Here is a 144179-nt window from a genome sequence, read left to right on the forward strand (position 1 = left end):
ACTGGGGATGATGGGCGGTACAGCTGTGTGTTATTAGCTACATTACATAGGGGGTCACTTACTTTCCTCCTGTACTGTGGATGATGGGCGGTACAGCTGTGTGTTATTAGATACATTACATAGGGGGTCACTTACTTTCCTCCTGCACTGTGGATGATGGGTGGTACAGGTGTGTTATTAGTTACATTACATAGGGGGTCACTTACTTTTCTCCTGCACTGTGGATGATGGGCGGTACAGCTGTGTGTTATTAGTTACATTACATAGGGGGTCACTTACTTTCCTCCTGTACTGTGGATGATGGGCGGTACAGCTGTGTGTTATTAGTTACATTACATAGGGGGTCACTTACTTTCCTCCTGTATTGTGGATGATGGGCGGTACAGCTGTGTTATCAGTTACATTACATAAGGGGTCACTTACTTTCCTCCTGTACTGTGGATGATGGGCGGTACAGCTGTGTGTTATTAGTTACATTACATAGGGGGTCACTTACTTTCCTCCTGTACTGTGGATGATGGGCGGTACAGCTGTGTTATCAGTTACATTACATAAGGGGTCACTTACTTTCCTCCTGTACTGTGGATGATGGGCGGTACAGCTGTGTTATCAGTTACATTACATAAGGGGTCACTTACTTTCCTCCTGTACTGTGGATGATGGGCGGTACAGCTGTGTGTTATTAGTTACATTACATAGGGGTCACTTACTTTCCTCCTGCACTGTGGATGATGGGCGGTACAGCTGTGTGTTATTAGTTACATTACATAGGGGGTCACTTACTTTCCCCCTGTACTGTGGATGATGGGCGGTACAGCTGTATGTTATTAGTTACATTACATAGGGGGTCACTTACTTTCCTCCTGTACTGTGGATGATGGGCGGTACAGCTGTATGTTATTAGTTACATTACATAGGGGGTCACTTACTTTCCTCCTGCACTGTGGATGATGGGTGGTACAGCTGTGTGTTATTAGTTACATTACATAGGGGGTCACTTACTTTCCTCCTGTACTGTGGATGATGGGCGGTACAGCTGTGTGTTATTAGTTACATTACATAGGGGGTCACTTACTTTCCTCCTGTACTGTGGATGATGGGTGGTACAGCTGTGTGTTATTAGTTACATTACATAGGGGGTCACTTACTTTCCCCCTGTACTGTGGATGATGGGCGGTACAGCTGTGTGTTATTAGTTACATTACATAGGGGGTCACTTACTTTCCTGCTGCACTGTGCATGATGGGCGGTACAGCTGTGTGTTATTAGTTACATTACATAGGGGGTCACTTACTTTCCTCCTGTACTATGTATGATGGGTGGTACAGCTGTGTGTTATTAGTTACATTACATAGGGGGTCACTTACTTTCCTCCTGTACTGTGGATGATGGGCGGTACAGCTGTGTTATTAGTTACATTACATAGGGGGTCACTTACTTTCCCCCTGTACTGTGGATGATGGGCGGTACAGCTGGGTGTTATTAGTTACATTACATAGGGGGTCACTTACTTTCCTCCTGCACTGTGGATGATGGGCGGTACAGCTGTGTGTTATTAGTTACATTACATAGGGGGTCACTTACTTTCCTCCTGTACTGTGGATGATGGGCGGTACAGGTGTGTGTTATTAGTTACATAGGGGGTCACTTACTTTCCCCCTGCACTGTGGATGGTGGGCGGTACAGCTGTGTGTTATTAGTTACATTACATAGGGGGTCACTTACTTTCCTCCTGTACTGTGGATGATGGGCGGTACAGCTGTGTGTTATTAGTTACATTACATAGGGGGTCACTTACTTTCCCCCTGCACTGTGGATGATGGGTGGTACAGCTGTATGTTATTAGTTACATTACATAGGGGGTCACTTACTTTCTGGATTGCAGATGATGGCTTCCTGTTGCACCGCTGGCCCTCAGCCCTCCAGGGTTCGGTGCTCCCTCCCGCCTCGTTCCGCTCCCGGTTATATCCGTAGATTCCGCGGCTGCCAGTGTTTTGCTTGGTGTTCGCAGTGTTTAGCGGCTCCAGCGCGGTTGGCGGCGGATCGTAGCCTTTCGTTTGCTATTGCCCTCTGTCTGGTACTTTCGGTTTAGACCGCGGCAGACTTTTCATGGCAGTTATGCCCCTCGTTATACCTCTGGCTGCCCCCCTCCTTACTGGTTGCCCCTTGTCTGCAGCAGACTGTGGCTAGCGGGTTGTCTCTGCCCTCGGAGGGATCGGCCTCCTCTCTGCTCCCCTCCCCTCTAATAGGGTTCTGGCCTGCTTATGGCCCTCAGGTCGTCCTGCCAGCTTTTTACAGCCATACTGAGGATTCAGTTGAGGACCCCCAAGATTCACCATGAGAGCCGTGCCGAGCCCGATGGGTCCCTGACTCCTCGCATTGTGGCCCCCCGGCCCTCCTGTTCATCCCGGTGGAACAAGTCCCAGAAAGCCATGAAGTCGGCTGTTCAGGTCGTCTGTTTCCCTCTTCCGTGGTTTTCTCCCCATCTGTGTTGATGCTTCCTCTCCGGCCCCTTTGGTCATCTTGGCGGCTCCTCCGGCTTCATGCACCCGGTGGTCCCAGTTTCGGCACACCTCAGCCTGTGGTCTCGGTGGCACCTGGTGTTGCCCTCATTCCGTCACGGACCGCTGAGTCTGATTGCTGTTGGGGTTAGAGCGGGGCGCTTGTGATCGGTGATGCCATCTCTTCTCGGGTCTCAGTGGACGGTGAAGCCTCCTTTGAGCGCCGGGCTCCCCACGATTAGGGATACATATATGTGTAGCATCCCCCTCCCTTGTGTTGGGACGAGGTACTGAAGAGCGCGGATGCCGACATTTGGTGGCTCGTCTCCATGGCTTCAGCTACAGTGGGTGGGGAGCGCCGTTTGGATTGTGGGGCGTAAAGGTGACCCGAGGCCTGTAATTGGCTTCTAGCATTTTCGGTTGATTATAGACGGCCCCCTTTGTCACACCATCTTCAGTGCCCAGAGGGTCCATGGCGGCACGGCGGCCTTATGAGGAGGAACGTCCCCGTCTGATGTCTAGGGCTGGATTTGGCAGCAGTCCTCCCCCCCCTCCTCTCCCGCGGCTGGATCCATGGGCTCTGTCGCGGGAGGCGTTGTGCGGCGGCGGCTCTTAGAGGGTCATCCGGTAGATTGTCACGTCTGTCACCTGTGGCGGCGGTCAGTCCATGGTTCACTGCCCCTTCGCCGGACCCTCAGGGTCTTGGTAAGCCAGAGGACGCATTTGTGAGATGCCGCCATGGCCTGATCGCTAACACGAGGGCCGCCCGATGAGGCTTTTGTCTTTTTCATTGTTGACGGCTCTTTAAGTTCAGGATTTTTCGTAAATCGCTTCGGAGAAAATCCGTAAGGGGCGGAGTTAGGTCAGAGGGCGGGGCTAGGTCAGAGGGCGGGGCTAGGTCAGAGGGCGGGGCTCTCTAACGCCTCGTCGTTTTCAAATCTGCGTGTTTTGCCGTTTGGGATATATTGCGCTAATCAGAAGCGGGAAAACATTGGCTCACCCATCGCTCGTCTCAGCTGCGCGGGGGATACACGGATGATGAGGGCTCGTATGAGCGGGCACATCGATGCCAGTCTGGGTGTGACAACCCGCAGGAGGAACATCAGAGGCCGCATTCGTGGTTGTCAGAGCAAATCCATTTAGTAGGTACGAGAACTCGGCACTAAATAGAAGATGACCCCCTCCGGCAGGTGCCGCGGTTGGACCTCCACTCAGTCACTGGCCATTGCCAGCCACTTCAAGGTGGCGGATCGCCATTAACACGCGGCGCGCCCGTTCACAGATCTGAGGGGCGGCGCCAAATATTACCACAACCGCAACGGGGAGCAGCTTGAACCGTGAGATGGACGCGCTAGTGGGCGGCTGCTTCTTCCCACCTCCGTATGAGCACAGCCCACCCAACCTCCAGGGTTGTCGGCTAACATCTCTGCCCCCTTAAGATCAGCATGATGGCATCACTTTGGAGATGAGCGGCGCCCCCTCACCCAAGCCCACAGGGTTGTAGCGCGACTTGTAAGATGCCACAAGATGAAGATTATAAGAACCGCTGTGGTGGATGTTGTGCGGTCCAGGGGCCACAGGGGCGTGCCGCAGCGGGGGCGCAGGAGCACACCGCCACCCTCCTGGTGGCCCAGGGCCAGTATGTAGCGCTAGCCATAATAATCCCATGTGTGTGAGCGGCGGCAATAAGGCACCATCCAGTCGGGGGGCAATCTGCTAACGTTTATTACTAGAAGTCTCCGCAGCGGGCGCTGCGCCGTGGGGGGTGGGCACGGATTTGGCACAGTGTACAATAAATAATGGAGTTCAGTGATTGCTCAAACCAATAAAGACATATAGAGAGTGGGAGGGGCACCAGAGCGGCCACGCCCCACCGCCGCGCCGGAGGCCAATGTCACCTACAGCGAGGGGGACAAATCACTGTAAACACCTGAGAAAGCAGGACCCTCAGGGGTGAAGCCCCCAACACGGTGCTCAGAGCCTGCACCCCTCTACGGGTACCCTCCGGAGCAGCAATCACCTGGGCTCTGCTGCCCTCTGCTGGACTACCTGCAGTATTCTTGCTGCTTTGAATGTGACTGGAGGGTTGGGAAAGTAAAAATGGTGGCGCAGCACGACTCCCCGTAGCGGGACCGCTGGGGGGGGATGTACAGAATTGGAAGAGCGTGGCTGCACTCTTGCAGAAACAGCACCCCCCTCCCCGTCTGAGGCGTGTACATGCACTGCAGCGCCACCTCCGTCCGAGGCCTCTATATGCACTGCAGCGCCTCCTCCCTCACCAAGAGAGCCGAGCTGCGGGCGGGGGGCGCTCTCCTGACAACAGCTGTGGTTTCCTGCTTCTGCACATCCCCTTTAAGGGCCCCATCACACGGGGGGCATTCTGCACCGCAGTCACCACCCGTTTCGTGGTTTCTTGCAGATAAATGGCTCCGGCTCCTCGTTCTGCCCGCGGCGCCGCGTCACGGTTCACAACGAATGGAGGATTGTGGTGCAGAATTTACAACGGCGGATGTGCTGTGGAGAAATTTTGCGCCTGTGTGAAAGGGAAACCCTCTTTAGTGCTGCCTGGCATGGGGGCCAGGGGGCGGAGTCTGCCAGTGTGCCATGCTCCCCAGGCCCACGCCTTAAGGCTTGGCTTCCGGTGGTAACATTGGCAGCATCTACTCATGAACGTACTGGCGCAAGCGTGAAACTGCAGCGTCCAAGCCGTCACATGACCAGAATCTGTGAGACAACCCCCAGAGGGGGTACTTACTTATCACCGTAAATGCAGCCACCACCATGGCCCCACCCCCTCCAGCCATTCTGGGGGCAGACTGACCATTTACCGCAATAAGGCTTCCCAGCGCCCCCTGCTGGTGAGGAAGAGTGGAGGTCACTGATAAATAAGCCTCATCTCAGCAAGGGACAAGTGGGCGGAGCCAGCAGCGCAAAATGCAGTAACTGCGATGCACGTTACTTCTAAATAGCCCCTCAAATTAACCGTGCGAGCGGCGGCGGCGGCTTACGCGGAAGGTAATTATGCAATACCCAACCCAGTACAGACGGGCGGGGGAGGGGTGAGCACCGCAGGCCAAGAGCGCGCAGCAGCGCCAGCGTTGTCAGTGGGAGCGAACTACTAGCAGTGACTTCCTGGAACGCGAAGCCCAGGGGGATTGTGGGACTGCAGAGTGCGCTATAATCCGGTGAGGTGAGATGTGGTATCAGAGGCGAGTATATATATATACAGCTATATGTCTAGTGACGGCGTCATGTGCTTCGTATGTACAACCGCTTCACCGCTCCGTGACAGCGGCGCATTTTGCCTTTTGCTCAGTGTTACAAATGACACGAAATACCTAAAAATCCTGAGAGAGAGTGGAAAAATATATATAAAATATATCGCCGCCTAAATAAAAAAAATAAAATCCCTTCAATACGGAAATATCGGATCGACCACAGAACCGCGAGGAGACGGGCGCCGCGCCAAACCTGAGCGAAGAGTAAAATGTGGGAAACACAAGCAGATTATTACATACATAAAAGGCATCAGAAACCGTGGCGGCCGGGGCCCCTCCCTCCAAGGGGCCAGCCGGGGCTCCTCCCTCCAAGGGGCCAGCCGGGGCTCCTCCCTCCAAGGGGCCAGCCGGGGGCCCCTCCCTCCAAGGGGCCAGCCGGGGGCCCCTCCCTCCAAGGGGCCAGCCGGGGGCTCCTCCCTCCAAGGGGCCAGCCGGGGGCTCCTCCCTCCAAGGGGCCAGCCGGGGGCTCCTCCCTCCAAGGGGCCAGCCGGGGGCTCCTCCCTCCAAGGGGCCAGCCGGGGGCTCCTCCTCCGTCCAATCTTAAAGAAAAGCACAGCCCGTGGTTTCCGTCTTTCGCACAGATGGATCGGCGGGCGAGAACACCCCATAAATACCCGCTGGGGCGGCGCGGCGCTCGGGGGCTCCTCATCTTCTGCTGCGGCCTTAACAGAAAAAACAAAACCAACGAGTTGCGGCGCTTTGGTAGAAAAAGTCGTTGTTTCTAATTGTACCTTCCGGAAGGTTCTGGGGTGTGAGGCAGCATCGGGATGGTACGGCGTACCAATCAGGGCACTAAAGACTTCGTACACTTGAAAGTGCATAGAGTAGGGGGCGCCGGAGAGCCGGGGTCCTCACAGTTATCAGGCCTGTCTACAGTATGTGAAGCATCACAGTCATGGCGGTCAGCACCTCCTCTCCTCCGCACACAGCCGCTCCTCCTCCTCATCCGCCTCCTCGATCACCTGGATCTCATCGGAAGGAGACAGAGAGCCGCCCTCGCTCTGCTGCGCTTTACCGCTCTCCGCTTTGGTTTTATCCTCCTCTTCAATAATCTTCTTCCACGCCTTGTGGTTCTCCCGCAGGTGATGCATGATGGGACAGAACAGCCGCCGCCGCCCTTTCCTTCTCTTAGGCTCTGGAACAGACAACAATCAATACACAGAGTGCAAACAGAGCAGAAAGTAAAGGGTTAATACAAGAATCTGGAGGACATATAACACTCCAGAGCTGCGCTCACTATTCTGCTGGTGGAGTCACTGTGTACATACATTACTTATCCTGTACTGATCCTGAGTTACATCCTGTATTATGCTCCAGAGCTGCACTCACTATTCTGCTGGTGTAGTCACTATATTCATACATTACTTATCCTGTACTGACCCTGAGTCACATCCTGTATTATACCCCAGAGCTGCACTCACTATTCTGCTGCTGGAGTCACTGTGTACATACATTACTTATCCTGTACTGCTCCTGAGTTACACCCTGTATTATACTGCAGAGCTGCACTCACTATTCTGCTGGTGGAGTCTCTGTGTACATACATTACTTATCCTGTACTGATCCTGAGTTACATCCTGTATTATCCTCCAGAGCTGCACTCACTATTCTGCTGGTGGAGGCACTGTATACATACATTACTTATCCTGTACTGCTCCTGAGTTACATTCTGTATTATACCCCAGAGCTGCACTCACTATTCTGCTGGTGGAGTCACTGTGTACATACATCACTTATCCTGTACTGCTCCTGAGTTACATCCTGTATTATACTCCAGAGCTGCACTCACTATTCTGCTGGTGGAGTCACTGTGGACATACATTACTTATCCTGTACTGATCCTGAGTTACATCCTGTATTATACTGCAGAGCTGTACTCACTATTCTGCTGGTTGAGTCACTGTGTACATACATTCCTTATCCTGTACTGCTCCTGAGTTACATCCTGTATTATACCCCAGAGCTGCACTCACTATTCTGCTGGTGGAGTCACTGTGTACATACATTACTTATCCTGTACTGATCCTGAGTTACATCCTGTATTATACCCCAGAGCTGCACTCACTATTCTGCTGGTGGAGTCACTGTGTACATACATTACTTATCCTGTACTGATCCTGAGTTACATCCTGTATTATACCCCAGAGCTGCACTCACTATTCTGATGGTGGAGTCACTGTGTACATACATTACTTATCCTGTACTGCTCCTGAGCTACACCCTGTATTATACCGCAGAGCTGTACTCACTATTCTGCTGGTGGAGTCACTGTGTACATACATTACTTATCCTGTACTGATCCTGAGTTACATCATGTATTATACTCCAGGGCTGCACTCACTATTCTGCTGGTGGAGTCACTGTGTACATACATTACTTATCCTGTACTGATCCTGAGTTACATCCTGTATTATACTCCAGAGCTGCACTCACTATTCTGCTGGTGGAGTCACTGTGTACATACATTACTTATCCTGTACTGATCCTGAGTTACACCCTGTATTATACTGCAGAGCTGCACTCACTATTCTGCTGGTGGAGTCACTGTGTACATACATTACTTATCCTGTACTGATCCTGAGTTACATCATGTATTATACTCCAGGGCTGCACTCACTATTCTGCTGGTGGAGTCACTGTGTACATACATTACTTATCCTGTACTGATCCTGAGTTACACCCTGTATTATACTGCAGAGCTGCACTCACTATTCTGCTGGTGGAGTCACTGTGTACATACATTACTTATCCTGTACTGATCCTGAGTTACATCCTGTATTATACTCCAGAGCTGCACTCACTATTCTGCTGGTGGAGTCACTGTGTACATACATTACTTATCCTGTACTGCTCCTGAGTTACATCCTGTATTATACTCCAGAGCTGCACTCACTATTCTGCTGTGTACATACATTACTTGTCTTGCACTTACTCTGCCCCATGTCATCCACCTCTTCGTCCTCGGTGTCCAGCTCGTCGTCGTCGTCCTCTTCCTCCTCCTCGCTCTCTGCCGCCTCGCCGTCCCCCTCCTCCAGCCACCTCCCCGGCAGCAGTCCGGCGGCGTTGTAGGAGTTGCAGAGCGGCCCCACGATGTGGGTGATGAAGGACTCCTGCAGTTTGGCCAGCTGTGGCGCTGCGCGGTCCATGAAGGGGCTGATGGGTAATCCCAGACTCGCCTCCTCGTCGCCCTGAAACGCATAGGGGGGGGGGGGGGGGGTCACAATCAGTCAAACATTCTGCAGACAGACAGAAACCTCTTCGCACCCGGAAGGTGGAGAGGAGTGGAGGTTCCCGGTAACACTAACAGGTTCAGAGCTCCCCCATTCCCCCCCACCCCACCCCGGGTACACGAGCACATTCAGGGCCTTCCCCTCCCCCCGGGTACACGAGCACATTCAGGGCCTTCCCCTCCCCCCGGGTACACGAGCACATTCAGGGCTTCCCCCCCAGGTACACTAGCACATTCAGGGGCCACGGACGGCCTCACTTACGGACCTGCTCATAGAACTCGTTGACGATGCCTTCCGTCCACTTCAGGTGGAGGCCGCGGGTCTTCGCAGGGCCGTTGATGTCCGCCAGCTTAATGCAGACTTGGCAGACCAGCAGGCGGTCGTTCTCGTTACTCCAGTCGATGCCATTGCTATTCACATCGTTCACCTGCCGCCGGAGAAGCAACTGGTAAGTATCATGGCCGCCCCGCCCCTCCCCCAGCACGGCTGCCATGCTGCAACCCATCACAGGGGGCCCAGAGACAGCTCTCAATAGTTTCTGGTACTCAGCTGGTTTCCTTTCCCGCTTGCTCTGTGGTTGTCATGGAAACATGAGACGGTCATGTGATATCCATCATTACAAATGTATTCCACTGAATGAAAGTCACATGACAGGAAGTGCATGCACAGAAAAAATAGTCGATGTTACCATGGCAACCCCAGAGCAAGCACAATGGGAGATTTATGGAATTTTCAAAGAAAAACAGTCTTGGCTGCCCCAGAACAGCTTGCTGTCACTGAATTGTGCAGAGGAGTCATGAAAACGGTGAGGCACTGAAAGACATGTCAGAGTGTTCTGGGACCCCTCCTGGTTGCGTGGCGGTGGCGCCGCAGTCGTGGTACAAACCTTGGCGTTGAACTCGGCCAGGAAATCGAAGTGCTTCTTGAGGTCGGTGGCGAGGACGGCCTCGATCACCAGGAAGCGGAACCGCTTGAACTGCACGTGGTCCAGCGGCGCCAGGAAGTTGTACTCCGGCCGCGACAGGAAGAGGTTCCAGGCGGCCGCCGCGTGGTGGTTCTCCAGGACAGACCGGTCGTTGTACAGAACAGCCTGAAACCAGATGACAGAATGAGCCGAGGCCATCAGTAACGCACACCGCGCACACCTAACACGCACACCTAACACGCACACCTAACACGCACACCTAACACGCACACATGGCTCCAGATCGGGTCTGCACTGCAGCGGGTCACTATTGTTCACTGTTATCAGCGGCCACATGCTGTGAAACAGCCAACTGGACAGAGTGCTGTGCGACTGTCTCTCCATACTACACAGACCTGTATTATCTGCTGTACAGTAGACTGTCTCTCCATACTACACAGACCTGTATTATCTGCTGTACAGTAGACTGTCTCTCCATACTACACAGTCCTGTATTATCTGCTGTACAGTAGACTGTCTCTCCATACTACACAGACCTGTATTATCTGTTGTACAGTAGACTGTCTCTCCATACTACACAGACCTGTATTATCTGCTGTACAGTAGACTGTCTCTCCATACTACACAGACCTGTATTATCTGCTGTACAGTAGACTGTCTCTCCATACTACACAGACCTGTATTATCTGCTGTACAGTAGACTGTCTCTCCATACTACACAGACCTGTATTATCTGCTGTACAGTAGACTGTCTCTCCATACTACACAGACCTGTATTATCTGCTGTACAGTAGACTGTCTCTCCATACTACACAGACCTGTATTATCTGCTGTACAGTAGACTGTCTCTCCATACTACACAGACCTGTATTATCTGCTGTACAGTAGACTGTCTCTCCATACTACACAGACCTGTATTATCTGCTGCACAGTAGACTGTCTCTCCATACTACACAGACCTGTATTATCTGCTGTACAGTAGACTGTCTCTCCATACTACACAGACCTGTATTATCTGCTGTACAGTAGACTGCCCCTCCAAACTACACAGACCTGTATTATCTGCTGTACAGTAGACTGTCTCTCCATACTACACAGTCCTGTATTATCTGCTGTACAGTAGACTGTCTCTCCATACTACACAGACCCGTATTATCTGCTGTACAGTAGACTGCCCCTCCATACTCCACAGACCTGTATTATCTGCTGTACAGTAGACTGTCTCTCCATACTACACAGACCTGTATTATCTGCTGTACAGTAGACTCTCTCCATACTACACAGACCTGTATTATCTGCTGTACAGTAGACTGTCTCTCCATACTACACAGACCTGTATTATCCCCTGTACAGTAGACTGTCTCTCCATACTACACAGACCTGTATTATCTGCTGTGCAGTAGACTGCCTCTCCATACTACACAGACCTGTATTATCTGCTGTACAGTAGACTGTCTCTCCATACTACACAGACCTGTATTATCTGCTGTACAGTAGACTGTCTCTCCATACTACACAGACCTGTATTATCTGCTGTACAGTAGACTACCTCTCCATACTACACAGACCCGTATTATCCGCTGTACAGTAGACTGTCTCTCCATACTACACAGACCCGTATTATCTGCTGTACAGTAGACTGTCTCTCCATACTACACAGACCCGTATTATCCGCTGTACAGTAGACTGTCTCTCCATACTACACAGACCTGTATTATCTGCTGTACAGTAGACTGTCTCTCCATACTACACAGACCTGTATTATCTGCTGTACAGTAGACTGTCTCTCCATACTACACAGACCCGTATTATCTGCTGTACAGTAGACTACCTCTCCATACTACACAGACCCGTATTATCCGCTGTACAGTAGACTGTCTCTCCATACTGCACAGACCTGTATTATCTGCTGTACAGTAACTGTCTCTCCATACTACACAGACCTGTATTATCTGCTGTACAGTAGACTGCCCCTCCATACTACACAGACCTGTATTATCTGCTGTACAGTAGACTGTCTCTCCATACTACACAGACCTGTATTATCTGCTGTACAGTAGACTGTCTCTCCATACTACACAGACCTGTATTATCTGCTGTACAGTAGACTGCCCCTCCATAATACACAGACCTGTATTATCTACTGTACAGTAGACTGTCTCTCCATACTACACAGACCTGTATTATCTGCTGTACAGTAGACTGTCTCTCCATACTACACAGACCTGTATTATCTACTGTACAGTAGACTGTCTCTCCATACTACACAGACCTGTATTATCTGCTGTACAGTAGACTGTCTCTCCATACTACACAGACCTGTATTATCTGCTGTACAGTAGACTGTCTCTCCATACTACACAGACCTGTATTATCCGCTGTACAGTAGACTGTCTCTCCATACTACACAGACCTGTATTATCTGCTGTACAGTAGACTGTCTCTCCATACTACACAGACCTGTATTATCTGCTGTACAGTAGACTGTCTCTCCATACTGCACAGACCTGTATTATCTGCTGTACAGTAGACTGCCTCTCCATACTACACAGACCTGTATTATCTGCTGTACAGTAGACTGTCTCTCCATACTGCACAGACCTGTATTATCTGCTGTACAGTAGACTGCCTCTCCATACTACACAGACCTGTATTATCTGCTGTACAGTAGACTGTCCCTCCATACTACACAGACCTGTATTATCTGCTGTACAGTAGACTGTCCCTCCATACTACACAGACCTGTATTATCTGCTGTACAGTAGACTGTCTCTCCATACTACACAGACCTGTATTATCTGGTGTACAGTAGACTGTCCCTCCATACTACACAGACCTGTATTATCTGCTGTACAGTAGACTGTCTCTCCATACTACACAGACCTGTATTATCTGCTGTACAGTATGGACTGTCTCTCCATACTACACAGACCTGTATTATCTGCTGTACAGTAGACTGCCTCTCCATACTACACAGACCTGTATTATCTGCTGTACAGTAGACTGCCCCTCCATACTACACAGACCTGTATTATCTGCTGTACAGTAGACTGTCTCTCCATACTACACAGACCTGTATTATCTGCTGTACAGTAGACTGCCTCTCCATACTACACAGACCTGTATTATCTGCTGTACAGTAGACTGTCTCTCCATACTACACAGACCTGTATTGTCTGCTGTACAGTAGACTGCCCCTCCATACTACACAGACCTGTATTATCTGCTGTACAGTAGACTGCCCCTCCATACTACACAGACCAGTATTATCTGCTGTACAGTAGACTGCCCCTCCATACTACACAGACCAGTATTATCTGCTGTACAGTAGACTGCCCCTCCATACTGCACAGACCTGTATTATCTGCTGTACAGTAGACTGCCTCTCCATACTACACAGACCTGTATTATCTGCTGTACAGTAGACTGTCTCTCCATACTACACAGACCTGTATTATCTGCTGTACAGTAGACTGTCTCTCTATACTACACAGACCTGTATTATCTGCTATACAGTAGACTGTCTCTCCATACTGCACAGACCTGTATTATCTGCTGTACAGTAGACTGTCTCTCCATACTACACAGACCTGTATTATCTGCTGTACAGTAGACTGTCTCTCCATACTGCACAGACCTGTATTATCTGCTGTACAGTAGACTGCCCCTCCATACTACACAGACCTGTATTATCTGCTGTACAGTAGACTGTCCCTCCATACTACACAGACCTGTATTATCTGCTGTACAGTAGACTGTCTCTCCATACTACACAGAACTGTATTATCTGCAGTACAGTAGACTGTCTCTCCATACTACACAGACCTGTATTATCTGCTGTACAGTAGACTGTCTCTCCATACTACACAGACCTGTATTATCTGCTGTACAGTAGACTGTCTCTCCATACTACAGACCCGTATTATCTGCTGTACAGTAGACTGTCTCTCTATACTACACAGACCTGTATTATCTGCTGTACAGTAGACTGCCTCTCCATACTACACAGACCTGTATTATCTGCTGTACAGTAGACTGTCTCTCCATACTACACAGACCTGTATTATCTGCTGTACAGTAGACTGCCTCTCCATACTACACAGACCTGTATTATCCGCTGTACAGTAGACTGCCCCTCCATACTACACAGACCTGTAGTATCTGCTGTACAGTAGACTGTCTCTCCATACTACACAGACCTGTATTATCTGCTGTACAGTAGACTGTCTCTCCATACTGCACAGACCTGTATTATCTGCTGTACAGTAGACTGCCCCTCCATACTACACAGACCTGTATTATCTGCTATACAGTAGACTGTCTCTCTATACTACACAGACCTCTATTATCTGCTGTACAGTAGACTGTCTCTCCATACTACACAGACCTGTATTATCCGCTGTACAGTAGACTGCCCCTCCATACTACACAGACCCGTATTATCCGCTGTACAGTAGACTGTCTCTCCATACTACACAGACCTGTATTATCTGCTGTCCAGTAGACTGTCTCTCCATACTACACAGACCTGTATTATCTGCTGTACAGTAATCTGCCCCTCCATACTACACAGACCTGTATTATCTGCTGTACAGTAGACTGCCCCTCCATACTACACAGACCTGTATTATCCGCTGTACAGTAGACTGTCTCTCCATACTACACAGACCTGTATTATCTGCTGTACAGTAGACTGTCTCTCCATACTACACAGACCCGTATTATCTGCTGTACAGTAGACTGCCCCTCCATACTACACAGACCTGTATTATCTGCTGTACAGTAGACTGCCCCTCCATACTACACAGACCCGTATTATCCGCTGTACAGTAGACTGTCTCTCCATACTACACAGACCTGTATTATCTGCTGTACAGTAGACTGCCTCTCCATACTACACAGACCAGTATTATCTGCTGTCCAGTAGACTGCCTCTCCATACTACACAGACCTGTATTATCCGCTGTACAGTAGACTGTCTCTCCATACTGCACAGACCTGTATTATCTGCTGTACAGTAGACTGTCTCTCCATACTACACAGACCTGTATTATCTGCTGTACAGTAGACTGTCTCTCCATACTACACAGACCTGTATTATCTGCTGTACAGTAGACTGTCTCTACATACTACACAGACCTGTATTATCTGCTGTACAGTAGACTGTCTCTCCATACTACACAGACCTGTATTATCTGCTGTACAGTAGACTGTCTCTCCATACTACACAGACCTGTATTATCTGCTGTACAGTAGACTGTCTCTACATACTACACAGACCTGTATTATCTGCTGTACAGTAGACTGCCCCTCCATACTACACAGACCTGTATTATCTGCTGTACAGTAGACTGTCTCTCCATACTACACAGACCTGTATTATCTGCTGTACAGTAGACTGCCCCTCCATACTACACAGACCCGTATTATCTGCAGTACAGTAGACTGTCTCTCCATACTACACAGACCTGTATTATCTGCTGTACAGTAGACTGCCCCTCCATACTACACAGACCTGTATTATCTGCTGTACAGTAGACTGCCCCTCCATACTACACAGACCTGTATTATCTGCTGTACATTAGACTGCCCCTCCATACTACACAGACCTGTATTATCTGCTGTACAGTAGACTGTCTCTCCATACTACACAGACCCGTATTATCTGCTGTACAGTAGACTGTCTCTCCATACTACACAGACCTGTATTATCTGCTGTACAGTAGACTGTCTCTCCATACTACACAGACCTGTATTATCTGCTGTACAGTAGACTGTCTCTCCATACTACACAGACCTGTATTATCTGCTGTACAGTAGACTGTCTCTCCATACTACACAGACCTGTATTATCTGCTGTACAGTAGACTACCTCTCCATACTACACAGACCTGTATTATCTGCTGTACAGTAGACAGTCTCTCCATACTACACAGACCTGTATTATCTGCTGTACAGTAGACTGCCCCTCCATACTACACAGACCGGTATTATCTGCTGTACAGTAGACTGTCTCTCCATACTACACAGACCTGTATTATCTGCTGTACAGTAGACTGTCTCTCCATACTACACAGACCTGTATTATCTGCTGTACAGTAGACTGTCTCTCCATACTACACAGACCTGTATTATCTGCTGTACAGTAGACTGCCCCTCCATACTACACAGACCTGTATTATCTGCTGTACAGTAGACTGTCTCTCCATACTACACAGACCTGTATTATCTGCTGTACAGTAGACCGTCTCTCCATACTACACAGACCTGTATTATCTGCTGTACAGTAGACTGCCCCTCCATACTACACAGACCTGTATTATCTGCTGTACAGTAGACTGTCTCTCCATACTACACAGACCTGTATTATCTGCTGTACAGTAGACTGCCCCTCCATACTACACAGACCCGTATTATCTGCAGTACAGTAGACTGCCCCTCCATACTACACAGACCTGTATTATCTGCTGTACAGTAGACTGTCTCTCCATACTACACAGACCTGTATTATCTGCTGTACATTAGACTGCCCCTCCATACTACACAGACCTGTATTATCTGCTGTACAGTAGACTGTCTCTCCATACTACACAGACCTGTATTATCTACTGTACAGTAGACTGTCTCTCCATACTACACAGACCTGTATTATCTGCTGTACAGTAGACTGTCTCTCCATACTACACAGACCTGTATTATCTGCTGTACAGTAGACTGTCTCTCCATACTACACAGACCTGTATTATCTGCTGTACAGTAGACTGTCTCTCTATACTACACAGACCTGTATTATCTGCTGTACAGTAGACTGTCTCTCCATACTACACAGACCTGTATTATCCGCTGTACAGTAGACTGTCTCTCCATACTACACAGACCTGTATTATCCGCTGTACAGTAGACTGCCCCTCCATACTACACAGACCTGTATTATCTGCTGTACAGTAGACTGCCCCTCCATACTGCACAGACCTGTATTATCTGCTGTACAGTAGACTGTCTCTCCATACTACACAGACCTGTATTATCTGCTGTACAGTAGACTGTCTCTCCATACTACACAGACCTGTATTATCCGCTGTACAGTAGACTGCCCCTCCATACTACACAGACCTGTATTATCTGCTGTACAGTAGACTGTCTCTCCATACTGCACAGACCTGTATTATCTGCTGTACAGTAGACTGTCTCTCCATACTACACAGACCTGTATTATCTGCTGTACAGTAGACTGCCTCTCCATACTACACAGACCTGTATTATCCGCTGTACAGTAGACTGTCTCTCCATACTACACAGACCTGTATTATCTGCTGTACAGTAGACTGTCTCTCCATACTACACAGACCTGTATTATCTGCTGTACAGTAGACTGTCTCTCCATACTACACAGACCTGTATTATCTGCTGTACAGTAGACTGTCTCTCCATACTACACAGACCTGTATTATCTGCTGTACAGTAGACTGTCTCTCCATACTACACAGACCTGTATTATCTACTGTACAGTAGACTGTCTCTCCATACTACACAGACCTGTATTATCTGCTGTACAGTAGACTGTCTCTCCATACTACACAGACCTGTATTATCTGCTGTACAGTAGACTGTCTCTCCATACTACACAGACCTGTATTATCTGCTGTACAGTAGACTGTCTCTCCATACTACACAGACCTGTATTATCTACTGTACAGTAGACTGCCTCTCCATACTGCACAGACCTGTATTATCCGCTGTACAGTAGACTGTCTCTCCATACTACACAGACCTGTATTATCTGCTGTACAGTAGACTGTCTCTCCATACTACACAGACCTGTATTATCTGCTGTACAGTAGACTGTCTCTCCATACTACACAGTCCTGTATTATCCGCTGTACAGTAGACTGTCTCTCCATACTACACAGACCTGTATTATCTGCTGTACAGTAGACTGTCTCTCCATACTACACAGACCTGTATTATCTGCTGTACAGTAGACTGTCTCTCCATACTACACAGTCCTGTATTATCCGCTGTACAGTAGACTGTCTCTCCATACTACACAGACCTGTATTATCTGCTGTACAGTAGACTGTCTCTCCATACTACACAGTCCTGTATTATCTGCTGTACAATAGACTGTCTCTCCATACTACACAGACCTGTATTATCTGCTGTACAGTAGACTGTCTCTCCATACTACACAGTCCTGTATTATCTGCTGTACAATAGACTGTCTCTCCATACTACACAGACCTGTATTATCTGCTGTACAGTAGACTGTCTCTCCATACTACACAGACCTGTATTATCCGCTGTACAGTAGACTGCCCCTCCATACTACACAGACCTGTATTATCTGCTGTACAGTAGACTGTCTCTCCATACTGCACAGACCTGTATTATCTGCTGTACAGTAGACTGTCTCTCCATACTACACAGACCTGTATTATCTGCTGTACAGTAGACTGCCTCTCCATACTACACAGACCTGTATTATCCGCTGTACAGTAGACTGTCTCTCCATACTACACAGACCTGTATTATCTGCTGTACAGTAGACTGTCTCTCCATACTACACAGACCTGTATTATCTGCTGTACAGTAGACTGTCTCTCCATACTACACAGACCTGTATTATCTGCTGTACAGTAGACTGTCTCTCCATACTACACAGACCTGTATTATCTGCTGTACAGTAGACTGTCTCTCCATACTACACAGACCTGTATTATCTACTGTACAGTAGACTGTCTCTCCATACTACACAGACCTGTATTATCTGCTGTACAGTAGACTGTCTCTCCATACTACACAGACCTGTATTATCTGCTGTACAGTAGACTGCCCCTCCATACTACACAGACCTGTATTATCTGCTGTACAGTAGACTGTCTCTCCATACTACACAGTCCTGTATTATCCGCTGTACAGTAGACTGTCTCTCCATACTACACAGACCTGTATTATCTGCTGTACAGTAGACTGTCTCTCCATACTACACAGACCTGTATTATCTGCTGTACAGTAGACTGTCTCTCCATACTACACAGTCCTGTATTATCCGCTGTACAGTAGACTGTCTCTCCATACTACACAGACCTGTATTATCTGCTGTACAGTAGACTGTCTCTCCATACTACACAGTCCTGTATTATCTGCTGTACAATAGACTGCCTCTCCATACTACACAGACCTGTATTATCCGCTGTACAGTAGACTGTCTCTCCATACTGTACAGACCCGTATTATCTGCTGTACAGTAGACTGCCCCTCCATACTACACAGACCTGTATTATCTGCTGTACAGTAGACTGTCTCTCCATACTACACAGACCTGTATTATCTGCTGTACAGTAGACTGTCTCTCCATACTACACAGACCTGTATTATCTGCTGTACAGTAGACTGTCTCTCCATACTACACCGACCTGTATATATGTAGATTACATAGGTGTTGCTATGACGACGGTTATGTCAGGTAACACTTGGGGCCGGCGTTATCCCCGTAATGACCTCACCAGGGCGTACGCCCCATATTTTAGGCGGTGATTGCCCGCTGTGTCGGCAGCCCCGCTGTACGCAGACATTTCCTCCGGTCCGATAAATCAAGCGGTAACGTGAAATCATTCATCGCTAAACCAATTTGGAAGCCTTTATGTCGCTGCTGAAATATCTCGCCGTCTTTCCGGGCGGCCGCCGCGCCAATCCATCATCCTAACAGGATTAAACCTCCACTCAGCTGCTTCCCCGTAATCGTGTGATGTGCCAGGTGAATCCCCGCGCCGCCTCATCAGGTGGAGGACAGCCGGCGCGTCCGTCTCCAGCAGCCGCCACCCCTCGCCGTCATTTCTCAGCCACACAGGACGGGGGAGGGGCGGCCGCCATTGTGGCTTTATTGCAATTAGTCTTGTAATTAACCTAAATGGATAATGCGAAGTAACAGCCACAAACAGATGCTCTATAGAGGGGACCACGGAGCGGGCCCCCGGGGACCACGAAGGAAGAGAGCAGGGAGGGACCTCCTCTCAGTAGACATGGGGCTGCTTATAGGCCATCACGGCACGCCTCCTGGTGGACGCAGACAATCTGGGCTCCTTATAGAAAACCCTCTGGGGGCGCCTTATGTTCATTGTCACAATTTAAAAAATAAACCCCTGCAGTTCTCACACTGATTACTAGGCCTGATAGTTTGGCACAGCTTACCTCCTCCCCCTCACTGCACACTGACCACTAGGCCTGATAATAGTCTGACAATTCCTATTGTGTCATCTCATTATCATTACAGGCAGGATCACACCGAGAGTAGATGCCTATAGATAACACAGGAGCCACCATTCACAATAGTCACAGCTCACCTCCTCCCCTCCCTGTACAGACAGGATTACACTGAGAGGAGACACCTATAGATAACACAGGACCACCATTCACAATAGTCACAGCTCACCTCCTCCCCTCCCTGTACAGACAGGATTACACTGAGGGGGGACGCCTATAGTTAACACAGAAGCTAGTCACAGCTCACCTCCTCCCCTCCCTGTACAGACAGGATTACACTTAGAGGTGACACCTATATATAGATAACACAGGACCCACCATTCACAATAGTCACAGCTCACCTCCTCCCCTCCCTGTACAGACAGGATTACACTGAGAGGAGACACCTATATATAGGTAAGAGGCTCCACCATTGACAATAGTCACAGCTCACCTCCTCCCCTCCCTGTACAGACAGGATTACACTGAGAGGAGACACCTATATATAGATAACACAGGAGCCACCATTCACAATATTCACAATAGTCACAGCTCACCTCCTCCCCTCCCTGTACAGACAGGATTACACTGAGAGGAGACACCTATATATAGGTAAGAGGCTCCACCATTGACAATAGTCACAGCTCACCTCCTCCCCTCCCTGTACAGACAGGATTACACTGAGAGGAGACACCTATATATAGATAACACAGGACCCACCATTCACAATAGTCACAGCTCCCCTCCTCCCCTCCCTGTACAGACAGGATTACACTGAGAGGAGATGCCTATAGATCACACAGGACCCACCATTCACAATAGTCACAGCTCACCTCCTCCCCTCCCTGTACAGACAGGATTACACTGAGAGGAGACACCTATATATAGATAAGAGGCTCCACCATTGACAATAGTCACAGCTCACCTCCTCCCCTCCCTGTACAGACAGGATTACACTGAGAGGAGACACCTATATATAGATAACACAGGACCCACCATTCACAATAGTCACAGCTCCCCTCCTCCCCTCCCTGTACAGACAGGATTACACTGAGAGGAGATGCCTATAGATCACACAGGACCCACCATTCACAATAGTCACAGCTCACCTCCTCCCCTCCCTGTACAGACAGGATTACACTGAGAGGAGACACCTATATATAGATAACACAGGACCCACCATTCACAATAGTCACAGCTCACCTCCTCCCCTCCCTGTACAGACAGGATTACACCGAGAGGAGACACCAATATATAGATAACACAGGACCCATCATTCACAATAGTCACAGCTCACCTCCCTGTACAGACAGGATTACACTGAGAGGAGACACCTATATATAGGTAAGAGGCTCCACCATTGACAATAGTCACAGCTCACCTCCCTGTACAGACAGGATTACACTGAGAGGAGACACCTATATATAGGTAAGAGGCTCCACCATTGACAATAGTCACAGCTCACCTCCTCCCCTCCCTGTACAGACAGGATTACACTGAGAGGAGACACCTATATATAGATAACACAGGACCCACCATTCACAATAGTCACAGCTCACCTCCTCCCCTCCCTGTACAGACAGGATTACACTGAGAGGAGACACCTATGTATAGATAATAAAGGATCCACCATTCACAATAGTCACAGCTCACCTCCTCCCCTCCCTGCACACTGAGCCGTTTTGTGGAGTTTCTAGACCCGCCTTTGTATTGCTGCAAGGAACAAGACTTACGTTATTACGCTTTAAAAAGAGTAGACAGTAATGAGGTGATCCGCCGGGCCCCTAGAAGCGAGGGCCCTCCGGTGATGGTACCCTTGGTGAGGTGTGCAGACGCAGCGGTCGGCCCCCTGAGGCGCCGCCATCATTCAGTTCCTCGCTAGGCCTTCACCTTGTCTTACTCTCTGTAAGGCGTGATCTGCACTAAGTCTCGCTCCTCTTCTCCGTCCGCGGGCTCCGGGCGCGGCACTCACCTGCGGTGCATTTGTGGCAACGAGAAAGGCGTTTGTGCGCCCGGGGTGGTCATAGTCGTGCATAGCGGCCGCCACGTACAGCGCCATCAGCTCCAGGGCCGGGATGTTCGCCGCCAGGCAGCCGTAACTGTCGTCTGTCACATGACCGCTCCTAGAGGACAAGAAGGTGTGGCCGACCCCGCCGTCCGACTCTGGAGGAGGAGACAGGATGAGAATGACCCCTAAATACAAGATGGCGGATGACCTCTGAGGATCAGTAATCCGCCGCATGTAACCCCACGACAGTCCAGCGCAACGAGGGGGCGGCGCTTCAGGAGATCATGAAATGCTGCAGTGCATTGTGGGAGACATTGCCACTAGTGAAGCGCCGCAGCAGTGAGCCCATCCCAGGCACTCCTTTACCCGCCAGCGCCCGCCACAGAGTCATCAGCCCTCTGGTGCTACCTAGCAGGCTGCTGGGCAGTTTTTAAACAGCAGGCAGACCCCCACCATCGGGTATATAGTATATATTATAGGGGCGGTAGTCGGGGGAGCCTGGAGCAGAGCGGAGGACGGGCAGAGCGCAGCGGAGGCCGGGCAGAGCGCAGCGGAGGCCGGGCAGAGCGCAGCGGAGGCCGGGCAGAGCGCAGCGGAGGCCGGGCAGAGCGCAGCGGAGGCCGGGCAGAGCGCAGCGGAGGCCGGGCAGAGCGCAGCGGAGGCCGGGCAGAGCGCAGCGGAGGCCGGGCAGAGCGCAGCGGAGGCCGGGCAGCAGTACTCCTGGCAGCTGGCGACAAGCATCAGCATTCACTCAGCAGTCTAGTCGCCGCTAGCGGGTGCAGCGCCCACCGAGCTCACAGCAAACGCTGGGCGTCTCCCCCCACCCGCCCTTCAGCAGGGTTCACTTACTTTCTCCCGGTTGACACTCACCTGCCTCGTCGCTGGACAACTCCTGGAAACCGGGAATGGGTCGTGTGGTCAGAAACCAAACCGCGTGCAGGACGTCCGTGGCGTGAGTGCGGTTATGGTCTGCAAGAGAGCGCCAAGCATTAATGGGGGCGTGTCCGCCGTCACATGACCCGCGCCGCTGCCGTCCGGCACTCTGCTTTAGATGCAGAAGTCACCTCCGAATTTGCGCAGTGGACAATCTGCAGCCCTTTTGCCCGTGTGAATGTACCCCCGCGTGGCGCAGAGCGTGAGGGCGGCAGCATGCAGTCCTAAGCTCTCATGACCTGAAGGCTGCAGGTTCAATCCCCGCCTGGTTCAGGTCGGCTCAGCCATCCATCGGAGGGCGGTACGAGCGCCCAGCGTGTGGGGGTCATAAATAAATGACCTGGCAGCGCCGCGGGATAATGGGCGCAATACAAAACATAAAGCCCCCTGCGGCCGGGATTCCTTCCACATCCCGTGGGATTCGCTCGTTGGTTACGGGTTCTGCTGCGAATCCACAGCCGGCGGCGGGGGAGGGGAATCTGCTGCACAGAATAAACCCCTCAGTGAGATCCGCCGCCGAGCGTGCGGACGCAGAGCCCGACTGTCTGGGGGTTTCTGCGGCGGCGGACATTTTGGGGCGGATCGGTACGATTTGATGCTGAAGTCACACAGAATATTTGTAGCTGTTTCCCGCCGGCGGCAAAGTGATGTTAAACAATAGAGCAGCGTCTCGGCTCCATTTCCTTTAGCTCCTCCCCTCTGCGGTTCGCCGCCGCCGCTCGCCGGTTTGAGTTCTTACAGATCTGAAGATAAATGGTTTTTTCTTCAAAGAGGAAGAAGTGCGCAAAAAATGGTGTTGTAATACACCGCAGTACTTCCCGCTAACAGCAGCAATCATCGGCCATGGCAGGCGCGGGCGCCGTCATCTGGCCCCCCGTGGTTATACAGCAGAGGGCCACCGGCGTGACAGCGGGCGCGCTCCGCCTGTGAGGTCTTTACATCCAGCATGTAGGGGGTTAACAGCGGGGTTCCTATGGATCTATCCACAGGATAGGGGCGGATATTGGTAACATGCGGCGGCGCCACACTGCCCACGCAGGGGCGGAGCCTCCTACTCACAAGGAATGTCCCGGTAGCCACTTTCTAAAGCGCGGAAAAAGTTCCGGAATTCTCTTTCGGGAATCTTGAAGATTTCAAACAAGCTTGTATCCTGGAAGAGAGCGAAGGAGACCTGCGGAAGAAAGACGGACAGTGAGCGCCGGGGCGGGCAGGGAGCGGGTAGAGCGGGCCGGGGAGGGCCAGACAGGGAGAGCGAAGGAGACCTGCGGGAGAAAGACGGACAGTGAGCGCCGGGGCGGGCAGGGAGCGGGTAGAGCGGGCCGGGGAGGGCCAGACAGGGAGAGCGAAGGAGACCTGCGGGAGAAAGACGGACTGTGAGCGCCGGGGCGGGCAGGGAGCGGGTAGAGCGGGCCGGGGAGGGCCAGACAGGGAGAGCGAAGGAGACCTGCGGGAGAAAGACGGACAGTGAGCGCCGGGGCGGGCAGGGAGCGGGTAGAGCGGGCCAGACAGGGAGAGCGAAGGAGACCTGCAGGAGAAAGACGGACAGTGAGCGCCGGGGCGGGCAGGGAGCGGGTAGAGCGGGCCAGACAGGGAGCAGACAGGGAGAGCGAAGGAGACCTGCGGGAGAAAGACGGACAGTGAGTGCCGGGGCGGGCAGGGAGCGGGTAGAGCGGGCCGGGGAGGGCTAGACAGCGAGCAGACAGGGAGAGCGAAGGAGACCTGCGGGAGAAAGACGGACAGTGAGCACCGGGGCGGGCAGGGAGCGGGCAGAGCGGGCCGGGGAGGGCCAGACAGGGAGAGCGAAGGAGACCTGCGGGAGAAAGACAGACAGTGAGCGCCGGGGCGGGCAGGGAGCGGGTAGAGCGGGCCGGGGAGGGCCAGACAGGGAGCAGACAGGGAGAGCGAAGGAGACCTGCGGGAGAAAGACGGACAGTGAGTGCCGGGGCGGGCAGGGAGCGGGTAGAGCGTGCCGGGGAGGGCCAGACAGGGAGCAGACAGGGAGAGCGAAGGAGACCTGCGGGAGAAAGACGGACAGTGAGTGCCGGGGCGGGCAGGGAGCGGGTAGAGCGGGCCGGGGAGGGCCAGACAGGGAGCAGACAGGGAGAGCGAAGGAGACCTGCGGGAGAAAGACGGACAGTGAGCGCCGGGGCGGGCAGGGAGCGGGTAGAGCGGGCCGGGGAGGGCCAGACAGGGAGCAGACAGGGAGAGCGAAGGAGACCTGCGGGAGAAAGACGGACAGTGAGTGCCGGGGCGGGCAGGGAGCGGGCAGAGCGGGCCGGGGAGGGCCAGACAGGGAGAGCGAAGGAGACCTGCGGGAGAAAGACGGACAGTGAGCGCCGGGGCGGGCAGGGAGCGGGCAGAGCGGGCCGGGGAGGGCCAGACAGGGAGCAGACAGGGAGAGCGAAGGAGACCTGCGGGAGAAAGACGGACAGTGAGCACCGGGGCGGGCAGGGAGCGGGCAGAGCGGGCCGGGGAGGGCCAGACAGGGAGCAGACAGGGAGAGCGAAGGAGACCTGCGGGAGAAAGACGGACAGTGAGCACCGGGGCAGGCAGGGAGCGGGCAGAGCGGGCCGGGGAGGGCCAGACAGGGAGCAGACAGGGAGAGCGAAGGAGACCTGCGGGAGAAAGACGGACAGTGAGTGCCGGGGCGGGCAGGGAGCGGGTAGAGCGGGCGGTGAGCGCCGGGGCGGGCAGGGAGCGGGTAGAGCGGGCGGTGAGCGCCGGGGCGGGGCGGTGAGCGGGCGGTGAGCGCCGGGGCAGGGCGGTGAGCGCCGGGGCGGGCAGGGAGCGGGTAGAGCGGGCGGTGAGCGCCGGGGCGGGGCGGTGAGCGGGCGGTGAGCGCCGGGGCAGGGCGGTGAGCGCCGGAGCTGGCAGAACAAACTGCAGCTGTGGACTGGAGTTACTGAGCGTTCTACAACTGCAGCCAATCACACGAGGTGCAAAACACAGCGGGAAGAAAATCCACAACATCCAGGGCCCTGCAGTCACTGACCCCTCCCCCCACCCTGCTGACCCTTCCCCCCACATCCCTGCCGACCCCTCCCACCATTCCCTCTCCCCACCTCACCCCCATGCCCGCCGACCCCACCATCCCCGCCAACCCCCCCCACCATCCAAGCCGACCCCGCCCCCCACCATGCCCGTTGACCCCCTTCCCCCCACCATGCCCGCCGACCCCTCCCACAAGGCTGGAGGATCCAGAAATAAGTGACCCATGACCTCTCGTCTTGGGTCTGAATTAGGTCTCCATTAATGGCGCGGTGCTCGCGGCCGGTCGCTGGCACTTCTCGGAGGAGGACCTGGATTCCTCATTCTGTCCTCTCGGATGATCTCAGGCTCATTTGGCAGGGGCCGCAGCGGCTGCATTAGACGATTCTGGAGAAAACCGTTTTATGGGCGACGCCGGAGCCAAAGAGTGAAGTCATGATGATACGTTGTGCCGCCACGAGGAAATCAATAACCGCCGGCCGCTCAGCGGGAGGGGCCTACAGCACAAGGACGTAAAACGAGCGGCGCGGGAACCTCTGGGGGGCGCTGATCTAGACTATCTGACCACAATCTTAGGCTGGGTTCACACCGGGCGGAGGGACCGCAGCGGGACCGCACGGAGAGTCCGCAGCCTCAGGACCGCCGCCGCTCGGCTCGTCATCCCTCCCTATAGAGTAGAGGGTCGGCAGCGGAAGCAGCGATACAATTGAAATGCTGCGGCTTTAAATTGGGCGGCGCATGTCAGTTTTGGCGCAGCGGATGGGCGCAGCGCGTGGAGGAGGTTTATGCTGCTTAATCTCAGGATTAAAATTGCAGGCGGAATTTGCGTGCAGAAAGTCTCCTCCGCCCGGCGCGACGCGGCCAACAGCTACCCCTGCGATTAGTCTAAACTCCACCATTACTGGACCAGACCTAAACCGCATGGGGGCGCTGCTGCATTGGAGTCTACGGAAAGCAGCCAGTGGCGAGAAGCGGTACTGCAAGTGATAACGGATGCAGAGAAACGTCTATGGATCCCCCATGTGACCGGTCATGTGACGACGGCAGGCAGCGCCTACCTGACTGAGGATCCCTCATGTTATTGGTCATGTGACGACGGCGGGCAGCACCTACCTGACTGAGGATCCCTCATGTGACGACGGCGGGCAGCACCTACCTGACTGAGGATCCCTCATGTGACGACGGCGGGCAGCACCTACCTGACTGAGGATCCCTCATGTGACGACGGCGGGCAGCACCTACCTGACTGAGGATCCGCCCGCATTTCCCTCCAGTCTTCTGCATAAGATCGAAGATTGGAAAATTCCAATTATCCAGCTTCTGCAGCGCCTCGTCCTGATCCTCCAGGAGCAAATCCAGAGCCGACTCCTCCGCAATCTGCCGAACAGACGAGGCGCTCAGTGCGGCCGACAACCCCAACAGCATATGGCCCTTCCACACAGGGCCTCATCCCCCCACGCAGAGCCCCCCTACCTCCACACAGAGCCTCCTCCTCCCATGCAGAGCCAGCCCCTCCTACGCAGAGCCCCTCTACGCCCACGCAGAGCCCCCCCCTACCTCTACACAGGGCCTCCTCCTCCCATGCAGGGCCTCCTCCCCCCACGCAGAGCCCTTCTACCCCCACGCAGAGCCCCCCTACCTCCACACAGAGCCCCCCTACCTGCACACAGGGCCTCCTCCTCCCATGCAGAGCCAGCCCCTCCTACGCAGAGCCCCCCCCTACCTCTACACAGGGCCTCCTCCCTCCACGAGAGTCCCCCCTACCTCCACACAGGGCCTCCTCCCCCCACACAGAGCCCCCCCTACCTCCACACAGGGCACCCTCCCCCCACTCAGAGCCTGCCCCTCCCCCCACGCAGAGCCCCCCTACCTCCACACAGGGCCTCCTCCCCCCACACAGGGCCTGCCCCTCCCACCAGGCAGAGCCCCCCTACCTCCACACAGGGCCTCCTCCCCCCACACAGAGCCTGCCCCTCCCCCCACACAGAGCCTGCCCCTCCCCCCACACAGAGCCCCCCTACCTCCACACAGGGCCTCCTCCCACCACTCAGAGCCTGCCCCTCCCCCCACTCAGAGCCTGCCCCTCCCCCCACTCAGAGCCTGCCCCTCCCTCCACAGAGCCCCCCTCCCTCCACACAGAGCCCCCCTCCCTCCACACAGGAGCTCCCCTCCCTCCACACAGGAGCTCCTCCCACCACTCAGAGCCTGCCCCTCCCCCCATGCAGAGCCCCCCTACCTCCACACAGGGCCTCCTCCCCCCCACACAGAGCCTGCCCCTCCCCCCACGCAGAGCCCCCCTACCTCCACACAGGACCTCCTCCCCCCATGCAAAGAAAATTTTTTTTTCCACACAGGGCCTTGTCCCCCCCACGCAGAGCCTGCCCCTCCCCCACGCAGAGCCCCCCCTACCTCCACACAGGGCCCTCCCCCCTACGCAAAGAAAGAATAAAGTTCTGGAGCTCAAATAGCGTCAGCAAGCTACTTAACAAAAATGTCTTATTTTTAAGTTTTAGTCCATAAAAGGACGGCCATAAGTGTGGCATCGCCCCCAGCAGCCCCGGTCATGAAGAGGTTAATGCTTGTTACATTGTAGCAAACCTTCAGCTGAATCCGTGCAGATAAATCTGATGTAAACACAGCAGCACAAGCCTCGATACATTGTAACAAGCGATGCTTTGGGGTTACCTCTGCCGCTTGCGTCGCGTACGTCGGATCCTCCTCTCCGGTTTTACAGTCGCTCTGCGGTAAGAGCGAAGCTTCAGCCTGAAGGCCGGGACCGTCACCTGCAGGAGCAGAGGAGACACGAACGGCTGAGGAGGTAAGGGGCGGGGCTCCGGGAAATCCCTCCTTGTAACCAGAACATACCCCCATGCTTTGAATCCACGAGCGCAGCGCCCCCCGCTGGCCCGCCGCCCTCTCACCTGATGTTCGCGCCTGACTCTCGGCTCCGGGTTGCGATCCGCCATCCTGCGATCCCGAGGTGGAAGTAGACTTAAAAATCTTGTGATCACAACTAGAAGGAGAAGATGATGAATCTACAAGAAGCCGCCATGTCTCAGCCGTCCTGCAGCGTCATGGGGGCCGCCGGGCAGACCACCCCCCAGAGCGCGGCACCACCCCCCAGAGCGCGGCACCACCCCCCAGAGCGCGGCACCACCCCCCAGAGCGCACCACCACCCCCCAGAGCGCACCACCACCCCCCAGAGCGCACCACCACCCCCCAGAGCGCACCACCACCCCCCAGAGCGCACCACCACCCCCCAGAGCGCACCACCACCCCCCAGAGCGCACCACCACCCCCCAGAGCGCACCACCACCCCCCAGAGCGCACCACCACCCCCCAGAGCGCGGCACCACCCCCCAGAGCGCGGCACCACCCCCCAGAGCGCGGCACCACCCCCCAGAGCGTGGCACCACCCCCCAGAGCGCGGCACCACCCCCCAGAGCGCGGCACCACCCCCCAGAGCGCGGCACCACCCCCCAGAGCGCGGCACCCCCCCCCAGAGCGCGGCACCCCCCCCCAGAGCGCGGCACCCCCCCCCAGAGCGCGGCACCCCCCCCAGAGCGCGGCACCACCCCCCAGAGCGCGGCACCACCCCCCAGAGCGCGGCACCACCCCCCAGAGCGCAGACCACCCCCCAGAGCGCGGCACCACCCCCCAGAGCGCGGCACCACCCCCCAGAGCGCGGCACCACCCCCCAGAGCGCAGACCACCCCCCAGAGCGCAGACCACCCTGCCAGGAATGATGCGCTTCCCCACTTACCTGTGACATATATGGCTTGCAGCTGTTCTGATTGGCTGCTGGGCGTCCTGAGAGCTGATCATGTGACCCGCAGCCTTATAGAAAGTAACACTGGGCTTTGTGAGAATGTCGGCCGTGTCGGGGAACTCCACAGGCGAGCGGTGGAACGCGGCTCCGTGGCCGGGGGAGGTCACCGGGCTCAGACTGGGGGAGGCGCCTGAAACACAGCAAAACACACAGCTGATAACAGATAGTAATAGCCCAATCGCCTTAGGCCAGCGTCTGGCCCTACCAGTAATCCAGACTCCAAGCGCCTCCAGGGCACTCGTGGAACCCGCTGCTGCGTCGCCTCTCCTACTGCAAAATGACTGATAACAGGGAGTAATAGACTGACGTTACCCATGTCCTGCTGCCGGATTTACAAACCCTCAGCACTAAAGCAGGATGGGTTACAAGTCTCTGGATGCCACCATTCATTGCCAGCAAGCAGAGCAGTCTAGTGAAGCGCTGCAGAGGACGCGGCTCTTACCGGCTCTCCGGGCGGCCAGGTGGGGCGAGAGCGTCACCGACGAGGAGCGCGGCTTCGGGATCGTCAGCAGGTTGGAGCTGTAGGGTCCGTTGGGATAGGACCCCGGGCTGCGGAGACAGGGGGACAGTAAACACCTCGATAAAGGAAAGGTGGGGGGGGGGTACACTGCCAGGGCGCGGGGAGGGGCCCCAGGGACGCCGGCGGTCTGCTGGAACACATCCGGAGGCTCTAGCTTCAGGCTGCAGGCATTTATCTCCTTACTGATTGCCGTACCTCTGATAGCAGTCAGTGACTAGTGTTATATGACCACTAGCTCACATGGTTATACTGGTTTCTATGACTCAGTGTGGCGGGCCGGTGGGGTGAGCGCTAGCGCCCCCATTCCTGGTGACGCTTTTCGCGGATCCGTCACATCTTGTGTGATCAGCGGCGCCGGTGGAAGGGAAGCTTCCTGTACTCTGCTGCCACCTGCTGGTGGACGGGTGGCACTGCGGCCTCTGCTCACCTTGAGCTGTAATCCTGATGTGATCTCTTTGCGCCGCTTCTCTCCCACCTGGAAGCCGCCAGCTCCATGGGGGGCAGACCGGAGGCTCCGGAGCTCCGGCGCAGCTGAGGGGTCGGCAGGCTGCTGCGACTGTTGAGCCCCTGGAGAGAGAGAACAGAGGCCTGTAGTACACAGAAGGGATCCGACTGCTGCGCCCCACTATCGTCTCACACGACACAGAGTCCTCGCCCTGTCTGGTGGCGGCCGGCTCCGCCATGCCCGCTCCGGCCCGCTCCGGCATACAGCGTGAGCCTCATTCGCACTCTCAGACGAGCCACTTGTGAGCGACAATCGTGTCTGAACGGCCGAAGACTCTTGGAAGGTGGAGACGAAAAAAATGGGAAAAAAAAAAATCGCTGACACAACTTCAACATCTCTGCTTGCTGTCAGTCAGTAGGCGCCTGCATTGTCATGTGACGGGCGCAGGTACAACTGATGCCCATCACTGACCAGCGCCAGCTTTACCTTGTAGTACTTCCTCTCCCCCTTGTCCGTGGCATCGTCCAGCTCGCTGCAGGGGTAGAAGCCGGGGAAGGGGGTGAAGGGGTTGACTTTCGGTCTGCAGGAGCCCGAGAACGCCCCCATCAGGCTGTTAATGCTGCGCAGCGAGGAGACCACCTGCGGGGGCAGCGCCGGCTCCGCCAGCAGCTCCGACACCAGGGTGCGCGCCTCGTTCAACACCGACAGGTCCACGCCACTCCCACCGCCGGCGCCCTGCAAGCAGAGAGCGAGAGTTACTACACAGCGCAGCTCTGGGTGTGACTGGAGCACAAGATGACGTGGAGGACGACAGCTGCAGCTCCGGGGGTGACCGGAGGACGAGACGATGTAGAGGACGACGGCTGTAGCTCCGAATGTGACTGGAGCACAAGGCTCTGTGGAGTAGATGGGCGGGCAGCTCTGGATGTGACTGGAGCACAAGGCTCTGTGGAGTAGATGGGCGGGCAGCTCTGGATGTGACTGGAGCACAAGGCTCTGTGGAGTAGATGGGCGGGCAGCTCTGGATGTGACTGGAGCACAAGGCTCTGTGGGGTAGCTATGCAGCAGCTCTGGATGTGACTGGAGCACGCGGCGCTGTGGGGTAGCCATACAGCAGCTCTGGATGTGACTGGAGCACGCGGCGCTGTGGGGGTAGCCATACAGCAGCTCTGGATGTGACTGGAGCACGCGGCTCTGTGGAGTAGATATGCAGCAGCTCTGGATGTGACTGGAGCAGGCAGCTCTGTGGAGTAGATATGCAGCAGCTGTGGATGTGACTGGAGCAGGCAGCTCTGTGGGGTAGATATGCAGCAGCTGTGGATGTGACTGGAGCAGGCGGCTCTGTGGAGTAGATATGCAGCAGCTCTGGATGTGACTGGAGCAGGCGGCTCTGTGGGGTAGATATGCAGCAGCTCTGGATGTGACTGGAGCAGGCGGCTCTGTGGGGTAGATATGCAGCAGCTCTGGATGTGACTGGAGCAGGCGGCTCTGTGGGGTAGATATGCAGCAGCTCTGGATGTGACTGGAGAACATGGCTCTGTGGAGTAGATATGCAGCAGCTCTGGATGTGACTGGAGCACAAGGCTCTGTGGGGTAGCTATGCAGCAGCTCTGGATGTGACTGGAGCAGGCGGCTCTGTGGGGTAGATATGCAGCAGCTCTGGATGTGACTGGAGCAGGCGGCTCTGTGGGGTAGATATGCAGCAGCTCTGGATGTGACTGGAGCAGGCGGCTCTGTGGGGTAGATATGCAGCAGCTCTGGATGTGACTGGAGCAGGCGGCTCTGTGGAGTAGCTATGCAGCAGCTCTGGATGTGACTGGAGCAGGCGGCTCTGTGGGGTAGATATGCAGCAGCTCTGGATGTGACTGGAGCAGGCGGCTCTGTGGAGTAGCTATGCAGCAGCTCTGGATGTGACTGGAGCAGGCGGCTCTGTGGGGTAGATATGCAGCAGCTCTGGATGTGACTGGAGCAGGCGCTCACCTGGTATTGCGGTTTGTACCACTGCTTGAAGTCCCAGTCCCAGAGAATCATCTGAAATGAGAGAAAAGAATAAAAATTTAGAAAACTAAAGCGGAGAGGAAATGTGCGCCGCCATGATGGACCGGCGGGCGAGGAACCCAACAAGGCGACACTGTGCCGAGTCCTACAGCTGCGAACAGGCGGGGGAGGAAATGTGCGCCGCCATGATGGAACGGCGGACGGGGAACTCAACAAGGCGACACTGTGCCGAGTCCTACAGCTGCGAACAGGCGGAGGGGAAATGTGCGCCGCCATGATGGAACGGCGAGGAACCCCACAAGGCGACACTGTGCCGAGTCCTACAGCTGCGAACAGGCGGAGGGGAAATGTGCGCCGCCATGATGGAACGGCGGGCGAGGAACCCAACAAGGCGACACTGTGCCGAGTCCTACAGCTGCGAACAGGCGGGGGAGGAAATGTGCGCCGCCATGATGGAACGGCGGACGGGGAACCCAACAAGGCGACACTGTGCCGAGTCCTACAGCTGCGAACAGGCGGGGGAGGAAATGTGCGCCGCCATGATGGAACGGCGGGCGAGGAACCCAACAAGGCGACACTGTGCCGAGTCCTACAGCTGCGAACAGGCGGGGGAGGAAATGTGCGCCGCCATGATGGAACGAGGAGGAAACCCAACAAGGCGACACTGTGCCGAGTCCTACAGCTGCGAACAGGCGGAGGGGAAATGTGCGCCGCCATGATGGAACGGCGGACGGGGAACCCAACAAGGCGACACTGTGCCGAGTCCTACAGCTGCGAACAGGCGGGGGAGGAAATGTGCGCCGCCATGATGGAACGAGGAGGAAACCCAACAAGGCGACACTGTGCCGAGTCCTACAGCTGCGAACAGGCGGAGGGGAAATGTGCGCCGCCATGATGGAACGAGGAGGAAACCCAACAAGGCGACACTGTGCCGAGTCCTACAGCTGCGAACAGGCGGGGGAGGAAATGTGCGCCGCCATGATGGAACGGCGGGCGAGGAACCCAACAAGGCGACACTGTGCCGAGTCCTACAGCTGCGAACAGGCGGGGGAGGAAATGTGCGCCGCCATGATGGAACGGCGGACGGGGAACCCAACAAGGCGACACTGTGCCGAGTCCTACAGCTGCGAACAGGCGGGGGAGGAAATGTGCGCCGCCATGATGGAACGGCGGGCGAGGAACCCAACAAGGCGACACTGTGCCGAGTCCTACAGCTGCGAACAGGCGGGGGAGGAAATGTGCGCCGCCATGATGGAACGGCGAGGAACCCAACAAGGCGACACTGTGCCGAGTCCTACAGCTGCGAACAGGCGGGGGAGGAAATGTGCGCCGCCATGATGGAACGGCGGGCGAGGAACCCAACAAGGCGACACTGTGCCGAGTCCTACAGCTGCGAACAGGCGGGGGAGGAAATGTGCGCCGCCATGATGGAACGGCGAGGAACCCAACAAGGCGACACTGTGCCGAGTCCTACAGCTGCGAACAGGCGGGGGAGGAAATGTGCGCCGCCATGATGGAACGGCGAGGAACCCCACAAGGCGACACTGTGCCGAGTCCTACAGCTGCGAACAGGCGGGGGAGGAAATGTGCGCCGCCATGATGGAACGGCGGGCGAGGAACCCAACAAGGCGACACTGTGCCGAGTCCTACAGCTGCGAACAGGCGGGGGAGGAAATGTGCGCCGCCATGATGGAACGAGGAGGAAACCCAACAAGGCGACACTGTGCCGAGTCCTACAGCTGCGAACAGGCGGGGGAGGAAATGTGCGCCGCCATGATGGAACGGCGGGCGAGGAACCCAACAAGGCGACACTGTGCCGAGTCCTACAGCTGCGAACAGGCGGGGGAGGAAATGTGCGCCGCCATGATGGAACGGCGGGCGAGGAACCCAACAAGGCGACACTGTGCCGAGTCCTACAGCTGCGAACAGGCGGGGGAGGAAATGTGCGCCGCCATGATGGAACGGCGGACGGGGAACCCAACAAGGCGACACTGTGCCGAGTCCTACAGCTGCGAACAGGCGGGGGAGGAAATGTGCGCCGCCATGATGGAACGGCGGGCGAGGAACCCAACAAGGCGACACTGTGCCGAGTCCTACAGCTGCGAACAGGCGGGGGAGGAATGTGCGCCGCCATGATGGAACGGCGGGTGAGGAACCCAACAAGGCGACACTGTGCCGAGTCCTACAGCTGCGAACAGGCGGGGGAGGAAATGTGCGCCGCCATGATGGAACGGCGGACGGGGAACCCAACAAGGCGACACTGTGCCGAGTCCTACAGCTGCGAACAGGCGGAGGGGAAATGTGCGCCGCCATGATGGAACGGCGGGCGAGGAACCCAACAAGGCGACACTGTGCCGAGTCCTACAGCTGCGAACAGGCGGGGGAGGAAATGTGCGCCGCCATGATGGAACGGCGGACGAGGAACCCAACAAGGCGACACTGTGCCGAGTCCTACAGCTGCGAACAGGCGGGGGAGGAAATGTGCGCCGCCATGATGGAACGGCGGACGGGGAACCCAACAAGGCGACACTGTGCCGAGTCCTACAGCTGCGAACAGGCGGGGGAGGAAATGTGCGCCGCCATGATGGAACGGCGGACGGGGAACCCAACAAGGCGACACTGTGCCGAGTCCTACAGCTGCGAACAGGCGGGGGAGGAAATGTGCGCCGCCATGATGGAACGGCGGGCGGGGAACCCAACAAGGCGACACTGTGCCGAGTCCTACAGCTGCGAACAGGCGGAGGGGAAATGTGCGCCGCCATGATGGAACGATGAGGAACCCAACAAGGCGACACTGTGCCGAGTCCTACAGCTGCGAACAGGCGGGGGAGGAAATGTGCGCCGCCATGATGGAACGGCGGACGAGGAACCCAACAAGGCGACACTGTGCCGAGTCCTACAGCTGCGAACAGGCGGGGGAGGAAATGTGCGCCGCCATGATGGAACGATGAGGAACCCAACAAGGCGACACTGTGCCGAGTCCTACAGCTGCGAACAGGCGGGGGAGGAAATGTGCGCCGCCATGATGGAACGGCGGGCGAGGAACCCAACAAGGCGACACTGTGCCGAGTCCTACAGCTGCGAACAGGCGGGGGAGGAAATGTGCGCCGCCATGATGGAACGGCGGGCGAGGAACCCAACAAGGCGACACTGTGCCGAGTCCTACAGCTGCGAACAGGCGGGGGAGGAAATGTGCGCCGCCATGATGGAACGGCGGGCGAGGAACCCAACAAGGCGACACTGTGCCGAGTCCTACAGCTGCGAACAGGCGGAGGGGAAATGTGCGCCGCCATGATGGAACGGCGAGGAACCCAACAAGGCGACACTGTGCCGAGTCCTACAGCTGCGAACAGGCGGGGGAGGAAATGTGCGCCGCCATGATGGAACGAGGAGGAAACCCAACAAGGCGACACTGTGCCGAGTCCTACAGCTGCGAACAGGCGGGGGAGGAAATGTGCGCCGCCATGATGGAACGAGGAGGAAACCCAACAAGGCGACACTGTGCCGAGTCCTACAGCTGCGAACAGGCGGAGGGGAAATGTGCGCCGCCATGATGGAACGGCGGGCGAGGAACCCAACAAGGCGACACTGTGCCGAGTCCTACAGCTGCGAACAGGCGGAGGGGAAATGTGTGCCGCCATGATGGAACGAGGAGGAAACCCAACAAGGCGACACTGTGCCGAGTCCTACAGCTGCGAACAGGCGGGGGAGGAAATGTGCGCCGCCATGATGGAACGAGGAGGAAACCCAACAAGGCGACACTGTGCCGAGTCCTACAGCTGCGAACAGGCGGAGGGGAAATGTGCGCCGCCATGATGGAACGGCGGGCGAGGAACCCAACAAGGCGACACTGTGCCGAGCCCTACAGCTGCGAACAGGCGGAGGGGAAATGTGCGCCGCCATGATGGAACGGCGGGCGAGGAACCCAACAAGGCGACACTGTGCCGAGTCCTACAGCTGCGAACAGGCGGAGGGGAAATGTGCGCCGCCATGATGGAACGGCGGGCGAGGAACCCAACAAGGCGACACTGTGCCGAGCCCTACAGCTGCGAACAGGCGGAGGGGAAATGTGCGCCGCCATGATGGAACGAGGAGGAACCCAACAAGGCGACACTGTGCCGAGTCCTACAGCTGCGAACAGGCGGAGGGGAAATGTGTGCCGCCATGATGGAACGGCGGGCGAGGAACCCAACAAGGCGACACTGTGCCGAGTCCTACAGCTGCGAACAGGCGGGGGAGGAAATGTGCGCCGCCATGATGGAACGGCGGACGGGGAACCCAACAAGGCGACACTGTGCCGAGTCCTACAGCTGCGAACAGGCGGGGGAGGAAATGTGCGCCGCCATGATGGAACGAGGAGGAAACCCAACAAGGCGACACTGTGCCGAGTCCTACAGCTGCGAACAGGCGGAGGGGAAATGTGCGCCGCCATGATGGCACGGCGGGCGAGGAACCCAACAAGGCGACACTGTGCCGAGTCCTACAGCTGCGAACAGGCGGGGGAGGAAATGTGCGCCGCCATGATGGAACGGCGGGCGAGGAACCCAACAAGGCGACACTGTGCCGAGTCCTACAGCTGCGAACAGGCGGGGGAGGAAATGTGCGCCGCCATGATGGAACGGCGGACGGGGAACCCAACAAGGCGACACTGTGCCGAGTCCTACAGCTGCGAACAGGCGGGGGAGGAAATGTGCGCCGCCATGATGGAACGAGGAGGAAACCCAACAAGGCGACACTGTGCCGAGTCCTACAGCTGCGAACAGGCGGAGGGGAAATGTGCGCCGCCATGATGGCACGGCGGGCGAGGAACCCAACAAGGCGACACTGTGCCGAGTCCTACAGCTGCGAACAGGCGGGGGAGGAAATGTGCGCCGCCATGATGGAACGGCGGGCGAGGAACCCAACAAGGCGACACTGTGCCGAGTCCTACAGCTGCGAACAGGCGGGGGAGGAAATGTGCGCCGCCATGATGGAACGGCGGACGGGGAACCCAACAAGGCGACACTGTGCCGAGTCCTACAGCTGCGAACAGGCGGGGGAGGAAATGTGCGCCGCCATGATGGAACGGCGGACGGGGAACCCAACAAGGCGACACTGTGCCGAGTCCTACAGCTGCGAACAGGCGGAGGGGAAATGTGCGCCGCCATGATGGAACGGCGGGCGAGGAACCCAACAAGGCGACACTGTGCCGAGTCCTACAGCTGCGAACAGGCGGGGGAGGAAATGTGCGCCGCCATGATGGAACGGCGGGCGAGGAACCCAACAAGGCGACACTGTGCCGAGTCCTACAGCTGCGAACAGGCGGGGGAGGAAATGTGCGCCGCCATGATGGAACGGCGGGCGAGGAACCCAACAAGGCGACACTGTGCCGAGTCCTACAGCTGCGAACAGGCGGGGGAGGAAATGTGCGCCGCCATGATGGAACGGCGGACGGGGAACCCAACAAGGCGACACTGTGCCGAGTCCTACAGCTGCGAACAGGCGGGGGAGGAAATGTGCGCCGCCATGATGGAACGGCGGACGGGGAACCCAACAAGGCGACACTGTGCCGAGTCCTACAGCTGCGAACAGGCGGAGGGGAAATGTGCGCCGCCATGATGGAACGGCGGGCGAGGAACCCAACAAGGCGACACTGTGCCGAGTCCTACAGCTGCGAACAGGCGGAGGGGAAATGTGCGCCGCCATGATGGAACGAGGAGGAAACCCAACAAGGCGACACTGTGCCGAGTCCTACAGCTGCGAACAGGCGGAGGGGAAATGTGCGCCGCCATGATGGAACGAGGAGGAACCCAACAAGGCGACACTGTGCCGAGTCCTACAGCTGCGAACAGGCGGAGGGGAAATGTGTGCCGCCATGATGGAACGGCGGGCGAGGAACCCAACAAGGCGACACTGTGCCGAGTCCTACAGCTGCGAACAGGCGGGGGAGGAAATGTGCGCCGCCATGATGGAACGGCGGACGGGGAACCCAACAAGGCGACACTGTGCCGAGTCCTACAGCTGCGAACAGGCGGAGGGGAAATGTGCGCCGCCATGATGGAACGAGGAGGAAACCCAACAAGGCGACACTGTGCCGAGTCCTACAGCTGCGAACAGGCGGAGGGGAAATGTGCGCCGCCATGATGGAACGGCGGGCGAGGAACCCAACAAGGCGACACTGTGCCGAGCCCTACAGCTGCGAACAGGCGGAGGGGAAATGTGCGCCGCCATGATGGAACGAGGAGGAAACCCAACAAGGCGACACTGTGCCGAGTCCTACAGCTGCGAACAGGCGGAGGGGAAATGTGCGCCGCCATGATGGAACGGCGGGCGAGGAACCCAACAAGGCGACACTGTGCCGAGTCCTACAGCTGCGAACAGGCGGGGGAGGAAATGTGCGCCGCCATGATGGAACGAGGAGGAACCCAACAAGGCGACACTGTGCCGAGTCCTACAGCTGCGAACAGGCGGAGGGGAAATGTGTGCCGCCATGATGGAACGGCGGGCGAGGAACCCAACAAGGCGACACTGTGCCGAGTCCTACAGCTGCGAACAGGCGGGGGAGGAAATGTGCGCCGCCATGATGGAACGGCGGACGGGGAACCCAACAAGGCGACACTGTGCCGAGTCCTACAGCTGCGAACAGGCGGAGGGGAAATGTGCGCCGCCATGATGGAACGAGGAGGAAACCCAACAAGGCGACACTGTGCCGAGTCCTACAGCTGCGAACAGGCGGAGGGGAAATGTGCGCCGCCATGATGGCACGGCGGGCGAGGAACCCAACAAGGCGACACTGTGCCGAGTCCTACAGCTGCGAACAGGCGGGGGAGGAAATGTGCGCCGCCATGATGGAACGGCGGACGGGGAACCCAACAAGGCGACACTGTGCCGAGTCCTACAGCTGCGAACAGGCGGAGGGGAAATGTGCGCCGCCATGATGGAACGGCGGGCGAGGAACCCAACAAGGCGACACTGTGCCGAGTCCTACAGCTGCGAACAGGCGGAGGGGAAATGTGCGCCGCCATGATGGAACGGCGGACGGGGAACCCAACAAGGCGACACTGTGCCGAGTCCTACAGCTGCGAACAGGCGGGGGAGGAAATGTGCGCCGCCATGATGGAACGGCGGGCGAGGAACCCAACAAGGCGACACTGTGCCGAGTCCTACAGCTGCGAACAGGCGGAGGGGAAATGTGCGCCGCCATGATGGAACGGCGAGGAACCCAACAAGGCGACACTGTGCCGAGTCCTACAGCTGCGAACAGGCGGGGGAGGAAATGTGCGCCGCCATGATGGAACGAGGAGGAAACCCAACAAGGCGACACTGTGCCGAGTCCTACAGCTGCGAACAGGCGGGGGAGGAAATGTGCGCCGCCATGATGGAACGAGGAGGAAACCCAACAAGGCGACACTGTGCCGAGTCCTACAGCTGCGAACAGGCGGAGGGGAAATGTGCGCCGCCATGATGGAACGGCGGGCGAGGAACCCAACAAGGCGACACTGTGCCGAGTCCTACAGCTGCGAACAGGCGGAGGGGAAATGTGCGCCGCCATGATGGAACGGCGGGCGAGGAACCCAACAAGGCGACACTGTGCCGAGCCCTACAGCTGCGAACAGGCGGAGGGGAAATGTGCGCCGCCATGATGGAACGAGGAGGAACCCAACAAGGCGACACTGTGCCGAGTCCTACAGCTGCGAACAGGCGGAGGGGAAATGTGTGCCGCCATGATGGAACGGCGGGCGAGGAACCCAACAAGGCGACACTGTGCCGAGTCCTACAGCTGCGAACAGGCGGGGGAGGAAATGTGCGCCGCCATGATGGAACGGCGGACGGGGAACCCAACAAGGCGACACTGTGCCGAGTCCTACAGCTGCGAACAGGCGGGGGAGGAAATGTGCGCCGCCATGATGGAACGGCGAGGAACCCCACAAGGCGACACTGTGCCGAGTCCTACAGCTGCGAACAGGCGGGGGAGGAAATGTGCGCCGCCATGATGGAACGGCGTACGGGGAACCCAACAAGGCGACACTGTGCCGAGTCCTACAGCTGCGAACAGGCGGAGGGGAAATGTGCGCCGCCATGATGGAACGGCGGGCGAGGAACCCAACAAGGCGACACTGTGCCGAGTCCTACAGCTGCGAACAGGCGGAGGGGAAATGTGCGCCGCCATGATGGAACGAGGAGGAACCCAACAAGGCGACACTGTGCCGAGTCCTACAGCTGCGAACAGGCGGAGGGGAAATGTGTGCCGCCATGATGGAACGGCGGGCGAGGAACCCAACAAGGCGACACTGTGCCGAGTCCTACAGCTGCGAACAGGCGGGGGAGGAAATGTGCGCCGCCATGATGGAACGGCGGACGGGGAACCCAACAAGGCGACACTGTGCCGAGTCCTACAGCTGCGAACAGGCGGAGGGGAAATGTGCGCCGCCATGATGGAACGGCGGACGGGGAACCCAACAAGGCGACACTGTGCCGAGTCCTACAGCTGCGAACAGGCGGGGGAGGAAATGTGCGCCGCCATGATGGAACGAGGAGGAAACCCAACAAGGCGACACTGTGCCGAGTCCTACAGCTGCGAACAGGCGGAGGGGAAATGTGCGCCGCCATGATGGAACGAGGAGGAAACCCAACAAGGCGACACTGTGCCGAGTCCTACAGCTGCGAACAGGCGGAGGGGAAATGTGCGCCGCCATGATGGCACGGCGGGCGAGGAACCCAACAAGGCGACACTGTGCCGAGTCCTACAGCTGCGAACAGGCGGGGGAGGAAATGTGCGCCGCCATGATGGAACGGCGGGCGAGGAACCCAACAAGGCGACACTGTGCCGAGTCCTACAGCTGCGAACAGGCGGGGGAGGAAATGTGCGCCGCCATGATGGAACGGCGGACGGGGAACCCAACAAGGCGACACTGTGCCGAGTCCTACAGCTGCGAACAGGCGGGGGAGGAAATGTGCGCCGCCATGATGGAACGGCGGGCGAGGAACCCAACAAGGCGACACTGTGCCGAGTCCTACAGCTGCGAACAGGCGGGGGAGGAAATGTGCGCCGCCATGATGGAACGGCGGACGGGGAACCCAACAAGGCGACACTGTGCCGAGTCCTACAGCTGCGAACAGGCGGGGGAGGAAATGTGCGCCGCCATGATGGAACGGCGGGCGAGGAACCCAACAAGGCGACACTGTGCCGAGTCCTACAGCTGCGAACAGGCGGAGGGGAAATGTGCGCCGCCATGATGGAACGGCGGGCGAGGAACCCAACAAGGCGACACTGTGCCGAGTCCTACAGCTGCGAACAGGCGGGGGAGGAAATGTGCGCCGCCATGATGGAACGGCGGACGGGGAACCCAACAAGGCGACACTGTGCCGAGTCCTACAGCTGCGAACAGGCGGAGGGGAAATGTGCGCCGCCATGATGGAACGGCGGGCGAGGAACCCAACAAGGCGACACTGTGCCGAGTCCTACAGCTGCGAACAGGCGGAGGGGAAATGTGCGCCGCCATGATGGAACGGCGGGCGAGGAACCCAACAAGGCGACACTGTGCCGAGCCCTACAGCTGCGAACAGGCGGAGGGGAAATGTGCGCCGCCATGATGGAACGAGGAGGAACCCAACAAGGCGACACTGTGCCGAGTCCTACAGCTGCGAACAGGCGGAGGGGAAATGTGCGCCGCCATGATGGAACGGCGGGCGAGGAACCCAACAAGGCGACACTGTGCCGAGTCCTACAGCTGCGAACAGGCGGGGGAGGAAATGTGCGCCGCCATGATGGAACGGCGGACGGGGAACCCAACAAGGCGACACTGTGCCGAGTCCTACAGCTGCGAACAGGCGGAGGGGAAATGTGCGCCGCCATGATGGAACGAGGAGGAAACCCAACAAGGCGACACTGTGCCGAGTCCTACAGCTGCGAACAGGCGGAGGGGAAATGTGCGCCGCCATGATGGAACGGCGGACGGGGAACCCAACAAGGCGACACTGTGCCGAGTCCTACAGCTGCGAACAGGCGGGGGAGGAAATGTGCGCCGCCATGATGGAACGGCGGACGGGGAACCCAACAAGGCGACACTGTGCCGAGTCCTACAGCTGCGAACAGGCGGAGGGGAAATGTGCTCCGCCATGATGGAACGGCGGGCGAGGAACCCAACAAGGCGACACTGTGCCGAGTCCTACAGCTGCGAACAGGCGGAGGGGAAATGTGCGCCGCCATGATGGAACGGCGGACGGGGAACCCAACAAGGCGACACTGTGCCGAGTCCTACAGCTGCGAACAGGCGGAGGGGAAATGTGCGCCGCCATGATGGAACGGCGGGCGAGGAACCCAACAAGGCGACACTGTGCCGAGTCCTACAGCTGCGAACAGGCGGGGGAGGAAATGTGCGCCGCCATGATGGAACGGCGGGCGAGGAACCCAACAAGGCGACACTGTGCCGAGTCCTACAGCTGCGAACAGGCGGGGGAGGAAATGTGCGCCGCCATGATGGAACGGCGGACGGGGAACCCAACAAGGCGACACTGTGCCGAGTCCTACAGCTGCGAACAGGCGGGGGAGGAAATGTGCGCCGCCATGATGGAACGGCGGGCGAGGAACCCAACAAGGCGACACTGTGCCGAGTCCTACAGCTGCGAACAGGCGGAGGGGAAATGTGCGCCGCCATGATGGAACGGCGGGCGAGGAACCCAACAAGGCGACACTGTGCCGAGTCCTACAGCTGCGAACAGGCGGAGGGGAAATGTGCGCCGCCATGATGGAACGGCGGGCGAGGAACCCAACAAGGCGACACTGTGCCGAGCCCTACAGCTGCGAACAGGCGGAGGGGAAATGTGCGCCGCCATGATGGAACGAGGAGGAACCCAACAAGGCGACACTGTGCCGAGTCCTACAGCTGCGAACAGGCGGAGGGGAAATGTGTGCCGCCATGATGGAACGGCGGGCGAGGAACCCAACAAGGCGACACTGTGCCGAGTCCTACAGCTGCGAACAGGCGGAGGGGAAATGTGCGCCGCCATGATGGAACGGCGGGCGAGGAACCCAACAAGGCGACACTGTGCCGAGTCCTACAGCTGCGAACAGGCGGGGGAGGAAATGTGCGCCGCCATGATGGAACGGCGGACGAGGAACCCAACAAGGCGACACTGTGCCGAGTCCTACAGCTGCGAACAGGCGGGGGAGGAAATGTGCGCCGCCATGATGGAACGGCGGACGGGGAACCCAACAAGGCGACACTGTGCCGAGTCCTACAGCTGCGAACAGGCGGGGGAGGAAATGTGCGCCGCCATGATGGAACGGCGGGCGAGGAACCCAACAAGGCGACACTGTGCCGAGTCCTACAGCTGCGAACAGGCGGAGGGGAAATGTGCGCCGCCATGATGGAACGGCGGACGGGGAACCCAACAAGGCGACACTGTGCCGAGTCCTACAGCTGCGAACAGGCGGAGGGGAAATGTGCGCCGCCATGATGGAACGGCGGGCGAGGAACCCAACAAGGCGACACTGTGCCGAGTCCTACAGCTGCGAACAGGCGGAGGGGAAATGTGCGCCGCCATGATGGAACGGCGGGCGAGGAACCCAACAAGGCGACACTGTGCCGAGTCCTACAGCTGCGAACAGGCGGGGGAGGAAATGTGCGCCGCCATGATGGAACGGCGGACAAGGAACCCAACAAGGCGACACTGTGCCGAGTCCTACAGCTGCGAACAGGCGGGGGAGGAAATGTGCGCCGCCATGATGGAACGGCGGACGGGGAACCCAACAAGGCGACACTGTGCCGAGTCCTACAGCTGCGAACAGGCGGAGGGGAAATGTGCGCCGCCATGATGGAACGGCGGACGGGGAACCCAACAAGGCGACACTGTGCCGAGTCCTACAGCTGCGAACAGGCGGGGGAGGAAATGTGCGCCGCCATGATGGAACGGCGGGCGAGGAACCCAACAAGGCGACACTGTGCCGAGTCCTACAGCTGCGAACAGGCGGAGGAGGAAATGTGCGCCGCCATGATGGAACGGCGGGCGGGGAACCCAACAAGGCGACACTGTGCCGAGTCCTACAGCTGCGAACAGGCAGAGGGGAAATGCACAGAATATTTCATCAGCAACAGGCGGAAGCGAGCAATGGCGGCTCACAGAGTGAAGGGGGCCCACTGGGTGAGGCGGGGCACACGTACGGCGGTCTAGGAAAGACAAGCACTCCGGACTACAACTCCCAGCATCTTCATCCGCTGATGTCACTGAGGAGCGCGGCAATGATTAATCGCATTCCGTGCAGATCAGCAGACCAAGAGGCGCCGCAGCAGCTGCAGTCCGGACCTCTCATCCTCACAAGAACGTCTAAAATATTGATGACAAATTGAATTGCAGCCTCAGTTACTCTTTACATCTCTGCTTGCAGTCAGTGAATAGCAGCAGTCTTACCGGCTGCCTCTCCCAGCTGAGGGTTTGTTACAATGTATCAGTCCCGGCTGCTGCAGTCACACAGGAAACATTGTAACAAACCCTCAGCTGTGTGTAGCAGGTTAGCCTCTGGCTGTAAACCATGTTCCTTCACTGACAGCAAGCAGAGATCTTGGAAACGGAGAAGGATTGAAGCAAAAAGTACTTCAGTTGCAGCGAATTACCTGAGCAGCGCCAAGGTGGCGATCACATGACCGTGCAGTCCGCTGCAGCCCTCGGGGCGCCACATCATACATGATCATCCAGCCGTCCGCTAATCCGTTTCAGGCAATGTGGCCCCTGCGCAAAATTATAAATAGGGTCCCAAATTCTGAACTGCGACCCCAGACTGTCCCGCAGCTCCAGCAAGCGGAGAGGGTGTAAACAGGGGCAGCTCTGGATGTGACTAGAGTAGAATTATGTAACCCGCAATCTGCAGATCAACATTACAGCACAATCCAAGGACAAAGCGGCATCCGTAATATCGGCTCGTCTCATAAACACCGCAAATACAGCGAACGGCGCTAAAACTGTCCCACCTCACTAGGCAAGATTCTTAAAGGGCCAGCAACCCTCACAGTCAGAGTTTACACCAGTACTGGAGCGTTATAAGAGGAGCAGCTGATATCACATATATAATGTCTCTGGAGGTTATATCAGTACTGGAGCGTTATAAGAGGAGCAGCTGATATCACATATATGATGTCTGGGGGTTATATCAGTACTGGAGCGTTATAAGAGGAGGGGCTGATATCACATATATGATGTCTCTGGGGGTTATATCAGTACTGGAGCGTTATAAGAGGAGCGGCTGATATCACATATATGATGTCTCTGGTGGTTATAGCAGTACTGGAGCGCTATAAGAGGAGCAGCTGATATCACATATATAATGTCTCTGGAGGTTATATCAGTACTGGAGCGTTATAAGAGGAGGGGCTGATATCACATATATGATGTCTCTGGGGGTAATATCAGTACTGGAGCGTTATAAGAGGGGTGGCTGATATCACATATATGATGTCTGGAGGTTATATCAGTACTGAAGCATTATAAGAGGAGGGGCTGATATCACATATATGATGTCTCTGGAGGTCATATCAGTACTGGAGCGTTATAAGAGGAGGGGCTGATATCACATATATGATGTCTCTGGAGGTCATATCAGTACTGGAGCGTTATAAGAGGAGCAGCTGATATCACATATATGATGTCTGGGGGTTATATCAGTACTGGAGCGTTATAAGAGGAGCGGCTGATATCACCTATATGATGTCTCTGGTGGTTATAGCAGTACTGGAGCGCTATAAGAGGAGGGGCTGATATCACATATATGATGTCTATGGAGGTTATATCAGTATTGGAGCGTTATAGGAGGAGCAGCTGATATCACATATATGATGTCTCTGGAGGTTATATCAGTACTGGAGCGTTATAAGAGGAGGGGCTGATATCACATATATGATGTCTCTGGAGGTTATATCAGTACTGGAGCGTTATAAGAGGAGGGGCTGATATCACATATATGATGTCTCTGAAGGTTATATCAGTACTGGAGCGTTATAAGAGGAGGGGCTGATATCACATATATGATGTCTCTGAAGGTTATATCAGTACTGGAGTGTTATAAGAGCAGCGGCTGATATCACATATATGATGTCTCTGGAGGTTATATCAGTACTGGAGCGTTATAAGAGCAGCGGCTGATATCACATATATGATGTCTCTGGAGGTTATATCAGTACTGGAGTGTTATAGGAGGAGCAGCTGATATCACATATATGATGTCTCTGGAGGTTATATCAGTACTGGAGCGTTATAAGAGGAGCGCCTGATATCACCTATATGATGTCTCTGGTGGTTATATCAGTACTGGAGCGCTATAAGAGGAGGGGCTGATATCACACATATGATGTCTATGGAGGTTATATCAGTACTGGAGCGCTATAAGAGGAGGGGCTGATATCACATATATGATGTCTCTGGAGGTTATATCAGTACTGGAGCGCTATAAGAGGAGGGGCTGATATCACATATATGATGTCTATGGAGGTTATATCAGTATTGGAGCGTTATAGGAGGAGCAGCTGATATCACATATATGATGTCTCTGGGGGTTATATCAGTACTGGAGCATTATAAGAGGAGGGGCTGATATCACATATATGATGTCTATGGAGGTTATATCAGTATTGGAGCTTTATAGGAGGAGGGGCTGATATCACATATATAATGTCTCTGGAGGTTATATCCGTACTGGAGTGTTATAGGAGGAGCAGCTGATATCACATATATGATGTCTGGGGGTTATATCAGTACTGGAGCGTTATAAGAGCAGCGGCTGATATCACACATATGATGTCTCTGGAGGTTATATCAGTACTGGAGCATTATAAGAGGAGCAGCTGATATCACATATATGATGTCTCTGGAGGTTATATCAGTACCGGAGCGTTATAAGAGGAGGGGCTGATATCACATATATGATGTCTCTGGAGGTTATATCAGTACTGGAGCGTTATAAGAGGAGGGGCTGATATCACATATATGATGTCTGGAGGTTATATCAGTACTGGAGCGTTATAAGAGCAGCGGCTGATATCACATATATGATGTCTGGAGGTTATATCAGTACTGGAGCGTTATAAGAGGAGGGGCTGATATCACATATATGATGTCTCTGGAGGTTATATCAGTACTGGAGCATTATAAGAGGAGGGGCTGATATCACATATATGATGTCTCTGGAGGTTATATCAGTACCGGAGCGTTATAAGAGGAGCGGCTGATATCACATATATGATGTCTCTGGGGGTTATATCAGTACTGGAGCGTTATAAGAGGAGCGGCTGATATCACATATATGATGTCTCTGGGGGTTATATCAGTACTGGAGCGTTATAAGAGGAGGGGCTGATATCACATATATGATGTCTCTGGAGGTTATATCAGTACTGGAGCATTATAAGAGGAGGGGCTGATATCACATATATGATGTCTCTGGAGGTTATATCAGTACCGGAGCGTTATAAGAGGAGCGGCTGATATCACATATATGATGTCTCTGGGGGTTATATCAGTACTGGAGCATTATAAGAGGAGCGGCTGATATCACATATATGATGTCTCTGGAGGTTATATCAGTACTGGAGCGTTATAAGAGGAGGGGCAGATATCACATATATGATGTCTCTGGAGGTTATATCAGTACTGGAGCATTATAAGAACAGCAGCTGATATCACATTATGATGTCTCTAGAGGTTATATCAGTACTGGAGCGTTATAAGAGGAGCGGCTGATATCACATATATGATGTCTCTGGGGGTTATATCAGTACTGGAGCGTTATAAGAGGAGGGGCTGATATCACATATATGATGTCTCTGGAGGTTATATCAGTACTGGAGCATTATAAGAGGAGGGGCTGATATCACATATATGATGTCTCTGGAGGTTATATCAGTACCGGAGCGTTATAAGAGGAGCGGCTGATATCACATATATGATGTCTCTGGGGGTTATATCAGTACTGGAGCATTATAAGAGGAGCGGCTGATATCACATATATGATGTCTCTGGAGGTTATATCAGTACTGGAGCGTTATAAGAGGAGGGGCAGATATCACATATATGATGTCTCTGGAGGTTATATCAGTACTGGAGCATTATAAGAACAGCAGCTGATATCACATTATGATGTCTCTAGAGGTTATATCAGTACTGGAGCGTTATAAGAGGAGATATGGGATATTAAGCAGTGTTTGGGGGTCTCTGCACTTCGTGTCCTTCATGCTATTAAGCAGTACAGTCAGCTTTTACCCAACTTGAAAGCTGCTACCAGAGAGCAATAGCTTGTATTCTGGCAGCATACAGGATCCATGTGATGTTGGGGATTTCAGTACCAGATGATGACCACTAGATGGCGGCACGCGGCTGCATTCAGCCAGTAATAAATGTGCGGCCGCTGTGACATCACTGGTCGAGCCCCTCAGCGCCACACATGTACCCCGTCCTGGCCCCAGGAGCTGACACTCATTCGCTCCCCCACCCTGCACAGCTAATACAAGCACCACGCCACTCGGGGCAGAAAACACATTTTACGGTTTCGTTCTTCCATATTTGTGGGAATAGCGGCAAAACACGAACCGTGACGCTGGGGGGGCAGGAAGGGGTTAACAGTGCTTGGCTATCTGGGAGGCGACAGACCTGAGGTCACATGACGTCCTCCGGCCCGGGTGCCCTCTCTGCGTGGCGCTCATGTATACGGGGCAGCGCTGTTGGCGGCGCGGTCAGACATTCGTGGAGGAGAGCGGCGCCGCAGCAACCGCAGGAAAACAAGGGGGCCAACAGCAAGTGCCCCAAAACCAAAAGCCCGGGAGCCCCCGAAGCTGCAGCCCATTACTGTGTGGGAGGAGCTCTGCTTCCTGTCAGTGAATGTACAGCGGTGACACAGAGGTCCTCGCCCAGACAGTTCGGTACCATGTATCAGCGCAGGGCCGGCTCCCTTCTCTCGATGCGGGATGTATGGTGGAGCCCTCGCACGTTTCACGGATGACCCTGCAACGGCTTTGGCGCGGTTCATATCTTCCTGCTGAAAGCAGCGAGTGAAGGGAAGTGACGACTTTTGGGGAAACGGCGTGTGATGACGAGGCGCATCGCCCCCTGCGGGTCACCGCGACCGGCGCCACTTCCTGACCCTCCATTTCATTCACAGCAGACATGCGGCAGATTCTACCGTGTTGTCCGGGCGTATCACTGCAGACCCCCAGACTGCGGCCCGGGCGGACGGGGTTAAATCTCAGCAGAAGCGGACGCTACATAACAGCCTTAAGGCACAGCGACCGACCAGGCAGAGCTCCGACCGCCATGTTGGATTCGCTTCCTTCCCAGGTAAGGCGGTTCAGTCGTCGTCCATCAAGAACAGAAGAGACGAGACCCATCAGGCGGGTATACTGGAGGCGGCACCGTGCAGTCTGCGCCCGGGACGCCGCGTGTGCCCATGCACCGTAATCTGCTCGCCCACCGCCCCAGACGACTCTGCCAATGTCCGGCGCGGAGAAGATGCCAAACTACGTGGAGACTGGAGGGCACTGCGCACTCAGACGGGTACGGCCAGGACTCCGGTCTGTCCAATCCCAGGAAAGCTGGGTAACCCCAAAGACCAAGCAACAGGGTCCCCGAAACCAAAGCGTGAGAGCAGATGACATCACGGGACCGACTACAGTGTTTCCCCGAAAGTAAGACCTAGCCTGTCCCTGCTGTGATGAGCGCCCCCTGGTGGCTGGAAGCTGCAATACCGTCCCTGTTGTACAAGTGGCCCAGGTACTGCTGCGGGAGCCGGGGACTTCACAGCCCAGTGTGCCACTCTGATCCTTTAGGGGTGATGGTGACCGTCCGCAGACAGCGAGTACATGGGGGGGAATGGTAGAACAAGGAAGGCTTGATGGGACTCCCAGTGCGTTCGGGGACAGCGGCTGTACACTAGATAAGAAATGGAAATTCCTCATGGAAAATAAGGCATCCCCTGAAAATAAGACTCAGCGCATCTCTGGAGCAGAATATAAGACACTGTCTTATTATCGGGGAGACAAGGTAGATAGCAGCTTGTGCTGCAGCAGGACATGACTGGTCATAAAACACCCCACCGCTCCACCAGGGGTCAATAGGGGGCGCTTCACTACAGAGAACATCAGGAGGCGGAGACTGCGAAGCCGCTTATTAAGGGATTCACCTAATTATATGGGGAATAGAGCAACGCTCTAATTAATGAGGACGGCGGCAGGAGGCACCGGAGAGCCAGCTGGCAGCCAACGGCATCTGGGACAACCGCCAAGACCGCGCTGATGCGTAAACAGTCCTACAGCCGTCAGCAGGTCCCCGAGATGTAATGACACTTCAACAAGTAGGTTTAGTAACAGGCGGGTGAGACAAGTGCAGATTAAGTGACACGACGACAAAACGACCCCCAAAACCAAACATCACACAATCAACAGGACAAGTCAGCGATACGGAAGGAGGAAACAAGACAAGATCGCAGGAGGGGAGTAATCCACCGACCCCACAACACTATACTGCCCCCTGTGTACAAGAATATAACTACTATAATACTGCCGCCTATGTACAAGAATATAACTACTATAATACTGCCCCCTATGTACAAGAATATAACTACTATAATACTGCCCCCTGTGTACAAGAATATAACTACTATAATACTGCCCCCTATGTACAAGAATATAACTACTATAATACTGCTCCTATGTACAAGAATATAACTACTATAATACTGCCCCCTATGTACAAGAATATAACTACTATAATACTGCCTCCTATGTACAAGAATATAACTACTATAATACTGCCCCCTATGTACAAGAATATAACTACTATAATACTGCCCCCTATGAACAAGAATATAACTACTATAATACTGACCCCTATGTACATGAATATAACTACTATAATACTGCCCCCTATGTACAAGAATATAACTACTATAATACTGCCCCCTATGTACAAGAATATAACTACTATAATACTGCCCCCTATGTACAAGAATATAACTACTATAATACTGCCCCCTATGTACAAGAATATAACTAGTATAATACTGCCCCTATGTACAAAAATATAACTACTATAATACTGCCCCCTATGTACAAGAATATAACTACTATAATACTGCTCCCCTATGTACAAGAATATAACTACTATAATACTGCTCCTATGTACAAGAATATAACTACTATAATACTACCTCCTATGTACAAGAATATAACTACTATAATACTGCTCCTATGTACAAGAATATAACTACTATAATACTGCCCCCTACGTACAAGAATATAACTACTATAATACTGCCCCCTATGTACAAGAATATAACTACTATAATACTGCCCCCTATGTACAAGAATATAACTACTATAATACTGCCCCCTATGTACAAGAATATAACTACTATAATACTGCCCTCTATGTACAAGAATATAATTATTATAATACTGCCCTCTATGTACAAGAATATAACTACTATAATACTGCCCCCTATGTACAAGAATATAACTACTATAATACTGCCCCCTATGTACAAGAATATAACTACTATAATACTGCCCCCTATGTACAAGAATACAACTACTATAATACTGCCCCCTATGTACAAGAATACAACTACTATAATACTGCCCCCCTATGTACAAGAATATAACTACTATAATACTGCCCCCCTATGTACAAGAATATAACTATTATAATACTGCCCCCTATGTACAAGAATATAACTACTATAATACTGCCCCCTATGTATAAGAATATAACTACTATAATACTGCCCCCTATGTACAAGAATATAACTACTATAATACTGCCCCCTATGTACAAGAATATAACTACTATAATACTGCCCCCTATGTACAAGAATATAACTACTATAATACTGCCCCCTATGTACAAGAATACAACTACTATAATACTGCCCCCTATGTACAAGAATACAACTACTATAATACTGCCCCCTATGTACAAGAATATAACTACTATAATACTGCTCCCTATGTACAAGAATATAACTACTATAATACTGCCCCCCTATGTACAAGAATATAACTACTATAATACTGCTCCTATGTACAAGAATATAACTACTATAATACTGCTCCTATGTACAAGAATATAACTACTATAATACTGCCCCCTATGTACAAGAATATAACTACTATAATACTGCTCCCTATGCACAAGAATATAACTACTATAATACTGCCCTCTATGTACAAGAATATAACTACTATAATACTGCTCCTATGTACAAGAATATAACTACTATAATACTGCCCTCTATGTACAAGAATATAACTACTATAATACTGCCTCCTATGTACAAGAACATAACTACTATAATACTACTCCTATGTACAAGAATATAACTACTATAATACTGCCCCCTATGTACAAGAATATAACTACTATAATACTGCCTCCTATGTACAAGAACATAACTACTATAATACTGCTCCCTATGTACAAGAATATAACTACTATAATACTGCCCCCTATGTACAAGAATATAACTACTATAATACTGCCCCCTATGTACAAGAATATAACTACTATAATACTGCTCCCTATGTACAAGAATATAACTACTATAATACTGCCCCCTATGTACAAGAATATAACTACTATAATACTGCCCTCTATGTACAAGAATATAACTACTATAATACTGCCCCCTATGTACAAGAATATAACTACTATAATACTGCCCCCCTATGTACAAGAATATAACTACTATAATGCTGCCCCCTATGTACAAGAATATAACTACTATAATGCTGCCCCCTATGTACAAGAATATAACTACTGTAATACTGCCCCCTATGTACAAGAATATAACTACTATAATACTGCCCCCTATGTACAAGAATATAACTACTATAATGCTGCCCCCTATGTACAAGAATATAACTACTGTAATACTGCCCCCTATGTACAAGAATATAACTACTATAATACTGCTCCTATGTACAAGTATATAACAACTATAATACTGCTCCTATGTACAAGCATATAACTACTATAATACTGCTCCCTATGTACAAGAATATAACTACTATAATACTGCTCCCTATGTACAAGAATATAACTAGTATAATACTGCCCTCTATGTACAAGAATATAACTACTATAATACTGCCCCCTATGTACAATATAACTACTATAATACTGCCCTCTATGTACAAGAATATAACTACTATAATACTGCTCCTATGTACAAGAATATAACTACTATAATACTGCCCCCTATGTACAAGAATATAACTACTATAATACTGCCCCTATGTACAAGAATATAACTACTATAATACTGCTCCAATATACAAGAATATAACTACTATAATACTGCCTCCTATGTACAAGAATATAACTACTATAATACTGCCCCCTATGTACAAGAATATAACTACTATAATACTGCCCCCTATGTACAAGAATATAACTACTATAATACTGCCCCCTATGTACAAGAATATAACTACTATAATACTACCCCCTATGTACAAGAATATAACTACTATAATACTGCCCCCTATGTACAAGAATATAACTACTATAATACTGCTCCTATATACAAGAATATAACTACTATAATACTGCTCCTATATACAAGAATATAACTACTATAATACTGCCCCCTATATACAAGAATATAACTACTATAATACTGCCCCCTATATACAAGAATATAACTACTATAATACTGCTCCTATGTACAAGAATATAACTACTATAATACTGCCCCCTATGTACAAGAATATAACTACTATAATACTGCCCCCTATGTACAAGAATATAACTACTATAATACTGCTCCTATATACAAGAATATAACTACTATAATACTGCTCCCTATGTACAAGAATATAACTACTATAATACTGCCCCCTATGTACAGGAATATAACTACTATAATACTGCCCCCTATGTACAAGTATATAACTACTATAATACTGCCCCCTATGTACAAGAATATTACTACTATAATACTGCCCCCTATGTACAAGAATAAAACTACTATAATACTGCCCCCTATGTACAAGAACATAACTACTATAATACTGCCCCCTATGTACAAGAACATAACTACTATAATACTGCCCCCTATGTACAAGAATAAAACTACTATAATACTGCCCCCTATGTACAAGAATATAACTACTATAATACTGCCCCTATGTACAAGAATATAACTACTATAATACTGCCCCCTATGTACAAGAATATAACTACTATAATACTGCCCCTATGTACAAGAATATAACTACTATAATACTGCTCCCTATGTACAAGAATATAACTACTATAATACTGCTCCTATGTACAAGAATAGAACTACTATAATACTGCCCCTATGTACAAGAATATAACTACTATAATACTGCCCCCTGTGTACAAGGATATAACTACTATAATACTGCTCCTATGTACAAGAATATAACTACTATAATACTGCCCCCTATGTACAAGAATATAACTACTATAATACTGCTCCTATGTACAAGAATATAACTACTATAATACTGCCCCCTGTGTACAAGGATATAACTACTATAATACTGCTCCTATGTACAAGAATATAACTACTATAATACTGCCCCCTATGTACAAGAATATAACTACTATAATACTGCCCCCTATGTACAAGAATATAACTACTATAATACTGCCCCTATGTACAAGAATATAACTACTATAATACTGCTCCTATGTACAAGAATATAACTACTATAATACTGCCCCCTATGTACAAGAATATAACTACTATAATACTGCCCCCTATGTACAAGAATATAACTACTATAATACTGCCCCCTATGTACAAGAATATAACTACTATAATACTGCTCCTATGTACAAGAATATAACTACTATAATACTGCTCCTATGTACAAGAATATAACTACTATAATACTGCCCCCTATGTACAAGAATATAACTACTATAATACTGCCCCCTATGTACAAGAACATAACTACTATAATACTGCCCCTATGTACAAGAATAAAACTACTATAATACTGCCCCCTATGTACAAGAATATAACTACTATAATACTGCCCCTATGTACAAGAATATAACTACTATAATACTGCCCCCTATGTACAAGAATATAACTACTATAATACTGCCCCTATGTACAAGAATATAACTACTATAATACTGCCCCCTATGTACAAGAATATAACTACTATAATACTGCCCCTATGTACAAGAATATAACTACTATAATACTGCTCCAATATACAAGAATATAACTACTATAATACTGCCTCCTATGTACAAGAATATAACTACTATAATACTGCCCCCTATGTACAAGAATATAACTACTATAATACTGCCCCCTATGTACAAGAATATAACTACTATAATACTGCCCCCTATGTACAAGAATATAACTACTATAATACTACCCCCTATGTACAAGAATATAACTACTATAATACTGCCCCCTATGTACAAGAATATAACTACTATAATACTGCCCCCTATGTACAAGAATATAACTACTATAATACTGCCCCCTATGTACAAGAATATAACTACTATAATACTGCCCCCTATGTACAAGAATATAACTACTATAATACTGCTCCTATATACAAGAATATAACTACTATAATACTGCTCCTATATACAAGAATATAACTACTATAATACTGCTCCTATATACAAGAATATAACTACTATAATACTGCCCCCTATATACAAGAATATAACTACTATAATACTGCTCCTATGTACAAGAATATAACTACTATAATACTGCCCCCTATGTACAAGAATATAACTACTATAATACTGCCCCCTATGTACAAGAATATAACTACTATAATACTGCTCCTATGTACAAGAATATAACTACTATAATACTGCCCCCTATGTACAAGAATATAACTACTATAATACTGCCCCCTATGTACAAGAATATAACTACTATAATACTGCTCCTATATACAAGAATATAACTACTATAATACTGCTCCCTATGTACAAGAATATAACTACTATAATACTGCCCCCTATGTACAGGAATATAACTACTATAATACTGCCCCCTATGTACAAGTATATAACTACTATAATACTGCCCCCTATGTACAAGAATATTACTACTATAATACTGCCCCCTATGTACAAGAATAAAACTACTATAATACTGCCCCCTATGTACAAGAACATAACTACTATAATACTGCCCCCTATGTACAAGAACATAACTACTATAATACTGCCCCCTATGTACAAGAATAAAACTACTATAATACTGCCCCCTATGTACAAGAATATAACTACTATAATACTGCCCCTATGTACAAGAATATAACTACTATAATACTGCTCCCTATGTACAAGAATATAACTACTATAATACTGCTCCCTATGTACAAGAATATAACTACTATAATACTGCTCCTATGTACAAGAATAGAACTACTATAATACTGCCCCTATGTACAAGAATATAACTACTATAATACTGCCCCCTGTGTACAAGGATATAACTACTATAATACTGCTCCTATGTACAAGAATATAACTACTATAATACTGCCCCCTATGTACAAGAATATAACTACTATAATACTGCCCCCCATGTACAAGAATATAACTACTATAATACTGCCCCCTATGTACAAGTATATAACTACTATAATACTGCCCCCTATGTACAAGAATATAACTACTATAATACTGCCCCCTATGTACAAGAATATAACTACTATAATACTGCCCCCTATGTACAAGAATATAACTACTATAATACTGCCCCCCATGTACAAGAATATAACTACTATAATACTGCCCCCTATGTACAAGTATATAACTACTATAATACTGCCCTCTATGTACAAGAATATAACTACTATAATACTGCCCTCTATGTACAAGAATAGAACTACTATAATACTGCTCCCTATGTACAAGAATATAACTACTATAATACTGCCCCCTACGTACAAGAATATAACTACTATAATACTGCCCCCATGTACAAGAATATAACTACTATAATACTGCCCCCATGTACAAGAATATAACTACTATAATACTGCCCCCATGTACAAGAATATAACTACTATAACACTGCCCCCATGTACAAGAATATAAACTACTATAACACTGCCCCCTATGTACAAGAATATAACTACTATAATACTGCCCCTATGTACAAGAATATAACTGCTATAATACTGCTCGTATGTACAAGATTATAACTACTATAATATTGCCCCCTATGTACAAGAATATAACTACTATAACACTGCCCCCCATGTTACAAGAATATAACTACTATAACACTGCCCCCTATGTACAAGAATATAACTGCTATAATACTGCTCGTATGTACAAGAATATAACTACTATAATATTGCCCCCTATGTACAAGAATATATCTACTATATACTGCTCCTATGTACAAGAATATAAACTACTATTATACTGCCTCCCTATGTACAAGAATGTAACTACTATAATACTGCTCCCTATGTACAAGAATATAACTACTATAATACTGCCTCCTATGTACACGAAATATAACTACTATCACACTGCCCCCTATGTACAAGAATATAACTACTATAATACTGCCCTCTATGTACAAGAATATAACTACTATAATACTGCCCCCTATGTACAAGAATATAACTACTATAATACTGCCTCCTATGTACAAGAATATAACTACTATAATACTGCCCCCTATGTACAAGAATATAACTACTATAATACTGCCCCCTATATACAAGAATATAACTACTATAATACTGCCCCTATGTACAAGAATATAACTACTATAATACTGCCCCCTATGTACAAGAATATATCTACTATAATACTGCTCCCTATGTACCACGAATATAAACTACTATCACACTGCCCCCTATGTACAAGAATATAACTACTATAATACTGCCCTCTATGTACAAGAATATAATACTATAATACTGCCCCCTATGTACAAGAATATAAACTACTATAATACTGCCCCCTATGTACAAGAATATAACTACTATAATACTGCTCCTATATACAAGAATATAACTACTATAATACTGCCCCCTATGTACAAGAATATAACTACTATAATACTGCTCCCTATGTACAAGAATATAACTACTATAATACTGCCCCCCTATGTACAAGAATATAACTACTATAATACTGCCCCTATGTACAAGAATATAACTACTATAATACTGCCTCCTATGTACAAGAATATAACTACTATTATACTGCCTCCTATGTACAAGAATATAACTACTATTATTACTGCCTCCTATGTACAAGAATGTAACTACTATAATACTGCTCCCTATGTACAAGAATATAAACTACTATAATACTGCCTCCTATGTACACGAATATAAACTACTATAATACTGTCCCCTATGTACAAGAATATAACTACTATATACTGTCCCCTATGTACAAGAATATAACTACTATAAACACTGCCCCTATGTACAAGAATATACTACTGTAATACTGCCCCCTATGTACAAGAATATAACTACTATAATACTGCCCCTATGTACAAGAATATAACTACTATAATACTGCCCCCTATGTACAAAAATATAACTACTATAATACTGCCCCCTATGTACATGAAATATAACTACTATAATACTGCCCTCTATGTACAAGAATATAACTACTATAATACTGCCCCTATGTACAAGAATATAACTACTATAATACTGTCCCCTATGTACAAGGAATATAACTACTATAATACTGTCCCCTATGTACAAGAATATAACTACTATAAACACTGCCCCCTATGTACAAGAATATAACTACTGTAATACTGCCCCCTATGTACAAGAATATAACTACTATAATACTGCCCCTATGTACAAGAATATAAACTACTATAATACTGCCCCCTATGTACAAAAATATAACTACTATAATACTGCCCCCTATGTACATGAATATAACTACTATAATACTGCCCCCTATGTACAAGAATATAACTACTATAATAGTGCTCCCTATGTACAAGAATATAACTACTATAATACTGCCCCCTATGTACAAGAATATAACTACTATAATACTGCCCTCTATGTACAGGAATATAACTACTATAACACTGCCCCCTATGTACAAGAATATAAACTACTATAATACTGCCCCTATGTACACGAATATAAACTACTATCACACTGCCCCCTATGTACCAAGAATATAACCTACTATAATACTGCCCCCTATGTACAAGAATATAACTACTATAATACTGCCCCTATATACAAGAATATAACTACTATAATATTGCCCCTATGTACAAGAATATAACTACTATAATACTGCCCCCTATGTACAAGAATATAACTACTATAATACTGCTCCCTATGTACAAGGATATAACTACTATAATACTGCCCCTATGTACAAGAATATAACTACTATAATACTGCTCCTATGTACAAGAATATAACTACTATAATACTGCCCCCTATGTACAAGAATATAACTACTATAATACTGCCCCCTATGTACAAGAATATAACTACTATAATACTGCTCCTATGTACAAGAATATAACTACTATAATACTGCCCCCTATGTACAAGAATATAACTACTATAATACTGCTCCTATGTACAGGAATATAACTACTATAATACTGCTCCCTATGTACAAGGATATAACTACTATAATACTGCTCCTATGTACAAGAATATAACTACTATAATACTGCTCCTATGTACAAGAATATAACTACTATAATACTGCCCCCTATGTACAAGAATATAACTACTATATACTGCCTCCTATGTACAAGAATATAACTACTATAAAAACTGCCCCCTATGTACAAGAATATAACTACTATAATACTGCCCCCTATGTACAAGAATATAACTACTATAATACTGCTCCCTATGTACAAGGGATATAACTACTATAATACTGCCTCCTATGTACAAGAATATAACTACTATAATACTGCTCCTATGTACAAGAATATAACTACTATAATACTGCCCCCTATGTACAAGAATATAACTACTATAATACTGCTCCTATGTACAGGAATATAACTACTATAATACTGCTCCCTATGTACAAGGATATAACTACTATAATACTGCTCCTATGTACAAGAATATAACTACTATAATACTGCTCCTATGTACAAGAATATAACTACTATAATACTGCCCCCTATGTACAAGAATATAACTACTATAATACTGCCTCCTATGTACAAGAATATAACTACTATAATACTGCCCCCTATGTACAAGAATATAACTACTATAATACTGCCCCCTATGTACAAGAATATAACTACTATAATACTGCTCCCTATGTACAAGGATATAACTACTATAATACTGCCCCCTATGTACAGGAATATAACTACTATAATACTGCCCCCTATGTACTAGAATATAACTACTATAATACTGCCCCCTATGTACATGAATATAACTACTATAATACTGCCCCTATGTACAAGAATATAACTACTATAATACTGCTCCTATGTACAGGAATATAACTACTATAATACTGCTCCTATGTACAAGAATATAACTACTATAATACTGCCCCCTATGTACAAGAATATAACTACTATAATACTGCCTCCTATGTACAAGAATATAACTACTATAATACTGCCCCCTATGTACAAGAATATAACTACTATAATACTGCCCCCTATGTACAGGAATATAACTACTATAATACCGCCCCCTATGTACAAGAATATAACTACTATATTACTGCTCCCTATGTACAAGAATATAACTACTATAATACTACTCCTATGTACAAGAATATAAACTACTATAATACTGCCCTCTATGTACAAGAATAGAACTACTATAATACTGCTCCCTATGTACAAGAATATAACTACTATAATACTGCCCCCTATGTACAAGAATATAACTACTATAATACTGCCCCCTATGTACAAGAATATAACTACTATAATACTGCACCTATGTCCAAGAATATAACTACTATAATACTGCCTCCTATGTACAGGAATATAACTACTATAAAACTGCCCCCTATGTACAATAATATAACTACTATAATACTGCCCTCTATGTACAGGAATATAACTACTATAATACTGCTCCCTATGTACAAGAATATAAATACTATAATACTGCCCCCTATGTACAAGAATATAACTACTACAATACTGCATCCTATGTACAAGAATATAACTACTATAATACTGCCCCCTATGTACAAGAATATAACTACTATAATACTGCCTCCTATGTACAAGAATATAACTACTATAATACTGCCTCCTATGTACAAGAATATAACTAGTATAATACTGCCCGTATGTACAAGAATATAACTAGTATAATACTGCCCCCTATGTACAAGAATAGAACTACTATAATACTGCCCCCTATGTACAAGAATATAACTACTATAATACTGCTCCCTATGTACAAGAATATAACTACTATAATACTGCTCCCTATGTACAAGAATATAACCACTATAATACTGCCCCCTATGTACAAGAATATAACTACTATAATACTGCCTCCCTATGTACAAGAATATAACTACTATAATACTGCCCCCTATGTACAATAATATAACTACTATAATACTGCCCCCTACGTACAAGAATATAACTACTATAATACTGCTCCTATGTACAAGAATATAACTACTATAATACTGCCCCTACGTACAAGGAATATAACTACTATAATACTGCCCCCATGTACAAGAATATAACTACTATAATACTGCCCCCTACGTACAAGAATATAACTACTATAATACTGCCCCCTATGTACAAGAATATAACTACTATAATACTGCCCCCTACGTACAAGAATATAACTACTATAATACTGCCCCCATGTACAAGAATATAACTACTATAATACTGCCCCCATGTACAAGAATATAACTACTATAATACCTGCCCCCATGTACATGAATATAACTACTATAATACTGCCCCCATGTACTAGAATATAACTACTATAACACTGCCCCCATGTAACAAGAATATAACTACTATAACACTGCCCCCTATGTACAAGAATATAACTACTATAATACTGCCCCCTATGTACAAGAATATAACTGCTATAATACTGCCCCCTATGTACAAGAATATAACTGCTATAATACTGCTCGTATGTACAAGAATATAACTACTATAATATTGCCCCCTATGTACAAGAAATATAACTACTATAATACTGCCCCCATGTACAAGAATATAACTACTATAACACTGCCCCCTATGTACAAGAATATAACTACTATAATACTGCCCCCTATGTACAAGAATATAACTGCTATAATACTGCTCGTATGTACAAGAATATAACTACTATAATATTGCCCCCTATGTACAAGAATATATCTACTATAATACTGCTCCTATGTACAAGAATGTAACTACTATAATACTGCCCCCTATGTACAAGAATATATCTACTATAATACTGCCCCTATGTACAAGAATATAACTACTATAATACTGCTCCCTATGTACAAGAATATAAACTACTATAATACTGCCCCCTATGTACAAGAATATAACTACTATAATACTGCCCCCTATGTACAAGAATATAACTACTATAATACTGCCCCCTATATACAAGAATATAACTACTATAATACTGCCCCCTATGTACAAGAATATAACTACTATAATACTGCCCCCTATGTACAAGAATATATCTACTATAATACTGCCCCCTATGTACAAGAATATAAACTACTATAATACTGCCCCCTATGTACAAGAATATAACTACTATAATACTGCTCCCTATGTACAAGAATATATCTACTATAAACTGCCCCTATGTACAAGAATATAACTACTATAATACTGCTCCCTATGTACAAGAATATAACTACTATAATACTGCCCCCTATGACAAGAATATAACTACTATAATACTGCCCCCTATGTACAAGAATATAACTACTATAATTACCTGCCCCCTATATACAAGAATATAACTACTATAATACTGCCCCCTATGTACAAGAATATAAACTACTATAATACTGCCCTCTATGTACAAGATATAACTACTATAATAACTGCTCCTATGTACAAGAATGTAACTACTATAATACTGCCCCCTATGTACAAGAATATAACTACTATAATACTGCCCCCCATGTACAAGAATATAACTACTATAATACTGCCCCCTATGTACAAGAATATAACTACTATAATACTGCCCCCTATGTACAAGAATATAAACTACTATAATACTGCCCCCTATGTACAAGAATATAACTACTCTATAATACTGCCCTCTATGTACAAGAATATAACTACTATAATACCGCCCCCTATGTACAAGAATATAACTACTATATTACTGCCCCCTATGTACAAGAATATAACTACTAACCTATGTACAGGAATATAACTACTATAATACTGCCCCCTATGTACAAGAATATAACTACTAAAATACTGCCCCCTATGTACAGGAATATAACTACTAAAATACTGCCCCCTATGTACAGGAATATAACTACTATAATACTGCCCCCTATGTACAGGAATATAACTACTAAAATACTGCCCCCTATGTACAGGAATATAACTACTATAATACTGCCCCCTATGTACAGGAATATAACTACTAAAATACTGCCCCCTATGTACAGGAATATAACTACTATAATACTGCCCTCTATGTACAAGAATATAACTACTATAATACTGCTCCTATGTACAAGAATGTAACTACTATAATACTGCCCCCTATGTACAAGAATATAACTACTATAATACTGCCCCGCATGTACAAGAATATAACTACTATAATACTGCCCCCTATGTACAAGAATATAACTACTATAATACTGCCCCCTATGTACAAGAATATAACTACTATAATACTGCCCTCTATGTACAAGAATATAACTACTATAATACTGCCCCTATGTACAAGAATATAACTACTATAATACCGCCCCCTATGTACAAGAATATAACTACTATATTACTGCTCGTATGTACAAGAATATAACTACTATAATATTGCCCCCTATGTACAAGAATATATCTACTATAATACTGCCCCCTATGTACAGGAATATAACTACTATAATACTGCCCCCTATGTACAAGAATATAACTACTATAATACTGCACCTATGTACAAGAATATAACTACTATAATACTGCGCCCTATGTCCAAGAATATAACTACTATAATACTGCCTCCTATGTACAGGAATATAACTACTATAAAACTGCCCGCTATGTACAATAATATAACTACTATAATACTGCCTCTATGTACAAGAATATAACCACTATAATACTGCTCCCTATGTACAAGAATATAACTACTATAATACTGCCCCCTACGTACAAGAATATAACTACTATAATACTGCCCCATGTACAAGAATATAACTACTATAATACTGCCCCCATGTACAAGAATATAACTACTATAATACTGCCCCCTATGTACAAGAATATAACTACTATAATACTGCCTCCTATGTACAAGAATATAACTACTATAATACTGCCCCCTATGTACAAGAATATATCTACTATAATACTGCTCCTATGTACAAGAATATAACTACTATAATACTGCCCCCTATGTACAAGAATATAACTACTATAATACTGCTCCCTATGTACAAGAATATAACTACTATAATACTGCCCCCTATGTACAAGAATATATCTACTATAATACTGCTCCTATGTACAAGAATATAACTACTATAATACTGTCTCCTATGTACAAGAATATAACTACTATAATACTGCCTCCTATGTACAAGAATATAACTACTATAATACTGCTCCCTATGTACAAGAATATAACTACTATAATACTGCCCCCTATGTACAAGAATATAACTACTATAATACTGCCCCCTATATACAAGAATATAACTACTATAATACTGCCCCCTATGTACAAGAATATAACTACTATAATACTGCCCCCTATGTACAAGAATATAACTACTATAATACTGTCTCCTATGTACAAGAATATAACTACTATAATACTGCCTCCTATGTACAAGAATATAACTACTATAATACTGCTCCCTATGTACAAGAATATAACTACTATAATACTGCCCCCCATGTACAAGAATATATCTACTATAATACTGCCCCCTATGTACAAGAATATGACTACTATAATACTGCTCCTATGTACAATACTGCTCCTATGTACAAGTATATAATTACTATAATACTACTCCTATGTACAAGAATATATCTACTATAATACTGCCCCCTATGTACAAGAATATGACTACTATAATACTGCTCCTATGTACAAGTATATAATTACTATAATACTACTCCTATGTACAAGAATATAACTACTATAATACTGCCCCCTATGTACAAGAATATAACTACTATAATACTGCTCCCTATGTACAAGAATATAACTACTATAATACTGCCCCCTATGTACAAGAATATAACTACTATAATACTGCTCCCTATGTACAAGAATATAACTACTATAATACTGCCCCCTATGTACAAGAATGTAACTACTATAATACTGCCCCCTATGTACAAGAATATAACTACTATAATACTGCCCCCTATGTACAAGAATATAACTACTATAATACTGCCTCCTATGTACAAGAATATAACTACTATAATACTGCCCCCCATGTACAAGAATATATCTACTATAATACTGCCCCCTATGTACAAGAATATGACTACTATAATACTGCTCCTATGTACAATACTGCTCCTATGTACAAGTATATAATTACTATAATACTACTCCTATGTACAAGAATATAACTACTATAATACTGCCCTCTATGTACAAGAATATAACTACTATAATACTGCCCCCCATGTACAAGAATATATCTACTATAATACTGCCCCCTATGTACAAGAATATGACTACTATAATACTGCTCCTATGTACAAGTATATAATTACTATAATACTACTCCTATGTACAAGAATATAACTACTATAATACTGCCCCCTATGTACAAGAATATAACTACTATAATACTGCTCCCTATGTACAAGAATATAACTACTATAATACTGCCCCCTATGTACAAGAATGTAACTACTATAATACTGCCCCCTATGTACAAGAATATAACTACTATAATACTGCCCCCTATGTACAAGAATATAACTACTATAATACTGCCTCCTATGTACAAGAATATAACTACTATTATACTGCCTCCTATGTACAAGAATGTAACTACTATAATACTGCTCCCTATGTACAAGAATATAACTACTATAATACTGCCTCCTATGTACACGAATATAACTACTATCACACTGCCCCCTATGTACAAGAATATAACTACTATAATACTGCCCTCTATGTACAAGAATATAACTACTATAATACTGCCCCCTATGTACAAGAATATAACTACTATAATACTGCCCCCTATGTACAAGAATATAACTACTATAATACTGCCTCCTATGTACAAGAATATAACTACTATAATACTGCCCCCTATGTACAAGAATATAACTACTATAATACTGCCCCCTATATACAAGAATATAACTACTATAATACTGCCCCCTATGTACAAGAATATAACTACTATAATACTGCCCCCTATGTACAAGAATATATCTACTATAATACTGCTCCCTATGTACACGAATATAACTACTATCACACTGCCCCCTATGTACAAGAATATAACTACTATAATACTGCCCTCTATGTACAAGAATATAACTACTATAATACTGCCCCCTATGTACAAGAATATAACTACTATAATACTGCCCCCTATGTACAAGAATATAACTACTATAATACTGCTCCTATATACAAGAATATAACTACTATAATACTGCCCCCTATGTACAAGAATATAACTACTATAATACTGCTCCCTATGTACAAGAATATAACTACTATAATACTGCCCTCTATGTACAAGAATATAACTACTATAATACTGCCCCCTATGTACAAGAATATAACTACTATAATACTGCCTCCTATGTACAAGAATATAACTACTATAATACTGCCCCTATGTACAAGAATATAACTACTATAATACTGCCCCCTATGTACAAGAATATAACTACTATAATACTGCTCCCTATGTACAAGAATGTAACTACTATAATACTGCTCCTGTGTACAAGAATATAACTACTATAATACTGCTCCCTATGTACAAGAATATAACTACTATAATACTGCCTCCTATGTACACGAATATAACTACTATCACACTGCCCCCTATGTACAAGAATATAACTACTATAATACTGCCCTCTATGTACAAGAATATAACTACTATAATACTGCCCCTATGTACAAGAATATAACTACTATAATACTGTCCCCTATGTACAAGAATATAACTACTATAACACTGCCCCTATGTACAAGAATATAACTACTGTAATACTGCCCCCTATGTACAAGAATATAACTACTATAATACTGCTCCCTATGTACATGAATATAACTACTATAATACTGCCCCCTATGTACAAGAATATAACTACTAGAATACTGCCCCCTATGTACAAGAATATAACTACTATAATACTGCCCCTATGTACAAGAATATAACTACTATAATACTGCCCCCTATGTACAAAAATATAACTACTATAATACTGCCCCCTATGTACATGAATATAACTACTATAATACTGCCCCCTATGTACAAGAATATAACTACTATAATACTGCCCCCTATGTACAAGAATATAACTACTATAATAGTGCTCCCTATGTACAAGAATATAACTACTATAATACTGCCCCCTATGTACAAGAATATAACTACTATAATACTGCCCTCTATGTACAGGAATATAACTACTATAACACTGCCCCCTATGTACAAGAATATAACTACTATAATACTGCCCCTATGTACACGAATATAACTACTATAATATTGCCCCCTATGTACAAGAATATAACTACTATAATACTGCTCCTATGTACAAGAATATAACTACTATAATATTGCCCCCTATGTACAAGAATATAACTACTATAATACTGCCCCCTATGTACAAGAATATAACTACTATAATACTGCTCCCTATGTACAAGGATATAACTACTATAATACTGCCCCCTATGTACAAGAATATAACTACTATAATACTGCTCCTATGTACAAGAATATAACTACTATAATACTGCCCCCTATGTACAAGAATATAACTACTATAATACTGCCCCCTATGTACAAGAATATAACTACTATAATACTGCTCCTATGTACAAGAATATAACTACTATAATACTGCCCCCTATGTACAAGAATATAACTACTATAATACTGCTCCTATGTACAGGAATATAACTACTATAATACTGCTCCCTATGTACAAGGATATAACTACTATAATACTGCTCCTATGTACAAGAATATAACTACTATAATACTGCTCCTATGTACAAGAATATAACTACTATAATACTGCTCCTATGTACAAGAATATAACTACTATAATACTGCTCCCTATGTACAAGAATATAACTACTATAATACTGCTCCTATGTACAAGAATATAACTACTATAATACTGCTCCCTATGTACAAGAATATAACTATTATAATACTGCTCCAATATACAAGAATATAACTACTATAATACTGCCCCCTATGTACAAGAATATAACTACTATAATACTGCCCTCTATGTACAAGAATATAACTACTATAATACTGCCCCCTATGTACAAGAATATAACTACTATAATACTGCCTCCTATGTACAAGAATATAACTACTATAATACTGCCTCCTATGTACAAGAATATAACTACTATAATACTGCCCCCTATGTACAAGAATATAACTACTATAATACTGCCCCCTATGTACAAGAATATAACTACTATAATACTGCCTCCTATGTACAAGAATATAACTACTATAATACTGCCTCCTATGTACAAGAATATAACTACTATAATACTGCTCCTATGTACAAGAATATAACTACTATAATACTGCCCCTATGTACAAGAATATAACTACTATAATACTGCCCCCTATGTACAAGAATATAACTACTATAATACTGCCCCCTATGTGCAAGAATATAACTACTATAATACTGCTCCTATGTACATGAATATAACTACTATAATACTGCCCCCTATGTACAAGAATATAACTACTATAATACTGCCCCCTATGTACAAGAATATAACTACTATAATGCTGCTCCCTATGTACAAGAATATAACTACTATAATACTGCCCCCTATGTACAAGAATATAACTACTATAATACTGCCTCCTATGTACAAGAATATAACTACTATAATACTGCCCCCTATGTACAAGAATATAACTACTATAATACTGCTCCTATGTACAAGAATATAACTACTATAATACTGCCCCCTATGTACAAGAATATAACTAGTACAATACCAATACTGCCACTATGTACTTCTGGGGGTTCTGAGAGGGGGGGGGGGGGGAATTAACTATTAAGGAGTTTACTAGGAATTGGAGGAGATACTACGGCCCCTCCCCAAAGTGTCGAACTACACGGCCCAGAATTGCTTTATTTTCAACAAACATAAAAGCAGTAATAAAAAATTGGTCAGAGCCCCGCCCCCAGCGGCCCATTTCAGCCTCCTTGACCACGCCTCATTTCTCAGATCTCACTTCTGCATGTGGCACTTTGGATGCTTCTACTTCTCCGTTTCCCTGCACACTTCACGCTCGATGTGTTTCATATTTAGAAGAAAACCCTTAAAAATTTCCCAAAAATCATTTTGAAAATCTCGCAATTTTTAAAGTTTGAATTTTGGCGCTTCTAAGACGACCGCCCGAACCCCCGCGGACCGCCGCCCCACGCCGACGTCGCGCCCCCGCGGACCGCCGCCCCACGCCGACGTCGCGCCCCCGCGGACCGCCGCCCCACGCCGACGTCGCGCCCCCGCGGACCGCCGCCCCACGCCGACGTCGCGCCCCCGCGGACCGCCGCCCCACGCCGACGTCGCGCCCCCGCGGACCGCCGCCCATCGCCGACGTCGCGCCCCCGCGGACCGCCGCCCATCGCCGACATCACGCCCCCGCGGACCGCCGCCCCTCGCCGACGTCGCGCCCCCGCGGACCGCGCCCCACGCCATCATGTATTCGGGTTAGACTATGGGCAAAAGTGGTTAAGACCCGCTCCTCCGGGTCCTCGGCTGTGTCTTACAGCCGAGGACGCGGCCAGCTTCTGCTTGATTGCAGCAGCAGAGGCTTTAATCCCGCACCGTATTTATACTGCCAGCCGGGATTAAAACCAGGCCGAGCGCCTTAGATTTACCACTCCTGGCCCTAAGGGGTTAAGGAACCAAATGTAGTTCTTAAGGGACTGAGAGGCCGGCAGACCGGGAACCCCCAGATTGTAGACTAACCCTCTAAGCTTTCAAAACCTCATTTCTGAAGCGTTGCCACTGGGACTCAGAGGGGCCACATGAGGGGAAAAAGGGGGTGACACAGAGGGGCCACATGAGGGGAAAAAGGGGGTGACACAGAGGGGCCACATGAGGGGAAGAAGGGGGACACAGAGGGGCCACATGAGGGGAAGAAGGGGGACACAGAGGGGCCACATGAGGGGAAGAAGGGGGACACAGAGGGGCCACATGAGGGGAAGAAGGGGGACACAGAGGGGCCACATGAGGGGAAGAAGGGGGACACAGAGGGGCCACATGAGGGGAAGAAGGGGGACACAGAGGGGCCACATGAGGGGAAGAAGGGGGACACAGAGGGGCCACATGAGGGGAAGAAGGGGGACACAGAGGGGCCACATGAGGGGAAGAAGGGGGACACAGAGGGGCCACATGAGGGGAAGAAGGGGGACACAGAGGGGCCACATGAGGGGAAGAAGGGGGACACAGAGGGGCCACATGAGGGGAAGAAGGGGGACACAGAGGGGCCACATGAGGGGAAGAAGGGGGACACAGAGGGGCCACATGAGGGGAAGAAGGGGGACACAGAGGGGCCACATGAGGGGAAGAAGGGGGACACAGAGGGGCCACGAGGGAAGAAGGAGGACACAGAGGGGCCACGAGGGAAGAAGGAGGACACAGAGGGGCCACGAGGGAAGAAGGAGGACACAGAGGGGCCACAAGGGAAAGGAGGACAAAGAGGGGCCACGAGGGAAAGGAGGACACAGAGGGGCCACAAGGGAAAGGAGGACACAGAGGGGCCACGAGGGAAAGGAGGACAAAGAGGGGCCACGAGGGAAAGGAGGACAAAGAGGGGCCACGAGGGAAAGGAGGACAAAGAGGGGCCACGAGGGAAAGGAGGACAAAGAGGGGCCACGAGGGAAAGGAGGACAAAGAGGGGCCACGAGGGAAAGGAGGACAAAGAGGGGCCACACGAAGGGGGGGGGGGGCACACGGGTAGAGTGGAGAGGGTGACACACGAGGGGAAGAGGGACACAGAGGGGCCACCAGAGCAGGGCAGGACAGACTGAGCCCCCTCAAACCAGCGCCAAACCTTTCTGTACATTACCGGGCCACTGGGACATGGGGAACATGCAGCTGGGGCCGGAGGGGTTAAAAACGGACTGACTCACAAAAGCATCCCCGTTCACAGAGCAAACCAGCCAACATCCCCACAGGAGGGCGCTAGAGCTGAAGGGCAGATGTAGCCAGTCGTCCTCTACGCTAGACACACATTCGAAACCATCCGCTGGTCTTCTAACGCTCCAGTACTGATATAACCCCCAGAGACATCATATATGTGATATCAGCCGCTCCTCTTATAACGCTCCAGTACTGATATAACCCCCCAGAGACATCATATATGTGATATCAGCCCCTCCTCTTATAACGCTCCAGTACTGATATAACCTCCAGAGACATCATATATGTGATATCAGCCGCTGCTCTTATAACACTCCAGGACTGATATAACCCCCAGAGACATCATATATGTGATATCAGCTGCTCCTCTTATAACGCTCCAGTACTGATATAACCCCCAGACATCATATATGTGATATCAGCCGCTGCTCTTATAACACTCCAGGACTGATATAATCCCCAGAGACATCATATATGTGATATCAGCCGCTGCTCTTATAACGCTCCAGTACTGATATAACCCCCAGAGACATCATATATGTGATATCAGCCCCTCCTCTTATAACGCTCCAGTACTGATATAACCCCCAGACATCATATATGTGATATCAGCCCCTCCTCTTATAACGCTCCAGTACTGATATAACCTCCAGAGACATCATATATGTGATATCAGCCGCTGCTCCTATAACGCTCCAGTACTGATATAACCTCTAGAGACATCATATATGTGATATCAGCCGCTGCTCTTATAACGCTCCAGTACTGATATAACCCCCAGACATCATATATGTGATATCAGCCGCTCCTCTTATAACGCTCCAGTACTGATATAACCCCCAGACATCATATATGTGATATCAGCCCCTCCTCCTATAAAGCTCCAGTACTGATATAACCCCCAGACATCATATATGTGATATCAGCCGCTCCTCTTATAACGCTCCAGTACTGATATAACCCCCAGACATCATATATGTGATATCAGCCCCTCCTCCTATAAAGCTCCAGTACTGATATAACCTCCAGACATCATATATGTGATATCAGCAGCTCCTCTTATAATGCTCCAGTACTGATATAACCTCCAGAGACATCATATATGTGATATCAGCAGCTCCTCTTATAACGCTCCAGCACTGATATAACCTCTAGAGACATCATATATGTGATATCAGCCCCTCCTCCTATAACGCTCCAGTACTGATATAACCTCTAGAGACATCATATATGTGATATCAGCCCCTCCTCCTATAACGCTCCAGTACTGATATAACCTCCAGAGACATCATATATGTGATATCAGCCCCTCCTCCTATAAAGCTCCAGTACTGATATAACCTCCAGACATCATAAATGTGATATCAGCAGCTCCTCTTATAACGCTCCAGTACTGATATAACCCCCAGACATCATATATGTGATATCAGCAGCTCCTCTTATAACGCTCCAGTACTGATATAACCTCCAGAGACATTATATATGTGATATCAGCCCCTCCTCCTATAAAGCTCCAGTACTGATATAACCTCCAGACATCATAAATGTGATAGCAGCTCCTCTTATAACGCTCCAGTACTGATATAACCCCCAGACATCATATATGTGATATCAGCAGCTCCTCTTATAACGCTCCAGTACTGATATAACCTCCAGAGACATTATATAGGTGATATCAGCCGCTGCTCTTATAACGCTCCAGTACTGATATAACCTCTAGAGACATCATATATGTGATATCAGCCCCTCCTCTTATAATACTCCAGTACTGATATAACCCCCAGAGACATCATATATGTGATATCAGCCGCTGCTCTTATAACGCTCCAGTACGGATATAACCCCCGGAGTCATCCTATATGTGATATCAGCCGCTGCTCTTATAACGCTCCAGTACGGATATAACCTCCAGAGACATCATATATGTGATATCAGCCGCTCCTCTTATAACGCTCCAGTACTGATATAACCTCTAGAGACATCATATATGTGATATCAGCCCCTCCTCCTATAAAGCTCCAGTACTGATATAACCTCCAGAGACATCATATATGTGATATCAGCTGCTGCTCTTATAACGCTGCAGTACTGATATAACCCCCCAGAGACATCATATATGTGATATCAGCCGCTCCTCTTTTAACGCTCCAGTACTGATATAACCTGCAGAGACATCATATATGTGATATCAGCCGCTCCTCTTTTAACGCTCCAGTACTGATATAACCTGCAGAGACATCATATATGTGATATCAGCCGCTCCTCTTTTAACGCTCCAGTACTGATATAACCTGCAGAGACATCATATATCTGATATCAGCCGCTCCTCTTATAACGCTCCAGTACTGATATAACCCCAGAGACATCATATATGTGATATCAGCCCCTCCTCTTATAACGCTCCAGTACTGATATAAGCCGCAGACATCATATATGTGATATCAGCCGCTCCTCTTTTAACGCTCCAGTACTGATATAACCTGCAGAGACATCATATATCTGATATCAGCCGCTGCTCTTATAACGCTCCAGTACTGATATAACCTCCAGAGACATCATATATGTGATATCAGCCGCTCCTCTTATAACGCTCCAGGACTGATATAACCTCCAGACATCATATATGTGATATCAGCCGCTGCTCTTATAACGCTCCAGTACGGATATAACCTCCAGAGACATTATATATGTGATATCAGCCACTGTTCTTATAACACTCCAGTACTGATATAACCTCCAGAGACATCATATGTGTGATATCAACCCCTCCTCTAATAACGCTCCAGCAGTGATATAACCTCCAGAGACATCATATATGGGATATCAGCCGCTGCTATTATAACGCTCCAATACTGATATAACCTCTAGAGACATCATATATGTGATATCAGCCGCTGCTCTTATAACGCTCCAGTACGGATATAACCTCCAGAGACATTATATATGTGATATCAGCCACTGTTCTTATAACACTCCAGTACTGATATAACCTCTAGAGACATCATATATGTGATATCAGCCGCTGCTCTTATAACGCTCCAGTACGGATATAACCTCCAGAGACATTATATATGTGATATCAGCCACTGTTCTTATAACGCTCCAGCAGTGATATAACCTCCAGAGACATCATATATGTGATATCAGCCGCTCCTCTTATAACGCTCCAGTACTGATATAACCTCTAGAGACATCATATATGTGATATCAGCCCCTCCTCCTATAAAGCTCCAGTACTGATATAACCTCCAGAGACATCATATATGTGATATCAGCTGCTGCTCTTATAACGCTGCAGTACTGATATAACCCCCCAGAGACATCATATATGTGATATCAGCCGCTCCTCTTTTAACGCTCCAGTACTGATATAACCTCCAGAGACATCATATATGTGATATCAGCCGCTCCTCTTTTAACGCTCCAGTACTGATATAACCTGCAGAGACATCATATATGTGATATCAGCCGCTCCTCTTTTAACGCTCCAGTACTGATATAACCTGCAGAGACATCATATATGTGATATCAGCCGCTCCTCTTTTAACGCTCCAGTACTGATATAACCTGCAGAGACATCATATATCTGATATCAGCCGCTCCTCTTATAACGCTCCAGTACTGATATAACCCCAGAGACATCATATATGTGATATCAGCCCCTCCTCTTATAACGCTGCAGTACTGATATAACCCCCCAGAGACATCATATATGTGATATCAGCCGCTCCTCTTTTAACGCTCCAGTACTGATATAACCTCCAGAGACATCATATATGTGATATCAGCCGCTCCTCTTTTAACGCTCCAGTACTGATATAACCTCCAGAGACATCATATATCTGATATCAGCCGCTGCTCTTATAACGCTCCAGTACTGATATAACCTGCAGAGACATCATATATCTGATATCAGCAGCTCCTCTTTTAACGCTCCAGTGTGGGGGACTGGCCCTTTAAGATCACTGTATTGAATACGTTGTATGTAGTTTGTGGGATTCGCAGGATGCATTCAGGGTCTTTCCAGGATAAGCAGCGTTTGTGCGCAGCGCTGGTCTCGATCTATCAGAACACGTCAGCGTCCGGCGCGGGGGCCATTGGCCAGGAATGTGACATTCAGCCGGAGTCACCTTGGACATTTGCATGAGATGATGGAAAGCCCTGGACGGCCGCGTGACGGCAGCATTGATCGCCCGTCCCGGATCCCTGGGAAAGGCCTGACCTCTATGCTGCTGCGGCGCTCGGTATTCCCGCATGCGCGACGCCTTCTTGTGTGAACACAACATGGATGACAGCCGCAGGCGAAAGCAGGAGGGGAGACCCAAATCCTCGTATCCTACGGAAAAGGTCCCGCAGCGCGCCACAGGGCCCACAAACGTACGAGGGCGATGACTGGGCACGGGGCTCCGAGGAGTCAACCTCCATGAGGGCAGACGGCGGATCCATACGTTGCCTGCAGTGTCCTATATACAGGCAACGCACGTCCGCGCCGGCGGCTCCACCCACCGCAAATGCCAGAGCCGTTCACTCTCTGAGGCTGGCGTATATCGGCATGTGTTGGGGCGGGCACCGTAAGCGCCAAACATTAATATGACAAGACTCCAACGCAGCTTCGTATCAGTGGCATGTGCGCAGAGGCGGCTCTACCCGGGAGATTGGCGCCACGCCTGTTCAAGAATAGAAGCAAAACCAAATCGCCAATCAGGCGGACGGCGCGGGGCGGGTGGTCACCGGAGCAGGGCCGGCGGGCGGACGGCGCGGGGCGGGGGCGTCACCGGAGCAGGGCCGCCAGACGGACGGCGCGGGTGGTCACCGGAGCAGGCAGAGGGACCGCGCAGGACGGGGGTCACCAGGGCGCTGCCAGCTCCGCGCTCTACAAACACATGGAGAACAATGCTTGGCCATAAGAGGTTTGCCCTTCAGCTCTGAACGCCGCTGACTCCCGGGATCGCCAGGGGAAGGTCACGCCAACGGCAAACACACTACACAAACAAGCGCAACGTCCCGGACCAGCAAGTCACAAACTCCACGCAACGGAAGAGAGCGGCTCCGGCCTCCTGTCCACACAGCCTCATGGTCAGGAGAAGGCCGCCTACTGTCTACATGCATCAATTTATTAACAGACTTAAGATCTCTGCTTGCCCTCAGTGAAACAAAAGCGGTTTCCAGAAGCGGATACCTATCCTAGCTGAGGGTTTGTTACTGCTGTATCCAGTCAAAACTATTTATTGAGCTGAACAGATATATTGTAACAAAGCGGCAGCAGGGGGTGAACTCCTGAATGTAAACAATGGGGGGCGCTATTCACTGACAGGGACAACGCTGCACATCAGCTCCTTGTCACTAACTCATCGAGCCCCCGTCTAACAGCCAAAATACTGACCCTATCAAACGCACTGCAGCCAGCGGGAAGCCCTCTGCATCTCCGTAGACACCGAGGAGCTCGCTACGAGGAGACAGAGCGAGGAGGAAGCCGGTCCGTCAGCGCCAGCCATCACCAAGCAGAGACCATGCTGTATCAGGGCCAACGGCCGAGACAGAGACTGACAGATCCAAGACGTAGTGAAGACAGAGAAAGAGAAGTATCCCCAAATATGAGATGAAAACAGCGATGGCTCTCCGGGAGACCCCAACGTAGAGCGAACAGGCACAGCGATGGCTCACCGGGAGACCCCAACGTAGAGCGAACAGGCACAGCGATGGCTCACCGGGAGACCCCAACGTAGAGCGAACAGGCACAGCGATGGCTCACCGGGAGACCCCAACGTAGAGCGAACAGGCACAGCGATGGCTCACCGGGAGACCCCAACGTAGAGCGAACAGGCACAGCGATGGCTCTCCGGGAGACCCCAACGTAGAGCGAACAGGCACAGCGATGGCTCACCGGGAGACCCCAACGTAGAGCGAACAGGCACAGCGATGGCTCACCGGGAGACCCCAACGTAGAGCGAACAGGCACAGCGATGGCTCACCGGGAGACCCCAACGTAGAGCGAACAGGCACAGCGATGGCTCACCGGGAGACCCCAACGTAGAGCGAACAGGCACAGCGATGGCTCACCGGGAGACCCCAACATAGAGCGAACAGGCACAGCGATGGCTCACCGGGAGACCCCAACGTAGAGCGAACAGGCACAGCGATGGCTCACCGGGAGACCCCAACGTAGAGCGAACAGGCACAGCGATGGCTCACCGGGAGACCCCAACGTAGAGCGAACAGGCACAGCGATGGCTCACCGGGAGACCCCAACGTAGAGCGAACAGGCACAGCGATGGCTCACCGGGAGACCCCAACATAGAGCGAACAGGCACAGCGATGGCTCACCGGGAGACCCCAACATAGAGCGAACAGGCACACTGATGGCTCACCGGGAGACCCCAACATAGAGCGAACAGGCACAGCGATGGATCACCGGGAGACCCCAACATAGAGCGAACAGGCACAGCGATGGCTCACCGGGAGACCCCAACGTAGAGCGAACAGGCACAGCGATGGCTCACCGGGAGACCCCAACGTAGAGCGAACAGGCACAGCGATGGCTCACCGGGAGACCCCAACGTAGAGCGAACAGGCACAGCGATGGCTCACCGGGAGACCCCAACATAGAGCGAACAGGCACAGCGATGGATCACCGGGAGACCCCAACATAGAGCGAACAGGCACAGCGATGGCTCACCGGGAGACCCCAACATAGAGCGAACAGGCACAGCGATGGCTCACCGGGAGACCCCAACATAGAGCGAACAGGCACAGCGATGGCTCACCGGGAGACCCCAACATAGAGCGAACAGGCACACTGATGGCTCACCGGGAGACCCCAACATAGAGCGAACAGGCACAGCGATGGCTCACCGGGAGACCCCAACATAGAGCGAACAGGCACAGCGATGGCTCACCGGGAGACCCCAACGTAGAGCGAACAGGCACAGCGATGGCTCACCGGGAGACCCCAACGTAGAGCGAACAGGCACAGCGATGGCTCACCAAGCAGAGACCATGCTGTATCAGGGCCAACGGCCGAGACAGAGACTGACAGATCCAAGACGTAGTGAAGACGGAGAAAGAGAAGTATCCCCAAACATGAGATGAAAACAGCGATGGCTGTCCGGGAGACCCCAACGTAGAGCGAACAGGCACAGCGATGGCTCACCGGGAGACCCCAACGTAGAGCGAACAGGCACGGCGATGGCTCACCGGGAGACCCCAACATAGAGCGAACAGGCACAGCGATGGCTCACCGGGAGACCCCAACATAGAGCGAACAGGCACAGCGATGGCTCACCGGGAGACCCCAACGTAGAGCGAACAGGCACAGCGATGGCTCACCGGGAGACCCCAACATAGAGCGAACAGGCACAGCGATGGATCACCGGGAGACCCCAACATAGAGCGAACAGGCACAGCGATGGCTCACCGGGAGACCCCAACATAGAGCGAACAGGCACAGCGATGGCTCACCGGGAGACCCCAACATAGAGCGAACAGGCACAGCGATGGCTCACCGGGAGACCCCAACATAGAGCGAACAGGCACAGCGATGGCTCACCGGGAGACCCCAACGTAGAGCGAACAGGCACAGCGATGGCTCACCGGGAGACCCCAACGTAGAGCGAACAGGCACAGCGATGGCTCACCGGGAGACCCCAACGTAGAGCGAACAGGCACAGCGATGGCTCACCGGGAGACCCCAACGTAGAGCGAACAGGCACAGCGATGGCTCACCGGGAGACCCCAACGTAGAGCGAACAGGCACAGCGATGGCTCACCGGGAGACCCCAACGTAGAGCGAACAGGCACAGCGATGGCTCACCGGGAGACCCCAACGTAGAGCGAACAGGCACAGCGATGGCTCACCGGGAGACCCCAACGTAGAGCGAACAGGCACAGAGGTGGCTCACCGGGAGACCCCAACGTAGAGCGAACAGGCACAGCGATGGATCACCGGGAGACCCCAACATAGAGCGAACAGGCACAGCGATGGATCACCGGGAGACCCCAACATAGAGCGAACAGGCACAGCGATGGCTCTCCGGGAGACCCCAACATAGAGCGAACAGGCACACTGATGGCTCACCGGGAGACCCCAACATAGAGCGAACAGGCACAGCGATGGCTCACCGGGAGACCCCAACATAGAGCGAACAGGCACAGCGATGGCTCACCGGGAGACCCCAAAGTAGAGCGAACAGGCACAGCGATGGCTCACCGGGAGACCCCAACGTAGAGCGAACAGGCACAGCGATGGCTCACCAAGCAGAGACCATGCTGTATCAGGGCCAACGGCCGAGACAGAGACTGACAGATCCAAGACGTAGTGAAGACGGAGAAAGAGAAGTATCCCCAAACATGAGATGAAAACAGCGATGGCTCTCCGGGAGACCCCAACGTAGAGCGAACAGGCACAGCGATGGCTCACCGGGAGACCCCAACGTAGAGCGAACAGGCACAGCGATGGATCACAGGGAGACCCCAACATAGAGCGAACAGGCACAGCGATGGCTCACCGGGAGACCCCAACGTAGAGCGAACAGGCACAGCGATGGCTCACCGGGAGACCCCAACGTAGAGCGAACAGGCACAGCGATGGCTCACCGGGAGACCCCAACATAGAGCGAACAGGCACAGCGATGGCTCACCGGGAGACCCCAACATAGAGCGAACAGGCACAGCGATGGCTCACCGGGAGACCCCAACATAGAGCGAACAGGCACAGCGATGGCTCACCGGGAGACCCCAACGTAGAGCGAACAGGCACAGCGATGGCTCACCGGGAGACCCCAACGTAGAGCGAACAGGCACAGCGATGGCTCATCGGGAGACCCCAACGTAGAGCGAACAGGCACAGCGATGGCTCACCGGGAGACCCCAACGTAGAGCGAACAGGCACAGCGATGGCTCACCGGGAGACCCCAACGTAGAGCGAACAGGCACAGCGATGGCTCACCGGGAGACCCCAACGTAGAGCGAACAGGCACAGCGATGGATCACCGGGAGACCCCAACATAGAGAGAACAGGCACAGCGATGGCTCTCCCGAAGACCCCAACAGAGAGAACAGGCACAGCGATGGCTCTCCCGAAGACCCCAACATAGAAAGAACAGGCACAGCGATGGCTCTCCCGAAGACCCCAACATAGAAAGAACAGGCACAGCGATGGCTCCCCCGAAGACCAACAAAGAGAGAACAGGCACAGCGATGGCTCCCCCGAAGACCAACAAAGAGAGAACAGGCACAGCGATGGCTCTCCCGAAGACCCCAACGTAGAGAGAACAGGCACAGCGATGGCTCTCCCGAAGACCCCAACGTAGAGAGAACAGGCACAGCGATGGCTCTCCCGAAGACCCCAACGTAGAGAGAACAGGTACCATGATGGCTCTCCCGAAAACCCCAATGTACACACAACAGGCACAGTGATGGGTTCCCCGAAGACCCCAACATATAGCTTACAGGCACAGCGATGGCTCTCCTGAAGACCCCAACGTAGAGAGAACAGGCACAGCGATGGCTCTCCCGAAGACCCCAACGTAGAGAGAACAGGCACAGCGATGGCTCTCCCGAAGACCCCAACGTAGAGAGAACAGGCACAGCGATGGCTCTCCCGAAGACCCCAACGTAGAGAGAACAGGTACCATGATGGCTCTCCCGAAAACCCCAATGTACACAGAACAGGCACAGTGATGGGTTCCCCGAAGACCCTAACATATAGCTTACAGGCACAGCGATGGCTCTCCCGAAGACCCCAACGTAGAGAGAACAGGTACCATAATGGCTCTCCCGAAGACCCCAATGTACACACAACAGGCACAGTGATGGGTTCCCCAAAGACCCCAATATACACAGAACAGGCACAGCGATGGCTCTCCTGAAGACCCCAACGTAGAGCGAACAGGCACAGTAATGGGCCCCCAAAAGACCCCAATGTACGCAGAGCAGGCACAGTGATGGGTTCCCCAAAAGACCCCAATGTACACAGAGCAGGCACAGTGATGGTTTCCCCAAAGACCCCAATGTACGCAGAGCAGGCACAGTGATGGGTTCCTCAAAGACCCCAATGTACGCAGAGCAGGCACAGTGATGGGTTCCCCAAAGACCCCAATGTACGCAGAGCAGGCACAGTGATGGGTTCCCCAAAGACCCCAATGTACGCAGAGCAGGCACAGTGATGGGGTCCCCAAAGACCCCAATGTACGCAGAGCAGGCACAGTGATGGGCCCCCCAAAAGACCCCAATGTACGCAGAGCACGCACAGTGATGGGTTCCCCAAAAGACCCCAATGTACGCAGAGCAGGCACAGTGATGGGCCCCCCAAAAGACCCCAATGTACGCAGAGCACGCACAGTGATGGGTTCCCCAAAAGACCCCAATGTACGCAGAGCAGGCACAGTGATGGGTTCCCCAAAAGACCCCAATGTACACAGAGCAGGCACAGTGATGGGTTCCCCAAAAGACCCCAATGTACACAGAGCAGGCACAGTGATGGGTTCCCCAAAAGACCCCAATGTACACAGAGCAGGCACAGTGATGGGTTCCCCAAAGACCCCAATGTACACAGAGGAGGCACAGTGATGGGTTCCCCAAAAGACCCCAATGTACACACAGCAGGCACAGTGATGGGCCCCCCAAAAGACCCCAATGTACACACAGCAGGCACAGTGATGGGCCCCCCAAAAGACCCCAATGTACACACAGCAGGCACAGTGATGGGCCCCCCAAAAGACCCCAATGTACACACAGCAGGCACAGTGATGGGCCCCCCAAAAGACCCCAATGTACACACAGCAGGCACAGTGATGGGCCCCCCAAAAGACCCCAATGTACGCAGAGCAGGCACAGTGATGGGTTCCCCAAGAGACCCCAATGTACACAGAGGAGGCACAGTGATGGGTTCCCCAAAAGACCCCAATGTACACACAGCAGGCACAGTGATGGGTTCCCCAAAAGACCCCAATGTACACAGAGCAGGCACAGTGATGGGTTCCCCAAAAGACCCCAATGTACACAGAGCAGGCACAGTGATGGGTTCCCCAAAAGACCCCAATGTACACAGAGCAGGCACAGTGATGGGTTCCCCAAAGACCCCAATGTACACAGAGCAGGCACAGTGATGGGTTTCCCAAAGACCCCAATGTACACAGAGCAGGCACAGTGATGGTTTCCCCAAAGACCCCAATGTACGCAGAGCAGGCACAGTGATGGGTTCCTCAAAGACCCCAATGTACGCAGAGCAGGCACAGTGATGGGTTCCCCAAAGACCCCAATGTACGCAGAGCAGGCACAGTGATGGGTTCCCCAAAGACCCCAATGTACGCAGAGCAGGCACAGTGATGGGGTCCCCAAAGACCCCAATGTACGCAGAGCAGGCACAGTGATGGGCCCCCCAAAAGACCCCAATGTACGCAGAGCACGCACAGTGATGGGTTCCCCAAAAGACCCCAATGTACGCAGAGCAGGCACAGTGATGGGCCCCCCAAAAGACCCCAATGTACGCAGAGCACGCACAGTGATGGGTTCCCCAAAAGACCCCAATGTACGCAGAGCAGGCACAGTGATGGGTTCCCCAAAAGACCCCAATGTACACAGAGCAGGCACAGTGATGGGTTCCCCAAAAGACCCCAATGTACACAGAGCAGGCACAGTGATGGGTTCCCCAAAAGACCCCAATGTACACAGAGCAGGCACAGTGATGGGTTCCCCAAAGACCCCAATGTACACAGAGGAGGCACAGTGATGGGTTCCCCAAAAGACCCCAATGTACACACAGCAGGCACAGTGATGGGCCCCCCAAAAGACCCCAATGTACACACAGCAGGCACAGTGATGGGCCCCCCAAAAGACCCCAATGTACGCAGAGCAGGCACAGTGATGGGTTCCCCAAGAGACCCCAATGTACACAGAGGAGGCACAGTGATGGGTTCCCCAAAAGACCCCAATGTACACACAGCAGGCACAGTGATGGGTTCCCCAAAAGACCCCAATGTACACAGAGCAGGCACAGTGATGGGTTCCCCAAAAGACCCCAATGTACACAGAGCAGGCACAGTGATGGGTTCCCCAAAAGACCCCAATGTACACAGAGCAGGCACAGTGATGGGTTCCCCAAAAGACCCCAATGTACACAGAGCAGGCACAGTGATGGGTTCCCCAAAGACCCCAATGTACACAGAGCAGGCACAGTGATGGGTTCCCCAAAGACCCCAATGTACACAGAGCAGGCACAGTGATGGGTTCCCCAAAGACCCCAATGTACACAGAGCAGGCACAGTGATGGGTTTCCCAAAGACCCCAATGTACACAGAGCAGGCACAGTGATGGGTTCCCCAAAGACCCCAATGTACACAGAGCAGGCACAGTGATGGGTTCCCCAAAGACCCCAATGTACACAGAACAGGCACAGTGATGGGTTCCCCAAAGACCCCGATGTACACAGAACAGGCGCGGTGATGTCACTGCTCCTACACAAATTAGACCGCAGCTGTGTACAGGAATAGAGACACTGAAGATTTTAATACACAGCAGGATATGTTACCATGACGGGGTCTCTATAGAGCAGATGGACCAGCGATGGGGACCCTGAAGACCCTTAAATCTAGAACTATTCGATTCCCTACGTTTAGTAGGAGTCCCACATCCTGAGGAGCCGGAGAGGAGCGTCTCAGCCCGACAGTAAAGGAGACCCCAGCTGATCTGGGAAGAGTTTAGCCTCCAGTCATTCATATAAATCCAGCCTTTGTGCCTGCTGCCAGCGACAACGGACAAACCGGCAGAAACGGAGGCAGACGAGCGGCGGACCATGTGACACACGCAAGTGCATCTCCGGTGATAGGGGCCCAGGAGACCGCCTTGTGAGAAACCGGGAGCTGCCATGGCTGCCATCATCTAACACACTTTAAATCGGGTGACTTAACTCCTGAACCCCCAGAGGGTTACCTTACAGCCTGCTGATCCTCCTCGCCAAGAGGAGACCGTTGTCATAGTCCGCCACACCGCAAAATGTCGTGTCCGGAGCCCATAAATTACAAGGAGAGCTGCTGCCCACTTAACGGTATCCGACAAAGAGGGGGCGCTGCAGTGAACTAGAGCCATTATACCTATACAGCAGTGACATCACCGCTCTCCAATTAACAGTTATATTACATAGTGATGACATCACCGCTCTCCAATTAACAGTTATATTACACAGCAGTGACATCACCGCTCTCTTGCTATCAGTTATATTATACAGCAGTGACATCACCGCTCTCCAGATATCAGTTATATTATACAGCAGTGACATCACCGCTCTCCAGATATCAGTTATATTATACAGCAGTGACATCACCGCTCTCCAGATATCAGTTATATTATACAGCAGTGACATCACCGCTCTCCAGCTATCAGTTATATTACACAGCAGTGACATCACCGCTCTCCAGCTATCAGTTATATTACACAGCAGTGACATCACCGCTCTCTTGCTATCAGTTATATTATACAGCAGTGACATCACCGCTCTCCAGCTATCAGTTATATTATACAGCAGTAACATCACCGCTCTCCAGCTATCAGTTATATTACACAGCAGTGACATCACCGCTCTGCCGCTATCAGTTATATTACACAGCAGTGACATCACCGCTCTGCCGCTATCAGTTATATTATACAGCAGTGACATCACCGCTCTCCAGATATCAGTTATATCAAACAGCAGTGACATCACCGCTCTGCAGATATCAGTTATATTATACAGCAGTGACATCACCGCTCTCCAGATATCAGTTATATTATACAGCAGTGACATCACCGCTCTCCAGCTATCAGTTATATTATACAGCAGTGACATCACCGCTCTCCAGATATCAGTTATATTATACAGCAGTGACATCACCGCTCTCCAGATATCAGCTATATTATAGAGCAGTGACATCACCGCTCTCCAGATATCAGTTATATCAAACAGCAGTGACATCACCGCTCTGCAGATATCAGTTATATTATACAGCAGTGACATCACCGCTCTCCAGCTATCAGTTATATTATACAGTAGTGACATCACTGCTCTCCAGATATTAGTTATATTATACAGCAGTGACATCACCGCTCTCCAGCTATCAGTTATATTATACAGCAGTGACATCACTGCTCTCCCGCTATCAGTTATATTATACAGCAGTGACATCACCGCTCTCCAGATATCAGTTATATTATACAGCAGTGACATCACCGTTCTCCAGCTATCAGTTATATTATACAGCAGTGACATCACCGCTCTCCAGCTATCAGTTATATTATACAGCAGTGACATCACCGCTCTCCAGCTATCAGTTATATTATACAGCAGTGACATCACCGCTCTCCAGCTATCAGTTATATTATACAGCAGTGACATCACCGCTATCAGTTATATTATACAGTAGTGACATCATCGCTCTCCAGCTATCAGTTATATTATACAGCAGTGACATCACCACTCTCCAGATATCAGTTATATTATACAGCAGTGACATCACCGCTCTCCAGCTATCAGTTATATTATACAGCAGTGACATCACCGCTCTCCAGATATCAGTTATATTATACAGCAGTGACATCATCACTCTCCAGCTATCAGTTATATTATACAGCAGTGACATCACTGCTCTCCCGCTATCAGTTATATTATACAGCAGTGACATCACCGCTCTCCCGCTATCAGTTATATTATACAGCAGTGACATCACTGCTCTCCCGCTATCAGTTATATTATACAGCAGTAACATCACCGCTCTCCAGCTATCAGTTATATTATACAGCAGTGACATCACCGCTCTCCAGCTATCAGTTATATTATACAGCAGTGACATCACCGCTCTCCAGCTATCAGTTATATTATACAGCAGTGACATCACCGCTATCAGTTATATTATACAGCAGTGACATCACCGCTCTCCCGCTATCAGTTATATTATACAGCAGTGACATCACTGCTCTCCCGCTATCAGTTATATTATACAGCAGTGACATCACCGCTCTCCAGATATCAGTTATATTATACAGCAGTGACATCACGGCTCTCCAGATATCAGTTATATTATACAGCAGTGACATCACTGCTCTCCCGCTATCAGTTATATTATACAGCAGTGACATCACCGCTCTCCAGATATCAGTTATATTATACAGCAGTGACATCTCCACAACATTATATGTCCCCCAGAGTGCGGCCAGCAACATCTCCAAGACATTATATGTCCCCAAGAGTGCGGCCAGCAACATCTCCAAGACATTATATGTCCCCCAGAGTGCGGCTAGCAACATCAACACATTATATGTCCCCCAGAGTGCGGCCAGTAACATCTCCAACACATTATATGTCCCCCAGAGTGCAGCCAGTAACATCTCCAACACATTATATGTCCTCCAGAGTGCGGCCAGTAACATCTCCAACACATTATATGTCCCCCAGAGTGCAGCCAGTAACATCTCCAACACATTATATGTCCCCCAGAGTGCAGCCAGTAACATCAACACATTATATGTCCCCCAGAGTGCAGCCAGTAACATCTCCAACACACTATATGTCCCCCAGAGTGCGGCCAGTAACATCTCCAACACATTATATGTCCCCCAGAGAGCAGCCAGTAATATCTCCAACACATTATATGTCCCCCAGAGTGCGGCCAGTAACATCAACACATTATATGTCCCCCAAAGTGCAGCCAGTAACATCTCCAACTCATTATATGTCCCCCAGAGTGTGGCCAGTAACATCTCCAACACATTATATGTCCCCCAGAGTGCGGCCAGTAACATCTCCAATACATTATATGTCCCCCAGAGTGCAGCCAGTAACATCTCCAACACATTATATGTCCCCCAGAGTGCAGCCAGTAACATCTCCAACACATTATGTGTCCCCCAGAGTGCAGCCAGTAACATCTCCAACACATTATGTGTCCCCCAGTGTGCAGCCAGTAACATCTCCAACACATTATATGTCCCCCAGTGTGCAGCCAGTAACATCTCCAACACATTATATGTCCCCCAGTGTGCAGCCAGTAACATCTCCAACACATTATATGTCCCCCCAGAGTGCGGCCAGTAACATCTCCAACACATTATATGTCCCCCCAGAGTGCGGCCAGTAACATCTCCAACACATTATATGTCCCCCAGAGTGCAGCCAGTAACATCTCCAACACATTATGTGTCCCCCAGTGTGCAGCCAGTAACATCTCCAACACATTATATGTCCCCCAGTGTGCAGCCAGTAACATCTCCAACACATTATATGTCCCCCAGAGTGCGGCCAGTAACATCTCCAACACATTATATGTCCCCCAGTGTGCAGCCAGTAACATCTCCAACACATTATATGTCCCCCAGAGTGCAGCCAGTAACATCTCCAACACATTATATGTCCCCCAGAGTGCAGCTAGTAACATCTCCAACACATTATATGTCACCCATAGTGCGGCCAGTAACATCTACAACACATTATATGTCCCCCAGAGTGCGGCCAGTAACATCTCCAACACATTATATGTCCTCCAGAGTGCAGCCAGTAACATCTCCAACACATTATATGTCCCCCAGAGTGCAGCCAGTAACATCTCCAACACATTATATGTCCTCCAGAGTGCGGCCAGTAACATCTACAACACATTATATGTCCCCCAGAGTGCGGCCAGTAACATCTCCAACACATTATATGTCCTCCAGAGTGCAGCCAGTAACATCTCCAACACATTATATGTCCCCCAGAGTGCAGCCAGTAACATCTCCAACACATTATATGTCCCCCAGAGTGCAGCCAGTAACATCTCCAACACATTATATGTCCCCCAGAGTGCAGCCAGTAACATCTCCAACACATTATATGTCCCCCAGAGTGCAGCCAGTAACATCTCCAACACATTATATGTCCCCCAGTGTGCAGCCAGTAACATCTCCAACACATTATATGTCCCTCAGAGAGCGACCAACAACATCTCCAACACATTATATGTCCCCCAGAGTGCAGCCAGTAACATCTCCAACACATTATATGTCCCTCAGAGAGCGACCAATAACATCTCCAACACATTATATGTCCCCCAGAGTGCAGCCAGTAACATCTCCAACACATTATATGTCCCCCAGAGTGCAGCCAGTAACATCAACTCGTCCTGCAAACTACGAGCCGTCAGCGAGTTGCAGCTTTTGGAATGTGATGATGAAAAGCGCTTGTCACAAAATTGGCCGGCTGAGGATTTAATAAGGGAGACTTCTTCAAGAGTCTAGAACCTCCTCGCAGTCCCGGACCTTCCAGCTGACAACCAGCGGTTCCCTTCCCGCTTGGGTTAGGTGTCAGGGTCTCGGCCCCCACACATATTTGTCCTCCGTCAGTGGCTGATGGCAGAGCCTTCGTTTGGTCACCAGATATTTGCCCCGGGTCCCTCGTAGACGCCGGCGGACTAACAGAGGAGATAAGAGGTTCCTTTTCCCCCCCATGATTGGTCGTCAGGCTGAGGCTCTAGTCAGCGGCTCCTCCTCTTACTATCATGAAGCAGGAGGCTCAGGATGAGCGGGTGCCGCAGAGGTTGGGGTCTAACCCCGACATCACACAGGAGGGGGCGCTTCTCTCTGCATGTCATTGTCACCACGTCAGAGATTCCCGGACGAGCGCCGGACGTGCCGCCATGTTTACACTACAGAGGAAATAACCAAGAAAACCGCGCCGACGTCCGCAAGTAACAAGACTCTAAACCACCATCACCCCATTAGCCAAGTATCTAATCCAGTCCTGTGCGATACATCCTGCTAAGCCAGGTATCTAATCCCATCCTGTGCGATACATCCAGAGAGCCAGGTATCTAATCCCATCCTGTGCGACGCATCCTGCTGAGCCACGTATCTAATCCAGTCCTGTGCGATACATCCTGCTAAGCCAGGTATCTAATCCCATCCTGTGCGATACATCCAGAGAGCCAGGTATCTAATCCCGTCCTGTGTGACGCATCCTGCTAAACCAGGTATCTAATCCCATCCTGTGCGATACATCCAGAGAGCCAGGTATCTAATCCCGTCCTGTGTGACGCATCCTGCTGAGCCAGGTATCTAATCCCGTCCTGTGCGACGCATCCTGCTGAGCCACGTATCTAATCCAGTCCTGTGCGACGCATCCTGCTGAGCCAGGTATCTAATCCCGTCCTGTGCGACGCATCCTGCTGAGCCACGTATCTAATCCCGTCCTGTGCGACGCATCCTGCTGAGCCAGGTATCTAATCCCGTCCTGTGCGACGCATCCTGCTGAGCCACGTATCTAATCCTGTCCTATGCGACGCATCCAGAGAGCCAGGTATCTAATCCCGTCCTGTGCGACGCATCCTGCTGAGCCACGTATCTAATCCCGTCCTGTGTGATACATCCAGAGAGCCACGTATCTAATCCCGTCCTGTGCGACGCATCCTTCTGAGCCACGTATCTAATCCCGTCCTGTGCGACGCATCCTGCTGAGCCACGTATCTAATCCCGTCCTGTGCGACGCATCCTGCTGAGCCACGTATCTAATCCCGTCCTATGCGACACATCCAGAGAGCCAGGTATCTAATCCCGTCCTGTGCGACGCATCCTGCTGAGCCACGTATCTAATCCCGTCCTGTGCGACGCATCCTGCTGAGCCACGTATCTAATCCCGTCCTGTGCGACGCATCCTGCTGAGCCACGTATCTAATCCCGTCCTGTGTGATACATCCAGAGAGCCACGTATCTAATCCCGTCCTGTGCGACGCATCCTTCTGAGCCACGTATCTAATCCCGTCCTGTGCGACGCATCCTGCTGAGCCACGTATCTAATCCCGTCCTGTGCGACGCATCCTGCTGAGCCACGTATCTAATCCCGTCCTATGCGACACATCCAGAGAGCCAGGTATCTAATCCCGTCCTGTGCGACGCATCCTGCTGAGCCACGTATCTAATCCCGTCCTGTGCGACGCATCCTGCTGAGCCACGTATCTAATCCCGTCCTGTGCGACGCATCCTGCTGAGCCACGTATCTAATCCCGTCCTGTGCGACGCATCCTGCTGAGCCACGTATCTAATCCCGTCCTGTGCGACGCATCCTGCTAACCATGTATCTAATCCTGTCCTGTGTGATACATCCTGCTGAGCCACGTATCTAATCTTATGTGTGATACAACCTGCTGAGTTTGGGGCCTCAGATCATCACAAACAATGTAGTGTAGCCAGTGTGTGCGGGCCGGCCCCCGGGGGAGGAGCCTGACCTCAGATCACAGCTATTGTTACATTGTAGCATTATTACATGAAGCTTCTCCACACTCCACATGGGGGGCAGCGAGGACAATGGGAAGTAGACCCCCCTCCCCACATGTGGAGTCATCATATACCCCCCACCCTCAGACACGCGTGGAGTCAGCCCCCCCCCACCGCCCTCAACAGATAAACACACAAAGCCTCTTGTGCAGCTCTCTGACGTCAGCAGTCGCCCGGCAACAGCAATGGGTGCAAAAAGTTCTACAGAGTCAAAGGAGCGACACTTCATAGAGAGATGGGCCTGGGGGAGGGGAACCTCTACTGCCACCCACCACCCGCCTCTCCTGCCCCACTGCCACCTCTACTGCCCCCTGCCACCCAGGCCACCTCTCCTGCCCTGCAGCCGCCACCCGACCGCCTCTCCTGCCCTGCAGCCGCCACCCGACCGCCTCTCCTGCCCCGTCACCCAGGCCGCCTCTCCTGCCCTGCAGCCGCCACCCGACCGCCTCTCCTGCCCTGCAGCCGCTACCCGACCGCCTCTACTGCCCCGCAGCCGCCACCCGACCGCCTCTACTGCCCCGTCACCCAGGCCGCCTCTCCTGCCCCGCAGTCGCCGCCACCCAGGCCATCTCTAGCCCCATCGCTGGCGCCGCCGCCCAGCCGTCTCTCTTGCCCCGCCGCCGCCTCTCTTGCCCCGCCGCCGCCCCGCCGCCCAGCCGTCTCTCTAGCCCCACCGTCGCCTCTCTTGCCCCACCTCCGCCGCCCAGCCGTCTCTCTTGCCCCGCCGCCTCTCTTGCCCCGCCGCCCAGCCCAGCCGTCTCTCTTGCCCCGCCGCCCAGCCCAGCCGTCTCTCTTGCCCCGCCGCCCAGCCTAGCCGTCTCTCTAGCCCCGCCGCCCAGCCGTCTCTCTAGCCCCGCCGCCCAGCCGCCTCTCTAGCCCCGCCGCCCAGCCGCCTCTCTAGCCCCGCCGCCTCTCTAGCCCCGCCGCCCAGCCGCCGCCCTAGCCCCGCCGCCCAGCCGCCTCTCTAGCCCCGCCGCCCAGCCGCCTCTCTAGCCCCGCCGCCCAGCCGCCTCTCTAGCCCCCCCCCCGCCGCCGCCCAGCCGTCTCTTGCCCCCCCCCGCCGCCGCCCAGCCGTCTCTCTTGCCCCCCCCGCCGCCGCCCAGCCGTCTCTTGCCCCCCCGCCGCCGCCCAGCCGTCTCTCTTGCCCCCCCGCCGCCGCCCAGCCGTCTCTTGCCCCCCCGCCGCCGCCCAGCCGTCTCTCTTGCCCCCCCCGCCGCCGCCCAGACGTCTCTCATGCCCCCCCCGCCGCCGCCCAGCCGTCTCTCTTGCCCCCCCCCCCGCCGCCGCCCAGCCGTCTCTCTTGCCCCCCCCCGCCGCCGCCCAGCCGTCTCTCTTGCCCCCCCCCCCCGCCGCCGCCCAGCCGTCTCTCTTGCCCCCCCCCCGCCGCCGCCCAGCCGTCTCTCTTGCCCCCCCCCCGCCGCCGCCCAGCCGTCTCTTGCCCCCCCCCCCGCCGCCGCCCAGCCGTCTCTCTTGCCCCCCCCCCCCCCGCCGCCCAGCCGTCTCTTGCCCCCCCCCCCGCCGCCGCCCAGCCGTCTCTTGCCCCCCCCCCGCCGCCGCCCAGCCGTCTCTTGCCCCCCCCGCCGCCGCCCAGCCGTCTCTTGCCCCCCCCGCCGCCGCCCAGCCGTCTCTCTTGCCCCCCCCGCCGCCGCCCAGCCGTCTCTCTTGCCCCCCCCGCCGCCGCCCAGCCGTCTCTTGCCCCCCCCGCCGCCGCCCAGCCGTCTCTCTTGCCCCCCCGCCGCCGCCCAGCCGTCTCTCTTGCCCCCCCGCCGCCGCCCAGCCGTCTCTTGCCCCCCCGCCGCCGCCCAGCCGTCTCTTGCCCCCCCGCCGCCGCCCAGCCGTCTCTTGCTCCCCCCCGCCGCCGCCCAGCCGTCTCTTGCCCCCCCCCGCCGCCGCCCAGCCGTCTCTTGCCCCCCCGCCGCCGCCCAGCCGTCTCTTGCCCCCCCGCCGCCGCCCAGCCGTCTCTTGCCCCCCCGCCGCCGCCCAGCCGTCTCTTGCCCCCCCCCGCCGCCGCCCAGCCGTCTCTCTTGCCCCCCCGCCGCCGCCGCCCAGCCGTCTCTCTCTTGCCCCCCCCGCCGCCGCCCAGCCGTCTCTCTTGCCCCCCCGCCGCTGCCACCCAGATGTCTCTCTTGCCCCCCCGCCGCTGCCACCCAGATGTCTCTCTTGCCCCCCCGCCGCCGCCACCCAGACGTCTCTCTTGCTTCGTCGCCACCCAGACGTCTCCCCTGCCCCGCTGCCATCTGAACACCATCTCTCCTCTATTAAATACATTGGAGGTCAGCGGTCCCCCCAATCCCGAGGTCTATACACCCCTTACCTCCACTTCACCCCCACACGTCACCCCCACACGTCACCCCCACATGTCACCCCCACATGTCACCCCCACAGGGCCATCTCTAAAATCCTTCCCAAATCTGCAACTCACACACAGCCGCAAAACCTCCCGCCGCCTACAGAAGAACTACAAGCCCCAGCGCTGTGCAGAGAGGGCGCAGAATTTATGATGTGATCCCTGCAATAACTGGAAGCCGGCGCCGTCCACAGGTCACCTCGTCACACTGCCGGTATATGTGGGATGTTACTAAATGCTCCAGAGCTGCACTCATAATGCTGCCGAGATGGATCCAGCCAATCAGAGAGCAGGTGCAGAGCGCCACGAGGCCGAGCGCAGCGCACTGTAGTCTGAGGATTGTGTCGGCTGAAGCCCCTCCCACACAGCAGAACTCCGTCCCCCGCGGGGGGCTACTTTCATCCTACACAGATGGGGGCACATACTTTGCATGCAGTCCGGAGTCACACGGTCCTCATACACCAATCAGCATTGAGTCATGTGAATTTAACCGATAACCGTCCAGCAGAGCCACGGACAACGTATTCATGCGCTTCTCCTTCGTTGCGGTCAGTCGTTCGCCATCGTTGTGACCGCGAACGGATTTATCCGCTTGTCTGAACGCGCTGCACGTTTATGGAACCAAAATCCACGCATTTCGGCTTGTTTACCCGCGATCACCGCGTATGTTCACGTACGAAGATATACAAGAAGGGGCAGGAGGTATTGCGGGCCCGCCGCAAAAGGGGCCCAACGCCGCCGCTCCAGGGCCCGCCGCAAAAGGGGCCCAACGCCGCCGCAAAAGGGGCCCGCCGCAAAAGGGGCCCAACGCCGCCGCAAAAGGGGCCCAACGCCGCCGCAAAAGGGGCCCGCCGCAAAAGGGGCCAAACGCCGCCGCTCCAGGGCCCGCCGCAAAAGGGGCCCAACGCCGCCGCTCCAGGGCCCGCCGCTCCAGGGCCCGCCGCAAAAGGGGCCCAACGCCGCCACTCCGGGGCCCGCCGCAAAAAGGGCCCAACGCCGCCGCTTCGGGGCCCGCCGCAAAAAGGGCCCAACGCCGCCACAAAAGTGGTCAACGCCGCGGGCCCCGAACCGCTGGCGTTGGCCCCTTTTGCGACAGCCCGCAATACGCGGTGACTTCTTGCCCCAAAAGACCCAACGCCCCCCCCCCTTGTTTAATACAGTGGCATTGAGCAGACGAGGCGCGGGGAGCTAATTGCTGCGTGACGTCAGCGGTCGTCGCGGTAACAGGCCAACTTCTGGAGTCGTTGTTCTTGCATTTCCTCATCTGATGGCGCTGAGTGCATCCTGCTCCTCCAGCAGCCAATCAGCGCCGCCCGCGTTAACCCCTCGCTGCCCGGCGGCACCAAACTTTTCAGATGAAAAAAAAATACATTTCTTCTCACTAAAAAAACGAGAGAATGACCGAAAGTCACAAAACAACAAAGTCCCACCGTGCCAGAGAATGACCCCCGCGGGCAGCGCCAAAAACCGCCATCATAACGCACTAGTACTGATATAACCCCCAGAGACATCATATATGTGATATCAGCCCCTCCTCCTATAACGCTCCAGTACTGATTTAACCTCCAGAGACATCATATATGTGATATCAGCAGCTCCTCTTATAACGCTCCAGTACTGATATAACCCCCAGAGACATCATATATGTGATATCAGCCCCTCCTCCTATAACGCTCCAGTACTGATATAACCTCCAGAGATGACATATATGTGATATCAGCCCCTCCTCTTATAACGCTCCAGTACTGATATAACCCCCAGAGACATCATATATGTGATATCAGCCCCTCCTCCTATAACGCTCCAGTACTGATATAACCCCCAGAGACATCATATATGTGATATCACCCCCTCCTACTATAACGCTCCAGTAGTGATATAACCTCCAGAGACATTATATATGTGATATCAGCCCTTCTCTTATAATGCTCCAGTACTGATATAACCTCCAGAGACATCATATATGTGATATCAGCCCTTCTCTTATAACGCTCCAGTACTGATATAACCCCCAGAGACATCATATATGTGATATCAGCCCCTCCTCCTATAACGCTCCAGTACTGATATAACCCCCAGAGACATCATATATGTGATATCAGCCCCTCCTCTTATAACGCTCCAGTACTGATATAACCTCCAGAGACACCATATATGTGATATCAGCCCCTCCTCTTATAACGCTCCAGTACTGATATAACCTCCAGAGACATCATATATGTGATATCAGCCGCTCCTCTTATAACGCTCCAGTACTGATATAACCTCCAGAGACATCATATATGTGATATCAGCCCCTCCTCTTATAACGCTCCAGTACTGATATAACCCCCAGAGACATCATATATGTGATATCAGCCCCTCCTCTTATAACGCTCCAGTACTGATATAACCTCCAGAGACATCATATATGTGATATCAGCCCCTCCTCTTATAACGCTCCAGTACTGATATAACCCCCAGAGACATCATATATGTGATATCAGCCCCTCCTCCTATAACGCTCCAGTACTGATATAACCTCTAGACATCATATATGTGATATCAGCCCCTCCTCCTATAACGCTCCAGTACTGATATAACCCCCAGAGACATCATATATGTGATATCAGCCCCTCCTCCTATAACACTCCAGTACTGATATAACCCCCAGAGACATCATATATGTGATATCAGCCCCTCCTCTTATAACGCTCCAGTACTGATATAACCTCCAGAGACATCATATATGTGATATCAGCCCCTCCTCTTATAACGCTCCAGTACTGATATAACCTCCAGAGACATCATATATGTGATATCAGCCGCTTCTCTTATAACGCTCCAGTACTGATATAACCTCCAGAGACATCATATATGTGATATCAGCCGCTCCTCTTATAACGCACCAGTACTGATATAACCCCCAGAGACATCATATATGTGATATCAGCCCCTCCTCTTATAACGCTCCAGTACTGATATAACCTCCAGAGACATCATATATGTGATATCAGCCGCTCCTCTTATAACGCACCAGTACTGATATAACCCCCAGAGACATCATATATGTGATATCAGCCGCTCCTCTTATAACGCTCCAGTACTGATATAACCCCAGAGACATCATATATGTGATATCAGCCCCTCCTCTTATAACGCTCCAGTACTGATATAAGCCGCAGACATCATATATGTGATAGCAGCCCCATCTCTTATAACGCTCCAGTACTGATATAACCTTCAGAGACATCATATATGTGATATCAGCCGCTCCTCTTATAACGCTCCAGTACTGATATAACCTCCAGAGACATCATATATGTGATATCAGCCCCTCCTCTTATAACGCTCCAGTACTGATATAACCCCCAGAGACATCATATATGTGATATCAGCCCCTCCTCTTATAACGCTCCAGTACTGATATAACCCCCAGAGACATCATATATGTGATATCAGCCCCTCCTCTTATAACGCTCCAGTACTGATATAACCCCAGAGACATCATATATGTGATATCAGCCCCTCCTCTTATAACGCTCCAGTACTGATATAAGCCGCAGACATCATATATGTGATAGCAGCCCCATCTCTTATAACGCTCCAGTACTGATATAACCTTCAGAGACATCATATATGTGATATCAGCCGCTCCTCTTATAACGCTCCAGTACTGATATAACCTCCAGAGACATCATATATGTGATATCAGCCCCTCCTCTTATAACGCTCCAGTACTGATATAACCCCCAGAGACATCATATATGTGATATCAGCCCCTCCTCTTATAACGCTCCAGTACTGATATAACCCCAGAGACATCATATATGTGATATCAGCCCCTCCTCTTATAACGCTCCAGTACTGATATAAGCCGCAGACATCATATATGTGATAGCAGCCCCATCTCTTATAACGCTCCAGTACTGATATAACCTTCAGAGACATCATATATGTGATATCAGCCGCTCCTCTTATAACGCTCCAGTACTGATATAACCTCCAGAGACATCATATATGTGATATCAGCCCCTCCTCTTATAACGCTCCAGTACTGATATAACCCCAGAGACATCATATATGTGATATCAGCCCCTCCTCTTATAACGCTCCAGTACTGATATAACCCCCAGAGACATCATATATGTGATATCAGCCGCTCCTCCTATAATGCTCCAGTACTGATATAACCCCCAGAGACATCATATGTGTGATATCCGCTGCTCCTCTTATAACGCTCCAGTACTGATATAACCCCAGAGACATCATATATGTGATATCAGCCCCTCCTCTTATAACGCTCCAGTACTGATATAACCCCCAGACATCATATATGTGATATCAGCCGCTCCTCTTATAACGCTCCAGTACTGATATAACCCGCAGACATCATATATGTGATATCAGCCGCTGCTCTTATAACACTCCAGTAGTGATATATCCTTCGGAGCTGGCTGTCAGCCTCCCTAGATCATCTGAGCTCTGTATGGATGTCGGGCTCCTGGTGGCTCCTTCCTCTTATGTATATAGAACTGATGTGGCCCTTCACTTAGTGACTCCGGGGCCCTTGGGAACAACATTATACTTCCATTAAGTCGGACAAGTGGGAGGAGCCGCTGCCATGGATGGTTTGCCTTCAGTTGCTGGGGTTCAGTAACACCTCTTTGGGGGCACACAGCGCTGCAGCAGAGTGCGGGGGTCACCGACTAACTGCAGCTCCTCATGGGGTCAGACGAGCCGCCGAAGACCGACAGTGCAGCTCACCCAAAGGGCAACATGACGGGCCTTAAACTATCCTCGATGCCCAACCGGGCACCCTGCCGAGCTGCCAGGGGGCAGGACCCCGCAAAACGGGTAACTCCACCCTCACATCAGGCCGACAGTCTATAGCGTCCATGTCAGTCTTCACTGCAATTTTGGCATTCCCGTTGTAAATACCGAAGCTGAGCAATTAGTACGGTGAGCGTCGGAGCGGGAAGGAATGCCAGGACTGCAGTGAAGACCGACACCAAAGAGCAGCAGCAGAAGTCCACCGTCAGCAGTCACCCCCGTGCCCTGAGCGTTAACCTCAGCAGGGTGGCATCGCGCAGTCACACGCCGCGCTGAAAACCGGGTGCCCGTCAGCAGGTCTCTAGATGCCGCGTCACGCGCTCCTCTCGCTACCCACAAGATGCGTCCATCTCTGGCTCCGGGGCGCAGACCCATCATGAGACCGCCACATCGCCCGATGAGCCCAGGGAGGAGGAGAGGGCCACGAGAAGACGCCTGCTGAGGGTTATACTCCGGCTGAGAGACCCCAACCCCCGTCATCAGTGTACAGCGCTCACCCCACTCCACCAGGGGGCAGCATATCCTCTGGGGTATAGAGCCAGGCATAAGGAAGCATAAGGAAGCCGATACAGCATGTAACTGAGGGTCAGTACAGGATAAGTAATGTATGTACACAGTGACTCCACCAGCAGAATAGTGAGTGCAGCTCTGGAGTATAATACAGGATGTAACTCAGGATCAGTACAGGATAAGTAATGTATGTACACAATGACTCCACCAGCAGAATAGTGAGTGCAGCTCTGGAGTATAATACAGGATGGAACTCAGGAGCAGTACAGGATAAGTAATGTATGTACACAGTGACTCCACCAGCAGAATAGTGAGTGCAGCTCTGGGGTATAATACAGGATGTAACTCAGGAGCAGTACAGGATAAGTAATGTATGTACACAGTGACTCCACCAGCAGAATAGTGAGTGCAGCTCTGGAGTATAATACAGGATGGAACTCAGGAGCAGTACAGGATAAGTAATGTATGTACACAGTGACTCCACCAGCAGAATAGTGAGTGCAGCTCTGGGGTATAATACAGGATGTAACTCAGGAGCAGTACAGGATAAGTAATGTATGTACACAGTGACTCCACTAGCAGAATAGTGAGTGCAGCTCTGGGGTATAATACGGGATGTAACTCAGGAGCAGTACAGGATAAGTAATGTATGTACACAGTGACTCCACCAGCAGAATAGTGAGTGCAGCTCTGGAGTATAATACAGGATGGAACTCAGGAGCAGTACAGGATAAGTAATGTATGTACACAGTGACTCCACCAGCAGAATAGTGAGTGCAGCTCTGGGGTATAATACAGGATGTAACTCAGGAGCAGTACAGGATAAGTAATATATGTACACAGTGACTCCACCAGCAGAATAGTGAGTGCAGCTCTGGGGCAGAATACAGGCTGTAACTCCGGATCAGTACAGGATAAGTAATGTATGTACACAGTGACTCCACCAGCAGAATAGTGAGTGCAGCTCTGGAGTATAATACAGGATGTAACTCAGGGTCAGTACAGGATAAGTAATGTATGTACACAGTGACCCCACCAGCAGAATAGTGAGTGCAGCTCTGCAGTATAATACAGGATGTAACTCAGGGTCAGTGCAGGATAAGTAATGTATGTACACAGTGACTCCACCAGCAGAATAGTGAGTGCAGCTCTGGAGTATAATACAGGATGTAACTCAGGAGCAGTACAGGATAAGTAATATATGTACACAGTGACTCCACCAGCAGAATAGTGAGTGCAGCTCTGGAGTATAATACAGGATGTAACTCAGGATCAGTACAGGATAAGTAATGTATGTACACAGTGACTCCACCAGCAGCAGAATAGTGAGTGCAGCTCTGGAGTATAATACAGGATGTTACTCAGGAGCAGTACAGGATAAGTAATGTATGTACACAGTGACTCCACCAGCAGAATAGTGAGTGCAGCTCTGGAGTATAATACAGGATGTAACTCAGGATCAGTACAGGATAAGTAATGTATGTACACAGTGACTCCACCAGCAGAATAGTGAGTGCAGCTCTGCAGTATAATACAGGATGTAACTCAGGAGCAGTACAGGATAAGTAATGTATGTACACAGTGACTCCACCAGCAGAATAGTGAGTGCAGCTCTGGGGTATAATACAGGATGTAACTCAGGATCAGTACAGGATAAGTATTGTATGTACACAGTGACTCCACCAGCAGAATAGTGAGTGCAGCTCTGGGGTATAATACAGGATGTAACTCAGGGTCAGTACAGGATAAGTAATGTATGTACACAGTGACTCCACCAGCAGAATAGTGAGTGCAGCTCTGGGGTATAATACAGGATGTAACTCAGGATCAGTACAGGATAAGTATTGTATGTACACAGTGACTCCACCAGCAGAATAGTGAGTGCAGCTCTGGGGTATAATACAGGATGTAACTCAGGGTCAGTACAGGATAAGTAATGTATGTACACAGTGACCCCACCAGCAGAATAGTGAGTGCAGCTCTGCAGTATAATACAGGATGTAACTCAGGGTCAGTGCAGGATAAGTAATGTATGTACACAGTGACTCCACCAGCAGAATAGTGAGTGCAGCTCTGGAGTATAATACAGGATGTAACTCAGGAGCAGTACAGGATAAGTAATATATGTACACAGTGACTCCACCAGCAGAATAGTGAGTGCAGCTCTGGAGTATAATACAGGATGTAACTCAGGATCAGTACAGGATAAGTAATGTATGTACACAGTGACTCCACCAGCAGCAGAATAGTGAGTGCAGCTCTGGAGTATAATACAGGATGTAACTCAGGAGCAGTACAGGATAAGTAATGTATGTACACAGTGACTCCACCAGCAGAATAGTGAGTGCAGCTCTGGAGTATAATACAGGATGTAACTCAGGATCAGTACAGGATAAGTAATGTATGTACACAGTGACTCCACCAGCAGAATAGTGAGTGCAGCTCTGCAGTATAATACAGGATGTAACTCAGGAGCAGTACAGGATAAGTAATGTATGTACACAGTGACTCCACCAGCAGAATAGTGAGTGCAGCTCTGGGGTATAATACAGGATGTAACTCAGGGTCAGTACAGGATAAGTAATGTATGTACACAGTGACTCCACCAGCAGAATAGTGAGTGCAGCTCTGGAGTATAATACAGGATGTAACTCAGGGTCAGTACAGGATAAGTAATGTATGTACACAGTGACTCCACCAGCAGAATAGTGAGTGCAGCTCTGGAGTATAATACAGCATGTAACTCAGGAGCAGTACAGGATCAGTAATGTATGTATACAGTGACTCCACCAGCAGAATAGTGAGTGCAGCTCTGGGGTATAATACAGGATGTAACTGGTTTATAAATATACAGTGTGTAACATTGTGATCAGAGGTTTAGCGCCGGCAGAGCACATGGCATCTCAGCCACACAGCGACAAAGTTACTTCAAGCTGTACTTTGTGAAAAACGGTTAGTCGAGGTCACCCCGCTCTCCGAGGACCCTGCAGAGCAGATACCACACAGCATCAGTCCGGGAAAGCTGGGATTTTAGGGGTAAAGTGCTAAAAGCTCAGAAGAACCCCAGGAGCCGCGGCACGGAGCGTCACCAGGAGCAGTGCCGGCCGCCGCCTGGAATTACCGCATGTATAATTAGACAATAGGGTCATTAATTCTAATTATAAATGCTGGGAATATTACTACAAAATGACAGCCTGGAGAGCTTCTACCTGCAGGCAGCACCACCCCAGCTTACTACTACACTGCAGTACCTGCCGCAGCCTTCACAGACCCCAAGGGCGCCACATGATATCAGCCCCTCCTCTTATAATGCTCCAGTACTGACATAACCTCTAGACATCATATATGTGATATCAGCAGCTCCTCTTATAACGCTCCAGTACTGACATAACCTCTAGACATCATATATGTGATATCAGCCGCTGCTCTTATAGCGCTCCAGTACTGATATAACCTCCAGAGACACCATATATGTGATATCAGCCGCTCCTCTTATAACGCTCCAGGACTGATATAACCTCTAGAGACATCATATATGTGATATCAGCCGCTCCTCTTATAACGCTCCAGTACTGATATAACCTCCAGAGACATCATATATGTGATATCAGCCGCTGCTCTTATAACGCTCCAGTACTGATATAACCTCTAGAGACATCATATATGTGATATCAGCCGCTGCTCTTATAACGCTCCAGTACTGATATAACCTCTAGAGACATCATATATGTGATATCAGCCCCTCCTCCTATAAAGCTCCAGTACTGATATAACCTCCAGAGACATCATATATGTGATATCAGCCGCTCCTCTTATAACGCTCCAGTACTGATATAACCTCCAGAGACATCATATATGTGATATCAGCCGCTGCTCTTATAACGCTCCAGTACTGATATAACCTCCAGAGACACCATATATGTGATATCAGCCGCTGCTCTTATAACGCTCCAGTACTGATATAACCCCCAGAGACATCATATATGTGATATCAGCCGCTGCTCTTATAACGCTCCAGCACAGATATAGCCCACGGACGGCCTTCTGCCGCGGTGTACGCAGTGTTATGCCGCAGCTCAGGGTTTATGTAGCTTTCAGTAACTAGTATACTGCAGATTTACAAGCCCACAGGGGGTACGATGCGTTTCCTCGCGCTCTTCGGTCGCTCGGCGATTTGCGCTGCACATGTATACGTGCGATAGCATACGCAGCGGGGCCGGTGACCGGATGCACAAATAGGACAGGCCGCATGTTTGTCATGTGACCGAACGTTACGTGATGTGAACTAGCCCGTTCTAGTCCTAAGCGTGCAACACGCTGTGCGAACGAGCCGCGCGGCGCTGCCATCAGTCCGTCCCACAGCCACCGAGCAGCAGGAAAGGGTTAACGGGCAGGGACATCAGATTCATGTGCAACAAATGTAAACAGCACACAAGTGCGCGGCTCGCCAAGCCCGTTCTACTAGACGCCTCACCGCAAGCACGAAGACATTCCACACGACAGACCTGCGCAGGACGGCATCACCGCGGCAAAACCAGAGCACCACCCGACAGACTGCCCCGGAGGCAGGCGGACACTAAGGGGGCGGCGGGCGACCCACTACCAATGGGGCCACGAAACAAGATGGGAGAGCACCTCGCAGCAGCCACCTCATTCATCAGAGACAACTCCACACATCATCCTCCCAGTTGACCACACCGATTCTACTGCATTCACAACTACACTGCTCAGTACTGCTGTACAATGGGTCACACAGAGAAGAGGACATCCTGCTCCCCCATATCCTGCGCACACACAGGAGATGCTTCTTCCACATCTGCTGTTGTGAGAGCTGAAGGAGCAGGATCTCTACCTCTCTCTGAGTGTATGGAGACCTCATAGCAGCAGTCTACACCCACCAGCTCAGAGATAGAGAAGAGATCCTGCTCTCCTATGTGTACAGTGTATGGAGACATCATAGCAGCAGTCTACACCCACCAGCTCAGAGATGGAGAAGAGATCCTGCTCTCCTATGTGTGCAGTGTATGGAGACATCATAGCAGCAGTCTACACCCACCAGCTCAGAGATAGAGAAGAGATCCTGCTCCCATATGTGTACAGTGTATGGGGACATCATAGCAGCAGTCTACACCCACCAGCTCAGAGATAGAGAAGAGATCCTGCTCCCATATGTGTACAGTGTATGGAGACATCATAGCAGCAGTCTACACCCACCAGCTCAGAGATAGAGAAGAGATCCTGCTCTCCTATGTGTACAGTGTTTGGAGACCTCATAGCTGCAGTCTACACCCACCAGCTCAGAGATAGAGAAGAGATCCTGCTCCCATATGTGTGCAGTGTATGGAGACATCATAGCAGCAGTCTACACCCACCAGCTCAGAGATAGAGAAGAGATCCTGCTCTCCTATGTGTACAGTGTATGGAGACATCATAGCAGCAGCCAACACCCACCAGCTCAGAGATAGAGAAGAGATCCTGCTCTCCTATGTGTACAGTGTATGGAGACCTCATAGCAGCAGTCTACACCCACCAGCTCAGAGAGATAGAGAAGAGATCCTGCTCTCCTATGTGTACAGTGTATGGAGACCTCATAGCAGCAGTCTACACCCACCAGCTCAGAGATAGAGAAGAGATCCTGCTCCCCTACGTGTACAGTGTATGGAGACATCATAGCAGCAGTCTACACCCACCAGCTCAGAGATAGAGAAGAGATCCTGCTCTCCTATGTGTACAGTGTATGGAGACATCATAGGAGCAGTCTACACCCACCAGCTCAGAGAGATAGAGAAGAGATCCTGCTCTCCTATGTGTACAGTGTATGGAGACATCATAGCAGCAGTCTACACCCACCAGCTCAGAGATAGAGAAGAGATCCTGCTCTCCTATGTGTACAGTGTATGGAGACCTCATAGCAGCAGTCTACACCCACCAGCTCAGAGATAGAGAAGAGATCCTGCTCCCATATGTGTACAGTGTATGGAGACATCATAGGAGCAGTCTACACCCACCAGCTCAGAGAGATAGAGAAGAGATCCTGCTCTCCTATGTGTACAGTGTATGGAGACATCATAGCAGCAGTCTACACCCACCAGCTCAGAGATAGAGAAGAGATCCTGCTCCCCTACGTGTACAGTGTATGGAGACATCATAGCAGCAGTCTACACCCACCAGCTCAGAGATAGAGAAGAGATCCTGCTCTCCTATGTGTACAGTGTATGGAGACATCATAGGAGCAGTCTACACCCACCAGCTCAGAGAGATAGAGAAGAGATCCTGCTCTCCTATGTGTACAGTGTATGGAGACATCATAGCAGCAGTCTACACCCACCAGCTCAGAGATAGAGAAGAGATCCTGCTCCCCTACGTGTACAGTGTATGGAGACATCATAGCAGCAGTCTACACCCACCAGCTCAGAGATAGAGAAGAGATCCTGCTCTCCTATGTGTACAGTGTATGGAGACATCATAGCAGCCATCTACACCCACCAGCTCAGAGATAGAGAAGAGATCCTGCTCTCCTATGTGTACAGTGTATGGAGACATCATAGCAGCAGTCTACACCCACCAGCTCAGAGATAGAGAAGAGATCCTGCTCCCCTACGTGTACAGTGTATGGAGACATCATAGCAGCAGTCTACACCCACCAGCTCAGAGATAGAGAAGAGATCCTGCTCTCCTATGTGTACAGTGTATGGAGACATCATAGCAGCCATCTACACCCACCAGCTCAGAGATAGAGAAGAGATCCTGCTCTCCTACGTGTACAGTGTATGGAGACATCATAGCAGCAGTCTACACCCACCTGCTCAGAGATAGAGAAGAGATGCTGCTCCTCTATGTGTACAGTGTATGGAGACCTCATAGCAGCCGTCTACACCCACCAGCTCAGAGATAGAGAAGAGATCCTGCTCTCCTATGTGTACAGTGTATGGAGACATCATAGCAGCAGTCTACACCCACCAGCTCAGAGATAGAGAAGAGATCCTGCTCTCCTATGTGTACAGTGTATGGAGACATCATAGGAGCAGTCTACACCCACCAGCTCAGAGAGATAGAGAAGAGATCCTGCTCTCCTATGTGTACAGTGTATGGAGACATCATAGCAGCAGTCTACACCCACCAGCTCAGAGATAGAGAAGAGATCCTGCTCCCCTACGTGTACAGTGTATGGAGACATCATAGCAGCAGTCTACACCCACCAGCTCAGAGATAGAGAAGAGATCCTGCTCTCCTATGTGTACAGTGTATGGAGACATCATAGGAGCAGTCTACACCCACCAGCTCAGAGAGATAGAGAAGAGATCCTGCTCTCCTATGTGTACAGTGTATGGAGACATCATAGCAGCAGTCTACACCCACCAGCTCAGAGATAGAGAAGAGATCCTGCTCTCCTATGTGTACAGTGTATGGAGACATCATAGCAGCAGTCTACACCCACCAGCTCAGAGATAGAGAAGAGATCCTGCTCTCCTATGTGTACAGTGTATGGAGACATCATAGGAGCAGTCTACACCCACCAGCTCAGAGAGATAGAGAAGAGATCCTGCTCTCCTATGTGTACAGTGTATGGAGACATCATAGCAGCAGTCTACACCCACCAGCTCAGAGATAGAGAAGAGATCCTGCTCTCCTATGTGTACAGTGTATGGAGACCTCATAGCAGCAGTCTACACCCACCAGCTCAGAGATAGAGAAGAGATCCTGCTCCCATATGTGTACAGTGTATGGAGACATCATAGCAGCAGTCTACACCCACCAGCTCAGAGAGAGAGAAGAGATCCTGCTCTCCTGTGTGTACAGTGTATGGAGACATCATAGCAGCAGTCTACACCCACCAGCTCAGAGATAGAGAAGAGATCCTGCTCTCCTATGTGTACAGTGTTTGGAGACCTCATAGCAGCAGTCTACACCCACCAGCTCAGAGATAGAGAAGAGATCCTGCTCCCATATGTGTGCAGTGTATGGAGACATCATAGCAGCAGTCTACACCCACCAGCTCAGAGATAGAGAAGAGATCCTGCTCTCCTATGTGTACAGTGTATGGAGACCTCATAGCAGCAGTCTACACCCACCAGCTCAGAGAGAGAGAAGAGATCCTGCTCTCCTGTGTGTACAGTGTATGGAGACATCATAGCAGCAGTCTACACCCACCAGCTCAGAGAGAGAAGAGATCCTGCTCTCCTGTGTGTACAGTGTATGGAGACATCATAGCAGCAGTCTACACACACCAGCTCAGAGATAGAGAAGAGATCCTGCTCCCATATGTGTACAGTGTATGGAGACATCATAGCAGCAGTCTACACCCACCAGCTCAGAGAGAGAGAAGAGATCCTGCTCTCCTATGTGTACAGTGTATGGAGACCTCATAGCAGCAGTCTACACCCACCAGCTCAGAGATAGAGAAGAGATCCTGCTCCCATATGTGTGCAGTGTATGGAGACATCATAGCAGCAGTCTACACCCACCAGCTCAGAGATAGAGAAGAGATCCTGCTCTCCTATGTGTACAGTGTATGGAGACCTCATAGCAGCAGTCTACACCCACCAGCTCAGAGAGAGAGAAGAGATCCTGCTCTCCTGTGTGTACAGTGTATGGAGACATCATAGCAGCAGTCTACACCCACCAGCTCAGAGAGAGAAGAGATCCTGCTCTCCTATGTGTACAGTGTATGGAGACATCATAGGAGCAGTCTACACCCACCAGCTCAGAGAGATAGAGAAGAGATCCTGCTCTCCTATGTGTACAGTGTATGGAGACATCATAGCAGCAGTCTACACCCACCAGCTCAGAGATAGAGAAGAGATCCTGCTCTCCTATGTGTACAGTGTATGGAGACATCATAGCAGCAGTCTACACCCACCAGCTCAGAGATAGAGAAGAGATCCTGCTCTCCTATGTGTACAGTGTATGGAGACATCATAGGAGCAGTCTACACCCACCAGCTCAGAGAGATAGAGAAGAGATCCTGCTCTCCTATGTGTACAGTGTATGGAGACATCATAGCAGCAGTCTACACCCACCAGCTCAGAGATAGAGAAGAGATCCTGCTCTCCTATGTGTACAGTGTATGGAGACCTCATAGCAGCAGTCTACACCCACCAGCTCAGAGATAGAGAAGAGATCCTGCTCCCATATGTGTACAGTGTATGGAGACATCATAGCAGCAGTCTACACCCACCAGCTCAGAGAGAGAGAAGAGATCCTGCTCTCCTGTGTGTACAGTGTATGGAGACATCATAGCAGCAGTCTACACCCACCAGCTCAGAGATAGAGAAGAGATCCTGCTCTCCTATGTGTACAGTGTTTGGAGACCTCATAGCAGCAGTCTACACCCACCAGCTCAGAGATAGAGAAGAGATCCTGCTCCCATATGTGTGCAGTGTATGGAGACATCATAGCAGCAGTCTACACCCACCAGCTCAGAGATAGAGAAGAGATCCTGCTCTCCTATGTGTACAGTGTATGGAGACCTCATAGCAGCAGTCTACACCCACCAGCTCAGAGAGAGAGAAGAGATCCTGCTCTCCTGTGTGTACAGTGTATGGAGACATCATAGCAGCAGTCTACACCCACCAGCTCAGAGAGAGAAGAGATCCTGCTCTCCTGTGTGTACAGTGTATGGAGACATCATAGCAGCAGTCTACACACACCAGCTCAGAGATAGAGAAGAGATCCTGCTCCCATATGTGTACAGTGTATGGAGACATCATAGCAGCAGTCTACACCCACCAGCTCAGAGAGAGAGAAGAGATCCTGCTCTCCTGTGTGTACAGTGTATGGAGACATCATAGGAGCAGTCTACACCCACCAGCTCAGATAGAGAGAAGAGATCCTGCTCCCCTATGTGTACAGTGTATGGAGACCTCATAGGAGCAGTCTACACCCACCAGCTCAGATAGAGAGAAGAGATCCTGCTCTCCTATGTGTGCAGTGTATGGAGACATCATAGCAGCAGTCTACACCCACCAGCTCAGAGATAGAGAAGAGATCCTGCTCTCCTATGTGTACAGTGTATGGAGACATCATAGGAGCAGTCTACACCACCAGCTCAGAGATAGAGAAGAGATCCTGCTCTCCTATGTGTACAGTGTATGGAGACATCATAGGAGCAGTCTACACCCACCAGCTCAGAGAGAGAAGAGATCCTGCTCTCCTATGTGTACAGTGTATGGAGACATCATAGCAGCAGTCTATACCCACCAGCTCAGAGATAGAGAAGGGATCCTGCTCTCCTATGTGTACAGTGTATGGAGACATCATAGCAGCAGTCTATACCCACCAGCTCAGAGATGGAGAAGAGATCCTGCTCCCCTATGTGTACAGTGTATGGAGACATCATAGCAGCAGTCTACACCCACCAGCTCAGAGATGGAGAAGAGATCCTGCTCCCCTATGTGTACAGTGTATGGAGACATCATAGCAGCAGTCTATACCCACCAGCTCAGAGATAGAGAAGGGATCCTGCTCTCCTATGTGTACAGTGTATGGAGACATCATAGCAGCAGTCTACACCCACCAGCTCAGAGATAGAGAAGAGATCCTGCTCTCCTATGTGTACAGTGTATGGAGACATCATAGCAGCAGTCTACACCCACCAGCTCAGAGATAGAGAAGAGATCCTGCTCTCCTGTGTGTACAGTGTATGGAGACATCATAGCTGCAGTCTACACCCACCAGCTCAGAGATAGAGAAGAGATCCTGCTCTCCTATGTGTACAGTGTATGGAGACATCATAGCAGCAGTCTACACCCACCAGCTCAGAGAGAGAAGAGATCCTGCTCTCCTATGTGTACAGTGTATGGAGACATCATAGCAGCCATCTACACCCACCAGCTCAGAGATAGAGAAGAGATCCTGCTCTCCTACGTGTACAGTGTATGGAGACATCATAGCAGCAGTCTACACCCACCTGCTCAGAGATAGAGAAGAGATGCTGCTCCTCTATGTGTACAGTGTATGGAGACCTCATAGCAGCAGTCTACACCCACCAGCTCAGAGATAGAGAAGAGATCCTGCTCTCCTGTGTGTACAGTGTATGGAGACCTCATAGGAGCAGTCTACACCCACCAGCTCAGATAGAGAGAAGAGATCCTGCTCTCCTATGTGTGCAGTGTATGGAGACATCATAGCAGCAGTCTACACCCACCAGCTCAGAGATAGAGAAGAGATCCTGCTCTCCTATGTGTACAGTGTATGGAGACATCATAGGAGCAGTCTACACCACCAGCTCAGAGATAGAGAAGAGATCCTGCTCTCCTATGTGTACAGTGTATGGAGACATCATAGGAGCAGTCTACACCCACCAGCTCAGAGAGAGAAGAGATCCTGCTCTCCTATGTGTACAGTGTATGGAGACATCATAGCAGCAGTCTATACCCACCAGCTCAGAGATAGAGAAGGGATCCTGCTCTCCTATGTGTACAGTGTATGGAGACATCATAGCAGCAGTCTATACCCACCAGCTCAGAGATGGAGAAGAGATCCTGCTCCCCTATGTGTACAGTGTATGGAGACATCATAGCAGCAGTCTACACCCACCAGCTCAGAGATGGAGAAGAGATCCTGCTCCCCTATGTGTACAGTGTATGGAGACATCATAGCAGCAGTCTATACCCACCAGCTCAGAGATAGAGAAGGGATCCTGCTCTCCTATGTGTACAGTGTATGGAGACATCATAGCAGCAGTCTACACCCACCAGCTCAGAGATAGAGAAGAGATCCTGCTCTCCTATGTGTACAGTGTATGGAGACATCATAGCAGCAGTCTACACCCACCAGCTCAGAGATAGAGAAGAGATCCTGCTCTCCTGTGTGTACAGTGTATGGAGACATCATAGCTGCAGTCTACACCCACCAGCTCAGAGATAGAGAAGAGATCCTGCTCCCATATGTGTACAGTGTATGGAGACATCATAGCAGCAGTCTACACCCACCAGCTCAGAGAGAGAAGAGATCCTGCTCTCCTATGTGTACAGTGTATGGAGACATCATAGCAGCCATCTACACCCACCAGCTCAGAGATAGAGAAGAGATCCTGCTCTCCTACGTGTACAGTGTATGGAGACATCATAGCAGCAGTCTACACCCACCTGCTCAGAGATAGAGAAGAGATCCTGCTCCCCTATGTGTACAGTGTATGGAGACATCATAGCAGCCGTCTACACCCACCAGCTCAGAGATAGAGAAGAGATCCTGCTCTCCTATGTGTACAGTGTATGGAGACATCATAGCAGCAGTCTACACCCACCAGCTCAGAGATAGAGAAGAGATCCTGCTCTCCTATGTGTACAGTGTATGGAGACATCATAGCAGCAGTCTACACCCACCAGCTCAGAGATAGAGAAGAGATCCTGCTCTCCTATGTGTACAGTGTATGGAGACATCATAGCAGCAGTCTACACCCACCAGCTCAGAGATAGAGAAGAGATCCTGCTCTCCTATGTGTACAGTGTATGGAGACATCATAGCAGCAGTCTACACCCACCAGCTCAGAGATAGAGAAGAGATCCTGCTCTCCTATGTGTACAGTGTATGGAGACATCATAGCAGCAGTCTACACCCACCAGCTCAGAGAGAGAAGAGATCCTGCTCTCCTATGTGTACAGTGTATGGAGACATCATAGCAGCCATCTAGACCCACCAGCTCAGAGATAGAGAAGAGATCCTGCTCTCCTATGTGTACAGTGTATGGAGACATCATAGCAGCAGTCTACACCCACCAGCTCAGAGATAGAGAAGAGATCCTGCTCTCCTACGTGTACAGTGTATGGAGACATCATAGCAGCAGTCTACACCCACCAGCTCAGAGATAGAGAAGAGATCCTGCTCTCCTATGTGCGCAGTGTATGGAGACATCATAGCAGCAGTCTACACCCACCAGCTCAGAGATAGAGAAGAGATCCTGCTCTCCTATGTATACAGTGTATGGAGACATCATAGCAGCAGTCTACACCCACCAGCTCAGAGATAGAGAAGAGATCCTGCTCTCCTATGTGTACAGTGTATGGAGACATCATAGCAGCTGACTACACCCACCAGCTCAGAGATATAGGAGATCCTGCTCTCCTGTGTGTACAGTATATGGAGACATCATAGCAGCAGTCTACACCCACCAGCTCAGAGATAGAGAAGAGATCATCTCCTATGTGTACAGTGTATGGAGACATCATAGCAGCAGTCTACACCCACCAGCTCAGAGATAGAGAAGAGATCCTGCTCTCCTGTGTGTACAGTGTATGGAGACATCATAGCAGCAGTCTACACCCACCAGCTCAGAGATAGAGAAGAGATCCTGCTCTCCTATGTGTACAGTGTATGGAGACCTCATAGCAGCAGTCTACACCCACCTGCTCAGAGATAGAGAAGAGATCCTGCTCTCCTATGTGTACAGTGTATGGAGACATCATAGCAGCAGTCTACACCCACCAGCTCAGAGATAGAGAAGAGATCCTGCTCTCCTATGTATACAGTGTATGGAGACATCATAGCAGCAGTCTACACCCACCAGCTCAGAGATAGAGAAGAGATCCTGCTCTCCTATGTGTACAGTGTATGGAGACATCATAGCAGCAGTCTACACCCACCAGCTCAGAGAGAGAAGAGATCCTGCTCTCCTATGTGTACAGTGTATGGAGACATCATAGCAGCCATCTACACCCACCAGCTCAGAGATAGAGAAGAGATCCTGCTCTCCTATGTGTACAGTGTATGGAGACATCATAGCAGCAGTCTACACCCACCAGCTCAGAGATAGAGAAGAGATCCTGCTCTCCTATGTGTACAGTGTATGGAGACATCATAGCAGCAGTCTACACCCACCAGCTCAGAGATAGAGAAGAGATCCTGCTCTCCTATGTATACAGTGTATGGAGACATCATAGCAGCAGTTTACACCCACCAGCGAGTGATATCACCGCTAACTCGCTTGCGCCCTCGGTCTATACGGGCAGACACATCATTGGCTCGTTCCGTCGCTGTGGAAGTGAACGGGAAGGACTGAAGCAGCGGTGCTCCAAGCGGACGAGCCGCCTCAGATTGGACCTTCTCACAGCAGCATTATTACGTGCGTGATGAAAAGCGCGGCCCGCCCCACTGTGACACGTAATCGGCAGCGGCTCTGGGATTAACACCTACTGACTGCGGATTCCGTGCGAGCGCCAACAGCGGGCTGCAGGACTGATTGGTACACTGTAATTGGCGCAGTTACATTGTAGCCCAGACTTCCAGGGGCGACCGGCGCCATAAAACGGACTCCCAATCACCGCTGATCAATCCCAAGTGTCACATGGCAATTCTTATCATACCGCAAACTTAACCCCTTCCCTTCCCCGGCTCCACCGCCTCACCTGTGATACAGAGGGGAAAGGTCACCAGTAGCGGCGGGCAGCCCAGAGAGCCAAGCGCATCACTACAGCTCAAGCGCCGCTTCCGTACCAACAATGGCGCCAGCGTGTCCATTCCAGAAAAGGAACACTGTCAGGTCCCTGGGCGGGGGTCATTACCTTCAGACCCCGCTCCCACCTTCCTGACTACCTAATGCACACTGTGGACTAGCGTTGGGTCACATGGGCTGCGCTGGCTAGTCAGAGAAGCTCTACCACGGCCAACGCTGGAAACAGTCTGATGATTGCGTCGGCCATCTTGGAAGTAAAGAACAACCGCCGCTAATAGATCCCGCCTCCTCCAGTCTCAGCGCCACGGGGAGGAACCATGGCTTCTTCTGCGCCTTGTGAATCTGGAAGACATAACTAGCCCAGGACTTCAGAGCAGATGCCACCACCGTACCACGAGAAGCCATGAGGAGGGCAGCGGCGGCGCAGGACGCCCGTCTGCACTGCTTATCAACTGCTGGTTAAATATTGATCAGACGCCGCTGCGGTTAATGGAGGGCGAGCGGATGGATGCAAGCGGCTAACTGTACAGAGAGTGCATGAAGGAGAGCAGCCGCAACCTGACAACACGGCGCCAAATCTGAGAGCGCAGGTTATATCAGTACTGGAGCGCTATAAGAGCAGCGGCTGATATCACATATATGATGTCTCTGGAGGTTATATCAGTACTGGAGCGTTATAAGAGGAGCTGCTGATATCACATATGATGTCTCTGGAGGTTATATCAGTACTGGAGCGTTATAAGAGCAGCGGCTGATATCACATATATGATGTCTGGGGGTTATATCAGTACTGGAGCGTTATAAGAGCAGCGGCTGATATCACATATATGAGGTCTGGAGGTTATATCAGTACTGGAGTGTTATAAGAGGAGCGGCTGATATCACATATGATGTCTCTGGAGGTTATATCAGTACTGGAGCGTTATAAGAGCAGCGGCTGATATCACATATATGATGTCTGGAGGTTATATCAGTACTGGAGCGTTATAAGAGGAGCGGCTGATATCACATATATGATGTCTCTGGAGGTTATATCAGTCCTGGAGCGTTATAAGAGGAGCGGCTGCTATCACATATATGATGTCTGGAGGTTATATCAGTACTGGAGCGTTATAAGAGCAGCGGCTAATATCACATATATGATGTCTCTGGGGATTATATCAGTACTAGAGCGTTATAAGAGCAGCGGCTGATATCACATATATGATGTCTGTTGGTTATATCAGTACTGGAGCGTTATAAGAGCAGCGGCTGATATCACATATATGATGTCTCTGGAGGTTATATCAGTACTGGAGCGTTATAAGAGGAGCGGCTGATATCACATATATGATGTCTCTGGAGGTTATATCAGTACTGGAGCGTTATAAGAGGAGGGGCTGATATCACATATATGATGTCTCTGGAGGTTATATCAGTACTGGAGCGTTATAAGAGGAGGGGCTGATATCACATTTATGATGTCTGGAGGTTATATCAGTACTGGAGCGTTATAAGAGGAGGGGCTGATATCACATATATGATGTCTCTGGAGGTTATATCAGTACTGGAGCGTTATAAGAGCAGCGGCTGATATCACATATATGATGTCTCTGGAGGTTATATCAGTACTGGAGCGTTATAAGAGGAGCTGCTGATATCACATATATGATGTCTCTGGAGGGTATATCAGTACTGGAGCGTTATAAGAGGAGCGGCTGATATCACATATATGATGTCTCTGGGGATTATATCAGTACTAGAGCGTTATAAGAACAGCGGCTGATATCACATATATGATGTCTCTGGGGATTATATCAGTACTAGAGCGTTATAAGAGCAGCGGCTGATATCACATATATGATGTCTATGGAGGTTATATCCGTACTGGAGCGTTATAAGAGGAGCGGCTGATATCACATATATGATGTCTCTGTAGGTTATATCAGTCCTGGAGTGTTATAAGAGCAGCGGCTGATATCACATATATGATGTCTCTGGAGGTTATATCAGTACTGGAGCGTTATAAGAGGAGCGGCTGATATCACATATATGATGTCTCTGGAGGTTATATCAGTACTGGAGCGTTATAAGATGAGGGGCTGATATCAAATATATGATGTCTGGGGGTTATATCAGTACTGGAGCGTTATAAGAGGAGCGGCTGATATCACATATATGATGTCTCTGGGGATTATATCAGTACTAGAGCGTTATAAGAGCAGCGGCTGATATCACATATATGATGTCTATGGAGGTTATATCCGTACTGGAGCGTTATAAGAGGAGCGGCTGATATCACATATATGATGTCTCTGTAGGTTATATCAGTCCTGGAGTGTTATAAGAGCAGCGGCTGATATCACATATATGATGTCTCTGGAGGTTATATCAGTACTGGAGCGTTATAAGAGGAGCGGCTGATATCACATATATGATGTCTCTGGAGGTTATATCAGTACTGGAGCGTTAGAGGAGCTGCTGATATCACACATATGATGTCTCTGGGGGTTATATCAGTACTGGAGCATTATAAGGGCAGTGGCTGATATCACATATATGTCGTCTCTGGAGGTTATATCACTGCTGGAGCGTTATAAGAGATATAGCACTACAATCAGCCTCTCTCTAGTGTAGAATGGCTGATAATAGATTTAGCCACCCGCTCATTAAATGGACAGATATGCCATATGCGCACTTGCTACTCTGTAGTTCATCAGGGGCTCGCTCAATGACTACAGGACTTACCGGAAACCGAGAAGTAACAGGTTGGCGGTGGATCCACCGTGACGCCACAGAACGCCGCAGCCACAGAAGTGTCTGAACCAGCACTGGGGGGATATCTACCCCCCCATATCCATACGAACCCGAATATTCAGAATCTGCGCCATTTATTAACATCTCGTCATTTTACTCTAAAGTCAAAAGCTGACAGCTGCTTGTTTTGTGGGGCGTCCAAGAAGAGTGCGCCAAATCAGCAGCGGCACAGTGAGGGCGCACGTGCCAAGGTGCCAACCAACCTGTCTTTGGCGCCACGCGTTCACGGAAGAGTCTGTGGACTCTGAGCATCACATGCACTTCCGAAGTGCGTCCGTTAAACGGACAGCGAAAGAAGCAGCGTGATTAGCGCCGCAGACTCTGTCCGTGTCGGCGCTCGGAGCCTCCGAAGTACAGGGGGGCTCCCAGTAGAGCGCTGCGGGGGATATCCGACGCACTCCGCTAACGGACGGCGATTCCGTTGTGCCGTTTGGCTGCGACGATCGATTCCCCCCCAAACACTGGATTACTGCAAGAAAAGTTTTCCAAAAAACTCTTAAAAACTTGTCAAGTAGGAGGGGAAGGGGTTAACGGCGCCGCTACAAAGTATCTCACCTGCTCTCGGGAGATGCACGGCAGGGACGGCCTCCGGGACAGCTTGCCGTACGGGGCGCCGCTCGTTTCCCCCAGCGACACACAGCTGGAGCGCCGGCGGGGCCTGAGCACCGGCACCTTGTCCTCGGGCAGCGGGCTCCGCGCTGGCGCCTCTCGCAGGTGGGAGCCGCCGCTGCAGCCCAGAGCCAGCAGGGAGCCGGCCAGGCCCACCAGGCAGCCGCCCAGGGCTCTCGCGGCGCGGGGCAGGGCGCCCAGGCTGCTGCGGGACACCAGCCACACCAGGCCGGAGAAGAGCAGCAGCAGGACGGCGTGCCGCAGCCTCAGCCCCCGCCACAGGCTCAGCAGCCCGACGGCCAGCAGCACCGGCAGCAGCCGCAGCTCATCCCCGGCGCCCGGCAGCAGCGGCACGGCGTCCCCGCAGCAGCAGCAGAGCGGCAGCGCCAGCAGCCACAGCGCCCCGCGGCCCCCCGACTGCCGCGCCAGGTAGCGGCTGAGGAAGAAGAAGGCGCAGCCGAGGCTGAAGAGGGGGCTGAGGGCGTGCAGCAGGCAGGGCGCCCACCCGAGCCCGCCGGCCGCCAGCAGCGCCCCCGCCCCGCACAGCAGCCGCGGCCGGCACAGGAGCAGGCGGCGGGGCGGGGGGTCCGGCGGCAGCGGGGTCACACAGCTCCGCACGTAGCCGTTCCTGTCCGGGCTCTCCGGCGGCTTCATGCTGGGACGTCACCTCCTGTCCCGCTGCCCATGCTGCGTGCGCTCCCCTCCGGCCCCGAGCCGCGACTCTGCCGCCTCCCAGCTCCAGCCTGCTGTCACACGGCCGTCCCTCCTCCCCCCGCCGCCGGGGCGCGACAGCGAGCAGGGGTGCCGGCCCAAGTGCTGGAGGTCCTCCCCGCGACTATTATAACTTATTACACTCCTCCCTGCGACTATTATAACTTATTACACTCCTCCCTGCGACTATTATAACTTATTACACTCCTCCCCGCGACTATTATAACTTATTACACTCCTCCCCGCGACTATTATAACTTATTACACTCCTCCCCGCGACTATTATAACTTATTACACTCCTCCCCGCGACTATTATAACTTATTACACTCCTCCCCGCGCCCCTCCAACTTCTGGGACTCCTCCCCGCGAGCATTATAACTTATTACACTCCTCCCCGCGACTATTATAACTTATTACACTCCTCCCTGCGACTATTATAACTTATTACACTCCTCCCCGCGACTATTATAACTTATTACACTCCTCCCCGCGACTATTATAACTTATTACACTCCTCCCCGCGCCCCTGCAACTTCAGAGACTCCTCCCTGCGACTATTATAACTTATTACACTCCTCCCTGTAACTTATTACACTCCTCCCCGCGACTATTATAACTTATTATACTCCTCCCTGCGACTATTATAACTTATTACACTCCTCCCTGTAACTTATTACACTCCTCCCCGCGACTATTATAACTTATTACACTCCTCCCCGCGACTATTATAACTTATTATACTCCTCCCCGCGCCCCTCCAACTTCTAGGACTCCTCCCCGCGACTATTATAACTTATTACACTCCTCCCCGCGACTATTATAACTTATTACACTCCTCCCTGCGACTATTATAACTTATTACACTCCTCCCTGCGACTATTATAACTTATTACACTCCTCCCCGCGCCCCTCCAACTTCTGGGACTCCTCCCCGCGAGCATTATAACTTATTACACTCCTCCCCGCGACTGTTATAACTTATTACACTCCTCCCCGCGACTATTATAACTTATTACACTCCTCCCTGCGACTATTATAACTTATTACACTCCTCCCCGCGACTATTATAACTTATTACACTCCTCCCTGCGACTATTCTAACTTATTACACTCCTCCCCGCGACTATTATAACTTATTACACTCCTCCCCGCAACTTATTATACTCCTCCCTGCGACTATTATAACTTATTACACTCCTCCCTGCAACTATTATAACTTATTACACTCCTCCCCGCGACTATTATAACTTATTACGCTCCTCCCTACAACTTATACTCCTCCCTGCAACTATTAATACACTCCTCCCTGCAACTTACTATACTTCTCCCTGCAAGTATTATAACTTATTACACTCCTCCCTGCAACTTATTATACTCCTCCCTGCAACTTATTATACTCCTCCCTGCAACTATTATAACTTATTAGACTCCTCCCTGCAACTTATTATACTCCTCCCTGCGACGATCATAACTTATTATACTCCTCCCTGCGACGATCATAACTTATTAGACTCCTCCCTGCAACTTATTATACTCCTCCCTGCGACGATCATAACTTATTATACTCCTCCCTTCAACTATTATAACTTGTTACACTCCTCCCTGCAACTATTATAACTTATTACACTCCTCTTTAGAACTACAATTACTTATTATACTCCTCCCTGCAACTTATTATACTCCTCCCTGCAACTTATTACACTCCTCCCTGCGACTATGATAACTTAGTACAGTCCTCCCCGCAACCTATTATACAACTCACTGCAACTATTATAACTTATTGTACTACTCCCCGCAACTTATTACACTCCTCCACCCTGTGACTATTATAACATATTAAACTCCTCCCCGCAACGTATTACACTCCTCCCTGTAACTTATTTTACTCCTCCCAGCGACTATTATATCTTATTACACTCCTCCCTGCAATTATTATAACTTATTACACTCCTCCCTGCAACTATTATAGCTTATTACACTCCTCTTTGCAACTACAATTACTTATTATAATCCTCCCTGCAACTTATTACACTCCTCCCTGTGACTATTATAACTTATTACAGTCCTCCCCGCAACTTATTATACAACTCACTGCGACTATTATAACTTCTTAACTCCTCCCTTCAACTATAATAACTTCTTAACTCCTCCATGCAACTTATTATACTCCTCCCTGCGACTATTATAACTTATTACACTCCTCCCTGCAACTTATTATACTCCTCCCTGCGACTTATTATACTCCTCCCCGCACCCCTCCAACTTCTAGGACTCCTCCCTGCGACTATTATAACTTATTACACTCCTCCCTGCGACTATTATAACTTATTATACTCCTCCCCGCGCCCCTCCAACTTCTAGGACTCCTCCCCGAGACTATTATAACTTATTGCACTCCTCCCTGCGACTATTATAACTTATTACACTCCTCCCTGCGACTATTATAACTTATTACACTCCTCCCTGCGACTATTATAACTTCTTATACTCCTCTCTGTAACTTATTATACTCCTCCCTGCGACTAATATAACTTATTACACTCCTCTCTGCAACTATTATAACTTCTTATACTCCTCTCTGTAACTTATTATACTCCTCCCTGCGACTAATATAACTTATTACACTCCTCCCTGTAACTTATTATACTCCTCACTGCGACTATTATAACTTATTACACTCCTCCCCGCAACTTATTACACTCCTCCCTGCGACTATTATAACTTATTACACTCCTCCCTGTAACTTATTATACTCCTCCCTGCGACTATTATAACTTATTACACTCCTCCCCACAACTTATTACACTCCTCCCTGCGACTATTATAACTTATTACACTCCTCCCTGTAACTTATACTCCTCCCTGCGACTATTATAACTTATTATACTCCTCCCTGCGACTATTATAACTTATTACACTCCTCCCTGCGACTATTATAACTTATTACACTCCTCCCTGTAACTTATACTTCTCCCTGCGACTATTTTAACTTATTATACTTCTCCCTGCAACTTATTATAACTTATTAACTCCTCCCTGCAACTTATTATAACTTATTAACTCCTCCCTTCAACTATTATAACTTATTAACTCCTCCCTTCAACTATAATAACTTCTTAACTCCTCCATGCAACTTACTATACTCCTCCCTGCGACTATTATAACTTATTACACTCCTCCCTGCAACTTATTATACTCCTCCCTGCAACTATTATAACTTATTAACTCCTCCAAGCAACATATTATTCTCCTCCCTGTGACTTATTATACTCCTCCCTGCAACTATAATAACTTATTATACTCCTCCCTGCAACTATAATAACTTATTATACTCCTCCCTGTGACTATTATAACTTATTATACTCCACCCTACAACTATTATAACTTATTACACTCCTCCCTGCAACTATAATAACTTATTATACTCCTCCCTGTGACTATTATAACTTGTTATACTCCTCCCTGCGACTAATATAACTTATTATCGCCTCCCTGCAACTATTATTACTTATTACACTCCTCCCTGCAACTTATTATACTCCTCCCTGCGACTATTATAACTTATACTCCTCCCTGCGACTTATTATACTCCTCCCTGCAAGTATTATAACTTATTACACTCCTCCCTGCAACTTCTTATACTCCTCCCTGCAACTATTATAACTTATTACACTCCTCCCTGTAACTTATTATACTCCTCCCTGCGACTATTATAACTTATTACACTCCTCCCTGTAACGTATTACACTCCTCCCCGCAACTTATTACACTCCTCCCTGTAACTTATTATACTCCTCCCTGCGACTATTATAACTTATTACACTCCTCCCTCAACTTATTATACTCCTCCCTGCGACTATTATAACTTATTACACTCCTCCCTGTAACTTATTATACTCCTCCCTGCAACTATAATAACTTATTACACTCTTCCCTGCAACTTATTATACTCCTCCCTGCGACTATTGTAACTTATTACACTCCTCCCTGCAACTATTATAACTTATTACGCTCCTCCCTACAACTTATACTCCTCCCTGCAACTATTAATACACTCCTCCCTGCAACTTACTATACTCCTCGCTGCAAGTATTATAACTTATTACAGTCCTCCCTGCAACTTATTATACTCCTTCCTGCAAGTTTTATAACTTATTACACTCCTCCCTGCAACTTATTATACTCCTCCCTGCAACTATTATAACTTATTATACTCCTCCCTGCGACTATTATAACTTATTACACTCCTCCCTTCAACTTATTATACTCCTCCCTGCAACTATTATAACTTATTATACTCCTCCCTGCGACTATTATAACTTATTACACTCCTCCCTTCAACTTATTATACTCCTACCTGCAACTATTTTAACTTATTACACTCCTCCCTGCGACTATTATAACTTATTACACTCCTCCCTGCAACTTATTATACTCCTCCCTGCGACTATTATAACTTATTACACTCCTCCCTGCAACTTATTATACTCCTACCTGCAACTATTATAACTTATTGCACGACTCCCTGTAACTTATTTTACTCCTCCCTGCAACTAGTATAACTTATTACACTCCTCCCTGCAACTTATTACACTCCTCCCTGCGACTATTATAACTTATTACACTCCTCCCTGCAACTTATTATACTCCTCCCTGCGACTATTATACCTTATTAACTCCTCCCTGCAACTTATTATACTCCTCCCTGCGACTATTATAACTTTTTACACTCCTCCCTGCAACTTATTATACTCCTCCCTGCGACTATTATACCTTATTAACACCTCCCTGCCACTATTCTAACTTATTACACTCCTCCCTGCAACTAGTATAACTTATTACACTCCTCCCTGCAACTTATTACACTCCTCCCTGTGACTATTATAACTTATTATACTGCTACCTGCGACTATTATAACTTATTACACTCCTCTTTAGAACTACAATTACTTATTATACTCCTCCCTGCAACTTATTACACTCCTCCCTGCGACTATTATACCTTATTACACTCCTCCCTGTGACTATTATAACTTATTACAGTCCTCCCCGCAACTTATTATACAACTCCCTGCGACTATTATAACTTATTGCACTCCTCCCTACAACTATTATAATTTATTACGCTCCTCCCTACAACTTATACTCCTCCCTGCGACTATTATAACTTATTATACTCCTCCCTGCGACTATTATAACTTATTATACTCCTCGCTGCGACTATTATAACTTATTACACTCGTCCCCGCGACCTATTATAACTTATTATACTCCTCCCTGCGACTATAATAACTTATTACACTCATCCCTGCAACCTATTATACTCCTCCCTGCGACTATTATAACTTATTACACTCCTCCCTGCAACTTATTATACTCCTCCCTGCGACTATTATAACTTATTACACTCCTCCCTGCAACTTATTATACTCTTCCCTGCGACTATAATAACTTATTACACTCATCCCTGCAACTTATTATACTCCTCCCTGCGACTATTATAACTTATTACACTCCTCCCTGTAACTTATTATACTCCTCCCTGCGACTATTATAACTTATTACACTCCTCCCTGTAACGTATTACACTCCTCCCCGCAACTTATTACACTCCTCCCTGTAACTTATTATACTCCTCCCTGCGACTATTATAACTTATTACACTCCTCCCTGAACTTATTATACTCCTCCCTGCAACTATAATAACTTATTACACTCCTCCCTGCAACTTATTATACTCCTCCCTGCGACTATTGTAACTTATTACACTCCTCCCTGCAACTATTATAACTTATTACGCTCCTCCCTACAACTTATACTCCTCCCTGCAACTATTAATACACTCCTCCCTGCAACTTACTATACTCCTCCCTCCAAGTATTATAACTTATTACAGTCCTCCCTGCAACTTATTATACTCCTCCCTGCAACTATTATAACTTATTATACTCCTCCCTGCGACTATTATAACTTATTACACTCCTCCTTTCAACTTATTATACTCCTCCCTGCAACTATTATAACTTATTATACTCCTCCCTGCGACTATTATAACTTATTACACTCCTCCCTTCAACTTATTATACTCCTCTCTGCAACTATTATAACTTATTATACTCCTCCCTGCGACTATTATAACTTATTACACTCCTCCCTTCAACTTATTATACTCCTACCTGCAACTATTTTAACTTATTACACTCCTCCCTGCGACTATTATAACTTATTACACTTCTCCCTGCAACTTATTATACTCCTCCCTGCGACTATTATAACTTATTACACTTCTCCCTGCAACTTATTATACTCCTACCTGCAACTATTATAACTTATTGCACGACTCCCTGTAACTTATTTTACTCCTCCCTGCAACTATTATAACTTATTACACTCTTCCCTGCAACTAGTATAACTTATTACACTCCTCCCTGCAACTTATTACACTCCTCCCTGCGACTATTATAACTTATTACACTCCTCCCTGCAACTTATTATACTCCTCCCTGCGACTATTATACCTTATTAACTCCTCCCTGCAACTTATTATACTCCTCCCTGCGACTATTATAACTTTTTACACTCCTCCCTGCAACTTATTATACTCCTCCCTGCGACTATTATACCTTATTAACACCTCCCTGCCACTATTCTAACTTATTACACTCCTCCCTGCAACTAGTATAACTTATTACACTCCTCCCTGCAACTTATTACACTCCTCCCTGTGACTATTATAACTTATTATACTGCTACCTGCGACTATTATAACTTATTACACTTCTCCCTGCGACTATTATAACTTATTACACTCCTCCCTGCAACTTATTATACTCCTCCCTGCGACTATAATAACTTATTACACTCCTCCCTGCAACTTATTACACTCCTCCCTGCAACTATTATAACTTATTACACTCCTCCCTGCAACTTATACTCCTCTCTGCGACTATTGTAACTTATTACACTCCTCCCTGCAACTATTATAACTTATTACGCTCCTCCCTACAACTTATACTCCTCCCTGCAACTATTATTACACTCCTCCCTGCAACTTACTATACTCCTCCCTGCAAGTATTATAACTTATTACAGTCCTCCCTGCAACTTATTATACTCCTCCCTGCAACTGTTATAACTTATTACACTCCTCCCTGCAACTTATTATACTCCTCCCTGCAACTATTATAACTTATTGCACTCCTCCCTGCAACTTATTATACTCCTCCCTGCGACGATCATAACTTATTATACTCCTCCTTGCAACTATCATAACTTATTATACTCCTCCTTGCAACTATTATAACTTATTATACTCCTCCTTGCAACTATTATAACTTATTATACTCCTCCTTGCAACTATTATAACTTATTACACTCCTCCCTGCAACTATTATAACTTATTACACTCCTCTTTAGAACTACAATTACTTATTATACTCCTCCCTGCAACTTATTACACTCCTCCCTGCGACTATTATACCTTATTACACTCCTCCCTGTGACTATTATAACTTATTACAGTCCTCCCCGCAACTTATTATACAACTCCCTGCGACTATTATAACTTATTGCACTCCTCCCTACAACTATTATAATTTATTACGCTCCTCCCTACAACTTATACTCCTTCCTGCGACTATTATAACTTATTATACTCCTCCCTGCGACTATTATAACTTATTATACTCCTCCCTGCGACTATTATAACTTATTACACTCCTCCCCACAACTTATTACACTCCTCCCTGCGACTATTATAACTTATTACACTCCTCTCTGCAACTTTTATAACTTATTATTCTCCTCCCTGTAACTTATTATACTCCTCCCTGCGACTATTATAACTTATTACACTCCTCCCTGTAACTTATACTCCTCCCTGCGACTATTATAACTTATTATACTCCTCCCTGCGACTATTATAACTTATTATACTCCTACCTGCAACTATTTTAACTTATTACACTCCTCCCTGCAACTTATTATACTCCTCCCTGCGACTATTATAACTTATTATACTCCTCCCTGCGACTATTATAACTTATTACACTCCTCCCTGCGACTATTATAACTTATTATACTTCTCCCTGCAACTTATTATAACTTATTAACTCCTCCCTTCAACTATTATAACTTATTAACTCCTCCCTTCAACTATAATAACTTCTTAACTCCTCCATGCAACTTATTATACTCCTCCCTGCGACTATTATAACATATTACACTCCTCCCTGCAACTTATTATACTCCTCCCTGCAACTATTATAACTTATTAACTCCTCCAAGCAACATATTATTCTCCTCCCTGCAACTATAATAACTTATTATACTCCTCCCTGTGACTATTATAACTTATTATACTCCACCCTACAACTATTATAACTTATTACACTCCTCCCTGCAACTATAATAACTTATTATACTCTTCCCTGTGACTATTATAACTTGTTATACTCCTCCCTGCGACTAATATAACTTATTATCGCCTCCCTGCAACTATTATTACTTATTACACTCCTCCCTGCAACTTATTATACTCCTCCCTGCGACTATTATAACTTATACTCCTCCCTGCGACTTATTATACTCCTCGCTGTGACTATTATAACTTATTACACTACTCCCTGCAACTTAATTTACTCCTCCCTGCAAGTATTATAACTTATTACACTCCTCCCTGCAACTTCTTATACTCCTCCCTGCAACTATTATAACTTATTACACTCCTCCCTGCGACTATTATAACTTATTATACTCCTCCCTGTGACTTATTTTACTCCTCCCTGCGACTATTATAACTTATTATACTCCTACCTGCAACTATTTTAACTTATTACACTCCTCCCTGCAACTTATTATACTCCTCCCTGCGACTATTATAACTTATTACACTCCTCCCTGCAACTTATTATACTCCTACCTGCAACTATTATAACTTATTGCACGACTCCCTGTAACTTATTTTACTCCTCCCTGCAACTATTATAACTTATTACACTCTTCCCTGCAACTAGTATAACTTATTACACTCCTCCCTGCAACTTATTACACTCCTCCCTGCGACTATTATACCTTATTAACTCCTCCCTGCAACTTATTATACTCCTCCCTGCGACTATTATAACTTATTACACTCCTCCCTGCGACTATTATACCTTATTAACACCTCCCTGCCACTATTCTAACTTATTACACTCCTCCCTGCAACTAGTATAACTTATTACACTCCTCCCTGCAACTTATTATACTGCTACCTGCGACTATTATAACTTATTACACTTCTCCCTGCGACTATTATAACTTATTACACTCCTCCCTGCAACTTATTATACTCCTCCCTGCGACTATAATAACTTATTACACTCCTCCCTGCAACTTATTATACTCCTCCCTGCAACTATTATAACTTATTACACTCCTCCCTGCAACTTATACTCCTCTCTGCGACTATTGTAACTTATTACACTCCTCCCTGCAACTATTATAACTTATTACGCTCCTACCTACAACTTATACTCCTCCCTGCAACTATTATTATACTCCTCACTGCAACTTACTATACTCCTCTCTGCAAGTATTATAACTTATTACAGTCCTCCCTGCAACTTATTATACTCTTCCCTGCAACTGTTATAACTTATTACACTCCTCCCTGCAACTTATTATACTCCTCCCTGCAACTATTATAACTTATTGCACTCCTCCCTGCAACTTATTATACTCCTCCCTGCGACGATCATAACTTATTATACTCCTCCCTGCGACTATCATAACTTATTATACTCCTCCTTGCAACTATTATAACTTATTATACTCCTCCTTGCAACTATTATAACTTATTACACTCCTCCCTTCAACTATTATAACTTATTACACTCCTCCCTGCAACTATTATAACTTATTACACTCCTCTTTAGAACTACAATTACTTATTATACGCCTCCCTGCAACTTATTACACTCCTCCCTGCGACTATTATACCTTATTACACTCCTCCCTGTGACTATTATAACTTATTACAGTCCTCCCCGCAACTTATTATACAACTCCCTGCGACTAATATAACTTATTGCACTCCTCCCTACAACTATTATAATTTATTACGCTCCTCCCTACAACTTATACTCCTCCCTGCGACTATTATAACTTATTATACTCCTCCCTGCGACTATTATAACTTATTATACTCCTCGCTGCGACTATTATAACTTATTACACTCGTCCCCGCGACCTATTATAACTTATTATACTCCTCCCTGCGACTATAATAACTTATTACACTCATCCCTGCAACCTATTATACTCCTCCCTGCGACTATTATAACTTATTACACTCCTCCCTGCAACTTATTATACTCCTCCCTGCGACTATAATAACTTATTACACTCATCCCTGCAACCTATTATACTCCTCCCTGCAACTTTTATAACTTATTACACTCCTCCCTGCAACTTATTATACTCCTCCCTGCGACTATTATAACTTATTACACTCCTCCCTGTAACTTATTATACTCCTCCCTGCGACTATTATAACTTATTACACTCCTCCCTGTAACGTATTACACTCCTCCCCGCAACTTATTACACTCCTCCATGCAACTTACTATACTCCTCCCTGCGACTATTATAACTTATTACACTCCTCCCTGCAACTTATTATACTCCTCCCTGCGACTATTGTAACTTATTACACTCCTCCCTGCAACTATTATAACTTATTACGCTCCTCCCTACAACTTATACTCCTCCCTGCAACTATTAATACACTCCTCCCTGCAACTTACTATACTCCTCCCTGCAAGTATTATAACTTATTACAGTCCTCCCTGCAACTTATTATACTCCTCCCTGCAACTATTATAACTTATTATACTCCTCCCTGCAACTATTATAACTTATTATACTCCTCCCTGCGACTATTATAACTTATTACACTCCTCCTTTCAACTTATTATACTCCTCCCTGCAACTATTATAACTTATTATACTCCTCCCTGCGACTATTATAACTTATTACACTCCTCCCTTCAACTTATTATACTCCTCTCTGCAACTATTATAACTTATTATACTCCTCCCTGCGACTATTATAACTTATTACACTCCTCCCTTCAACTTATTATACTCCTACCTGCAACTATTTTAACTTATTACACTCCTCCCTGCGACTATTATAACTTATTACACTTCTCCCTGCAACTTATTATACTCCTCCCTGCGACTATTATAACTTATTACACTCCTCCCTGCAACTTATTATACTCCTTCCTGCAACTATTATAACTTATTGCACGACTCCCTGTAACTTATTTTACTCCTCCCTGCAACTATTATAACTTATTACACTCTTCCCTGCAACTAGTATAACTTATTACACTCCTCCCTGCAACTTATTACACTCCTCTCTGCGACTATTATAACTTATTACACTCCTCCCTGCAACTTATTATACTCCTCCCTGGGACTATTATACCTTATTAACTCCTCCCTGCAACTTATTATACTCCTCCCTGCGACTATTATAACTTTTTACACTCCTCCCTGCAACTTATTATACTCCTTCCTGCGACTATTATACCTTATTAACACCTCCCTGCCACTATTCTAACTTATTACACTCCTCCCTGCAACTAGTATAACTTATTACACTCCTCCCTGCAACTTATTACACTCCTCCCTGTGACTATTATAACTTATTATACTGCTACCTGCGACTATTATAACTTATTACACTTCTCCCTGCGACTATTATAACTTATTACACTCCTCCCTGCAACTTATTATACTCCTCCCTGCGACTATAATAACTTATTACACTCCTCCCTGCAACTTATTATACTCCTCCCTGCAACTATTATAACTTATTACACTCCTCCCTGCAACTTATACTCCTCTCTGCGACTATTGTAACTTATTACACTCCTCTCTGCAACTATTATAACTTATTACGCTCCTCCCTACAACTTATACTCCTCCCTGCAACTATTATTACACTCCTCCCTGCAACTTACTATACTCCTCCCTCCAAGTATTATAACTTATTACAGTCCTCCCTGCAACTTATTATACTCCTCCCTGCAACTGTTATAACTTATTACACTCCTCCCTGCAACTTATTATACTCCTCCCTGCAACTATTATAACTTATTGCACTCCTCCCTGCAACTTATTATACTCCTCCCTGCGACGATCATAACTTATTATACTCCTCCCTGCGACTATCATAACTTATTATACTCCTCCTTGCAACTATCATAACTTATTATACTCCTCCTTGCAACTATTATAACTTATTACACTCCTCCCTGCAACTATTATAACTTATTACACTCCTCTTTAGAACTACAATTACTTATTATACTCCTCCCTGCAACTTATTACACTCCTCCCTGCGACTATTATACCTTATTACACTCCTCCCTGTGACTATTATAACTTATTACAGTCCTCCCCGCAACTTATTATACAACTCCCTGCGACTATTATAACTTATTGCACTCCTCCCTACAACTATTATAATTTATTACGCTCCTCCCTACAACTTATACTCCTCCCTGCGACTATTATAACTTATTATACTCCTCCCTGCGACTATTATAACTTATTATACTCCTCCCTGCGACTATTATAACTTATTACACTCCTCCCTGTAACTTATACTCCTCCCTGCGACTATTATAACTTATTATACTCCTCCCTGCGACTATTATAACTTATTACACTCCTCCCTGCGACTATTATAACTTATTACACTCCTCTCTGCGACTATTTTAACTTATTATACTTCTCCCTGCAACTTATTATAACTTATTAACTCCTCCCTTCAACTATTATAACTTATTAACTCCTCCCTTCAACTATAATAACTTCTTAACTCCTCCATGCAACTTATTATACTCCTCCCTGCGACTATTATAACATATTACACTCCTCCCTGCAACTTATTATACTCCTCCCTGCAACTATTATAACTTATTAACTCCTCCAAGCAACATATTATTCTCCTCCCTGCAACTATAATAACTTATTATACTCCTCCCTGTGACTATTATAACTTATTATACTCCACCCTACAACTATTATAACTTATTACACTCCTCCCTGCAACTATAATAACTTATTATACTCTTCCCTGTGACTATTATAACTTGTTATACTCCTCCCTGCGACTAATATAACTTATTATCGCCTCCCTGCAACTATTATTACTTATTACACTCCTCCCTGCAACTTATTATACTCCTCCCTGCGACTATTATAACTTATACTCCTCCCTGCGACTTATTACACTCCTCCCTGCGACTATTATAACTTATTACACTCCTCCCTGCAACTTATTATACTCCTCCCTGCGACTATTATACCTTATTAACTCCTCCCTGCAACTTATTATACTCCTCCCTGCGACTATTATAACTTTTTACACTCCTCCCTGCGACTATTATACCTTATTAACACCTCCCTGCCACTATTCTAACTTATTACACTCCTCCCTGCAACTAGTATAACTTATTACACTCCTCCCTGCAACTTATTATACTGCTACCTGCGACTTATATAACTTATTACATTTCTCCCTGCGACTATTATAACTTATTACACTCCTCCCTGCAACTTATTATACTCCTCCCTGCAACTATTATAACTTATTACACTCCTCCCTGCAACTTATACTCCTCTCTGCGACTATTGTAACTTATTACACTCCTCCCTGCAACTATTATAACTTATTACGCTCCTCCCTACAACTTATACTCCTCCCTGCAACTATTATTATACTCCTCACTGCAACTTACTATACTCCTCTCTGCAAGTATTATAACTTATTACAGTCCTCCCTGCAACTTATTATACTCTTCCCTGCAACTGTTATAACTTATTACACTCCTCCCTGCAACTTATTATACTCCTCCCTGCGACGATCATAACTTATTATACTCCTCCCTGCGACTATCATAACTTATTATACTCCTCCTTGCAACTATTATAACTTATTATACTCCTCCTTGCAACTATTATAACTTATTACACTCCTCCCTTCAACTATTATAACTTATTACACTCCTCCCTGCAACTATTATAACTTATTACACTCCTCTTTAGAACTACAATTACTTATTATACGCCTCCCTGCAACTTATTACACTCCTCCCTGCGACTATTATACCTTATTACACTCCTCCCTGTGACTATTATAACTTATTACAGTCCTCCCCGCAACTTATTATACAACTCCCTGCGACTATTATAACTTATTGCACTCCTCCCTACAACTATTATAATTTATTACGCTCCTCCCTACAACTTATACTCCTCCCTGCGACTATTATAACTTATTATACTCCTCCCTGCGACTATTATAACTTATTATACTCCTCGCTGCGACTATTATAACTTATTTCACTCGTCCCTGTAACTTATTATACTCCTCCCTGCGACTATAATAACTTATTACACTCATCCCTGCAACCTATTATACTCCTCCCTGCGACTATTATAACTTATTACACTCCTCCCTGCAACTTATTATACTCCTCCCTGCGACTATTATAACTTATTACACTCCTCCCTGCAACTTATTATACTCCTCCCTGCGACTATAATAACTTATTACACTCCTCCCTGCAACCTATTATACTCCTCCCTGCAACTTTTATAACTTATTACACTCCTCCCTGCAACTTATTATACTCCTCCCTGCGACTTTTGTAACTTATTACACTCCTCCCTGCAACTATTATAACTTACTACGCTCCTCCCTACAACGTATACTCCTCCCTGCAACTATTAATACACTCCTCCCTGCAACTTACTATACTCCTCCCTGCAAGTATTATAACTTATTACAGTCCTCCCTGCAACTTATTATACTCCTTCCTGCAAGTTTTATAACTTATTACACTCCTCCCTGCAACTTATTATACTCCTCCCTGCAACTATTATAACTTATTATACTCCTCCCTGCGACTATTATAACTTATTACACTCCTCCTTTCAACTTATTATACTCCTCCCTGCAACTATTATAACTTATTATACTCCTCCCTGCGACTATTATAACTTATTACACTCCTCCCTTCAACTTATTATACTCCTCTCTGCAACTATTATAACTTATTATACTCCTCCCTGCGACTATTATAACTTATTACACTCCTCCCTTCAACTTATTATACTCCTACCTGCAACTATTTTAACTTATTACACTCCTCCCTGCGACTATTATAACTTATTACACTCCTCCCTGCAACTTATTATACTCCTCCCTGCGACTATTATAACTTATTACACTCCTCCCTGCAACTTATTATACTCCTACCTGCAACTATTATAACTTATTGCACTCTTCCCTGCAACTAGTATAACTTATTACACTCCTCCCTGCAACTTATTACACTCCTCCCTGCGACTATTATAACTTATTACACTCCTCCCTGCAACTTATTACACTCCTCCCTGCAACTTATTATACTCCTCCCTGCAACTATTATAACTTATTACACTCTTCCCTGCAACTAGTATAACTTATTACACTCCTCCCTGCAACTTATTACACTCCTCCCTGCGACTATTATAACTTATTACACTCCTCCCTGCAACTTATTATACTCCTCCCTGCGACTATTATACCTTATTAACTCCTCCCTGCAACTTATTACACTCCTCCCTGCGACTATTATAACTTTTTACACTCCTCCCTGCAACTTATTATACTCCTCCCTGCGACTATTATACCTTATTAACACCTCCCTGCCACTATTATAACTTTTTACACTCCTCCCTGAACTTATTATACTCCTCCCTGCAACTAGTATAACTTATTACACTCCTCCCTGCAACTTATTACACTCCTCCCTGTGACTATTATAACTTATTATACTGCTACCTGCGACTATTATAACTTATTACACTTCTCCCTGCGACTATTATAACTTATTACACTCCTCCCTGCAACTATTATAACTTATTACACTCCTCCCTGCAACTTATTCTCCTCTCTGCGACTATTGTAACTTATTACACTCCTCCCTGCAACTATTATAACTTATTACGCTCCTCCCTACAACTTATACTCCTCCCTGCAACTATTATTACACTCCTCCCTGCAACTTACTATACTCCTCCCTGCAAGTATTATAACTTATTACAGTCCTCCCTGCAACTTATTATACTCCTCCCTGCAACTATTATTACACTCCTCACTGCAACTTACTATACTCCTCCCTGCAAGTATTATAACTTATTGCACTCCTCCCTGCAACTTATTATACTCCTCCCTGCGACGATCATAACTTATTATACTCCTCCCTGCGACTATCATAACTTATTATACTCCTCCTTGCAACTATCATAACTTATTATACTCCTCCTTGCAACTATTAAAACTTATTATACTCCTCCTTGCAACTATTAAAACTTATTATACTCCTCCTTGCAACTATTAAAACTTATTATACTCCTCCTTGCAACTATTAAAACTTATTATACTCCTCCTTGCAACTATTATAACTTATTACACTCCTCTTTAGAACTACAATTACTTATTATACTCCTCCCTGCAACTTATTACACTCCTCCCTGCGACTATTATACCTTATTACACTCCTCCCTGTGACTATTATAACTTATTACAGTCCTCCCCGCAACTTATTATACAACTCCCTGCGACTATTATAACTTATTGCACTCCTCCCTACAACTATTATAATTTATTACGCTCCTCCCTACAACTTATACTCCCCCTGCGACTATTATAACTTATTATACTCCTCCCTGCGACTATTATAACTTATTATACTCCTCCCTGCGACTATTATAACTTATTACACTCCTCCCCACAACTTATTACACTCCTCCCTGCGACTATTATAACTTATTACACTCCTCTCTGCAACTTTTATAACTTATCATTCTCCTCCCTGTAACTTATTATACTCCTCCCTGCGACTATTATAACTTATTACACTCCTCCCTGTAACTTATACTCCTCCCTGCGACTATTATAACTTATTATACTGCTCCCTGCGACTATTATAACTTATTATACTCCTCCCTGCGACTATTATAACTTATTACACTCCTCCCTGTAACTTATACTCCTCCCTGCGACTATTATAACTTATTACACTCCTCCCTGCGACTATTATAACTTATTACACTCCTCCCTGCGACTATTATAACTTATTACACTCCTCCCTGCGACTATTTTAACTTATTATACTTCTCCCTGCAACTTATTATAACTTATTAACTCCTCCCTTCAACTATTATAACTTATTAACTCCTCCCTTAAACTATAATAACTTCTTAACTCCTCCATGCAACTTATTATACTCCTCCCTGCGACTATTATAACTTATTATACTCCTCCCTGCAACTATTATAACTTATTAACTCCTCCAAGCAACATATTATTCTCCTCCCTGCAACTATAATAACTTATTATACTCCTCCCTGCAACTATAATAACTTATTATACTCCTCCCTGTGACTATTATAACTTATTATACTCCACCCTACAACTATTATAACTTATTACACTCCTCCCTGCAACTATAATAACTTATTATACTCCTCCCTGCAACTATTATAACTTATTTTACTCCTCCCTGCGACTATTATAACTTATTATACTCCTACCTGCAACTATTTTAACCTATTACACTCCTCCCTGCAACTTATTATACTCCTCCCTGCGACTATTATAACTTATACTCCTCCCTGCGACTTATTATACTCCTCGCTGTGACTATTATAACTTATTACACTACTCCCTGCAACTTAATTTACTCCTCCCTGCAAGTATTATAACTTATTACACTCCTCCCTGCAACTTCTTATACTCCTCCCTGCAACTATTATAACTTATTACACTCCTCCCTGCGACTATTATAACTTATTATACTCCTCCCTGTAACTTATTTTACTCCTCCCTGCGACTATTATAACTTATTATACTCCTACCTGCAACTATTTTAACTTATTACACTCCTCCCTGCAACTTATTATACTCCTCCCTGCGACTATTATAACTTATTACACTCCTCCCTGCAACTTATTATACTCCTCCCTGCGACTATTATACCTTATTAACTCCTCCCTGCAACTTATTATACTCCTCCCTGCGACTATTATACCTTATTAACACCTCCCTGCGACTATTATAACTTATTACACTCCTCCCTGCAACTAGTATAACTTATTACACTCCTCCCTGCAACTTATTATACTGCTACCTGCGACTATTATAACTTATTACACTTCTCCCTGCGACTATTATAACTTATTACACTCCTCCCTGCAACTTATTATACTCCTCCCTGCGAATATAATAACTTATTACACTCCTCCCTGCAACTTATTATACTCCTCGCTGCAACTATTATAACTTATTACACTCCTCCCTGCAACTTATACTCCTCTCTGCGACTATTGTAACTTATTACACTCCTCCCTGCAACTATTATAACTTATTACGCTCCTCCCTACAACTTATACTCCTCCCTGCAACTATTATTACACTCCTCACTGCAACTTACTATACTCCTCCCTGCAAGTATTATAACTTATGACAGTCCTCCCTGCAACTTATTATACTCTTCCCTGCAACTGTTATAACTTATTACACTCCTCCCTGCAACTTATTATACTCCTCCCTGCAACTATTATAACTTATTACACTCCTCCCTTCAACTATTATAACTTATTACACTCCTCTTTAGAACTACAATTACTTATTATACGCCTCCCTGCAACTTATTACACTCCTCCCTGCGACTATTATACCTTATTACACTCCTCCCTGTGACTATTATAACTTATTACAGTCCTCCCCGCAACTTATTATACAACTCCCTGCGACTATTATAACTTATTGCACTCCTCCCTACAACTATTATAATTTATTACGCTCCTCCCTACAACTTATACTCCTCCCTGCGACTATTATAACTTATTATACTCCTCCCTGCGACTATTATAACTTATTATACTCCTCGCTGCGACTATTATAACTTATTACACTCCTCCCTGTAACTTATTATACTCCTCCCTGCGACTATAATAACTTATTACACTCATCCCTGCAACCTATTATACTCCTCCCTCCGACTATTATAACTTATTACACTCCTCCCTGCAACTTATTATACTCCTCCCTGCGACTATTATAACTTATTACACTCCTCCCTGCAACTTATTATACTCCTCCCTGCGACTATAATAACTTATTACACTCATCCCTGCAACCTATTATACTCCTCCCTGCAACTTTTATAACTTATTACACTCCTCCCTGCAACTTATTATACTCCTCCCTGCGACTATTATAACTTATTACACTCCTCCCTGTAACTTATTATACTCCTCCCTGCGACTATTATAACTTATTACACTCCTCCCTGTAACGTATTACACTCCTCCCCGCAACTTATTACACTCCTCCCTGTAACTTATTATACTCCTCCCTGCGACTATTATAACTTATTACACTCCTCCCTGAACTTATTATACTCCTCCCTGCAACTATAATAACTTATTACACTCCTCCCTGCAACTTATTATACTCCTCCCTGCGACTATTGTAACTTATTACACTCCTCCCTGCAACTATTATAACTTATTACGCTCCTCCCTACAACTTATACTCCTCCCTGCAACTATTAATACACTCCTCCCTGCAACTTACTATACTCCTCCCTGCAAGTATTATAACTTATTACACTCCTCCCTGCAACTTATTATACTCCTCCCTGCAACTATTATAACTTATTATACTCCTCCCTGCGACTATTATAACTTATTACACTCCTCCCTTCAACTTATTATACTCCTCCCTGCAACTATTATAACTTATTATACTCCTCCCTGCGACTATTATAACTTATTACACTCCTCCCTTCAACTTATTATACTCCTCCCTGCAACTATTATAACTTATTATACTCCTCCCTGCAAGTATTATAACTTATTACACTCCTCCCTGCAACTTATTATACTCCTCCCTGCAACTATTATAACTTATTATACTCCTCCCTGCGACTATTATAACTTATTACACTCCTCCCTTCAACTTATTATACTCCTCCCTGCAACTATTATAACTTATTATACTCCTCCCTGCGACTATTATAACTTATTACACTCCTCCCTTCAACTTATTATACTCCTCTCTGCAACTATTATAACTTATTATACTCCTCCCTGCGACTATTATAACTTATTACACTCCTCCCTTCAACTTATTATACTCCTACCTGCAACTATTTTAACTTATTACACTTCTCCCTGCGACTATTATAACTTATTACACTCCTCCCTGCAACTTATTATACTCCTCCCTGCGACTATTATAACTTATTACACTCCTCCCTGCAACTTATTATACTCCTCCCTGCGACTATTATAACTTATTACACTCCTCCCTGCAACTTATTACACTCCTCCCTGCAACTATTATAACTTATTACACTCTTCCCTGCAACTAGTATAACTTATTACACTCCTCCCTGCAACTTATTACACTCCTCCCTGCGACTATTATAACTTATTACACTCCTCCCTGCAACTTATTATACTCCTCCCTGCGACTATTATACCTTATTAACTCCTCCCTGCAACTTATTATACTCCTCCCTGCGACTATTATAACTTTTTACACTCCTCCCTGCAACTTATTATACTCCTCCCTGCGACTATTATACCTTATTAACACCTCCCTGCCACTATTCTAACTTATTACACTCCTCCCTGCAACTAGTATAACTTATTACACTCCTCCCTGCAACTTATTACACTCCTCCCTGTGACTATTATAACTTATTATACTGCTACCTGCGACTATTATAACTTATTACACTTCTCCCTGCGACTATTATAACTTATTACACTCCTCCCTGCAACTTATTATACTCCTCCCTGCGACTATAATAACTTATTTCACTCCTCCCTGCAACTTATTACACTCCTCCCTGCAACTACTATAACTTATTACACTCCTCCCTGCAACTTATACTCCTCTCTGCGACTATTGTAACTTATTACACTCCTCCCTGCAACTATTATAACTTATTACGCTCCTCCCTACAACTTATACTCCTCCCTGCAACTATTATTACACTCCTCACTGCAACTTACTATACTCCTCCCTGCAAGTATTATAACTTATTACAGTCCTCCCTGCAACTTATTATACTCTTCCCTGCAACTGTTATAACTTATTACACTCCTCCCTGCAACTTATTATACTCCTCCCTGCAACTATTATAACTTATTATACTCCTCCCTGCGACTATTATAACTTATTACACTCCTCCCTGTAACTTATTATACTCCTCCCTGCGACTATTATAACTTATTACACTCCTCCCTGTAACGTATTATACTCCTCCCCGCAACTTATTACACTCCTCCCTGTTACTTATTATACTCCTCCCTGCGACTATTATAACTTATTACACTCCTCCCTGAACTTATTATACTCCTCCCTGCAACTATAATAACTTATTACACTCCTCCCTGCAACTTATTATACTCCTCCCTGCGACTATTGTAACTTATTACACTCCTCCCTGCAACTATTATAACTTATTACGCTCCTCCCTACAACTTATACTCCTCCCTGCAACTATTAATACACTCCTCCCTGCAACTTACTATACTCCTCCCTGCAAGTATTATAACTTATTACAGTCCTCCCTGCAACTTATTATACTCCTTCCTGCAAGTTTTATAACTTATTACACTCCTCCCTGCAACTTATTATACTCCTCCCTGCAACTATTATAACTTATTATACTCCTCCCTGCGACTATTATAACTTATTACACTCCTCCCTTCAACTTATTATACTCCTCTCTGCAACTATTATAACTTATTATACTCCTCCCTGCGACTATTATAACTTATTACACTCCTCCCTTCAACTTATTATACTCCTCCCTGCAACTTTTATAACTTATTATACTACTCCCTGCGACTATTATAACTTATTATACTCCTCCCTGCAACTTATACTCCTTCCTGCAACTTTTAGAACCTAGTACACTCCTCCCTGTGACTATAACTTCTTATACTCCTCCCTGCAACTATTATAACTTATTACACTCCTCTCTGCAACTATTATAACTTATTATACTCCTCCCTGTGACTATTATAACTTATTACACTCCTCCCCGCTACTATTATAGCTTTTTATATTTCTCCCTGCAACTTATTATACTCATCCCTTTGACTAATATAACTTATTATTGCCTCCCTGCAATTATTATTACTTATTACACTCCTCCCTGCACTGCTCCAACTTCTAGGACTCCTCCCTGCGAATATTATAACTTATTATACTCCTTCCCGCAACTGTTATAACATATACTCCTCCCTGCAACTATTATAACTTATTACACTCCTCCCTGCAACTTATCATACTCCTCCCTGTGCCGATCCAACTTCTAGGACTCCTCTCTGCGACTATTATAATGTATTACACTCCTCCTTGCAACGTTTTACACATCTCCTTTGGACAAGTATAACTTATACTCCCTTCTGCAACTACTATAACTTATTACACTCCTCCCTGCAACTTGTTATACTCCCCCCTGCGACTATTGTAACTTATTATAATCCTCCCCACTCCTATTGTAACTTATTATAATCCTCCCCACTCCTATTGTAACCTTTTATACTCCCGCCTGCGACTATTTTAACTTATTATACTCCTCCTAGCAACTTATTATACTCCTCCCCGCGACTATTATAACTTTTTATAATCCTCCATGCAACTTTTTATACTCCTCCCAGTGAATAATATAACTTATTATACTACGTCCCGCAACTATTATATCTTACTATACTGTTCCCTGCAAGTGCTATAAGTTATAATTCTCCTACTCGCACTACTTCTAGCACTCCTCCCTGTAAGTTATTATATTCCTCCCTGCAAGTTATTATACTCCTCCCCGTGACTATTATAACTTATTATACTCCTCACAGTGCTGCTCCAACTTCTAGAATTCCTGCCTTCAACTTATTATACTCCTCCCTGCGAATACTGTGTTATTATACTTCTCCTGCGACTGTCATAACTTCTTATACTCCTCCCTGCAACTATTATAACTTATTATACTTTTCCCTACAAGTGTTACAACTTGTTATTCTTCTCCTTGCAACTTATTCCACTCCTCCCTGCAACTTATTGTACTCCACCTCGCGACTCTTAAAACTTATTATGCTCCTCCCTGCAACTTATACTCCACCCCACGACTATTAATACTTATAATACTCCACCCTTCAAATGCTATAAGTTATTATACTCCTCTCTGCGACTGTAATAACTTAATATATTCTTCCCGGCAAGTGCGATAAGTTGTTATAATCCTCCCTGCAACTTATTACACTTCTTCCCCCGCAGCTCCAACTTCCACGACTCCTCCCTACAACTTATTAAACTCCTCCCTGCAACTATTATAACTTATTATGGTCCTCCCTACAACTGCTACAACTTGTTTTACTCCTCCCCGCGACTATTATAACTTATTATACTCCTCCCCACAATGATTTTAACTTATTATACTCCTCCCTACAAGTGTTACAACCTGTTAAACTCCTCCTTGCAAGTTATTATACTCCTCCCTGCAAGTGCTATAACTTATTACACTTCTCCCAGCGCCGATCCAACTTCTAGGACTCCTCACTGGAGGTTTTTATACCTCTCTTCGCGACTATTATAACTTATTATACTCCTCCCTACGACTGCAATAACCTATATTGCACAGTTTTCCCCCCTATGGAGGACACCTCTACACCTCTTGGAGTCCTTCCTGTACTTTTCTCTTTATATCCTCCTGCAATGAAAGTCTTCAGAGGCGGACAGACATCTGTCTGGGATGATCTAGTGATCCTGCACTGAGCAGGGGGTTGGACCTGATGACCCCGGAGGACCTGATGACCCCGGAGGACCCTTCCAGCCCTACCAGTCTAGGATATATAGGTGAAAGCCCTCACTGACAGACTCAACACTGATTCCCGGGGTCATACAAACAAGAAATTTGCCAGGACAATTCTTTCCAACTTAAAAGGAAAAGTAACGGACCAAAACGTCAATAATAAGAAGCATAAAAGACTAGAAATCTGCAATACATGAGAGATATTGTCATAGCAATCATGTGTATATACTGAGGAGAATCTACCTCACCTCTATGTGTATATACTGAGGAGAATCTACCTCACCTCAATGTGTATATACTGAGGAGAATCTACCTCACCTCTATGTGTATATACTGAGGAGAATCTACCTCACCTCAATGTGTATATACTGAGGAGAATCTACCTCACCTCAATGTGTATATACTGAGGAGAATCTACCTCACCTCTATGTGTATATACTGAGGAGAATCTACCTCACCTCTATGTGTATATACTGAGGAGAATCTACCTGACCTCTATTTGTATATACTGAGGAGAATCTACCTCACCTCTATGTGTATATACTGAGGAGAATCTACCTGACCTCTATGTGTATATACTGAGGAGAATCTACCTCACCTCTATGTGTGTATACTGAGGAGAATCTACCTCACCTCTATGTATATACTGAGGAGAATCTACCTCACCTCTATGTATATACTGAGGAGAATCTACCTCACCTCTGTGTGTATATACTGAGGAGAATCTACCTCACCTCTATGTGTATATACTGAGGAGACTCTACCTCACCTCTATGTGTATATACTGAGGAGAATCTACCTCACCTCTATGTGTGTATACTGAGGAGAATCTACCTCACCTCTATGTGTATATACTGAGGAGAATCTACCTCACCTCTATGTATATACTGAGGAGAATGTACAACACCTCTATGTGTATATACTGAGAAGAATCTACCTCACCTCTATGTGTATATACTGAGGAGAATCTACCTCACCTCTATGTGTATATACTGATGAGAATCTACCTCACCTCTATGTGTATATACTGATGAGAATCTACCTGACCTCTATGATTATATACTGAGAATATACCTCCCCTCTATGTATATACTGAGGAGAATCTACCTCACCTCTGTGTGTATATACTGAGGAGAATCTACCTCCCCTCTATGTCTATATACTGAGGAGAATCTACCCCACCTCTATGTGTATATACTGAGGAGAATCTACCTCACCTCTATGTGTGTATACTGAGGAGAATCTACCTCACCTCTATGTGTATATACTGAGGAGAATCTACCTCACCTCTATGTATATACTGAGGAGAATGTACAACACCTCTATGTGTATATACTGAGAAGAATCTACCTCACCTCTATGTGTATATACTGAGGAGAATCTACCTCACCTCTATGTGTATATACTGATGAGAATCTACCTCACCTCTATGTGTATATACTGATGAGAATCTACCTGACCTCTATGATTATATACTGAGAATATACCTCCCCTCTATGTATATACTGAAGAGAATCTACCTCCCCTCTATGTGTATATACTGAGGAGAATCTTCCTCACCTCTATGCGTATATACTAAGGAGAATCTACCTCACCTCTCTATGTATATACTGAGGAGAATCTACCTCCCCTCTATGTGTATATACTGATGAGAATCTACCTGACCTCTATGAGTATATACTGAGGAGAATCTACCTCACCTCTCTGTGTATATACTGAGGAGAATCTACCTCACCTCTATGTGTATATACTGAGGAGAATCTACCCCACCTCTATGTGTATGTACTAAGGAGAATCTACCTCACCTCTGTGTGTATATACTGAGGAGAATCTACCTCACGTCTATGTGTATATACTGAGGAGAATCTACTTCCCCTCTGTGTATATACTGATGAGAATCTACCTCACCTCTATGTGTATATACTGAGGAGAATCTACCTCCCCTCTATGAGTATATACTGAGGAGAATCTACCTCACCTCTCTGTGTATATACTGAGGAGAATCTACCTCACCTCTATGTGTATATACTGAGGAGAATCTACCTCACCTCTATGTGTATATACTGAGGAGAATCTACCTCTCCTCTATGTGTATATACTGAGGAGAATCTACCTCACCTCTCTGTGTATATACTGAGGAGAATCTACCTCACCTCTCTGTGTATATACTGAGGAGAATCTACCTCACCTCTATGTGTATATACTGAGGAGAATCTACCTCACCTCTATGTGTATATACTGAGGAGAATCTACCTCACCTCTATGTGTATATACTGAGGAGAATCTACATCACCTCTCTGTGTATATACTGAGGAAAAT

At 48.3% G+C, this 144179-nt stretch overlaps 1 protein-coding gene across 1 annotated transcript; it reads right to left on the minus strand.

Annotated features, from left to right (window-relative positions):
• Positions 1-4202: 4202 nt before the first annotated feature.
• Positions 4203-118007, minus strand: PDE3B (phosphodiesterase 3B). Its single transcript, XM_066583708.1, has 16 exons — positions 117152-118007; positions 32881-32931; positions 31387-31635; positions 30883-31022; positions 30378-30484; positions 29870-30065; positions 29027-29118; positions 28791-28888; positions 27348-27482; positions 24177-24288; positions 23055-23153; positions 22149-22339; positions 9896-10099; positions 9275-9436; positions 8712-8967; positions 4203-6914 (listed from the first exon to the last, which is right to left on the minus strand). Exons 1-16 carry the CDS (start codon positions 117857-117859, stop codon positions 6682-6684), a joined length of 3033 nt encoding a protein of 1010 aa, XP_066439805.1. The 5' UTR covers positions 117860-118007; the 3' UTR covers positions 4203-6681.
• Positions 118008-144179: the final 26172 nt, after the last annotated feature.

Source organism: Eleutherodactylus coqui, chromosome 11 (genome assembly GCF_035609145.1).
Source record: "Eleutherodactylus coqui strain aEleCoq1 chromosome 11, aEleCoq1.hap1, whole genome shotgun sequence".
NCBI classification, from domain to species: Eukaryota; Metazoa; Chordata; class Amphibia; order Anura; family Eleutherodactylidae; genus Eleutherodactylus; species Eleutherodactylus coqui.

Coding starts and splice junctions, on each gene's coding strand:
- PDE3B (XM_066583708.1), bottom strand. CDS start 117,859: ATGAAGCCGCCGGAGAGCCCGGACAGGAACGGCTACGTGCGGAGCTGT. Junction 24,289..27,347: donor GCGGGCGGATCCTCAGTCAG/GTAGGTGCTGCC, acceptor TTTCTTCCGCAG/GTCTCCTTCGCTCTCTTCCA. Junction 22,340..23,054: donor GTTGTCCAGCGACGAGGCAG/GTGAGTGTCAAC, acceptor CTCCTCCTCCAG/AGTCGGACGGCGGGGTCGGC.